Consider the following 144,179-nt stretch of genomic DNA (forward strand, 5'->3'; position numbering starts at 1 on the left):
TGTTCCTCCTTGCACAAAGGCAGAGGTAGCGGTCCTGCTGCTGGGTTGTTGCCCTCCTACGGCCTCCTCCAAGTCTCCTGGCCTGTCTCCTGGTAGCGCCTCCATGCTCTAGACCAGTGGTTCTCAACCTTTCTAAAGCCGTGACCCCTTAATACAGTTCCTCATGTTGTGGTGACCCCCAACCATTACATTTTTTTCCTTGCTACGTCATAACTAATTTTGCTACTGTTATGAATTGTAATGTAAATATCTGATATGCAGGATGTATTTTTATTGCTACAAATTGAACATAATTAAAGCAGAGTAATTAATCACAAAGACAAAATGTTATATATTGTCAAATATTTATTTCTAATTACAAATAAATGAAATTTTGTATTGAAGCATGGTGTAGCATGGGTAACATACTTAATATAACAACAGTAAACAACATCGCTACATTTTGCAACAGTATGCATAAAACAGCCAACATTAGTGGGAAGGTTGAGATTGCTTCCTTCTCACCAGATCAGAAATTCTTGGGGCAGTCTTTGCAAGAGCACACCGAAGATCATCTTCCACAACAAGTCTACTTCTGTATTTAGACTTGATAACCAACAAGCTGGAAAACCCTGTTTCACATAGATAAGTTGTTGGAAATGGAAGAAGAAGGCGCAACACAGTCTCAGACAGAACAGGATATGACTGAAAATGCTTGATCCAGAATTTTGTAACTGGCATTGTAGAGAAATCAGTTCTCGCTGCATCGTTGTTAATAAGTTCAATGAACTCCTCTTGTGCTGTCTCAGGAACATCTTCAACTTTGACTGTGAATGGGCTTCTGGCCAGAGCAAATGGGGTGTCCGGTAGATTTGGAAAGTACAATGAAATTTCATCTTCAAGCATATGCAAGTGTTCTTTCACAGAAATTATCATTGTAATTCTTTTGTCTGGTTCAATGCCATGTTCCTCAAAGAAAGCAGCTAAGGTAGGCAACATGTAAATATTATTGTTATCCAATTTTTTTTGCCAAAGCTGAAGTTTCATTTGGAATGATCGAACCTTTTCAGACAAATCAAGGCACGTTGCATTTGGTCCTTGCAGTGATAAATTTAACTCATTCAAGATGACAAAGATGTCAACCAAGTAAGCTATTTTCTGCAGTTCACTTTTATCGCTGAAAAGTGCCTCAAACTGTGGTTTTGCCTTCTGATTAAAAAACATTCTGAGTTCATCACGAAGATCAAAAACACGTTTTAAAACTTTTCCTCTTGATAACCATCTCACTTCAGTATGAAATAACAAAGCATTGTGTGTCGCATCCAACTCGTTGCACAGTTGCGAAAACAGTCGACTGTTTAAACTGCTCGCCTTTACAAAATTGACACAACTTATGACGCTTTTCATAACTTCCTGTAAATTTTGTGGCAGCGTCTTCGTTGCTAATATTTGCCTATGAATCATACAGTGAGTTCCAATGACTTTTGGGGACTCATTCAGTACCAAACGTTGAAATCCAGATCGACATCCTAGCATAGCTGGAGCACCATCAGTACAAACACCACAAACCTTTTCCCAAGAGATCTGATGCTCTTTCAGAAATGATCCAACTTTGTCAAATACATCACGTGCAGTAGTTGTCGTTTCCAGAGGTTTGCAAAAAAGAAACTCATCTTTAAAGTCGCCATCATTAATATACCTCACAAAAACCAGTAACTGGGAACAGTTTGCCACGTCTGTAGATTCATCAAGCTGGATACTAAATATTGGAAGTGGAGCAGATTTAATTTCCTGTACTACCTGACTAAGAATATCAGCCGACATGTCATCTAATCGTCTGCGAACAGTATCGTTAGATAAGGAAATTGCATTCAATTTCGTAACATATTCGTCTCCGATCATAACTCGAACAATGTCTTTGGCCGCTGGCAACAGTAAATCCTCACCAATGGTGTGAGGTTTCATAGCTCTGGCAATTCTACGTGCCACCAAATATGAAGCTTCAACGGCTGCTACGTTTTGTTTGTAATACCTGCCACCAGTGTCAAGTCTGGCTTTTTTGAGTGCATCAGCTTTGCTTCTAAAATAGTTGGTATCCCTGCCGGCAAAGCTCGGATGCTTGCTATCAAAATGGCGTTTTAGTTTGTTTGGCTTCATAGATTCAGCTGATAGAACTTCACAACAAATTACACATTGTGGTTTCTCAATCCCTACTGTAATTATTGAGGTAAAACCATACTGTAAAAAATCCTCACTATATTTTCTTATTTTATGGTTCTTCTCTACACGATCCATTGTCATGGGGTGGTTTGTTATCTAAATGAAAATAATATATGACAATAGCTGATGAACAATAATTCAAGTGTTGCCCTGTCTTACCTCAAATGCCTTTAACACAGCAGCTGCTTTCTACAATACCTGCTCTCTGCAAATGTGTGACCAGTTTGCATAAATACAGTGGCGCCAACCCCAGTGTCCGGCTGGAACTCCCGCACGTGGAGAATTGGGTCTGATGACCCACCAAAAACACGCACAGACACCAATACACCAAATGTTAATTCAAATACACAAGTATTCATTCATAACCACAGAACTTTAGCATAAATACAAAATATTTGTAAACCAAATAAATAACTTTAAAATAAATAATAAACAACAAATACCCCCTTAAAAAATAAATCAGCGGTGCTCAGGGTCCCCCAAATATATAAATCAGCGGTGATTCATGTCCTCCCAAACAAATTAAGCCTTGCTCAGCCAAATAATTAAAATAAAATTAGCCGGGCTCAATTAAATCATTGGTGGCAGTGGTGCCCAGCGGTGGTGTCATTAACGAAAAAAACTCGGACCTCAGCAGACAGGCGGCCCGACTTACCCGTCCAGACGTCAGGCTCCTTCAAGCACAGGCAGTGATAGGACATCACTTCCTGTGCGCGAGGATAAGGGGCCGCTGCCGTTGTGCGGGTGTAGCGTTATACTACCCTACCTCGTGAGATTTCGCTACCTCCTGACTTCCTGTCGCACTGCTAATGACGTGAGGAGGCGGTCTTGAGTTTTGACGATCTACGCATGCGCAGACCGACAGTTTATGGAAAATCAGCGGAGTTCAGCTTTACACCGGGACACTGCGCATGCGCAGGAGAGCCTCGGTAGGGAAATATTACGGCCCAGTGCGCAAGCGCGGCTAACTCCGGCCGGCGTAAAGCTGAACTCCGCTGAAATTTTCCATAAACTGTCGGTCTGCGCATGCGCAGATCGTCAAAACTCAGGAACGCCTCCTCACGTCATTAGCAGTGCGACAGGAAGTCAGGAGGTAGGGAAATCTCACGAGCAGTGGCGTCTCTAGCTTTCAAATTTTGGGGGGGCACACTGGGGGCCAGGACAAAAGTAGGGGGGCAGCTATAACAACGATACATTTACACAAGTACGCTTAGAAATGCTGCGATACTTTACCCAATACCTAAAACCGCAACAGGGAAGAAAAGTCCAGCTGTCTGTGGATGACACTTTTATAGAGAGGGGGATCTGTGGATGACACTGCTATGGGGGGATCTGTGGATGCCACATACCGTATATAGCATCTTATGCTATATGTGTCATCCACAGATCCACCCCATGACAGTGTCATCCCCATTTCTCCCTCCATAACAGTGTCATCCACAGATCTCCCTCCCTATAACAGTGTCATCCACAGATCTCCCTCCCTATAACAGTGTCATCCACAGATCTCCCTCCCCGCCTCTCACAGGAGTGTACATATATAACAAACATATTTCACATGAACACTTACAGTTACTTGGCTTGGCCCTTGGGGATCTCGGACGCCACTTCAACACTTGGCCGGGGGCTCGGCGGAGCTGATGTTGTGTTTTATCCTAATGAGAAAGATTTCATAATAAGGATTTGGAGAAGGGGCAGAGGGATAGCAGAGCAGGGAGAGGCTGGTGCTGCTACTAGGGGGTCATACCATGGGGGAGTAATAGAGCCCACCATAATGCCCCCCAGTAGAAATAATTCTCCTTATAATGTGACAGTGCAAAAAATACCCCCTTATGCCCCCAGTTGAGCTAATGTCCCCCATAATGTGCCAGTATAAAATACCCCTATATAGTGCCCCTAGTGAATGCCTCCATAGTGCTCCTCTCCCCCCTTCCTGCTAGTGCCCCCCCATAATGTACCAGTATAAAATGCCCCATATATCGTGCCCCAGTAGATGCCCTCAGTGTCCCCCATAATTTGCAAGTATAAAATACCCCTTCTTATTGCCCCCGTAGATGACTCCATAGTACTCCTCTCCCCCCTTCCCCATAGTACCCACCATAATGTGTCCCAGTATAAAATGCTACTGTACAGAGCCCCCCATATAAAACACCCCTTCTTTGTGGCCTCAGTAGATGCCCCTATAGTGCCCACCAATAATGTGCCAGTAATAAGTGCCCTCAATAACGTGCCACTGCCAGTAACAAGAGCCCCCCATCACGTGCCAGTAATAAGCCCCCCATCATGTGCCAATATTAAGTCGCCCCCCCAATCATGTGCCAGTATAAAGTCGCCCCCCCAATCATCATCATGTGCCAGTATTAAGTCCCCCCCATCATCATCATGTGCCAGCCAGTATTAAGTCCCCCCCCCCATCATCATGTGCCAGCCAGTATTAAGTGCCCCCCCATTATCATCATGTGCCAGCCAGTATTACCCCCCCCCCCCCATTATCATCATGTGCCAGCCAGTATTAAGTCCCCCCCCATCATCATGTGCCAGCCAGTATTAAGTGCCCCCCATTACCATCATGTGCCAGCCAGTATTAAGTGCCCCCCCCCCCCCATTATCATGTGCCAGCCAGTATTAAGTCCCCCCCCATAATCATGTGCCAGCCAGTATTAAGTCCCCCCACATCATCATCATGTGCCAGCCAGTATTAAGTGCCCCCCCATCATCATCATGTGCCAGCCAGTATTAAGTCCCCCCCCATCATCATCATGTGCCAGCCAGTAATTAGTGCCCCCCCCCCATTTTCATCATGTGCCAGCCAGTATTAAGTGCCCCCCCCATTATCATCATGTGCCAGCCAGTATTAAGTCCCCCCCCCCATTATCATCATGTGCCAGCCAGTATTAAGTCCCCCCCCATCATCATCATGTGCCAGCCAGTATTAAGTGTCCCCCCCATTATCATCATGTGCCAGCCAGTATTAAGTCCCCCCCCCCCCCCATTACCATCATGTGCCAGCCAGTATTAAGTCCCCCCCCCCCATTACCATCATGTGCCAGCCAGTATTAAGTGCCCCCCATTATCATCATGTGCCAGCCAGTATTAAGTCCCCCCCCCATTATCATCATGTGCCAGCCAGTATTAAGTCCCCCCCCCATTATCATCATGTGCCAGCCAGTATTAAGTCCCCCCCCCATTATCATCATGTGCCAGCCAGTATTAAGTCCCCCCCCATCATCATCATCATGTGCCAGCCAGTATTAAGTGTCCCCCCCATTATCATCATGTGCCAGCCAGTATTAAGTCCCCCCCCCATTACCATCATGTGCCAGCCAGTATTAAGTGCCCCCCATTATCATCATGTGCCAGCCAGTATTAAGTCCCCCCCATTATCATCATGTGCCAGCCAGTATTAAGTCCCCCCCCCATTATCATCATGTGCCAGCCAGTATTAAGTTCCCCCCCCATTATCATCATGTGCCAGCCAGTATTAAGTCCCCCCCATTATCATCATGTGCCAGCCAGTATTAAGTGCCCCCCCCCATTATCATCATGTGCCAGCCAGTATTAAGTGCCCCCCCCATTATCATCATGTGCCAGCCAGTATTAAGTGCCCCCCCCCCATTATCATCATGTGCCAGCCAGTATTAAGTGCCCCCCCCCATTATCATCATGTGCCAGCCAGTATTAAGTCCCCCCCCATCATCATCATCATGTGCCAGCCAGTATTAAGTCCCCCCCCCCCCATTATCATCATGTGCCAGCCAGTATTAAGTCCCCCCCATCATCATCATCATGTGCCAGTATTGTAATAAAATAAAAAAAACACATACTTACCTCAGTGTCAGCGATGCGATGCAGGCCTCTTCTGGCCTGTGTCCAGCGCTGTAAGGGTCAGGCGGCGTGATGACGTCACGCGCCGCCTGCGCCGGCCTCTGATAGGCTGCCGGCCTAGTGCGCCGGCAGCCTATCAGAGGAAGGGAAGGGGACACACCCCTCCCTCCCCTGCACCGCCGCAGCACAGTCAGATTACAAGGGAGATGAGCGCAATGGAAGCGCTCATCTCCCTGTGCTTGACTGCGGCGGCGGCGGCTCACTTAGGGGGCGGGAACGGGGGCATAATAGGAAGCCTCAGGCGACCCCCAGGGAAGGGACGATCGACCCCCAAAGGGGTCGCGACCCCCAGGTTGAGAACCGCTGCTCTAGACACTACGCTGACAGACACAGCAAACCTTCTTGCCACAGCTCGCATTGATGTGCCATCCTGGATAAGCTGCACTACCTGAGCCACTTGTGTGGGTTATAGACTCCGTCTCATGCTACCACTAGAGTGAAAGCACCGCCAGCATTCAAAAGTGACCAAAACATCAGCCAGGAAGCATAGGAACTGAAAAGTGGTCTGTGGTCACCACCTGCAGAACCACTCCTTTATTGGGGGTGTCTTGCTAATTGCCTATAATTTCCACCTGTTGTCTATCCCATTTGCACAACAGCATGTGAAATTGATTGTCACTCAGTGTTGCTTCCTAAGTGGACAGTTTGATTTCACAGAAGTGTGATTGACTAGGAGTTACATTGTGTTGTTTAAGTGTTCCCTTTATTTTTTTGAGCAGTGTATAAATGAAAATCAAAATGTCCGTAATTTGTATAAATTCTTCAGCTGATATAGTGTCATTTGTTATTTAATCCCATCATAATTCATCGGTATTCAATCGCATCAGGTATGTATATTTTACTTTCCTGCGATGTAGGTGATGATGTACAAGAAGTACTAAGATCTGTTACTTTTTTACATTCTATGCATAATGTATTGCTTTGTACTGGCAAGAAGTAAAAATTTTACCACATTGTTAGGTTTCTTCTACTGCGTCTCTCTTTTGAATGCTGACACGGATCCTCTGACTTCCCTCCTCGCAGCTGATGAAGACTGCCATTCGGCATCCCACGTGGTCGGGCTGTTAGTTACTGCAACGTGATGCTGTGAGCTGTAAGTCTTTACAGGGCCACAGTATTCTTATGTCACAAATAGACAATTATTATATCGGGGGTCTTTTCTTAGATTTGTTTAACCAGTAGTACCAAACGCATTTCGGAGCAGCAGGCTCCTTTCTCAGTGGCTACAGGCATTGTGTTTCTTAGTGCAATTTATACTTTAACCCGTAGAGGACCCGTATCATACATGTACAGCGCAACCATACGTGACTTAAGGACCACCATGCTCTGGGTGAAAATGGCAGGGGGACCAGGGTGCGATGGCTGCTCTTACCGACAGGCAGCCATGCTGGGTAAGGGCAGGATCGGGTATTTTGGCTCCCCTGCAGCTCCGTGTGCTGCGATTGGCCGATCAGTGAAGACTGGCACATCGCAGCGCCAGAACCACATGTAAGCTGGGGGAAGGGGGACAGGGGGAGGTGACCGGTGCTGAACAAGTTAGAACCTGTCCCCTCCGAGGTTAATTTCTGGGGACCTCAGGAATTTATTTAATGCGACATGGCAGCTAAAATCCATGTCTGTTTATTCAGGCCTGCTGTGCGCCAATACAGTAGGCTACAAGCACATATGGGGCGTTTGCAATAAGGGGAGAAAATTGGGAACATATACTGGGTGCATTTTCTCCTTTAACTCCTTGTGAAAGTGAAAAATTGGGGTCTGCTAGTACTTTTTAATTTTTACAAATGTGTACTTTAAATTCCTTTCTCTAGTATTTCTGCCTTCTGTGAGACACCTGTTTGCTGAAAAGTACCCTTTCCACCACTTAAAATGTTCGTACAGGGGTGTTCTTTCCAAAATGGGTTTCACTTCTTGGGGTTTATCATTTCTGGGGACCTCAGGAGTTTATTTAATGCGATATGGTAGCCAAAATCCACGTCTCTTTATTCAGGCCTGCAAAAAACAGTTTTTGCACTTTGCTCTAGAGACCTGCTGTGCGCCAATACAGCAGGCTACAAGCACATATGGAGTGTTTGCAAAAAGGGGAGAAAATGGGGAACATATACTGGGGTGCATTTTCTCCTTTAACCCCTTGTGAAAGTGAAAAATTGGGGTCTGCTAGTAATTTTTCATTTTTAAAAATGTGTGCTTTGAAATCCTCTAGTATTTCTGCACTCTGTGAGACACCTGCTTGCTGAAAAGTACCCTTTCCACCACTTAAAATGTTCGTAAGGGGGTGTTCTTTACAAAATGGGGTCACTAGTTGGGGTTTTTCATTTCTGGGGACCTCAGGAATATATTTAATGCAGCATGGCAGATAAAATCCATGTCTGTTTATTCAGGCCTGCAAAAAACATATTTAGCTGTTTGACTCTAGAGCCCTGCCCATACATTATATTTGAGCACATATGGGGTGTTGGCGTATTCCAAGGGGAACAGAATGTGGGGTGCATTTTGTCCTGTTACCCCTTGTGAAAGTGAAAAATGTGGGTGTAAAGCAACTTTTTCTAGAAAAAAAATTAATTTTTCATTTTCACAGCCAAGTGTTTCTTAATTCTGTGAAACGCCTGATGGGGCAAAGTGCTCACTACACACCTTGAAATATTCCTTGAGGGGTGTAGTTTCTGGAATGGGGTCACCTTTTGGGGGTTTCCACTGTAGGAACACCTCAGGGTGTCTTCATATGCAACATCCCAATTACCATTCCAGCTAAATCCGCTCTCCAAAAGCCATATGGTGCTCCTTCCACTCTGAAGCCTGCTGTGAGCCCATACATCAGTTTTTGAGCACATATGGGGTGTTTCTGTAAACTCCAGCATCAGAATATTAGATTTAGAGTTTTGTTTGGCTGTTGACCCTTAATGTGTTGCAGAATTTTTTTTAATGAAAATTTAAAATCTGCTAAAAAAAAAAAATAAGTGCAATTTTGGAGTTATTACTATCTATTATAAAAGTTGAGAAATTGAAATTTGCTAATGTTTCCAAATGTTTGGTAAATTTGGTATTTTTTTTTATAAATAAAAATATTTTTTTTTTACTCAATTTTACCACTTTAAGTAAATATGTGAAGAGAAAATCTCAGAATGGCCTGGATAAGTAAAAGCGTTTTAAAGCTATTACCACAAAGTGACACATCAGATTTGCTAAAAATGGCCTGGTCCTTAAGGTGAAAAATGTCAGGGTCCTAAAGGGGTTAACACTGGGTGGGATTACATTTTCAGAGTTATACAAAAACTGGCATGGCTCTTCACATGTGATAAGTAGGTGTAGCTGTTTGTTCCTAACAGTCCATAAATTGAGTTATACTACCCCTCCACCATACAAACTCTCACAAATTTCTACATTTATAGGTTCTCAAATCACTGACAAGCTAATACGTTCCACCATCAAAAATAATTCACTTTAGTTAGGAACGCTATAGGGATTAGATAAAACGAATACTTAATTAAATATACAAAAATGTGTGAGGAAAAGTGACCTACTAAATATATAAAATTCAAAGTGACCAAGATCTATCCACGGACCCTGAGGCGGATCGAGGTATTGCGTGGAAAACCACAGTCTGCGATACCGCTCAGGTGTGGATCTCAGAGTTGATGCATTATGGTAATTCACATGATGCATCACCTCTATATATTATTATAACCCAGGACTCCTCACATCTCAGAGTTATCCTAATTCAGTAACAATAACCACAGTAGTTATTCACTACATCCAACCACTTACTAGAATAAGACACCGATCCCTGTTCCCATAGTGCTGCGCTATCCTATTTTTAAAACCGCCGTTTGGTCGCTCTAATATCAGTATGCAAATGTTTTGACATTCGCCTGTGATCGCCTCATAGAGGGGGCGGGTAAGTGGAGCGGGTTGTTTGCTGCGGCATTGCCACGCCTCCTGCTTTCTTATTGACTGCCTCAGGGGCTTGATCGAGAAGAGGGGAGGAGTCTCCTTATATAGCGCGTGTTCTTGCGGCAGCGTACGGCCACTCAGTGCTGATAGCTGCAGCCTCTGTCACAGAGGTTAGCAGCTGGTTGGATTGTTTGTCCTTCTACCCACATTTTATGCTCCTGACGAGCCAAACATGGCGAAATGCGTTGAGCGATTAGTGGGGGCAAACCCATGTTTTTGAATTTTGCTTGACTTGCATTCACACAACAGAAGTGGTCTGCGTCAATCCAGCCCTCTGTAGTATGTGAACAGGTGCACTCAAGCTTTTCGCTCACACCCAGTTAGTTAGTGTCCCTTAATTCGTGCTCACAGGGCCAGCAATCAAGACATCTGGTTCATATCCATTAACAGGTGGTTCTTGATGGAGGCCTGACCTAGTGAGTAGATGTTTATCAATGGATTAGTTTGTTAATTTAGTCCAGGGCCATCTAGACTGGGTGATTGAGCTGAGCACCTTGTCCGTGCCACGGTGCGCACATTTGGTTGTGTTCAGATAACTATAGCCTGCTGGCATGGATTTGCAACCTTTTGTAGTGCACCTGAAGTGGATTTCTCAGTGACTGTATCCACACCTGAGCGGTACCGCAGACTGTGGTTTTCCACGCAATACCTCGATCCGCATCAGGGTCCGTGGATAGATCTTGGTCGCTTTGAATTTTATACATTTAGTAGGTCACTTTTCCGCACACATTAGTTTTATCTAATCCCTATAGCGTTCCTAACTACAGTGAATCATCTACAGGTTCTCTTTCGCCATTACACTATATTTGATATATTAATCCTTCATAAAGCTCTGTTCTATCAAAAACGCATATGCGTTTTCACATTACCACATTCATAATTCATCATACCATATGTATAGTTGTGACTAAACAGTTTTTCTTGACCAATTCATTTATTTTTAATTTATTATTTTTATTTGTATGCTCCCATTTTTCATCTTCATTTACCATTCTACTCTCTACCAAAATCACTAATCTTTTTGTAATATCAATCCCCAAACGGTGCCCTAAAAACGCATCTGAAAAACCTATCTACTTGCAACCAATTGAGTGTCTTTATTTTTTCATTATTTTTATATGATGGGGCAATTTTTAGACCTAAACTAGGTGCTTTTGTATAGGTAATTTTTGGAATGGAGGTTAATGTAGGGCCTATTAGTTTGTCTTCTAGGATGTGATGCAAATGTTTATTTATTAATCTTTATATCCCTTTATAATAACTATTAAAAGGGATAATTAGATCATTCTTCTTTTCTTTATCTTTTTTCCCCATTATATTCTCTATAAAGAAATCTTATAGCCCCCATCAGCCTCAGACCACAAAATAAAAAAGCACTTACCTTTTCTGCTTCTGGACGCCGCCGCTCCTCACCCGCAGCTAGATAGTCTTCATCTTGCCGCCGGCTGTACTGTGAAGGCTGCGCACAGCATGAGATCACAGAGCACACACAGCAGATAGCCAAGGACCAGGAAGCGGTGAGTACAGAGCCTTCACCGCTTCCTGGTACTACGGTACTAATGAGCGCTTCCATAATGGAAGTGGCTCATTAGTATTCGCCCCATAAGACGCAAGAGCATTTTTCCCCCACTTTTGGGAAGGGGAGAAATGCGTCTTATGGGGCGAAAAATACGGTAATCTTTTATTTTGTAATTGTAATACCTTTTTGGGATATTACAATCACAAAACAAAATAAAAGATTAATATGTAATACAAAAAACGGTTACTAAAAACAGCTATATATTGTCTTCGAGTTGCCATCTTCCTAGATGGCTGATAAATATCCCCACCAGCCAATTTAGGAGACTGAAAAGAAATTGTACTACAACTGAACAATTTGAAAAGGAAGCACAAGAATTAAGTGAACAATTTATAAAAAATAAATAAAAATTACCCTTTAAAAATAGTTGAGAATTCCTTGAACAAAGTTAGATTGATGGAGAGGAAATATAATAATTTAATGGGGGGGGGGGGGGGGGTAGATGAAGAAAAGAAGAATGATGATACCTTATAGCCAATGAGGAAGGTGCCTGCTGCTCCGAAACCCTTTTGGTACTACTGGTTCAACAAATCCAAGAAAAGACCCCCCGATATAATCATTGTCCATTTGTGACATAAGAATACTGTGGCCCTGTAAAGACTTACAGCTCACAGCATCACAGAGCAGTAACTAACCGCGTGACCACGTGGGACGCCGAATGGCAGTCTTCATCAGCCGCGAGGAGGGAAGTCAGAGGATCCGCGTCAGCATTCTAAAGAGAGACGCAGTAGAAGAAACCTAACAATCTGGTAACATATTTACTTCTTGCCAATACAAAGCAATACATTATGCATAGAATGTAAAAAAGTAACAGATCTTAGTACTTCTTGTACATAATCACCTACATCGGAGGAAAGTAAAATATACATACCTGATGCGATTAAATACCGATGAATTATGATGGGATTAAATAACAAATGACACTATCAGCTGAAGAATTTATACAAATTACGGACATTTTGATTTTCATTTATATTTACTAATCATGGATACATTTTCAGAAGATAATGGACATTAATTTTTGCATCAATCATGTATATCTGAATATAAACTATTAGGACTTGATCAGGATCACGCATTGAGGGAAAAAGATAGTTTTTTTTATGAATTTTTCTATTTTAACATTTTATATTATTTGATGTATACCGGCATATATGGATGGATATTTGATGTGGTGGACTCCAACCTCCCCCAATGCATTTGAAAAGCACCTAACACAGGTGTATATTCACATTGAGGTGGAAGGGAAAGCACGCCATCAAAATACATCCAAGTTGGTAAAACCTATTCTACAGGTTGGCCAGTCAACAAGAGTGTACTTCTGTTAATCCTATAAAATAGGTAAATGTTAGAACAATATAGTTCTAACATTTACCTATTTTAGAGGATTAACAGAAGTACACTAGTTTGGTTTATAATTCTAATACTTGTATTTGTTGTAATAAACTATTTTTGGTACATCTTCTGGTGATAGAGTGCCTGTTTAATACAAGATAACAGATGTAAAGTTGGCAGATTTTAAAACCAGCAGCAGGATCCGCCCATGCTTTTTACAGCACAATATCTTGGTTTTTCCACAAAATAAGCAATACAAAAAGGTATCTGGTGGGCGCTCAGCATAATTCTCTCAATAGGATTTAGGCAAGCCAAACATGCACCCTCCATGTGCCCTGAAAGGGCTTTAGGGAATCATTAGGCAGCGTGTTAGGGTACATGTTGAAACCATCAAGTAGCAGTTGTATAGCGAATACAGTAGATCTAAATGCAATCAAATGGCATAGTACAAGTGAGCACCACCACTGGAGAAATCTTATTTTTGAATTTTCCACATTCCTCTCCCATTTATCCCAAGTTATTTCTTATACAAACCCATATGCTACTGCAAGTCACAGTGTAGTGTCCTCTACCTTTTACACTTAGATTTTTGGTCTGCTGTAGTTCACATTAAAGGCTCCTTTTCATGGGCTGACAGAGCAGGCACAAAAGAGGAAACTTATTCCTGATGACTGCACGCTGATCAGCTACATTTACAAGCAGATATTAATTTGTGACAGATGATAGTTACTAAAATCGTTCCCAGTCTCCATGTTTGTTGGCATAACATCCCAGGTTACACGGGGTGAAGTGATGCGACAAACAAGAATTTTTTGTGCAGCATGAAAAATGCGATCACCTGAAAAGCATTTGCAGAACAAGTGTTCGTACAAATATCCATCCCGTTCCTTGGCCTGTGTAAGAAGGGTCCTAATTTGCATTATTAACCTGTGGGAGGTGTACTTGCTTCAGTGGGCAGCCCAAAAGAGAGAATTAGCAAAGTATGAAATTCTGTTGGTGACCAAGCGCTGCCCAGGCACAGAAGGGCAGGCTTTAGGAGGGGGGTGCTTACTCTGTATGTATGTTGGCTCACGCTTTTATACCCCAGCAACCAGTATGAAACATTGATGGATGCAGTTTTGTTCCTAGTCTAAAGGAATCATTGAAAGATAAATTAAGTTTAACACTGTTTGCCTCAAAGGCATCATGAGACTAGAAGTGCAGTAGTTCATTCTGAACTTAATATGAGGAAGGAAGACACTCTGGATGTTTTAAATATTTAATGGAAAAACATTTGTTATAACACAAGATCCCACACAGCCAATTTACAAAGGATTGTCCACCTTGTGGCTTTACATAAAAGTAACCAGTGCACGAAAAAATAAAATGGAAAAAAGCCTAGTTTCACGTGTGTCCTGCACTGAGCACACATTAATTAGACCATAACACGCTTCTTATGAAATGCTTTACAGTCTCTTAGCTGATCATTTATACCAGTTTTACAGCAGGGAAATACTTGTGTGCAGAAAAATCAAATTCAGGGGGAACCTGCATGAAAAGAGAGAACAGGTTATGTAAACGCAACAAATACAAAAGGAAGAAGATAACAAATCACCACTACGCCCACATACATGACCTGTTCTTTCCTTACCTGTAATACAACATAACTCAGATGAGGAAAGCTGAATTTATTCTTTTACTGGAAAAAAACTGCTGAAGTTGCCTGACAAACATTCAGCTCTTTAATCTCTTCAGGACACAGGGCGTACAGGTACACCCTTATGTCCTGGTACTTAAGGACACAGGGCGTACCTGTACACCCTGTGTATTTCTGATCACCGCCGCGCAGCGGGCGGTGATCGGAAGCCAGGGCCTGCTCAAATAATTGAGCAGGCACCTCGGCTAAATGCCCTCGGTTTGTCGGCGATCGCTGCAAACCGCAGGTCAATTTAGACCTGCGGTTTGCTGCTTTTACCTATTGCGGCGGCGGGCGGTGCCATCGGGTCCTCATGCGGCTGTAGGGGGGACCCGATGGCATGGAAGGCAGCGCGATGTCTAAGGAAGGCATTGCGCTGCCTTCCGGTGACGAGCCTGTGAGATCCAGCCCCCTGGATCTCACAGGCCGGAAGCTGAATGAGTAATAAACACAGTATTACTCATACAGCCAATGCATTCCAATACAGAAGTATTGGAATGCATTGTAAAAGATTAGACCCCCAAAAGTTCAAGTCCCAAAGTGGGACAAAAAATTAAGTGAAAAAAAAAAGTTTCATAAATAAAGTTTTCCCCCCAAAAAATTAAAAGTTTCAAGTAAAAATAAACAAAAACGTCATTTTCCCCAAATAGTTAAAAAATAATTGGTAAAAAATAGGAGGAAAAAGTATACATATTAGGTATCGCCGCGTCCGTATCGACCAGCTCTATAAACATATCACATTACCACCGTAAAAAAATCTAAAACAAAAACTGTGCTAAATAAACCATTTTTTTGTCACCTCACATCACAAAAAGTACAACAGCAAGTGATCAAAAAGGCGTTTGCCCACCAAAATAGTACCAATCTGTCACCTCATCCCGCAAAAAATGAGCCCCTACCTGAGACAATCGCCCAAAAAATAAAAAAACTATGGATCAGAATATGGAGACACTAAAACATCATTTTTTTTGTTTGAAAAAAGCTGTTATTGTGTAAAACTTACATAAATAAATAAGAAAAGTATACATATTAGGTATCGCCGTGTCCGTATCGACCGGCTCTATAAAAATATCACATGACCTAACCCCTCAGATGAACCCGTAAAAAATGTAAAATAAAAACTGTGCTAAATAAACCATTTTTTGTCACCTTACATCACAAAAAGTGTAATAGCAAGCAATCAAAAAGTCACACGCACCCCAAAATAGTGGCAATAAAACAGTCATCTCATCCCGCAAAAATCATACCCTACCCAAGGTAATCGCCCAAAAACTGAAAAAATTATGGCTCTCAGACTATGGAAACACTAAAACATGATTTTTTTTTGCTTCAAAAATGAAATCTGTGTAAAACTTACATAAATAAAAAAAAAAGTATACATATTAGGTATCGCCGCGTCCGTGACAACCTGGTCTATAAAAATACCACATGATCTAACCTGTCAGATGAATGTTGTAAATAACAAAAAATAAAAACTGTGCCAAAACAGCTATTTCTTGTTATCTTGCCTCACAAAAAGTGTAATATAGAGCAACCAAAAATCATATGTACCCTAAACTAGTACCAACAAAACTTCCACCTTATCCCGTAGTTTCTAAAATGGGGTCACTTTTTTGGAGTTTCTACTCTAGGGGTGCATCAGGGGGGCTTCAAATGGGAGATGGTGTCAAAAAAACCAGTCCAGCAAAACCTGCCTTCCAAAAACCGTATGGCATTCCTTTCCTTCTGCGCCCTGCCGTGTGCCCGTACAGCGGTTTACGACCACATATGGGGTGTTTCTGTAAACTACAGAATCAGAGCTATAAATATTGAGTTTGGTTTGGCTGTTAACCCTTGCTTTGTAACTGAAAAAAAATTATTAAAATGGAAAATCTGCCAAAAAAGTGAAATTTTGAAATTGTATCTCTATTTTTCATTAATTCTTGTGAAACACCTAAAGGGTTAACAAAGTTTGTAAAATCAGTTTTGAATACCTTGAGGGGTGTAGTTTCTAGAATGGGGTCATTTTTGGGTGATTTCTATTATGTAAGCCTCGCAAAGTGACTTCAGACCTGAACTGGTCCCTAAAAATTCTCAGAATGGCCTGGTTAAGTCAAAGCGTTTTAAAGTTATCACCACTTAAAGTGACACTGGTCAGATTTGCAAAAAATGGCCTGGTCCTTAAAGAGGACCTTTCACTAGAATAAAACATCTAAACTAACTATACAGACATGTAGAGCGGCGCCCAGGGATCTCCCTGCACTTACGGTTATACCTGGGCGCCGCTCCGTTCTCCCGGTATAGCCTCCGGTATCTTCATAGTTAGGCTCCACCCAGGGGAACCTGCCGGGGTCTCCTTCTCCCATGCTGTAGCGCTGGCCAATCGCAGCGCTCAGCTCATAGCCTGAGAGAGAAAAAAAAAAGCCTCTCAGGCTATGAGCTGAGCGCTGCGATTGGCCAGAGCTACAGCATGGGAGAATGAGACGCCGGCAGGTTCCCCTGGGAGGAGCCTAACTATGAAGATACCGGAGGCTATACCGGGAGAACGGAGCGGCGCCCAGGTATAACAGTAAGTGCAGGGGATCCCTGGGCGCCGCTCTCCATGTCTGTATAGTTAGTTTAGATGTTTTATTCTAGTGAAAGGTCCTCTTTAAGGCTGTGTCCTTAAGGAGTTAATCATCTGAGTAATGATATATTACAGGCTGGTAGTAAGCAAGTAAGAAAAGAACAGGTTATGTATGTGGGGGTAGCGAAAGTGATGTTTTAAAACGTTTTTGTAGTGTTTTTTTTTATTTTAAATAAATAAAAAAATTCAGCAGCTAGGTGTTACCGGACTATTTGTAACTGGTGACCTGTCAGAGGATCTGATCAGTGGGGGTCTGCCATCTGAGACCCGTGCCGATCAGCTAATTGAAAAGGCCCTTATCGCTACTTACCCTAGACTAGTGACGTCACGACCATCAGCCACATGGTCTATGGGCAGTCAGCCCCATTCAAGGACTGCCCGGTCTTCTCAAACAGCTGATCGGCGCAGGTCCAGGGTGTTGAAAATCCACCAATCAAGTATACTTTGCGGCAAAATAGTATTATATTTTTTGAGCTTCCCTGTAAAATCCTTTTCTCGCTGTGTTCATTGGCAGACACAGAAGACCATGGGACTAGGAGGTGACACTAAGCTAAAAAGGTTAGCAGTCAGAAAAAGCTAACAGAAACCAATAGTAAGAAAGAGCTGGAGGTGGGTCAGAACCAAGAACAGACGGGACCAATCTAGAAGAACCAACACTGTAATTACTGGGTAGGATCTGTGTCCCCCAAGGAACTCAGCGAAAAAAGGATTTTTACAAGCAAGCACAAAAAACACTATTTTCTCGCTTGTATCATTGGGGGGACACAGAAGCCCATGGAATGTTGAAGAGCAGTACCATGGGGAGGGAACAAAAGACCAAGTCTCACATGGAGAGTGAGAAGGATGCACAGGAACCCCAGACTAGGAAAAGCAGAGCATGTAACAGGAAGGCCAGCCAGTAAGAGAGCGCAGTGTGCCGAGCTGGGCATAAAGAGGAGAGACCAGCTAAATGAAGCCAAAGGACTCGGGAGACTTCAGAAGATGTGGCTAGCAGCACAAAATATCCACAGGAAGGGTGAGTCTGAAAACGAGTCAGACGGCAGAAGACAACAGAAAATGTTGGAGAGAGGAGACATAGAAAGGGCCAGAATATGTAGGAGGTAACCAATAGTAGATGACGAGAGCCTGGAGTCATCAACTGTGACAATATGGGATTAGAAAAAAAAAGTTTGTGAAGACTGGCAGTAGGCAGCTTGCAATGGAGCAGGGCAGAAAGAAGCCAAGGAAAGCCACTCCATGAAATACCGATTGGAAAGAGACCGAATTAAAAAGATTTCTGTGAATGTACATCCGGATTATCAAGGACTGCAGAACTGCTGTTGTGGCAGATCTCGACTCCCATGGAGACAAAAAAGTAGGGGTGGCCAAAAAAGAAAGAGGAATAGATATTTCAACATAAGAAAAACTCAGTAAATCTGGAAGGAATCAATTGAGCAGATGGCAGTGGACTAGCCTTGGAATGGTCTCTCAGGTAGATTATGAAAACATCGGTAGGCCAAACTGTAAAAGGAAAAAAATTATGTCATATAGTCTGTCATCAAGGAAGAGAAGTGACCACCAAGGAAGATAAAAAACAAACAAACAAACGGGAACAAATCAGTAGTACTGACTGAAAAACCATAAGAACATAGGGAATAGCCTAGTAGGAAAAATGAATGCCTTCGGGGATGAAGAACATCCCCAATCATGTGGTCAAGAGGATTGCATCATCAGAATGTAGACACACCAATATCAGTCCCCGGAGAAAAAAAGAAGACTGAGTGATGCTGGACCCAGGACAATATCATGACTGGCCTTGGTCAGGCCGAGCAAATAGAGCAGAAACAGAGCAACTGCACTGCGAAAGAACAGAGCAGCCTGTAACACGAGAGAGAGAGATCACATACGTTTGCCAAGAATATCTAGAGATAACGGAGGTGTATTTGAAAGTAAAAACCGCAGCGTCCACAGCTGCTAAAAAAATAAGAGCAAGAAAAAACAGCAGAGCTCCATAAGGAGAATGGCAATGGACAATTGCAGATGCACACAGAGCCATGTTGTAAATATTGTAACAAGAGAAGAGAGTAGCCACCTCACATTCAACAGAAAAACTGCCTGGACTGAGCAGACCTAACCGTAAGCTGAAGAGAAAAATGCCTGGGCTACATTCACACGACCAATGGTAGTCTATGGGGTTATTCACACAGCATTTTTTTGACTGTCAGTGAAAAATAGACATAAAAAAAAATACATGTTCTATCTTGTCCGTTTTTCACTGACTGACTGTCCCCCGTACAATTGAATGGGTCCGTTTTTAAAGTCCGTTTCTCAGAAATGCATCAGTGAAAAAAAGTCAGTTTTTAACTGCCGTTCTTTTTCACCGTCGTGTGCATGTAGCCTTAGCAGTAGGTAGAGACGCTGCCTATAGACTTTGAAGGGGAGAATGTGCTCATCAGAGGAATGCACAAGTGGTCAGACAGCAGCCAGAGACTGGCTCCGATAAACAAGTATGATGTGGATGCCCATCGCCACAAAACAAAGGTACCAGAAAAAAAATAGCGTCAGCACAGGCACTCGCTAACCTGAGTAGTACACTTACTCAAGGAACATGGATACTGGTCAAGTAGACAGAAATATCTGGGGTGAGTGCATCTACTCGTCTTGTGGAAGGGTGTTGTGTCTCAGCAAAAAATCAGCTACTAGTGGCGAGTGGGAGTAATGTAGGCGATTCGCAGCATGTGAAGTCAATAAGTATGTCTGCTACAGCAGAATGTCAGGGCAATTACACAAAATCCCCAAAAAGGGCAATGCTGAAGCTGACAGAGCATAAATTGTTAGTGCCAATGTCCGACTTGTGAAGGAAACAATGTGGTACACCAGAATGGAGGGGCTGGAAACCCCTTAGTGACCAGCCTGTTTTGGGTCTTACTGAACAAGCGGTTTTCATCCCCGCCTTCCAAGAGCTATAACTTTTTTACTTTCCTGTCTATGTAGCTGTATGAGGGCTGGTTTATTGCGGGGCAAGTTGTAGTTTTTAATGGTTCCATTTCGGGGTACATAACTTTCTGATTAACTTTTTTTTTTTTTGTAACTCTTTCTGGTAGGGAGATGGGATGAGTTTTTAATTATAAATTTTGCAGCGTTCATTTTTCGACATAAATAACATAATATCTTTATTCTCTAGGTCAGCATTATTACAGTGATGGCAAAAAAATAAAAAATAATCTTTTTGCATTGCTACATCCCAAGACCCATGCCTTTTTTATTTTTCTTTCTATGGAGAGGTGTTGATTTCTGCAGGACAACTTTTAGTTCTTATTGGTATCATTTTGTGGTAAATAACACTTTTTGAGAGCTTGTTATTAAGTTTTTTCCGTGTCGACTAAGAATAAATTAGCAGTTCTTTCACTGCTTCCATGCGGTGGGCGTCATTGTCCATGGCATGTAAGGGGTTAAACAGCCCGGATTGCTACTCTTGCCGGTCCGGGCTGTTAGAGCAGGAGCGAAGCTCTCGAGTGCCGCGCCCTCGCTCTCCGCTTAGACCGAGCTGCCCAGCCTAAGGCCCCTTAGTGACCGCCGTAAAAAGACATATGGGTAGTCACTAAAGGATTAAAGATTGATAAGTCACTGGGCTTTCCTGTTGCAGCCAGCCACAGGGTCACCATTTATTCGTGTTCGATCCACCTACCAGTGTAAACTGCCACAACTGCTGCTCTCTGCTGGGCCCATGGGGGAGCTGAAGGGAAGAGGATGAAAATAGAATGAGTATTTCTGAATTAATTCTAATTTGTCTTCTTGGAGGAAGGTGAAATGATGAGGGAGGCCATCAATGTTCACCCTCCCCTCTGGGAACAACAGGCAGGGGCACAGCTATCTCTGTTCCCCAACTAAAGGGAAGAAAAAAAAAACTAAAATAACAAAGGCAGAACAAGCCCAGGGATGTCTAACTCCTATGGACACTAAGCGAAAACCGATTAGCTCAATGTCTGCAGGAGGGGCATAGCTGATAGAAGGAGGTAACATGTTCTGTTTAGTGTCTTCTGTATCCCCCAAGGACACGAGCGAGAAAAGCCAGACAGTTCAGTCTGCAGAATTTCTAATGTGCAAAATAACCTAAACAGACAGGATAAAATGCTACCCAGTCTCCGAGCCCAGTTACTATTGCTAGATCTGCCCAACAAATTAACAAAGTAGTTTTCTCATCAGAAGTTTGAAGTCCCTGTGATAATCTCTGTGAATCCAACTGATTTTCCAGAGGAAGCCCCAGCTAGCCCGTTATTTTCACGGCAGATTCCAGTGAAATGTGGTATTAAATGGTAGCCATTAAATGACTAATGCATGGATGGCTGCCAGAGAGGCGCTCTGTTCAGGCTCATGGAGGGGGCTCCACTGATGCAGTGATCCCTGAGGCTGAGAACACACATTTAATTACTAAAATGGAACGCACATAAACCAACTTAGATGATGAATCGGTCACAATTCTCAATAGTGAAGGACACCACTTAAGAAAATTGAATATGTAGCTTCTCCAAGATTACCTTTGAGTCCTTTTTATGTCCTCCAGCAAGCAACTTCATTACTACTATGTTGTTTTTAGATACCTTCAAAATCTCATTGACCTAAAGCAAGATTAATATAAATTGTGTTAGTACCACTATATAGTGTCTCATTATTAGCTTACTTAACATTTCTTTGGCACTAATGTCACACCTTTATGGCCAAATCCATACAACCTTGTAGAGTCATATACAGACTGGTGTTCAGCAAAGTACTAGTCGGAAAAGAAGCCGATTCCGGTTTCAAGTTTTAAAGTGGTTTTCCACTTTAAAAATCAACAACCGAAGTTATTCAATTAAGTTTTGCGTTACTTTGCGAATAATTTACTTCGGCTCTTTGGAGCCCATACATTTTAAATACTGTACAGGGAAGGATCTCCGTACTGTATTTTTCCGAAGTTTTGAATGAAGCGACTTTGGATGAAGCATCCGAAGCTCACTTAGCTCAACACTAATACAGACCATTAAAGGGGTTGGCTAGTTTCCTATACTTATGACATACCCTCAGGATAGGACATCAATATCACATCGGCGGGGGTTTGACGATCAACTTTTACTTTCCGACTGTTCCTTCCTATTGAAGTAAATGGGATGGAGGAGCTGCAATTACACTTGCTCTTTGCTGCAATGGTTGATTCTCTGAGATCAGAGTTCCCCAATCCCAGTCGCTGTTCACAGGTGTCAGCTGTATAACATAGCCACCATCTGCAGTGCATGGTGCAGTGTCAGCTCCCGAGTCAATGCCACGCTCCTCTGGTGCCATCATGCCGTAAATGTATGGCAAGTCACCAAGGGGTTAATACCTACTCAGGTTTTCTTGATCTTGTAATAAAATCAGTTGAATGATCTGAAACATTTACATCTGACAAATTAGGGGAAAAAAAAGATTTTTGTACTTACCGTAAAATCCCTCTCGTTGGATGCATTGGGGGACACAGCACCATGGGTATATGCCCAGCTGCCACTAGAAAGAAAAAAAGTGTTGGCTCCACCTAGATGGGCTGTACCCTCTGCACAGACACTAAACTAACCAGTTGGTACTAAAGCAGTAGGAGCACCAAAATCCAGAGCGAAAAGTGAAGCAAACATGTCCTAAACCAAAAAGAGGACCAATATCGAAGAGTCTCGGGAAGCCCGGTAAACCTGAACAAAGAAAAAACAACAAGGATGGGATCTGTGTCCCCCAATGCATCCAACGAGAAAAAGATTTTACAGTAAGTACAAAAATCTATTTTTCTTGTGTATGGCATTGGGGGGACACAGCACCATGGGACGTCCCAAAACAGTCCCCGAAGGTGGGAAGAAACAGACATGCGAAAAACCTAATGTACCGCCGCTTGCAGAACCTTGCGACCCAAACTGGCATCAGCAGAGGCCAAGGAATAGATGTGGTAAAACCTGGAGAAGGTGTGAACTTAAGCCCAGGTGGCAGCCTTGCAGAACTGGGAAGCAGAGGCCAAATGCCGGACCACCCAGGATGTCCCAACCGCCCTAGTGGAGTGAGCGGTCAACCGGAAAGGGGGATCACGACACTTCGCCACATAGGTTTCCTTGACAGTCGATCGAATCCAACAGGAGATAGTGGCTTTGGAGGCTTGTAAACCCTTACCGTGAGCCCTCAGAGACAACAAAGCGAGTCAGAACGACGGAAGGACTCGTTAACTGGAGATACAGCCGGAGTGCCCGAACCAGATCCAGACGGTGGAGAGACCTCTCTCTGGGATCAGAGGGGTTGGGACAGAATGAAGGCAGTACAATCTCCTCATTATTGTCGAAGAAAGGAGGGAACTGGGCACAGGACAACCTTGTCCTGGTAAAAAAAACAAAAAGGGAGACCGGCAAGAGAACGCCGCCAACTCAGAGACTCTGTGAATGAAGGTAATCGCGACTAGAAAGGCAACCTTAAAAGAGACGTAAGAAAGGGAGATCTCCTTCAAGGGCTCGAAGGGAGAGGACTGAAGGGCATCTAAGACCAGATTGAAATTCCATGGTTCCACTGGAGAGCAGAAGGGAGGGACGCGATGACCCACCCCCTGAAGGAAGGTTTTCACTTGGGAACGAGAAACCAAGGGCCTTTGGAAAAGAACAGACAAGGCCGAGATCTGGCCTTTGAGGGAGGCCAGGCGGAGACCTTTCTCAATGCCGGCCTGAAGAAAGGCAAGAATCCAGGGGACGAAAAAAAGGAGAGGGTGAACCTCGCCAGATTCACATCAGGCAAAATAAGCCTTTCAGGTACGATGGTAAATCCTGGCCGACTGGGGTTTACGTGCATGAAGCATAGTTTGGATGACTGACTCGGAAAGGTAGCCGAACCTCAGGAACACGGCTTCAACAGCCACGCCGTTAAATGAAGCCAAGGTAAACTCGGGTGGAACAGCAGACCTTGTGAAAGGAGGTCGGGACACAGTGGTAGTCACCATGGAGCGTCGGTGAGCAGGGAAACGAGATCTGCGTACCACGCCCTGCGGGGCCAGTCTGGAGCCACTAATATTGCCGGGACCTGATCCATTTTGAAGCGTTTGAGTACCCGAGGAAGAAGCGGAAGGGGAGGGAAGAGATACAGGAGACCGAATTGGCACCACAGGAGCACCAAGACGTCTACCACAAGAGCCTGAGGATCCCTAGACCTGGAGACGTAAAGTGGAAGTTTGTGATTCAGACGGGAGGCGAAAAAAGATCCACGTCTGGGATTCCCCAATGCTGGCAGAGCTGTTGAAATACCTTTGGATGGAGAGACCACTCGCCCGGGTCGAGACATTGGTGACTGAGGAAGTCGGCTGCCCAACTGTCGACTCCGGGGATGTGGACAGCGGAGAGAGCGTGAACATGTCCCTCTGCCCATCGCAGGATGGCTTCCTTCAGGACCGCCACGCTTCTGGTGTCCCCCCTGGTGGTTCAAATAAGCCACCGCAGTGGAGTTGTCCGTCTGAATCCGGACAGGATGACCGCGGAGTAGGCGAGTCCAACAGGAGAGAGCTAGGAAAATGGCCCTGAGCTCCAGGATATTGATCTGCAGGAAGCTCTCCCGTATCGAACACTGAGCCTGGGCTGTGAATGACCCGAAGACTGCCCCCCAACCTGCCAGGCTGGCATCAGTGGAGATCACCTGCCAACAGGGGGGGGGGGGGGGGAGGAAGGATCTGCCGAGGGAGACTGTTCGGGGGTTCAGCCACCAACGCAAGTCCCGGCGGACCTGAGGTGGAAGGCAGATCGGGCGCTCGAGGCCCGACGGAGACTTGTTCCACCAGGAAAGAATTGAGAGCTGAAGAGACCGGGTGTGGAATTGGGCATAAGGAATTGCCTCGAAGGAGGCAACCATCCGGCCCAGAACACGCATACACGCCATGGACAGAGGAGACGGCTCGTGGAGACGAGCCACTACCTTGTCCTGGGGAAGGAACACTCATCTGAGGCGAGTGTCGAAGACCATGCCCAGGAAATCCATCCTGTGGCTGGGAACAAGGAAGGACTTGGAGTGGATCACCAGCCATCCGAACTGGGATAGCACGGACAAGGTGATGTGTAGGCTGGACAGGTTGTCCTCCCAGGACGAAGCCTTCACCAGAAGATCGTCCAGGTAGGGTATTACTGCAACTCCTCTGGCACTGAAGTGCGACGAGGGGAGCCAACACCTTTGTAAAGACCCTCGGGGCAGACGCCAGGCTGAAGCGCAATGCCAAGAATTATAAATGTAGAGAACCTACTGCAAAGTGAAGGTACCTCTGATGAGACAGGGCTATGGGGACATGCAGATAAGCATCCCGGATGTCGATGGACAACAGAAACTCGCCCACCTCAAGGGAAGCAATCAGCGACCTGAGGGACTTCATATGAAAGTGACGGACAGACAAAATAATTGAGCGCCTCCAAATCCAGAATGGGGCGAAAAGAACACTGAAAACGTTTTGAGGTCGGGACAGGAACAATCACTCCACGCGCGTGAAGGGAATGAATGGCCTGAAAAAAAAAAATGATACCGCACGGGAGGGGGACCTGGGCTTTGACGATTGGAAGAACCGACCTGTGGGAAGGGCGGAGAATTCTATTTTGTATCCAGAGGAATCTACCTCCAAGACCCAGGGGTCATCCACGCTTGCGCTCCAGTGATCCTGAAAGGAGAGCAAACGACCCCCCACTCGAGGGGCGACTCGAGCGGTGGAAAACAGTCATGCAGATGATGGCTTTGCAGACTGGGGTTTTGAAGGCTTAGGGCGGGTGTGCCAGGAGGACCTGTCCTTGAAGGAAGGACGAATAGTCTTTTTGTCCTGACGGGAGGAGGAATCCCAAAAGGAGCGAAAACGCTGTGATCGCGATGCAGACAAGGACGGCGGCAGCGGTTCTGGGGCAGGAGAGAAAATTTTTCCCACCCATGGCCTCAGCAATAAGTTCCTCCAAACGCTTTCCAAAAAGCCTACCACCCAGGAAGGGGAGTGATATGAGCACCTTTTTGGAGGCGGCATCTGCCGCCCAGGCACGAAGCCGGGCCGTGCAGCGGATGGCCACAGAGTTAGTGGCCGCCCTGCTAGTGTGGCTGGCCGATTCCAGAGAAACATCACAAAGATACCGGGATACCTGGAGAAGATGAAAGACAAAGAGATGGCGCTCCCCCTGAGTAGAATCCGGGGGCAAGGACCGAACCATCTGTTTGGCCCAGATCACACAGGCCTTTGCCGCCTATGACTGCTGCCACGAATGCAGACTTGGACAAGGAGTCTATCTTCTTGTCCGACGGATCAGACAAGGAAGCAGCATCGGCCAAAGGAAGTGTGGTGGCCTTAGCAAGACAGGCCACCTGTGGATCTACCTGAGGAGGAACCACATAGTAATGGACTCCTCAGAAAAGAGGACGTCAGAACTCTTGGCAGGCTGAAGACGCCTACCCGGGTGACGTCACTCATTGGCCAGGAGTGCGTCAAGATCTGCATGGTTAGGGAAAACCAAAGCGGAGCGCCTAGTGCGGCGAATGATACGGATTCCTGAGCCAAGGAGGAGGGGTCCTACTGCACGTGGAGAGTGTCCCTAACTGCCCTAAAGAGATCCTGCATGGTCGCAGACAGGGCAGTGCTCTGAAGGTGCGGCAGGGGAGGATTCGTCGCCAGCCTCAGACCTGTCCTGGGAGTGACCCAAGGAGGAGTGGGACATAGTTGTGACAACCAGAGGTCATTTGCGGGACCTGGTGTCTGAACGTGAGCATGCCCCGTCCGCAGAGGAGTCAATGGGAGGGGCAGAGGCGGCCGCAAGTTGGGTAGGCAAGCAGTCCAGCAACTCCACCATTGATTGGGAGAGTCTGGCAAGGTTCCCTATGGCTTGGGACAGGGAAGAGGCCCATTCAGTGAGACCGACACAGGAGGTGTGGACAAGGCATCCTGAGAGGGCCTGGGGAAAAGGCACTGCGCACAGACAGGGTAAGGCTGACCGCATGGCAACTTTTTATTGCAAGGGGCGCACGTAAAATACGTGGTGACCCCGAGGCGGGGCTGGGAATGGGAGTCTTCTCAGGAAAAGGACATGAGGGCTGAGTGGGAGCCTGAAAAAGAGCAGAAAAGCAGCCAGCCAGAGGCTGTCCTACCAGACTCCAGGTGCTGTGTCCCCGAACAGGTGCTGCACCAGCTGCAGAAGAGTGCAGGAAGGCTGCAGGAGAGATCCACGAGTGCTGACAAGATGGAGGCCCAGAAGCAGAAGCTAAGAGCAAACTCTGCCCACAGGGCAAAAGTCCACGCTTGACTGGGATAAGAGGGGAGGAGACTCCCCTCCCAAGAGCCGAGGAGGGGCCAAGAAAAAAATTCCAGGCAGCAAGGGGGGGATGGGGAAGCAGAGGATGCGGCCTAGGCGAGGAAAAAGCCGGGGCCTCGATTAATGAAGCCGCTGGAAAAGGCGTCGGCAGGTAGGAACCGCAGGAAACTGGGGGCCCTCCAGCAAAGAAAGAACAGGTGGGGGCTCCTTAAAGGAAGCGACGCCCAGGGATGGGAAAAACTGGGCAAAAGGTGCACCTGGGACCCGAGGTCAGGCCACAAAAGATGCAGCCTAGTCCGGGCAAAAGCCGGGGACTAAAGTAGAAGGGAAGGCCGGGGAGAGGTATGGGTGGCCAGGGAGGAGAAGGGAGCCCGAGAGAGGGAAGAAAAAGGCCCCCCCACAAGTGTGGAGAAAATTTTACCCCCTGGAAAAACAGGGGGGAAAGGAAAACTCCCTAGGCCCCCCAAATATCGCACCCCCTGGCCAGAAGAGGGGAACTAACCCAGGAGACCCCATGGGGCAGGGATACAGGGGAGAGTACTTACCATCTGACGTCTTCAGGCTCCGCAGGGTAACCCCTTCGGCAAACTTGCACTTACGTGGGGTTGCCGGCATGCCACTACGGATGCTGTAATGGGGGACTGGGTGACCGGCGAGGTACAATAGTATGCGCTCGCAGGGGGTGCTACTAAAGGGGAGTCCACGATGAAGCCCCATCCTGCAGCAGGCAGAGGCATGAGAAAGAAAAATAAAAAATAAAATAAAAAAAGAGAACATAAAAAAGCAGGAAAACCTGCAATAAAAAACAGAGCAGGTCATGTCTGCCTCCTACGGACACTAGACTAAAACTGGTTAGCCCATCTGGGTGGAGAAAACACTTTTCCTTTCTAGTGTCAGCCTCCTAGTGGCAGCTAGGCATATACCCATGGTTCTGTGTCCCCCAATGCCATTCATGAGAAAACTTATTGGAAATCGGGTGAGGGGGCAAATACTTTTTCACAGCAATGTACTTGTCTTTCCTTCTGGACCCATCTCTAACATTTTTGATTTCAGCCTTAAAAAGTGTATGTTACCAGTTTTGCGTGTAAGTAGTTTATGTTATATCACCTTATGGGGTTTCAGAAGAGTAAAACATCTTATTATTTGATTGTCTTTTTGCTAGTTGCTATTGTTTTAAAGTAAGGGAATCCAAAAGGGCCAGCTCGTGTTCGAATGAGTTGACCTATCCAATTCAGGAGAGTATTTTAAAAAGGGTTAAAATTTTAAAAAGAACCTGTCTCCTCTCCTGACATGCCGGTTTTAATAGCTTCACACATTCCCCATGTAACAATTCTGGAGCATCTATTCTTATGTCTGTATGTTCTGCCATTCCTTTATTATTTCTACTAGAAGTTTTGAATTAATTGCTAGCAGTCTGCAGTAAGGGTACAGAGGGGTGTCAACAAATTGGGGGGGGGGTGTACCTACACAGTCTGACAATGGGGCAGCATGACCTGGATAGAGTGAGACTGTGCAAGGACCCCCACCCCAAACTGGTAAACACCCCTCTGTACCCTTATTGCAGACTTCTAGAAATGAATTAATAAATTCTAGTTGAAATAATAAAGAAATGGCACAGCATAAAGCCATAAAAATAGATGTTCCAGAATTGTTATTACATGGGGAATGCATGAAGCTATTAAAACAGGCATGTAAAGGAGTGGTGACATGTCCTCTACGTTCAAAGTGTTCTGGGTCCACTGCTGCCAGCCAAATAATGGCCTCAGTGGTGACCTGTGCAGGAACAGCATGTGTCCAAGATCACCACTAAGGCCACTGATCGGCTGGCAGCAGTGATGTGCATGTAGATGATACGTTGCACTCCTGATCCAGTGGCAATGGAAGTGGCGGAAGCAGGTGCATGGAGCTGGAGCCACTTTTTTTTCACACCATGTCAGAACCCCTGACAACTGGTTTCCAGTCTCAAAGAACCTTTTCAAGAGACACGATTAACCAACTGGCCGATAAATCCTGAATACTAAGAGGGCAAAACCAGGGTGGAATGCCTCTAATATTTATGAGCATGCATATATAACAAAGATAAGATTCAGAACAGAATACATCTATAAACGATTGCTCCAAAGACACAGAAAACAAGCATTTCAGTTACAGACTCTTAAAACACAACCTAGACACAATGAAGTCAATAAAAAAAAAAAAAGGCATCTGAAGAAATACATGCAAATATGAGAAAAAACAACTGCACAGAGTACAGCCATGGTTAGATGTGAACAAGCTAAATTAGACGATTTTTTTTGCATAGTACTGGGGTTCATGTATTGGGGACATTGCTACCGGCTGCAGTTATTACAAGTGTCTCCTAGGAACATGGGATCTGAGATATATGGAAGAAATGTGACCTACTGTAGAGCACAAATCCTGAATGTATGTTAAATAAAAGAAGCAAAGAAAATGAGAAGTAAAACCTTACCTCTTGATCCTGATTTGGAATATTTTCCAAAATCATTCTTGCTTGTTGGAAATGTTTGCTTGCAGCCATGTAGAGGTCTGAAGATTGAGGAGGAGGGCTATACTTATTTAGATCAGACATTTCCTATAATTTCCAAAAAAGAGTGAAATTAAACAAGATTTCTTTTTAAACGAGAACACGATAGTATGGAAAACATGCAGGGAGGTCAAAAGGCTAAAGGAGTGAGAAGAGAATGCTGTTTATAGGTAAATGCAGTAGACAAGTGATTTCTTCAATCTATTCAAAGCTATCTAGTCTATGCCTAATGTTGGATGAATTAATTTGCTGCACTGGCAAAAATTACACTTACTGAAATAAATCTACAGATAAAATACGATGGGACAGTTAAAGGGGTTTCACTCGAGGTATTAGTGACCTGTCCTTAGGACTAGAGTAGCTCAACTGCAGCAACCTGGTACAGCCAATACACTTTAAATGGAGCGGTCCTTACGGTTCAAAGTGGCAGTTCTGGCGGAGGCTGCAGGGAAGAGCTGACTGGTGGAGGTGCAGGGTGTCAGACCCCCACCAATCTGATATTAATAACCCATCCTGAAAATGGATCATCAATATTTGGAGCCCATAAAACCCTTTTAATAGAGCTCCTTATGTATATAGATAGGTTTTATATTCCACTGGATTTAGACTGAGGGGCAAAGAGTATGTCAAAAAGGTTATTCAGCCTACCTTAAACTGTAAGTAGTGCACTGGTGGAGGCGTGATAACACTGTTGAATGGTGCAAATCTGTGCTCATACCGAACTTGTTCACTGTCCAACTCAAACTTGGGTTTTCTCACTTTTCCATCCATGTCAAACGCAATCATTGTCTATATAAATGGACAAACATAAATAAAATAAATACTAAGAAATTATGGGGTTCACATCTAAACAATAAACCCCTGAAACCACACGTTTGGAAGCTTTATGGCCAGGTTATTTTAGCGATTTTCAGGTCTTGATGGATAAACTGTTCGATTTACTTTACATTTGCTATTAAAGTAATTGTGTATTTTGTCATGACACGACCGTTGTTATGGCCCGCAACTGAGCCGCAGTTTTTGCGGCTTGGGTGCGGACCCATTCATTTCAATGGGGCCGCGAAAGATGCGGACAGCACTCAGTGTGCTGTCCGCATCCCTGCAAAAAAAATATAACATCTCCTATTCTTGTCCGTTTTGCGGACGAGAATAGGCATTTCTATAATGGGCCACCTGTTGCATTCCGCAAATTGCGGACTGCATAAAACCGAACGGTCGTGTGTATGAGGCCTTAAGCTGATAAACAATATCGTGCATTTTAGACAGTAAAATTAGTAGTTTCACTGAAGCGCCAAGGATATCATAGGTAATAATACATCCCCACACGTACTCTCCAATCCTCAAAGACCTCCTTCTCTCCTCTCTTCTTATCACCTCTTCCCACAATCGCCTCCAAGATTTCTCCTGTGCATCCCCCACACTCTGGAACTCGCTACCCCAACATATCAGACTCTCACCTACAGTGGAATCCTTCAAAAGAAACCTGAAAACCCACCTCTTCAGACAAGCCTACAACCAGTGACCCTGCTGCCTCTATACCGCCATGACCAACTTCACCCGCACCTACTGTGTCCTTCTCCCATACCATGTAGATTGTAAGCCCTCAGGGGCAGCGCCCTCTCTCCTTCTGTACCAGTTTGTAACTCGTATTGTTTATGCTTAGTGCAATTGTCTGTATTATGTATGTATACCTCTTCTCATATGTACAGCGCTATGGGATGAATGGCGCTTTAATAATAAATAATAACGAGATTTTTGTATAACTTACCAGTAAAATCTCTTTCTCGCTCTTTCCTTGGGGGACACAGAAGACCTTGGGTATAGCTCATCTCCATAGGAGGCGTGACACTAAGTGAAAACTGTTAAGCCCCTCCTCCACAGCTATACCCTCAGCCTGGAGAGAGAGACTGCCAGTTGCGTGTCCAAGTAGTGAGAAAAGGCAAAGTCCAACAAGGAACCAACAAGCCAACTACCCACCGGGTAACAAAAAACTCGGAAACCGTGTAGAGAAAAACAATGAATGGGTGGGTGCTGTGTCCCCCAAGGAAAGAGCGAGAAAGAGATTTTACTGGTAAGTTATACAAAAATCTCGTTTTCTCACCCAGTTTCCTTGGGGGACACAGAAGACCTTGGGACGTTCAAAAGCAGTCCAAAAGGGGAGGGACCACAGCTCCAAGGCGAAGCACCCGAAGGCATCAAGGAACCGCCGCCTGCAGACCCAGGCGGGCCAAGGCAGCATCTGCCAAAGCCAGAGTATGCACCCTGTAGAACTCGGTAAGGCGTGCAAGATAGACCTGTGGCCGCCTTGCCCAAATGCATGGCCGAAGCCCAATGCCTCCGGCCCAGGAGGCACCGATCGCTCTCGGTGACAGCAAGGCAGAATCCTGCCCTCGGTGCGGTAACCTCAGCAATAGCCACTCTGATAACGCGGAGGAAAAAACACCCTGGAGTCCGTTAACCCTAAGCGCGGGCCTCCAGGAAACCCAAGAGACCGAACGTCGACAAGAGTCGGAGATCTCCAAGTAAAAAACGGCCAGGCCCAAACAACGTCCAAATCGGTGACGTGTTGAAGCGAAAGGCAAACACCACCTTCAGAAGGAAGGAAGAAACGGGATGTAGAACAGCCCTGTCCTGGGAAAGACAGAAGGCTCGGACAAAAAAAGGGGGCCATTCAGGCACCCGTCAGAGACACGACTGATACGGAAACACAACCGTACAGGACAGCCGGAGTAGAGGGAACTTCTGTAACGGCTCCAAGGACAAGATTGGAGCGCCGAGAGCTCAGAATGTAGTTCCCAGGGCGGTACCGAAGGACAGTACAGAGGAACCAAAGAGCCACTTCGAGTAAGAAGGTCTTGACAGGCCCAGAGGGCCGGGGAACGCTGGAAGAGGAAGATATGCGCTGACACTTGACACCTCAAGGAATCCCAGTCCCAGGCCGGACTGGAAAAAAAAAGACAGAACCATGGGGAGAGAAAAGTCAGAGCGGGGAATGCACAGCTTCCCACAGAACCCCAGACAAAAAAACCATAAATCTTACGACAGATCCTGGACGAAACACAGCCAGGAGCGGACAGTAGCGAACCCGCTGGAGTCACCTGGCAAGCGGGCGAAAAACCCAATGTGATCAGGCGCAGACCAGTAACACGGGCAGAAGGGTCGACAAAACTGGTCCCGTCGGCCCCCGAGCAACGTTGTCCCTATTCACCCGAGTGGGGGAGCAGAAGGACAGACGGAAAGGAACCAAAGGGTCCGCCCAGCATCCGCCAGATGCCAGGACAAGACAGGCTAACATCCATGCTGATGTAGCCATGTTCTACAGTCCCGGTGTGGGAGATCAAAGGACAATCTGGACCGAAAGGTAGTCCCCCCAAGTTACAGAGAAGGTAAGTCTACAGTAGGACCATTGACTTAGAATGGACCACGCAATCTGCTCTCAGTGGGAGGACAGAAACGCGGTAGACTCGGTAAATAGGCACAGCTAATACAGCCAGTGTGAACAAGGGAGACAGTAAGAGGCCAAAAGGAACACCGGAACCATCCACATGAACAACCATGCTCTCCCCAGAAGGGGAGGACAGTGAAGGAACAGCCTCTGAAGTCTGGCGGGGCAGAAGCCACATCGGAGTGATCTGTACCGAGCGGGAGCCAAACAGAGACGGCGAGATAATGGTAGTCGAGACAGAGGCCGGCATAACACCCTCCAACCGAAAGGAGGAGTGGGCAACAGGGAAGTCATAGGACAGCTCAAAAGCAGAACCCTGCTACACTGTGAGATGCCCGGTTCACCGCCTCGCAGAAGGCGAATACCCTGAAGAACCCAAGGTGGAAGTCCTCCGGACCTGGGTAATCGAGCACCCAAGAGAATTTGGGTGACTTTCCCGAGAAAAGCGGCCCGCACCTGGTAGCAGATCAGACTGAAGCGTAGAGGCGCCAAGAGGAAGGACTCATACCACACTGCATCCGAAGAGGAGGAAATTGCAGTAGGCAAGGGAACCGCAGTCCTGCCAGAGCCAACGAAGAATTCGAGGGGCGCTGCAGACAACAGCACTCTCGACCATGTGACCACTAGCGCAGGGAAGTAATACCGCGGAAGGACGAATGGGCACGCATCTAGGAACCACGAACACTCCCTGGGATGAAGGGCCAACTAAATGAATGAGTACCACCCAGCTCCGTGCAGCAGAGAGCAAGTAGAGCCCGTCCGGGTCAGGTGGACAGAATGAACTCCTTAGAGACGAGTGCAAGGCTTGCGGCAAGCATCGTATCCCAAGAAAACTAAAGTATGCCGCAGGAAGCAGGTGAGGCATACGTACGAGCAGCCCCGTAAGCAGTGAGAAGGCCAACCCACCTACAGGAGGAGAAGGCATACACAGCCCAAACAATGCACAAGAACGTCCGCTCACTGCAAAAAGGTTACTTCAGCGAAAGAAGGGGGCTCGCCACAGAGTGCCACAGCATGTACGGAATTGCAAGGTGCAACCTGAAAGGGAGTTATGCACAAGCCTAGTATAGCATGCGATGGAACGCAAGCAGTCCGCCCCGAAAGGGGGAATTGTACCTGGCAAACTGCAGTCGGCAAGAGTGCAAAGGCCGGTCCCAAAAGGGAGTGATGCCTAGGGCCGTACCTACTTCAGAGAAGCAGGACATACCCTATAATACAGCATGAACGCAGGAGGTCCACCTAGTGAAAGGGGAACATGCACAGGGTTATCCTAGCATTAAGCGAGTGTGCAATAATACACCCAACACTGAACTTAGCGAGAGTGCAAGTACTCTTCCAATGAAGGGGGACATGTACAAGTCCAGCACAGCCATACAAGGACAGTCGTGAATCTCATGAGCGTGCCAAAATCTGCCCATGGAATGAGGGGTGGTCACGCACAAGGCCAGCACCGTATCCAATGGGAGTGCAAGCGTTCCACCCATGTTAGAGGGCCATTCTCATGGCCAGCAATGTATCCGGTGAGAGTGTAGCATGCCGCCCAGAAAAAAGGGAGGGTAATGCACATGGCCAGCATCTCATCCAGGGAGAGTGCGAGCACCCCGCCATGTATGGGAGTCATACACATGGCCAGCAACGTACTGGTGAGAGACAAACACAGTCAGTGAGAATGTGTGTATGTCACCTGAGGAAGGAAGGAAGGCATGCCCATGGCTGGCAGCGAATCCAGCGAGAGTGCGTACACCGCCCACGGAAGAGGGGTCATGCATATGGCCGACAACGGGATGCACATGGCCAGCAACGTACCTGCGAAAAAACAACCACAGACAGAGGGATGTATGTATGCTGCCTGAGGGAAGGAGGCATACCCAAGGCCGGCAGCGAATCCAATGAGAGTGCAGCATACCGCCTATGGAAGGGGGTCATGCCTATGGCCGGCAGCGAAACCAGTGAGAGTGCAGCATAGTACATAAGTACAGCATAGCACATCAGTGAGAGTGCAGCATTCCGCCTATGGAAGGGGGTCGTGCACAAGCCAGTACCGTATCCGGTGAGAGTGCAGTATTCCGCCTAAAAAGGGGGGTCATGCACATGATCGGCAACAGATCCAGTGAGAGTGTAGCGTTCCGCCTAGAGAAGGGGGCCACGCACATGGCCGACAGCGAATCCAGTGAGAGCGCTGCGTTCCGCCCATGGAAGGGGGTCACGCACATGGCCGGCAGTGAATCCAGTGAGAGTGCAGCGTTCCGCCTAGAGAAGGGGGTCACGCACATGGCCGGCAGTGAATCCAGTGAGAGTGCTGCGTTCCGCCCATGGAAGGGGGTCACGCACATGGCCGGCAGCAAATCCAGAGAGAGTGCAGCGTTCCGCCTAAGGAAGGGGGTCATGCACATGGCCAGCACCGTATCCGGTGAAGGTGCAGTATTCCGCCTAAAAGGGGGCCATGCACATGGCCAGCCAGGGAGAGTGCAGTATCCCGCCTAGAAGGGGTATGCACATGGCAGGCACCATAACTAGAGAGATGATGAATGCAGCCTACGGAAGGGGCGCATGCACTGGGCCAGCGCCGTATCCTGGAAGAGGGCAGGAAAACCGCCTAAAAAGGGGGAAATGCCCTAATAGCGACGCAGGCTGGGAGCGCAACACCATGCCGCGTGTGGAAAGAGGGTATGCAGACATGCAGCACCTGAGGCTGCAGCGTCCTGCGCAGCCCACAAGAAATCTGTTAATATTATATATATATATAATTATTATTATTATTTTTTTTAAAACACAGCCTCTCTGAGGCTAAAAAAGGGGGGCCAACCATACAGGTCCATTGGGAGCCGGCCTGTACCCAAAGGGTTAACAGGGATCCGGCCTTGAGGGCGGCGCTGCGATCCCCTGGGGGCGGAGGAACCTCCCGGCGGGAAGAATTCGCGCCTGGAGAAGTTCCCGCCCCCTCCACCAGAGGCCGGAATTTTGCGGCCTAGCAGGCCGTGAACTAAATTTGCGGCGCCCGGCATGTACCGCCGGGACCTGTGGCGGAGTGGCGCATCAAACCGGCCGCGGGTGCCCACCCCGCGGCCCGGTCGGAATTGCGGCCCAGCAGGCCGAAGCCTGGGCCAAAATTTGCGGAGCCCCACCGACCAGCACCGACGGTCGGCCGGGGCCTGCTGGGGCAATAAGTCAAGCCCAAAGCCGGCCGCGGGAGCCCACCCCGCCGGCCGGAAGAGTCAGGGGCCCGGAATGGCGGCTTGCCGGCCGCGGGATCCCACCCCGCCGCCGGAAGAGTCAGGGACCCGGAATGGCGGCCTAGCAGGCCGCGGAGCCTGGGATAAGATTTTTGCGGCGGCCGGCCGCACCGGAATACCAATGCCGGCCGGAGGCGAGGCCTTACTCCACAGAGTCCCCCCCGTCAGGAGCGGACCTCAGGCCTTGGGTCCACCGCCTCTGCAACACTCCGGTAAGGAGATGATGGGGGGGGGGGGGGATGGACCCAGAGACCAGGTGCCCATGCTGAGGGGAGACAGCCACTGGCTGCATGTCCTATGGAGCCAGGCAGGAAGGGGAAGGCAGAAGCAGATTGCCGCTCTGCGGCACCCCAGGGGCCAGCGTAGATCCGGCAGGGGACCAGAGGCCCAGTATGGGGGTCAGGCACGCAGGAGACCAGGGTGGGGAGGTGGGGGACGTAGGGCTGGAGAAGCCAATCTCTCACCATAGCAGTCTTCACCCTCGGTCCATTCCAGCAGGGTCACCCCTTCAGCTACTGGCACCGTAGTGGCAGGACGCTGCAAGAGGGACTTGGCGTGCGGGCGACCCTTGCGCTGGCGGGATGTAGGGGAGCTAGGCTGCCCTGATCCACCTTGCCTTCTGTGGGGGAGGCAGCAGTGCGGGTGACCGGCACTGGCGCAGCTCAACCCCGGGAGAAACAGAGAGGTCTAGTGCGTCTCTGTTGTCCCTGATGATCTGGAACAAAAAGAAAAGAAAAAAGTAAAAATCAAAAATTGAAACAAGGAGAAAACAGCCCTGCAGAGCAGGGAGTGTCTTGCCTCCTTGGACACTAAGCAAAAACTGGCAGTCTCTCTCTCCAGGCTGAGGGTATAGCTGTGGAGGAGGGGCTTAACAGCTTTCACTTAGTGTCACGCCTCCTATGGAGATGAGCTATACCCAAGGTCTTCTGTGTCCCCCAAGGAAACTGGGCGAGAAAATAACAATAATAATAACCACAGCAGGTTCAACACACTACCAATACACACAAGTTCTTTTACCTTGTACATCCCTGCACACATGTTCTGGTACGCTTGGCTTAGAGTTATTTCTCTACTCAATGGACGAACTGAAAAATATTCAAATAAGAGCCGCATTCAATAGGTCAGCATTATAAAAGATATATGCAGTATATAGACACAGCGGGGAACATTTATTAAGACTGCCATTTTAGATGTCTGTCTTAATAAAGCCCTAAACTGGCGGTGGATCCACCAGAGTTATAAAGAGGAGCCAGGCTCTCCATAACTTCAGCGCATCCAGCGCCAGTTCTAAATGTAAGACAGCTCCCTTGCTGTCTTATTTTAGATCATTTTCTATGCCTAAAGCAGGCGTAGAAAATGGTGAATGAGACGGGCCTACCAGCCCTTCCCCGCCACTATTTTAGATCTGACATTAGCAGGGAGAAGTTGCAGATCGTGGCATCTGCACCTGAAATACACCTAATTTAGGCGTATTTCAGCATAGTAAATGATAGGGATCGACCGATTATCGGAAGTACCGATATTATCGGCCGATATTCAGGATTTTGTACATTATCGGTATCAACATCCAACCTTGCCGATATACCGATAATGCGTATAAAGAGAATACTAGTGAGCGCTTCCATTATGTAAGCGCTCACTAGTATGCATTGGGTGCCGGAAGCGGATAAGAAGCGCAGCAAGCACTTCCGATACTCACCCTCCCTGGTCGTCTTTGTTGGGGCCGGAGAACACAGGGGAGCGAGACGCCGGACCCGGAGATGAAGAGGAGCCGCAGCGCAGGAGAGGTGAGGAGTTTTTTAAATTTTATTCATGAGGTCTGATCGGGGTTAATAAAGTCAGTGGGGGGGGGGGGGGAAGGGAATTGGCATTTGGCACTAGTATATTATAAATGTAAATTATAAATTGACTACCAACTAAGGGCTTTATTAATTTATAATTTACATTTATAATATACTCTGGCCAAATGCAAATCTCCACCACCTCAGTGACTGCCAGCTAATATAATATATATTATGAGAGATAAAATATTGGTATAACTTATCGGCTATCGGCCTGAAAGTTCACAGATTATCGGTATCGGCTCTAAAAAAAATAAATCTATATCGGTCGATCCCTAGTAAATGACCCCCTACATGTTTATTCAAGGGTAGCAATCAGTCACACTGGCAGTCAGCTCATCACTGCAGGTCTGGTAGCTGAACTTAGGCGCACAGTTCTCTGGTCAGATACACAATTTGTTACTCGTAATAAAGGAGCTACCTTTCTTTTTCTTCTTAGTCTTTTTGCTGCTGCGTCCTTTCTGTTGTTCTTCCATTATGCGCTCTTCTGCCATTTGAGAACTATCTGCCCGACTAAGCGTAGACATCAGCCAAGCATAAAGGAATTCAGAAAGATACCTATGTACGACAATTTAGTTGTGGGAGGACCATAAGAAAAAAAATATATATACATTTCTTATGTGCTTCACAGAACTGGATCTAAAAAAGGTATGTTTCCCAAATGGCAAGTCTTATTTGGATTTTCTGCAGCAAATTTCGGAAAAATCCACAGCCGCAGAATCCCCACTAAATTCAGTTGTGGAACGCTGCAGATTTCACCATCTGCATTGCAAAGGCCAGTGTCTGCAGCAGATACCCGCAGCATAAACTGACATGCCATGGATTTAAAAAAGTTGTGTGTGGATTCCGGTGCAGACTATCTGCAGCATGTGGGCGTCATTTCTTAAAATCTCCTCCACTTCAGTGCTGCAGTACAAGGCTGCAGAGTCATTGCACACATTTACACCACATGGGAACATACCCAAAGCATTTTTATTATATAACAAAATGTTATGCATCTTCCTAATACACTAAATGTTTCAAGACCTCTACTTCCTGTCAGTGAATGGGGACACTTATCCCCCTATCCAAAAGATAGGTGTAACAGTTTTAAATTTTGAACAAAGGACAAATTTTACTACAAAAGGTGCAGTGGAAAATAGATTTTTTAGGAAATTTCCTGTGGGACAGCAAGTCTCTACTTGTAATCTGCCTAAAAACAGGGGTTTTGGCGAAAAAAACTAACAAAAAAAAACACTTATTTTCAAATGAAGGACAATTATCGATTTTCCTGGATTATATTCTTTGTTTTTTTCCAGCTATATTGTTTCTTTTTTTGTCGATGTAGCCATATGAGGGCTTGTTTTTCGCAAGGGGGATTGCATTTTTAGTATTTTGGGATGCATATACCGCTAAGTTGTTAACTTCTAGTATTTTTTGTCAGGAATAATTATCATGATACCGTACTTTTATTCTTTGGGTAAAAACTTTATATATATATATTTTGCTGCATTCCAAGAGCAATAACGTATTCAGTTTTCAGCCGAGGTAGCTGTATGAGGTCTTGATTTTTGTTTTCATTGGTACCATTTTGGTACCCGTGGGATGCATTTATTATTTTTTTTTGAGGGGGGAGGCAGGAATGATTTTTTTTTTTTCATTTTTACACTGTTTACATAACATGTCATCTTTACTATAAGGGATCACGGCAATACCATACATGCATGTGGGTTTTATTAACACTTTTACAAAATAAAATTTATTAACTTTAATTTTTATTTTATTTTTTTGAGGCCCACTAGGAGACATCACTTATAAGGCATTAGTATACCCTCTATACCAATGCACTGTAGCCAGTCATTGTAAGGTGGCTTTCACATGGCTGTGTGTGGTCCATGAAATGGCCACATCTCCTAAACCACAGCTCATGTGAGCCTAACTCACTGCTTCATAGTGATCTATAATGCTGTACGTTCTAGCCCAACCGTGGGTCATGATGCTGTGAGTATGAGGCAGTAGAGCAGTGGGATAACAGGGGTTCACATAAGAAGTCTGAAATGCTATTAACTGCTATTTCACCCTATTTTGCACTGTTTCCACCCAAAATACATATTTCTCTCCTTCTGTGTCCCCCTCAGGAGTCAGGACCACTGCTAATCTTTGACAATGTGGGCTGCTAGGTAGTATAACAAACCATTTCTGTTTTCTGTCCACAACGCCATAAACCCCTTCCATGTGCTATACAAGTAGCCCCCCACGCAGCTAGAATAGGATTGGAGATCTCACAGTGGGGAGAATGATGGAGCATGCAAGACCACCAACACTCAGCTCAGCAGGTGGATATGCACTTTGGGGTGACGTGATACTATATAAGGCTACTTTCACACTTGCGTTAGGAGCGGATCCGTCTGGTGTCTGCACAGACGGATCCGCTCCTATAATGCAAACGCTTGCATTCGTTCAGAACGGATCCGTTTGCATAACTGTTTATTTCAGATCTGATTTTTCACTTCGGAAAACTCTTCCCCCCTCTCCCCCTAATTAAAATCCCCCCCTTCCCCCATCATTGGTGGCAGCGGAGAGTACCGATCGGAGTCCCAGCTTAAATCGCTGGGGCTCCGATCGGTTACCATGGCAGCCAAGACGCTATTGCAGTCTTGGCTGCCATGGTTACTTAGCAACAAATAGCAGCATTATACTTACCTGAAGAGCTGCGATGTCTGTGTCCGGCCGGGAGCTCCTCCTACTGGTAAGTGAAAGGTCTGTGCGGCGCATTGCGACCTTTCACTTACCAGTAGGAGGAGCTCCCGGCCGGACACAGACATCGCAGCTCTTCAGGTAAGTATAATGCTGCTATTTGTTGCTAAGTAACCATGGCAGCCAAGACTGCAATAGCGTCTTGGCTGCCATGGTAACCGATCGGAGCCCCAGCGATTTAAACTGGGACTCCGATCGGTACTCTCCGCTGCCACCAATGATGGGGGGGGGGGTGATTTTAATTAAGGGGGGGGGGGGGAGAAGAGGGGAGGCCGCACTGGTCACAATACTTGGAATCCGCACTGGCCGGGCCACCAATGAATATAGAGGGAGGGGGAGTCCGCACTGGTCATATTTAATACTGGGGAGGGAGGGGGAGGCCACACTGGTCATATTTAATACTGGGGAGGGAGGGAGGGGGGGGGGGGGCCGCACTGGTCATATTTAATACTCGGAATACGCACTGGCCACCGATGAATATAGAGGGAGGGGGGCCGCACTGGTTACAATTAATACTGGGGAGGGAGGGGGGGCCCGCACTGGCCACCAATAAGTTAAATACAGGAGGGGGGTCTGCCCCCTGCTGCCTGGCAGCATCTGCCAGGCAGCAGGGGGCAGTCATGTACACAGTTCTCAGTATATTCTAACTTGAAGCGTCCCCATCACCATGGGAACGCTTCTGTGTTTAGAATATACTGTCGGATCCGAGTTTCACGATGTAACTCAAATCCGATGGTATATTCTAACATAGAGGTGGTGATGGGGATGCTTCAAGTTAAAATATACCATCGGATTGGAGAAAACTCCGATCTGATGGTATATTAATAGGGACTCCTGACTTTACATTGAAAGTCAATGGGGTCAGATCCGTTTGAAATTGCACCATATTGTGTCAACGTCAAACGGATCCGTCCCCATTGACTTGCATTGTAATTCAGGACGGATCCGTTTGGCTCCGCACGGCCAGGTGGACACGAAAACGCTGCAAGCTGCGTTCGGGTGTCCGCCTGCTGAGCGGAGCGGAGGCCAAACGGTGCCAAACTGATGCATTCTGAGCGGATCCGCATCCACTCAGAATGCATTGGGGCAGTACGGATCCGTTCGGGGCCGCTTGCGAGAGCCTTCAAACGGAACTCACAAGCAGAGCCCCGAACGCTAGTGTGAAAGTAGCCTAAGTAAACAAAATAAATCTTCCAAAGGACAATTTTTTTTAATGCATGAACAAGGCAAATTTAGTTCACTTTTCCATGACTTGTAAAATAAATATAATTAGGGGTGCACCGAAATGAAAATTCTGGTCCGAAACCGAAAATTCAGGATGCCCTTGACCGAAAACCGAAACTGCCTTTTTGCCCAAATACTTTTAAAATACTTTTTTTTTTAATGATTTTATTAATAATTCTTTTTCATGAATGAAATTCATCTGTGGGTGGCGCTGTTATGGAGAGGGGGATCTGTGGATGGCGCTGTTATGGAGAGGGGGATCTGTGGGTGGCACTGTTATGGAGAGGGTAATCTGTGGGTGGCGCTGTTATGGAGAGGGGGATCTGTGGGTGGCGCTGTTATGGAGAGGGTAATCTGTGGGTGGCGCTGTTATGGAGAGGGGGATCTGTGGGTGGCGCTGTTATGGAGAGGGGGATCTGTGGGTGGCGCTGTTATGGAAAGGGGGATCTGTGGGTGGCGCTGTTATGGAGAGGGGGATCTGTGCACTGTTATGGAAAGGGGATATGTGCACTGTTATGGGCATAACAGTGCACAGATCCCTTTCCCCATAACAGTGCACAGATCCCCCCTCCCCATAGCAGTGCACAGATCCCCCCTCCCCATAGCAGTGCACAGATCCCCCCTCCCCATAGCAGTGCCATAGACCGATCCCCCTACCCATAACAGCCCCGGCCCTGCTGCTCACAGCATCACTCACTGCATCTTTATTTTACCTTACAATCGTGACGCTCCGGTAACAACTCTGCAGGCAGAGCGGAGGGCGGCGTAACGTCACTTACTCACGTGACGCACCTGCTCCGCCCACTTTATGAATGAAGGAGGCGGAGCAGGCGCGTCACGTGAGTAAGGGACGTTACGCCGGCCTCCGCTCTGCCTGCAGAGTTGTTAGTTACTGGAGCCTCACGATTGTAAGGTAAAATAAAGATGCAGTGACGAAGTAAACCGCCCGCCCGGCGCCCGCCCGCAGATGGTGGGTGACAAATCCCACACCCCATATTTTCGGCCGATATGTAACAATATCGGCCGAAGTGGATTAGGTGCATTTTCGGCCGATATTTTCGGCTGCCGGAATTTCGGTGCACCCCTAAATATAATATTTACTTGGACAACCCTTAACTATAAAGAATTACTGTACAAAATATATTAGAAATTTGCATTTTTAATTTATTGCATAAAAACAAGAAAACCATTTGATTTTGACACAAACTACACCTAATTAAGAATATATCCTAGGTGTCAAAATATGTAGTTTGGGAAGGGGGGGGGGGGGGGGGGGGGGAACCTGGACTAATAGTGCCATCAAGTATAAGATTGCACTGACATGCCAGTATAAAGTCAAAGTTGTCCCTGATATATAGTGTTGTGTCCATCCTTGGTATAAAGAATCTGAATTGTACTTTCATATTGAATACGTGTTTTTTTTTCTCGTTCAATACTTCTAATATGGATAAAAGCCTGCAAAGTTCACCGTATTCTAGAACAATCCTGAGACAGATCAAAATATTCTAATGGTTTCATGACATCTTTTTGTAAAAATAAAAATACTCACCAATAGATATAGTAGTATTCATGCATACTATAAAGTTCCAGTTCAAAACCACTCAGCAAATACTGGATCATAATTCGCAAATTATGATAAAGCACCCAGGTTCCCAAACACGCCAAGTGTTGCCTCTGTGGCTCCTGTTTCAACAGCATGCTGTGGAGAGCGGCATCCACCTTCTCTGCCTGGAAGACAAATTCATTACAAATACACAAGACAGCAACTAGTGTATTATCACTCCCAGCATGAGACTGGGGCTACATAGTGACATGCGCCGTACAACAGCAAGTCTCAGAAAAGTCTATTTTACAGCTGTCATTTAACTTTAAAAACACAGAAAAGTCAGTCACACGCAACTTGCATGGTGGCCTATGGCTGCACGTGACTTGCGACCACATGTCTAAGCATTGGATTCTTTGTGACTGTCACATCGTGACCCCATTGACCATTATCAGATCCGATGCAGCATTGCAATCTTCATTTGGTCATGTGGCTGCAGCAAAAACTGAACTCGGTAACATTTCCACGCCTTGCATTTTAAGCTTGCATGAAACTGAGCTCTGGGGTGCTGAGGGCTCCCACACTGAAGAACTGCATTAACTATTCATTGGCCACCTGGAGCGAGATGTGCGATTATAATCACAAAGAATCCATAAAAGTGGCACTGTTAACTGCAACAAGCCAACAGTATTTTTAAAAATCCAATGCAGTTCAATGACCATTTCTTTTGCTGATCATTTATGGAGGAAAAACAAAAAGGAGAGAAATGAACCAATGTATGTGAAACATAAAAGGTAAGAATAGTAACACTCAGTTATTGTCACTGAATTTCTTAAAAATGAGAATTGACTTGCTTTATCTAATGCTTTCTGCGATCCATGGCAATAATAGATAGGTGATTCTGCATATCTGGTGGCTGACTTTTTTTACTTTCTTTTTGGGATATCCTATTGCATGATGGGGACATTGGCCAACAAGCATTGGGAAATGTGAAGCAGGTAAATATATAAACTATGGAAGCAATACATACCTCATCTTGTAAAGTTGCAAAGTCTTCGAGGATATGCCCAAGTTTGTCCCTTTGGCGGGCTCTGTTGTGACCATGAATCTGAATTAGGCTACAGAAAGGCTGGAAAAAGATAACTGGAATCAATGGTCTATCTTATACGTTTCTTCACTTTTGAAAGAAGTATGTATAAAAAGAATGTCGTATAAACACACACTTACCCGTACACAGTGGGTGACAAATGAATCTATGTAGTCTTTGGCCTGATGATTATTATATAGGCAGCATCTAGGAGAAAAGCACACTATATGCAAGAACAGACTAATAAAGGTGTAGCTGTTGCCAATAAGCAAAAAACTGTTAAAATACATACTTGGGAGACAGGACAGGGGGGCTCACAAAGGACCGCAATGCATCTTTTATCATGTCTTGCATTAGATGAATTCCAAAAACTTTTTTGTTATCCACCAAAAAAGTGGTCTATAGAGTAAGAAAATGAGCATGTTAGCATGAGGAATTTATACTTAAAAGCGATCAGAAGGAAGTGTCTTATACTATAAGGGCATCTGGACATTATGGGGGGGGGGGGGGAACCACTCCCCATTCTATGAGCTGAAATGGAGAGCTGTTCTGTCAGGTGGATGTAATAGATGCCAATGGCCGTGTACTACTCATTTCACTGCAGAGGAAATAAATATCAAACTATCTGTTGCAGTTCAAAACTACAAAAGGGTTGGTTGTCCCCAACGTACAGAATGTATCCATAAATATCTTAGCATGACAATGCACACAATAACAGTTAAAGGGGTTGTCCAAGTTATATTTATTGATGACCTATCCTCAGGATAGGTCATCAATATCAGATCAGTGGGGGTCCGACACCCCCACCGATCAGCTGTTTGAAGAGGAGGCACGCGTCCTCGCCGTTGCATGTGCAGCTGTGAGCAGGTGTAATCACACCCAAGCCGTCCCATTCATTTCAATGGCTTGGGTGTAATTACACCTGCTCACCACTGCAGATGCAACGGCGAGAAGGTAAACAGTGAAGAAGAGGCAGCGCTGGCCGGACCCCCACCGATCTGATATTGATGACCTATCCTGAGGATAGGTCATCAATAAATATAACTTGGACAACCCCTTTAATGATACGAATGGCAAAATGTTTACCTGCAAGAGAGATCTTGAAAGCACACAGGGGGACTGCTCACTAAATTCACAGAAGAAATCCTTGAAAACACAAGCACATAGTTTAATATTCAATATTATTTGCAGAAAAAAATACTCGATCAGTTTGATTGGCAAAAAAAAGTTGTTTTAATGAACCTTTGCTCAGAGAACTGCAATTACAGCAATTCTTCATTAATATTTAGTTGTGTTTATTAGGTGATAAAAAGCATGCTTGTAATAGTTTTTTTATTAGCAATACTCAATAAATTTATCTTCTGCAGCCTGCATGTGTTCAGAGAGAGAAATCCGGCAGACGAGCGCTGCGACCGCTCACTCTGTACCCATTATCTGTGCTCTCCTGAACAATCTTCCAAGCTGCATTTTTTTTAATTTTACTGTAAAGAGGTCAACATTATGAGCGTTCAGGAGAGCAGAGTAAGGGGCTACAAACAGATTTCACACTGCAGGATGCTCTACCCCGTTCAAATCAGACTGCTGAAGAGCACAGTTGAGAATAACTAATTAACAAAATTATGGGGGGAAAAAAAAAAACTGACGTGCAGGTGTCCATAACTTTTAAAAACACCTCTTACGACCATTCATTTTTTTACTTTGCATATGGCACACTGACCCATTGATTTCTATGGGGCTATGAACACATCCATATGTTTTGCGGATTCATGTTGCCATTCTGCAAATTACAGAACATGTCCTATTCCGGTCAATATTATGGACAATAGTCCTTTCTACTTAAGGGAGTGAGAAAAATGCGGAACGCACACTGTCTGTATTTTGCAGGTGTTTGTGGACCGAAATACGGACACGACCACGTGCATGAAGTTTATTAGGGTGCGTACAGACAGACTAAGAAAAGGAGACGAGCTGTGCGGATAATGATTCAGAGACAGGACATCTCCTTTCTAGGGGACAGAAAACAGATTCTATCCACTGTATATGCATTCCATTGTTGGCATCTGGGAGAGAAGTCTGAGGGAAACTGAATTTCGCGAGACTGAATTTTCCCAGACATGACCCTGAAACTGAATTATGCCTGCAAATATACAGAGAAACAGGAGAGGCATATTACAGAACTGCTTTAGAATATTCAAATGTTTCCATACACAGCGATTTTCTTGGTTCCTGAATTTGTCTCTAGGAGCCACAGACCTCGGTACACAAGGGTGTACGTAAGAACTCTGGCTGGAGGGCCTCACAGCAAAATTGAACATTGTACGACAAATTACAATATTTTTTTTTATTAAGTGGAAAATCTTTCATAAAAAAGTGCTCCGTCTTACCTACGTTACTCGACTTCTACATCAGAAAAAGTGGAACAGGTACGTCATAAGTACGGCACTGTTAATTACCGTTCAATGTATTTACACCAGACATCTGGCATGAATACACTGAGAAACCCCCCAAAATTGTTCTTAATCTCCTGCATCGCTTCAGACTGTATAGTACGTTGTAATACTGCCTGCAGCCACTACGAGGGGACGCTCAGTGCACAGGAATATATACAGCTACCATGATACTTAATGGAAGTGTAAAATTCTCTATGCACTCTAAGCCAGAAATGCTCTGGATTTATGTTGGAAACAGAAGAAGTTGATCCCTGGGACCCCTCCCACCCAGGCCCCATAGCCATGGTATGATATGCCTCCAGAGTCAGTATGCCATTACCTTTACAAGCTTTGCTTCTGGGCTTCAAGCTTTGAAGGTCACTGCACACAACCAGGCAAATAATTAGAAGGCCAGTTTTAAAGGCATATTCATTGCTTAACACCTTCCTGACACCCGCCATACATGAACTGCGGATGTCAGGTAATTAAAGATGCCGCCAGATTTGCTTGTTTTCCAATTCCACCACATTTATTTCCCCACTTCCCACAACATTGCATGCAATATTAAATGGTACCAATAGAAAATCCAACTTTTCCTGCAAAACTCAAGCCTTTATATGTGAGCAGAAAAATAAGTCGACATCCATTTAACGTATACGTTTCTTGTATACGTTAAACGGATGGGGAAAAACGTGATGTGAACCCAGCTTTAGTGGTTAGCACTGGTGCCTTGCAGAGGTGGGGTCAAAAGTCTACATAGAGTCTGTATGTCGTCCCTGTGTTTGCGTGGGTTTCCTCCTTGTACTCCAGTGCTGCGGAATATGTCAGGTAAAAAAAATCTATATATATAAAAAAAAAAAAGTAGAATTGTTGCATGAGGAAGGGGTTAAGTAGCTGAGTAAAGCAGAATAAAGGACCTGCTTCAGGAATTGTATCTCAACTTGCCATTACAAAATGAGTGAGGAGGGTGCAAGGAAAAGGCTTAACAGGGAGGAATAAGTACAAAAAAATAAAATAAATGCATGTCCACAACATGGTACACTAGGGGGGGGGGAGCTGGTAGAGCATGACCATGTATACCAGGACAAGAGGTGTGAATTATCTACAGGTCACCATTTCTAGCATGGCATACCAATGACAAATTAAAATGCTGCAGTGGAAAAAGAGTGGAAGTTGGGTAGGACTTGTAGGTGATACTGATTTTGCATTTAAAATGTAATAATAAATACACATATGTAACATGGCATAATATGCTGAATGCAGATAAAGTATTCCTGTAGTAAACCATATACTTACCAATATACTGTGAAGGTTTGTTAAGGTGACTACATCACACACAGTTTTCATCCGGTCAATTAATTTAAAAAAATAATTCACCATTTCTTCCTTCTTAATTATTTTTGCATAACGAGGAAAAGTTGGAGGAAGCAACCTCTGGTTGACCAAAGGCTCGAATCCCATCATAATTGGGTGATCTAAGCACAAAGAGGAGTTTAGTAGTCAGGCCTGACTAAACATACAGTGTGGTGAATCAAACAAAAACATTCCTGCATTTACATGTCTCTATGTCTTACATGTTTATCTATGGTGCCGAGTAGGCTGCCTGAAAAAAAGATCCATCATAGAATCATTTTCCTATGTAAAATATTAGTTTGTTCCAAAATGAGCATTAAAGGGGTTGTCCCACTAAAAGTATTCTACAGTTTTCAAACCACCACCTGGATCTGAACTGTTGTAATGGCAAGTAATTAAAAATTTTGCATAGCTACCGAGTTGTTCAATAAAATATATCTGTAAAATGCCACCTGCTGTTTGTTTTTTCTTATTTCTTTGACCTGCTCGCTGAGAAGGCCGCACATGCTCAGTTCCATCTTTCACCTGCCTCCTGAGCTGTGATAGGGAGAGCTGAGCCACGCCCCCTGAGCTGCAGCAGAAAAGACACTCCCCTTGAGCTGTCAGCTTGCTATAAATCTAGCAGAGCAATGAATGGGGAGATCTCTGGATCCATGTGAGGTACAGGGCTGGTTCTAGCTTTCATTTTTTTTACATTAGGGTACTTTCACACTTGCGTTAAAGTTTTCTAGTATTGAGTTCCGTCCTAGGTGCTCAATACCGGAAAAAAACTGATCAGTTTTAGGGTCCATTCACACGTCCGCAATTCTGTTCCGCATGTTGCGGAACGGAATTGCGGACCCATTCATTTCTATGGGGCTGCATGATGTGCTGCCCGGATCCGGAAATGCGGACCCGCACTTCCGGGTCTGCAATTCTGATCCCGAAAAAAATAGAACATGTCCTATTCTTATTAGGCATTTTCTATTAAGTGTCGGCTATGTGCGGTCCGCAAAATGTGCCGGAGTCCGTGTTTTGCGGATCCGTAAAACACACACAGATGTGTGAATGGACCGTTATCCTAATGCATTCTGAATGGAGAGCAATCCGTTGAGTATGCATCAGGATGTCTTCAATTCAGTCACTCTTATGGTATTTGGCTGGAGAAAATACCGAAGCATGCTGCGGTATTTTCTCCATCCAAAATTCCGGAACACTTGCATTATTTTCCATCGAAATGCATTAATGCCGGATTCGGCACCAAGTGTTCAGGCAAAACTGATCCGGTTTTCAGGTCTGCGCATACCTTTAAAAATGCTAACAAAAAAGAGAGACGGATCCGGTGTTTCAATGCATTTATTAGACGGATCCGCATCTGGATCAGTCTACAAATGCTATCCGTTTGCACACGGAATTCCGGATCCGGCAGGCAGTTCCGGCGACAGAACTGCCTGCCAGATCTTCACAATGCAAGTGTGAAAGTACCCTTAGGTCATGGGATAAACCCTTTAAGTTGAAAATACCTCAACTTGTAATTAGTTCTGAACTCATACTGCTAGAACAAGACTTTACCTAGAAAAGTCAGGATGCACTGCTGGAAATCTGTAAATCATGTTTTATGTATCGGACACAAACATCTTCTGGGTTCTCTGTAGTACGTACCAGAAAAATAAAAAAGCCGCCTTCACCAGAGGCATCCTGGCTCAAGAAAGAGCAGTACAGACAATGTACTGTAGAGAAGCACTAGTGGAAGCCAATCAGTGCATACACTATTACCAGTGAAATGCCCATGCTGATTGGCTTGATCTTCCAGCCAATTAGATATGTCCCACAGATTGGTACTGCAAGTTAAATGTGGTTTCAAGTTACTATGGTCAGGACAATATTGTAACCTGTAGTCATTAATAATTACTAAGTCCTTTGGAGCTCCTAATGTTATTTGCTTCCAGAGCGGTGGCTCAGTGGAAGCACAGGTTAGGGCTCCTGGGTTCAAATCTGATCAGGGACAACATCTGCATGGAGTTTGCATGGGTTTCCTCCCACACTCGTAGCAAGGCTCACATGTGAAGGGAGCAGGTCTCCCCTCACCGCAAGGCAGATGATGAAGTTATGCGCCCTATTTAAAAGGCGAAAACCCAAGGCTGCTAGAGGAAACCGCCAACCCTTGGAGAAGGAGGGGGTTGTAGGTAAAAGCCAGGAAAAAAGAGTAAGACCTGCGTCCCAAAAACAGGAGATGAGGCCCGAGCCTCGGAAAACAAGATATCACTGTGAAGCGTAAGACCAGAGGAAACTCTGGGCATGTGAAGCATCAGGGAAAAAAGGAACCAGATACAGGCCCAGGAAATCTCAGCAGGACACACTGGACTGAAAGACATGGAAGTAGAAGGAGAGTACTCCAACCGCCTAAGGAGGAAAGGTTCTACAACAGGAGGAGGTCCCTCCCGAAGGAGACCCTACGGCGGAATTGCAAACCGTTGTGCTAAACCACTCAATACCAGGTACTTGACGTGGGAGGATGGGAAAAGAGACACGAATCCCAAGAAGACCACAAGGTTATTGGAACCCATAAAGGGAACAATCAACCCAGGCCCCGATCCCCCCCAAAAAAAAAAAAACGATTGCCATGCAGAACCTGAGTGGTCAAATAAACGGGGACCAGGGACTCCAGAAGGAGATGGGCTCACAAGGAACCAGGAGCTGAACCACCAGAAGACAACGCAAGCCAGAATATCCAGGAAAGGAGAGATGAAACTACCATAGGGGAAGGGACATTGGCCATGGACAACTACCCATTCCAAGAACAGTGACTAGCAAACTGTATACATTGTCCCAGAGAGGACAAGTACAGCAGCTCGGGATGTACCACTAAATTGACAGACATCCATATGCATAAGGAATGCAGAAGTCGCCATGAAAAAGCCGGGTGAGACTACACAGAATGTAGAAACCAGCCGCGACCGGCGTACTGAAAACTCCCAGGGGGAGAAAGTACCTGACAGGTGCAAACGACGGCAAGGTCCAAGGGGACTGCCCCGCTGTCATGTAGTACAACTAAGCAGAGAATATAAGGGAATACCGAGAACACCTGGACCCAGAAGGAACTACGGGACCCTGTCCGATGCCAGAGCAACCAGCTGAAAAATTACCTACCAGGCAGGTGTGTGGCGCTCAGTGGTCCTGTCCCTGACCCGTCAGGGAGGACGTCCAGCGATGAAAAATGCTGATGACCCCAGAAGGATTCCATGTGGCAGAGGACATCCCGCGATGACCGAAAACTGCTGCAGCGGCCGATGCTCACCAGCTACGTGCCCCAACAAGGTAGAAGATCCAGTGGAGATCCCTGTACTCCACCAGGAATAGGCCACTCTGTAATAGGAAACAACGCGAGTACTCCTCTATAACATGGGGTAACGCGTAGCGCAGCATACCGTAGTACCTTATAGAGATGGCAAGAGCAAGCCTAGCACAAAGGCCAACAACCACCTGGCCATGGTGTAGGGAGCATGGTTGTATGTGGACCACCCGCCAGATCAGAACAGATCAGCCATATACTGGAGCTACAAGTAAGTAGCACTAGACCGACAAGGTGGGGGTTGGGCTGGCCCACCCCTGCCAGATATGGAAACCATGCACATGCAGAACCAGGATGGCCTGTTGTAGACAGTGCCCTGAGAAGTACAAGGAGACCATTGAGCACGACAGAAACGGAGTGGAGATGTATGGAAGAACCAAAAGGGTGAAACCAACATCCGCCGCACAGATTAGAACCTGGGGGCAGAAAGCACCCAGTAATACAGAAACTGTATGGGCCACAGATTGCACCATAGGGCCCAGCACCTTGAGTAATACAACCACACGCCTAAAATATAGGGAAAGTGGCTGCATGTCTAAGGAGAGTGGAAACATAGCCACAGAATCTGGGAATGCTACTGCATTTGGAGGGTACAGGTACTCAACCTGTAAAGTAGAAATATGGCTGCGTAGTGCAGAAAACGACCAGAAAGGTGTAATGGGTACAGCATCTGTAGATGGTAGAGGTACTACCTTTAAGATCGGAGCAATGTGGCCACATGGTGCACCCTAGAACCAGAGAGGTGCAACAGCTACCGCGTTAGCAATGGTACCTATATTCCGCCCGGGAAGGGGAAAATAGGGCCGCACGGTACCACAAAGAACAAGACAGGTGCACACTACAATCAGGTAGGTGAAATGGCAACTGAAGGAGGCCCTCTATTTCGCCTGAAAAAAAGGGAAACAGGGCCGCATAGTACACCATAGAGCCAGACAGGTGTAACGGCTGCAGCATCAGAGACGGTGCAGGAACTCTACCTATGAAGGGAGTAAGATGGCCGTTTGGTGCACACTATGATGAGGTAGGTGCAATGACCACGGCAATTGGAGGAGGCCTCAATATCTCGTCCGGTAAGGGAGAGAAAATGCCACATGGTACACCATAAAGCCAGACAGGAGCAACAGCTACAGCATCAGGAAATGGTGCAGGTACTCTACCTATGAAGGGACCAAGGTGGCAGCTTGGTGCCGACTAGAACCAGACAGAGGCAATTCTACGGCAATTGAAAGTGGCCTCTATATCTCGCCCGTAGGGAGAAATGTTGCCGCATGGAACACAATAGAGCCCGCCAGGGGTATTGGCTACAGCATCGGAGATGGTGTAGGTACTCTACCTATGAAAGGGAGCAAAAAAGTCTGGGAACAGACAGGAGCAATTGCAACGGCAATTGAAGGCGGCCTGTATATCCCGCCCGGAAGGGAAAAATAGTGCCGCATGGAACACCATAGAGCCAGCCAGAGGTATCGGCTACAGCATCAGGAGATAGTGTAGGTACTCTACCTATGAAAGGAGCAAAGTGGCTGGGAACAGACAGGTGCAATTGCCAAGGCAATTGAAGGCGGCCTGTGTATCTCGCCCGGAAGGGAGAAATAGTGCCGCATGGAACACCATAGAGCCAGCCAGGAGTAATGGCTTCAGCATCTGGAGTAGGTGTAGGTATGAAAAAGAGCAAGGCGGATGGAAACAGCCATATATAATTGCTTTTCCTTACCAACCAACAGGAGGCGCTTGCCAAGAACAGGGACCCCCTGTTATGAGGTAGAGTGGCGAACACCAGCACCAGGATGGGGACCCGGTGGAAACACTCTCAAATGTGTAGAGCATAGCCCCTGGTATAGGGGAACCAGGAAGGCTTGTCAGGCACAGCCTATGGCAGTGGTGTAGGTACCCCCCTGTTAAGGAGAAGGCGTACGTACCAGAGACACCAAGTAGGTGACTCATTATGCTAAACACGGGGATGGCTGCCTTACCTGTGCGGTTGAATACCTGTGCAGTCAGGGGAGCGCCATCCGAAAATCCACTAGAGGGGATACCAACCCTGGGTAGGAGAGGTTCCTCCGTGCACGTTAGTCTTGACCTCCCAGAGGCTTCTGTATGGAGGAAGACCGCCTGATGCTCTGTTCCGAGGGAATCGGTGCAGAGGTGTCCCCCGAGGCAACGGATGGGGTGACGGGAAAGGATTCGTCACTAGCCTCAGGCCTGTCCTGGGGAGGACCCGAGGATGCCGAGGAGGGGTGGAATCCTGTTGAGACCACCCGAGGTTGTACTGTGAGCTACCCCTTGCCGGACCCGGTATCTGAGCATGCCTCATCTGCAGGGAGGACCCTGGGAGGGCATAGGTGGCCGCAATCGGATAGGTAGCGGTCCAGCGACTACGCCAGGGATTGGGAGAGTCGGACAAGGTTCCCATGGCTTTGACAAAGAGGGAGACCATTCAGAAGGGACCTACACAAAAGGATTTGGTCAGGGGACACAATGGGGTCTGGAAAGAGGTACTGCACACAAGCAGGGACAGGCCGACCGCATGGCAGCCTTCGTAGACAGCGGACGCACGTGAAAAGACGTGGCGATCCGAGGAGAGGCTGGGAGAGGAGACGCTCATAGAGCAGCCAGCAGAGGCTGTCATATCTGGACCCGGATGCCATGTTCCCCAAAGAGGTGCTGCAGCAGCTATAGAGGCTGCAGGAGAAATGAAGCAATTGAGGAGGGGTGGGGGGGAACGACTTGAGTGATCCCTATGTACAGCATTAGCTGCCTTTACATAGGACAATGACCTAAAGGGGGTCTGCAGTTCTTTTAAACTGAGGATCTATCCACTGGATAGATAACCCACGTTAGACCAGTAAAGGGTGGAGGAGATAGCCCCTCCCGAGGGCCGGGCGGGGTCAGAAAAGCCCGGGAAGCAAGGAGGAGGGGCCGGGAAGATCGCGGCCTAGCAGGCCCAAAAGCCGGGGCCTCGATTTATGAGGCGGCCGGGAATGGAGCGAGGGGGGCGGGACGAATCGCGGCCGACCGAGGGGCCTCCGGACCCACAAAACTAGGTGAGGAGGGTGGGGGGGGGGGCGGAACAGGGCAAACAGAGCACCTGGGAGCCGGGAACGGGCCATGGAAGATGAGGCCTAGTCCCTGCAAAAACCGGGGACTAAAGTAGCGGGGAAGGCCCAGGAGAAGCGACGCCTGGACTGTGTGGCCAGGGAGGAGAGAAAAAACCAACCAAGGGGGAAGAGAAAGGTGGAGGAAGATGGAAGCTTCCCAGGACCCCCAGCTAAGGTGGATCCCACCCCCCTGGCCACAGGAGGGAACCTAACCCTGGGGCAGGGACAGGGGAGTATACTCACTATACTCACCATCTGATGTCTTCGGGCGCCGCAGGGTCACCCCTTCGGCAGACTCAACACGGGAACCGTGGGAATGCCGGCAAGCCACTGCGGATGCAGTCTGTGGGGACTGGGTGACCGGCGATGGTACAGAAGTACGCGCCCACAGGGGGGGCAACTAAAGTGGAACACGATGGAGCCCCAGCCTGCAGCAGGTATAACGGTGGAGATCACCGAGACCTGCAGAAGAGAGAAAAAAAGGATAAAAAATTAAATAAAAAATAAACAGCAGGACCTGCAAAAAAGCAGGACAGGTCTGCCTCCTACGGACACTAGACAAAAACTGAATAGCCTTGTGCCTGTGGAGAGGGTATAGCCCAACGGGGAGGAGCCAACACTTTTTGTGTCTAGTGCCTCCTAGTGGTAGTTGGACATATACCCATGGTGCTGTGTCCCCCAATGCCATGCACGAGAAAAGAACATTACAAATGTTTGTCATGGTTTGCCAACTAGGAGCCCAGCTATGCTTCACCCATTTCTCAGAAATAGCAGTGCAGGGAGTGGGCAACACCTTCAGGTATCCATGCTCAGGGTAGATCCAAGTTGTGGCACTGGTTAACAGCTGGTAGTGCTTACTTACCATCATCATAACTAGCGTTTCCAAACTCTGGAGCCCAGAGAAGAGAACACTTATGTAGAACAAATACCAACTTATCTGAAAGGGGAACTACCATGACATTTGTATCACATTATAAATAACCTATATGGGAGCATTCTACGTTTGCTTCCAGATATATTTTTTTAAATCACACCATGTATTCTATTTCCTGTCCTGGCTCTTTAACTTGCTTCTTTGGATGTTTATCACGGCAAACAGCATTGGCTAAGTGAGACCATTCACTGCAGCCACAGAGGGAAGGGAAAGTGCCTCAATTAGAGCACCACACATTACACAGAAAAGTGCAATGCTCTTCTGTGGGCGTCTTTATCTAGGCCTATCAGGAGAACAATGGCAGGAGCAGATAACCGATAACATTTTTCCCTCACAGCAGCAATAAACTAAGGCCAGTATTACATTAAGCGATTATCCGGTCAATTGTGAGGAGGGAAGCGTTCCTTCCCGGCAATCGTTATGCCATCGCTCATCCACATACTGACTAGTTGTTTGCCGGCAGCAGAGCATGATTAGACAGCACCATCTAGCGTTCAGCAAAAGATAACTTTTAAACGTGCAGCAGTACTACACAGCAAGATCGTCGCTAATGAGTGTTCCTACGAAAACTTGTTACCGATGATTTGGCTGACAATCAGCCAGTATACTACTGCCTTCAGAATGGGTTACATATCTATAAAAGGAGTTTAATGTCTTTGTGCCAACTGCTAAAGGAGGACACTATTCTGTATTTAATTTTCAATGACATCATGCTGATGAAACAAAAGAAAAAAAAAAAGCCAAAAATTCTTTAAAAAAAGTTGTTTTCTATGAATATTGAGTTTAAAAAAAAATACCCCTTTGTGACACAACTGTGCCTTTACCACCTCAGCCCCCAGTGCTTAAACACCCTGAAAGACCAGGCCACTTTTTACACTTCTGACCTACACTACTTTCACCATTTATTGCTCGGTCATGCAACTTACCACCCAAATGAATTTTACCTCCTTTTCTTCTCACTAATAGAGCTTTCATTTGGTGGTATTTCATTGCTGCTGACATTTTTACTTTTTTTGTTATTAATCGAAATTTAACGATTTTTTGGCAAAAAAATGACATTTTTCACTTTCAGTTGTAAAATTTTGCAAAAAAAACGACATCCATATATAAATTTTGCTCTAAATTTATTGTTCTACATGTCTTTGATAAAAAAAAAATGTTTGGGTAAAAAAAAAATGGTTTGGGTAAAAGTTATAGCGTTTACAAACTATGGTACAAAAATGTGAATTTCCGCTTTTTGAAGCAGCTCTGACTTTCTGAGCACCTGTCATGTTTCCTGAGGTTCTACAATGCCCAGAAAGTACAAACACCCCACAAATGACCCCATTTCGGAAAGTACACACCCTAAGGTATTCGCTGATGGGCATAGTGAGTTCATAGAACTTTTTATTTTTTGTCACAAGTTAGCGGAAAATGATGATTTTTTATTTTTTTTCTTACAAAGTCTCATATTCCACTAACTTGTGACAAAAAATAAAAACTTCTATGAACTCACTATGCCCATCACGAAATACCTTGGGGTCTCTTCTTTCCAAAATGGGGTCACTTGTGGGGTGGTTATACTGCCCTGGCATTCTAGGGGCCCAAATGTGTGGTAAGGAGTTTGAAATCAAATTCTGTAAAAAATGACCTGTGAAATCCGAAAGGTGCTCTTTGGAATATGGGCCCCTTTGCCCACCTAGGCTGCAAAAAAGTGTCACACATCTGGTATCTCCGTACTCAGAAGAAGGTGGGGAATGTGTTTTGGGGTGTCATTTTATATATACCCATGCTGGGTGAGAGAAATATCTTGGTCAAATGCCAACTTTGTATAAAAAAATGGGAAAAGTTGTCTTTTGCCAAGATATTTCTCTCACCCAGCATGGGTATATGTAAAATGACACCCCAAAACACATTCCCCAACTTCTCCTGAGTACGGAGATACCAGATGTGTGACACTTTTTTGCAGCCTAGGTGGGCAAAGGGGCCCATATTCCAAAGAGCACCTTTCGGATTTCACAGGTCATTTTTTACAGAATTTGATTTCAAACTCCTTACCACACATTTGGGCCCCTAGAATGCCAGGGCAGTATAACTACCCCACAAGTGACCCCATTTTGGAAAGAAGACACCCCAAGGTATTCCGTGAGGGGCATGGCAAGTTCCTAGAATTTTTTATTTTTTTGTCACAAGTTAGTGGAAAATTATGATTTTTTTTATTTTATTTTTTTTCATACAAAGTCTCATATTCCACTAACTTGTGACAAAAATTAAAAACTTCCATGAACTCACTATGCCCATCAGCGAATACCTTGGGGTCTCTTCTTTCCAAAATGGGGTCACTTGTGGGGTAGTTATACTGCTCTGGCATTCTAGGGGCCCAAATGTGTGGTAAGGAGTTTGAAATCAAATTCTGTAAAAAATGACCTGTGAAATCCAAAAGGTGCTCTTTGGAATATGGGCCCCTTTGCCCACCTAGGCTGCAAAAAAGTGTCACACATCTGGTATCTCTGTATTCAGGAGAAGTTGAGGAATGTGTTGTGGGGTGTCTTTTTACATATACCCATGCTGGGTGAGAGAAATATCTTGGTCAAATGCCAACTTTGTATAAAAAAATGGGAAATGTTGTCTTTTGCCAAGATATTTCTCTCACCCAGCATGGGTATATGTAAAATGACACCACAAAACACATGAGTACGGAGATACCAGATGTGTGACACTTTTTTGCAGCCTAGATGCGCAAAGGTGCCCAAATTCCTTTTAGGAGGGCATTTTTAGACATTTGGATACTAGACTTCTTCTCACGCTTTGGGGCCCCTAGAATGCCAGGGCAGTATAAATACCCCACATGTGACCCCATTTTGGAAAGAAGACACCCCAAGGTATTCAATGAGGGGCATGGCGAGTTCATAGAAATTTTTTTTTTTTGGCACAAGTTAACGGAAATTGATATTTTTAATTTTTTTCTCACAAAGTCTCCCGTTCCGCTAACTTGGGACAAAAATTTCAATCTTTCATGGACTCAATATGCCCCTCACGGAATACCTGGGGGTGTCTTCTTTCCGAAATGGGGTCACATGTGGGGTATTTATACTGCCCTGGCATTCTAGGGGCCCTAAAGCGTGAGAAGTCGTCTGGAATATAAATGTCTAAAAAATTTTACGCATTTGGATTCCGTGAGGGGTATGGTGAGTTCATGTGAGATTTTATTTTTTGACACAAGTTAGTGGAATATGAGACTTTGTAAGAAAAAAAAAAAATATAATTCCACTAACTTGGGCCAAAAAAATGTCTGGAGCCTTACAGAGGGGTGATCAATGACAGGGGGGGTGATCAATGACAGGGGGGGTGATCAATGACAGGGGGGTGATCAGAGAGTCTATATGGGGTGATCACCACAGTCATTGATCACGCCCGTGTAAGGCTTCATTCAGACGTCCGGATGCGTTTTGCGGATCCGATCCATCTATCAGTGCATCCGTAAAAATCATGCGGACGTCTGAATGGAGCTTTACAGGGGGGTAATCAATGACAGGGGGGTGATCAGGGAGTCTATATGGGGTGATCACCACAGTCATTGATCATGCCCCTGTAAGGCTTCATTCAGACGTCCGGATGCAGTTTGCGGATCCGATCCATCTATCAGTGGATCCGTAAAAATCATGCGGACGTCTGAATGGAGCTTTACAGGGGGGTAATCAATGACAGGGGGGGTAATCAATGACAGGGGGGTGATCAGGGAGTCTATATGGGGTGATAACCACAGTCATTGATCATGCCCCTGTAAGGCTTCATTCAGACGTCCGGATGCGTTTTGCGGATCCGATCCATCTATCAGTGCATCCGTAAAAATCATGCGGACATCTGAATGGAGCTTTACAGGGGGGTGATCAGGGAGTCTATATGGGGTGATCACCACAGTCATTGATCATGCCCCTGTAAGGCTTCATTCAGACGTCCGGATGCGTTTTGCGGATCCGATCCATCTATCAGTGGATCCGTAAAAATCATGCGGACGTCTGAATGGAGCTTTACAGGGGGGTGATCAATGACAGGGGGGAGATCAATGACAGGGGGGAAATCAATGACAGGGGGGAGATCAATGACAGGGGGGAGATCAATGACAGGGGGGAAATCAATGACAGGGGGGAAATCAATGACAGGGGGGAAATCAATGACAGGGGGGAAATCAATGACAGGGGGGAAATCAATGACAGGGGGGAGATCAATGACAGGGGGGAGATCAATGACAGGGGGGAAATCAATGACAGGGGGGAAATCAATGACAGGGGGGAAATCAATGACAGGGGGGAGATCAATGACAGGGGGGAGATCAATGACAGGGGGGAAATCAATGACAGGGGGGAAATCAATGACAGGGGGGAAATCAATGACAGGGGGGAAATCAATGACAGGGGGGAAATCAATGACAGGGGGGAAATCAATGACAGGGGGGAAATCAATGACAGGGGGGAAATCAATGACAGGGGGGAAATCAATGACAGGGGGGAAATCAATGACAGGGGGGAAATCAATGACAGGGGGGAAATCAATGACAGGGGGGAAATCAATGACAGGGGGGAAATCAATGACAGGGGGGAAATCAATGACAGGGGGGAAATCAATGACAGGGGGGAAATCAATGACAGGGGGGAAATCAATGACAGGGGGGAAATCAATGACAGGGGGGAAATCAATGACAGGGGGGAAATCAATGACAGGGGGGAAATCAATGACAGGGGGGAAATCAATGACAGGGGGGAAATCAATGACAGGGGGGAAATCAATGACAGGGGGGAAATCAATGACAGGGGGGAAATCAATGACAGGGGGGAAATCAATGACAGGGGGGAAATCAATGACAGGGGGGAAATCAATGACAGGGGGGAAATCAATGACAGGGGGGAAATCAATGACAGGGGGGAAATCAATGACAGGGGGGAAATCAATGACAGGGGGGAAATCAATGACAGGGGGGAAATCAATGACAGGGGGGAAATCAATGACAGGGGGGAAATCAATGACAGGGGGGAAATCAATGACAGGGGGGAAATCAATGACAGGGGGGAAATCAATGACAGGGGGGAAATCAATGACAGGGGGGAAATCAATGACAGGGGGGAAATCAATGAGTCTATATGGGGTGATCAGGGGTGATCAGGGGCTAATAAGTGACGGGGGGGGGGGGGGGGGGTGTAGTGGTGCTTGGTGCTACTTTACTGAGCTACCTGTGTCCTCTGGTGGTCGATCCAAACAAAGGGGACCACCAGAGGACCAGGTAGCAGGTATATTAGACGCTGTTATCAAAACAGCGTCTAATATACCTGTTAGGGGTTAAAAAAAACACATCTCCAGCCTGCCAGCGAACGATCGCCGCTGGCAGGCTGGAGATCAACTCTCTTACCTTCCGTTCCTGTGAGCGCGCGCGCCTGTGTGCGCGCGTTCACAGGAAATCTCGCGTCTCGCGAGATGACGCGTATATGCGTCCAGGCGGAATGAATCAACCACCTCTAGGACGCGTCTGTGCGTACAGCGGTCCGGAGGTGGTTAAAGAGGTTGTCTCACATCAGCAAATAGCATTTATCATGTAGATAAAGTTAATACAATGCACTTACTAATGTACTGCGATTGTCCATATTGCTTCCTTTGCTGGCTGGATTCAGTTTTCCATCACAATATACACTGCTTGTTACCATGGTTATGACCATCCTGTAATCCAGCAATGGTAGCCAGGATCACGGGAGTGCACATAGGCTGGTGCTTTTTCCTACAAGCACTGCCACCTCTGTTGGATTGTAGGGTGGTCGCAACCCCAGGAAACGATCAGTGTATAATGTGATGGAAAAATTAACAATCACAATACATTAGTAAATGCCTTGTCATGATAAATACCATTTGCTTAAAGGGGTTCTGCAGTTCTTTTAAACTGATGACCTATCCTCTGGATAGATCATCAGCATCTGATTGGCAGGGTTCAGACACCCGAGACCCCTGCTGATCAGCTGTTTGAGAAGGCAGTGGCGCTGGCCTTCTCAATGTTTACCGCAGGCACAGTGATGTCATGACCAGTATCACTTGCCTGGGCGCTGCTAAACTACATTCAAGTGAACGTCACTGGGCCTGAGGGAAACCGATAGAAGGCCGCGGCGCTACTGGAGCGCCGCTGCCTTCTCAAATGGCAGATCGGCAGGGGTCCCAGGTGTCGGACCCCCATGATCAGATGCTGAAGATCTATCCAGAGGATAGATCATCAGTTTAAAAGAACTGCAGAAGCCCTTTAAGTAAGACAACCCCGTTATGGATTAAGAGTACCTTAAATTTAAAGTAGTTGACTAACCACATGTCCCTGTTTGGGATCCCACTCTATAAGCCAAGGTGGAAAGCAGCTAATAAAGAGACTCTAGGGGAGACGGCCTGTCCGTATATTACATATTTGGCCAAGCATTTGCTATGGTTTGTACATTAGCAAAAAGCAGAGGGGAAATAGAGTTATAGATCAGAGATCCAAAAGTTGATTTGCTCAAAGCGTTTTTTTAATGCACACAAAGACCAGTAGGGGATTCAGCGAGTAAAAATTAGTAATCACCGAAGTCTTGTGAGACTTCAGTAAATAACTTCTGCATTCGATTTTTAATCTTGAAAAACATTTTAAAACAGGAATCCAAAGTCTGCTTCGGTACAGACTGGTACCTCGGTACCGAAGCAGACTTCGGATCCAAGTTTCAAAAAGATACAAAAAGGTTCAAAATCAAATCCCGAAGTTATTCACTGAAGTTCAGAGAGACTTTGGTGATAATGAATTTCCCTCGCCGGAGCCAATACATTTGAATGCTGTACGGAGACTAATCGACTTTGGATCTATGATCCAAAGCTCTATTCACTCAACACTAGAAGTAACACATGACTGCAGGACTACACCGGATTTGCTTCTCATTTTGTACATAAAAATTGTAAATACAATAAAGTTTTTTTTGGTGCAGATTTGTACAAAGCCTTTACTACACAATGTCAAAAATTTCTGCTTAACTGGTTCTCACCTCCTTTGGTGGTGTCATTCTGGGCTTGAATGCCAAGCGAAAGGGAGTTCTGAATAGCAGCAAGTAGGTCAGTGGCTTGGCTTATTAGCTTTGATGCCTCGACTACTGCACTTGTCTAGAAATAAGAGATCAAACATTTAATTAAGCAACAGTATTGCTAAATCTCACATACAAACCACTAAATAATAAAAAAATAAAAAAAAAAACGTACCTCCTTCTTTGTAAAAGCTATTAATACAGTAAGCAAAACACGAGTAAACTTGACTCTGCTGAATACTGCTAAGCACTGCTGGTGCTGAAAAAAGGAAACAAATGATAAATGCAGCAAATCCCATTAAAACTCATATGCAACCTTTTTTGCAACAACAGATGTATATAACTTAAGCTACTTTCATATTGTGTTTGGCAGAATTGTGTCTGGAGTATTTCCTGAAAAATATATGCACTGGGCAAAAGGCAGTGTGAAAACCAGACATTAACCCCATGCAGTTAGTATTACCAGGAAACTTTAATTATTGTGTAGGTTTTGTCAGTAAAAGTTTCCTGAAGGTGGGAAGCGTTAAAAGCTCTGATGATTCTGTCTGAAGAATATTTTCTTACTTCCATTCCTTCAGTCAGTGATATTACCTCAAGCTCTACTTCAGGATCTCTTGCTTCACCTTGTCGACTCCTGGTACTCTAAAATATGTGGAAAAAACCGTATCACTTTTTAATGTTTTGGACAAGAGCTGTTCACTTAAAGGGGCTGTCTCACTTCAGCAAGTGGCATTTATCATGTAGACAAAGTTAATACAAGGCACTTACTAATGACTTGTAATGACCAATATTGCCTCCTTTGCTGGCTGGATTCATTTTTCCATTACATAATACACTGCTTGTTTCCATGGTTACGACCACCCTGCAATCTGTCAGCGGTGGTCGTGCTTGCACACTGTAGGAAAATGCACCGGCTTCTTTGGTGGCTGGGGACCATGGGAGCACACATAGGCTAGTCTGCTTTTGTCTATAGTGTGCAAGCAAGGCCACCGTTGATGGACTGCAGGGTGGTCATAACCATGGAAACTAGCAGTGTATATTGTGATGAAAAAGGAATCCAGCCAGCAAAGGAAGCAATATGGACACTCACAATACATTAGGAAGTGCTTTGTATTAACTTTTTCTACATGATAAGGCTACATGTACACGACCGTGCCGTGTTTTGCGGCCCGCAAATTGTGGGTCAACACAACACAGATATCGCCCGTTTGCGTTACGCAATTTGCCGAATGGAACAGAATGGGCCGACCATAACAGAAATGCCTATTCTTGTCTGCAAAACAGACAAGAATAGGACATTTTTTTTGCAGGGCCACGGAATGAAGCAATGGATGTGGACAGCACACGTAGTGCTGTCTGCATCTTTCGCAGCCCCACATCCAAGCCGCTAAAAATGCTGCTCGGATGCAGACTCAAACAACGGTTGCTGAAGTGAGATAAACCCTTTAACTCTATAATTAGCAATCCCCATACAATGCTTTGTTTCAGAGAGTCATACACATATGGAGTGGGATTAAAGCTCCTGCAAACCAGCAGGAGCTGGTGACACCAGGCAGAGCAGAACTGCAGGGTCTTAGCAGACCCTGATCAGCACTGCCTGTATACAATGCCCAAGGGCGTTGTATTCCCCTGTAACTGGGGCTCCTTAGAGGGAGAATAGCCCCCATAGTGACAACAGTCCACACAGGACCGGAAGCATAACATGCCATCTACATGTATTTCAACACTGACGGTGTGTATACGACATGTCACACTTCTGGGAAAGTGCAGCCCTGTAGCACAGGAGAAGATAGATCAGCACTGGTACCCACTATATTACTTTCAGCTTCTCTACCAGCTTCAGAATGGAATGAAAGGTATAGAACATAAACTAATATTCTAGTAATCTCTTTGGATTAAAACAGAATAAAAGCACCCAGGGACTTACTGCAACTGAAAATCAAAACAAGAGGATATGTAAGCTACCTTAACTCTCCTTTGCAAATCATCTTCAACGTCTTTTAACATCCCTGGTGTTAAAAATATAAAAATTTTGATTAGGATAAAAAACACACAAAAAAATAAATTACATACCTACACAAGAAATAATATAAAATACCTGTAACTCTGAGATCTGTTACATTATTAGCCATTTTAAACCCATAGGTCATGGACTGGAAGTCTTCCTATAAAGAAAAATACCAGTGACTCCTGATGCTTCCTTTAAAACACGAGTATATTGTTCTTTAACTATCAGATGGCCAACCTCTTCAAATACAGCAGCTTTGTTCACTTTTTCTCTAGCAATATCACATATCTTCAGGATTCCTAGTGCAAATGCTTTCATAGCTGGGTCTTCTATGAAATCAGGATTATGTACGTAGAGGCATGTGAATACAGTCTGTGCTAAGGAATGACCCTCCAACCATGTTATCTGTGGTTAAAAAAAAAAAAAACTCAATATAGGAAGAAATGCTCCAAAGCATGCAGACCGGTCTAAAGGCCCCTTTACATGGCCCGATATAGTACGTTTTCCTTCCCAACAATCGCCTGCTCATGAGTGGGGGAGAAAGCTGCATTAACATGCAGTGATCTCCTCCACCATATGGGGAGGAGCGATCGCTAATGCCATAGCTCATCCCCGTACAGAATCAATGCTGGCAGAGAAGGGCTATTTAGGTAACTGCACCAATGATCCTATTACCTGATGAACGAGCATTTTGCATCCTTCAGAGATAATCTGCCCAAACATCGGGCACCGTAATGGGCCCTTACATTTACAGCCAGTGGCGTAACTAGAAATGACTGGGCCCCACAGAAATTTTTAATGCTTCCCCCTCCTAGCAACTTCTTTGCAACCCCCACTCCTGCAGCTAGTTAAGATTGCTCTCTCAGATGAGGCCCTGCAGCCACTCTTTCCGTATCCTACAAATATATACTGTATGTCATGTCACTGTATATACTGATACTGTACACTAGGTCATTGTATAATACCGTTTAGGGGGCCCTGCCAAATCTTTATCCTCCTCCTGGGTGGGCCCCAAAGCAGCCGCTTCCCTATAGCTACGACCCTGTTTACAGCACTGGGTACAGAGCAATTGTACTGTTGATTATTAAGGGACCGTCTGTGTTAATATAAAATGCTGGTCAGACAGGGAAGGGGCTAAAACATAAGACGTTATCCTCCCCAGCTCAAACTCACTCCACTCCAACGCTGCCATTCCGGCCCTCCTGGGCCAGGATTTCTTTACATAGCTACACCAGCGACATGTCTGTATACTTGGCCGCTGCAGCCAATCACTGGCCTTAGCTATCTTGTGCCAAACTGGTGGGTAAAACTTATTTCAACGCGTTGCATGATTTTTTTTTTTTTTTTTTTAACTATAACATAAAAATAATTTAATACTTACCAAGCAACAAAAACATGTATCCATAATTCCAATTAAATCTGGCCACGTTAAATCCTTAATTTTAATGCTTCCATCCTTTGGGGGGGGGGGGGAAACAAAGACAACTCCGTCAGCTAAAGTAACAGTAACTGTATATATTTGACAAGAAATACAACGTCTAAATAAATGTGGCCAGTAAATTGTCATGTGAATCTACAGCATGTATAAGATTGGTGATTTTTAAAGACGACCTGTCACTGCTTCTAACATAGCTGTTTTAGCAACTATATGAATCCCTACAATATTAGGAATTCTGGAGCATCGATTTTTATGACTCTATGTTGTGCGATTCCTTTATTATTCCTGCTAGAAGTCAAGAACGAATTGCTAGCAGTTTGCAATGAAGGTCCAGATGGGTGTTACAATGTAAAATAAATTTTAAAAAAAATGAATAAAATCATACTTCCCCTCATTTATTTGATCGTGAAGAGCCAGCTGCCACCATCTTGATTGAAGTTCTAGCGTGAAATCTCGCACGGCATGTAATGACGTCATCACATTGGCCGGCGTGGTGACATCATACATCAAAGCGCACAGTATTTTGTACAAGATATTCAATCAAGATGGCGGCAGCCAGCTCTTTGCTCTTAAACAGATAAGGTAAGTTATGATTCATTTATTTTTGTTCCGCCATTCAGGGAAAATCGATTCTCAACCCTGAAGCATGAGGAATTTCGGCTTTGCGGCATATCAAATTTTCCCTGAAATTCGGATTGGATTCCACTTTGTGGAGTTTGATTCGCTCAACCCTACTCAATAGGACTACAAATCTAAAATTACCTACACACCAAGATTTTGGGCTAATTTTGGCACAAACTAACCTTTATAGCCTGCTCAAAATTCAGAACCTTTCGATTAACCTGATTTCCAATCATCCCAGCATCCATCTTAGGATCCATCATTTCAATGGCTGACATGGCTTCAAAAAGGCCAAAGCTAGAAGTCAAAAAGGAAAATGTTACTATGTCATCAATGTCACTTTACAATACTGTCACACTTCTACTTACAGCTTGTCGTGAAGCAGCTCGCCCAGCTTCAACTCTGCAAGGAAGAAATGACATCTTACTTTTAAGCCATAGTTCAGAAAACATTTCATTAGCGGGATACGAACAACACAATACATTTCCTGTAGAAATTCTTATTATAGAATCAAAAAAATGTGCTTCTATGCATTACTTTCTTTTGCTAGTATTGCTACTTCTAAATCTTAATTTCTCCAGCACATTGCGCCAAACTGCGTTCAGTCTGATCTTGCAGTAATACTGTCCACGAGCTCATCTCGTAACCGCGTGGTCTCAACCGAATATAAAATGGGGATTGCATACAGCAGGGAAGACTGTTTTTGTGGTAAAAAAGGTGGAACAAAGTCTTTACACACCCTTAAAGGTGATAAAGTGTATAAAACAATCCTTTTTTTTTGTCCCCAAAAATCACCCACACAATTATCTTTTAGTGGTAATGCAACCATTTGCCTGACAATCTATTACAAGATCGCACTCACAAATTATTATACACTGCTCAAAAAAAATAAAGGGAACACTTAAACAACACAATGTAACTCCAAGTCAATCACACTTCTGTGAAATCAAACTGTCCACTTAGGAAGCAACACTGAGTGACAATCAATTTCACATGCTGTTGTGCAAATGGGATAGACAACAGGTGGAAATTATAGGCAATTAGCAAGACACCCCCAATAAAGGAGTGGTTCTGCAGGTGGTGACCACAGACCACTTCTCAGTTCCTATGCTTCCTGGCTGATGTTTTGGTCACTTTTGAATGCTGGCGGTGCTTTCACTCTAGTGGTAGCATGAGACGGAGTCTACAACCCTCACAAGTGGCTCAGGTAGTGCAGCTTATCCAGGATGGCACATCAATGCGAGCTGTGGCAAGAAGGTTTGCTGTGTCTGTCAGTGTAGTGTCCAGAGCATGGAGGCGCTACCAGGAGACAGGCCAGTACATCAGGAGACGTGGAAGAGGCCGTAGGAGGGCAACAACTCAGCAGCAGGACCTCTACCTCCGCCTTTGTGCAAGGAGGAACAGGAGGAGCACTGCCAGAGCCCTGCAAAATGACCTCCAGCAGGCCACAAATGTGCATGTGTCTGCTCAAACGGTCAGAAACAGACTCCATGAGGGTGATATGAGGGCCCGAACACAGTGCAGGACGTTTGTCATTTGCCAGAGAACACCAAGATTGGCAAATTCGCCACTGGCGCCCTGTGCTCTTCACAGATGAAAGCAGGTTCACACTGAGCACATGTGACAGACGTGACAGAGTCTTGATACGCCGTGGAGAACGTTCTGCTGCCTGCAACATCCTCCAACATGACCGGACCGTCCGCCACCTCATCAGGAGCATGCACAGGCGTTGTAGGGAGGTCATACAGGCACGTGGAGGCCACACACACTACTGAGCCTCATTTTGACTTGTTTTAAGGACATTACATCAAAGTTGGATCAGCCTGTAGTGTGTTTTTCCACTTTAATTTTGAGTGTGAATCCAAATCCAGACCTCCATGGGTTGAAAAATTTGATTTCCATTTTTTTATTTTTGTGTGATTTTGTTGTCAGCACATTCAACTATGTAAAGAACAAAGTATTTCAGAAGAATATTTAATTAATTCAGATCTAGGATGTGTTATTTTTGTGTTCCCTTTATTTTTTTGAGCAGTGTATGATACTCTGCGCATCTGAAGGGTTGTCATTCGAATGTTAATGACTCAAATCAAAGAACAACTCGTTTGCTGCTCAAAAGAATCAAGTATCTACTTGTGTAGGTAGAAGATATGTTATGTTGTCTCCTCCAAAGGAACATCCAACATATGAATATGTGGAAATCAAATATCATCTAGATAAACGCTTCCTTTCTAAAAATCGGCTGCTCAGCAGTGAAAGAGACCTCAGCTATTACATGCAGTGATCCCCTCCATAGTATGCGGAGGAGAGATCACTAATGCCATTGCTCGTCCCAGTACTGAATTATTGTTTGCCAGGCAGTAAAGTGCTGTTTAGATAGCATTATCTGCTGTGGCGAAAGATGATTTAGGTGACCGCATGAACGATCCAATTACTCAATGAATAAGCATTTTGTTCATTCATTGAGTAATCGGAGGTCCCATTACACCGGCAGATTATCCTACAAATGCTTGATCACGATTATCTGCCCAAACATTGGGCAGTGTAAAGGGACCATTGAGCAAGCATATCTTGCTGGCTAGTTACTAGCAAATCCTGAGAGGTATGTATCCACAGCATTGGGGTGGTGGTATGGTATGAAGACACATACCAGCCAGATGCAGGCCTCTCTTTTCGACTCCATCAGGTGAATGGAAACCTGAGGGTATGTAGAAATGCAGCCTAAGATACATTTAATAGGTTAACAAGTAGGAGACCGATGGATTGGAGAATGGCTGCAGGATCAGACTACCACCATACGGACACAAAGCACATTTGCTATATGCGGAGTGGTTTCCTTTGCCATTTAGATGCATTGGGGAACTAAAATGAAAAAACTTTAGAAGATGGACCTGTCCGGGTATTAATGGTTTTAAAAATAATACAAGGGATACCACTTGTAGTGTAGCAACAATTCACAGGCAAGTATTCCAGGCTTGGCAAACTTTCCTACAGCACTGTAGACAATTACCGCTACACGCATCTCTGAATTCCTGGGTTATATCTATCCAGCTGGCATTGGTCTTGCCCATCTTGTCTGGCATGGAGATTTCCCATCCGGAATCATCATCTTCAACAGATGCTTTCATCACCATGACCGTGGTCACTAAGAGTAAAGATGGACACAACACACAATTAGGTTACATGCAGTAGCTGTGTATTACATGACTGTACATCTGGTCAGGGAAACCTTTCCCATAGTGGGGTTTTTATGGTTTCTCCTGGGGCTCATTCACATAACATAGGCCTGGGTGGGATTTGTACAGTTATTACAGTTCTGTGCAGGCAATCGGTTCCATTTATGAATGGATACAAAACGTGAAGTAATAGTGCATGTCTACCCTCACACACACTGTAGTGAACATTAAACCGCTTCTCTGCCCCAAGATGCCCAACTTACCTGAAATTGTTCTTGGACTAGTATAAGAGTATTAAAACTGATGTGGTACCAGTCAAGAAGGTTGTACCGAATGCTACGTTTTCTCCCGCCCCTCACTTTCCCCAACCACATAACCGTACATGCCCCATACATAAGCACACTGCATACGTCTTAAGCCCCATGGCCGTCCCCGCTCACAGCAGGACCAAGTTTACCCAAGGTTCCCTTTATCTGAGCCTTCTGGTACCCGGTAGTGGGATAGAAAACATCCATCAGATCCCTTCTCTCCGTATCAGACAATGTTGTTTCATCAACTGCCTTCATTTGGAAAAAAATCTGTCAGAGGCTTTTTCTGTGTGTCTTTCCGGGTCTAATAAGGCTGGATTCAGATCAGGTTTTTGCCATACGTTTAACGTGCACAATGGAATTCTACGGTGACGGATGCCACATTATGGCATCTGTCTGAGGGGTCCGTTATTTTTGTGTACATTAAACGTATGATAAAAAAAGTGATGTGAACCCAGCCCAACCCATCCATCCATAAAAGATGCTTCATAGTGCCCACTACTTCCTCCATGGTCGGAGAGTTAAAGGGGTTCTCCGGGAATTAAGAAAATACTGAAATATTACTTTATTATAAATATATTCCCAAATACCTTTCATTAGCTATATTGGTTCATTTTGTCTAGGGAGCAATCATTAGGAGAAATAAAATGGCTGCCGTCCTATTAGACACACAAAACCCGTCCTCCTCCTCCTCCTCTCTACTTGTCAGGGATTATGATCCTGAATACAGCTGAATCTCTGAAGGAAATGAGCTCATAAGGAGACATGAAGTACAGGGAGGACGGACAGGACAGACTGTGGTAATGGAGACTGCATACAAATGCTGCTGCTCATTATCCACATCCCCACCTCCTCTCTGTACTTCATGTCTCCTCAAACTCCATTCCTACAGAGATTCAGCTGAAGCTCATATTAAACTGTATTCAGAATCATAACCCCTGACAAGCAGAGCAGAGAGGAGGATGAGGCAGCTCTTTACCTCAGTGCTCTGAAGCAGGGGCGTACATAAAAATCACTGGGCCCCATAGCAGGAATCTAAATTGGGCCCCCATTCCCCTTTTATAGCCCCTCCTTTTGTTCCATGAACTATTCTTGCTGCTGCGTTTTATAATTTATGCCATCAGGGCCGGATTGGGATTACAAAACAGCCCTGGCACACAAAAGAGGTATAATAGATGCAGTGTGTACAGGTATATAGTATATTCCCTAGTGTTCTGATATGTGAGGTACGGGGTATAATATATACAGTGTGTATAGGTATATAGTATATTCCCTAGTGTTCTGATATGTGAGGTACGGGGTATAATATATACAGCAGTGTACTGATATGTGAGGTACAGGGTATAATATATGCAGTGTGTACAGTATATACAGTAGTGTAATATGTGAGGTACGAGGTATAATAGATGCAGTGTGTACAGGTATATAGTAAATACAGCAGTGTATTGACACCTCGTACCTCATATCAGTACACCGCTGTATATACTATATATCTGTACACACTGCATCTATTATACCTTGTACCTCACATATTACACTACTGTATATAGAGTTGTTGCGATACCAAATTTTTGATTCGGTTTCGATACCATGAAAAAGTATTGCGATACTCGATACCATTCGATACCACGCGAAAAAAATAAACAAAAAAAGCCACGTGCATTCCTCATTTTTAAAAATGGCGAATCGCGCAGTTTTTATTTTATTTTTTCTGTTCCGGCATTCACCACCTAGATTTTTTTTTTTATATTTTAATAGTTTGGACTTTTCTGACGTGGCGATGTAATATGTTTATTTATATATTTTATATGTGAAATTGGGAAAAGGGGGGTGATTTATACTTTTTTTTTTTTTCACTTTTTATTTAATAACTATTTCCCCCCTTAGGGGCTAGAACCTGGGATCTTTCATCCCTTTTCCTATTCACCCTGATAGATCTCTATCAGGGTGAATAGGACTCCACACTGTCCCTGCTGCTCTGTGCTTTGTGCACACAGCATCAGGGATGTTACCATGGCAACCAGGGCTTCTGTAGCGTCCTGGCTGCCATGGTAACCGATCGGAGCCCCAGGCTTACACAGCTGGGGCTCCGATCAGAAGCTGCCACTGCACCACCAATGAGGGGGAGTGGAGAGGTCCCTGTGGCCACTGCCACCAATGATTTTAATACTGGAGGGTTGAGAGGGGCCGGCGCACTGTGCCACCAATGATTTTAATGGGATGGGGGGATTGAGGGGGGGGGCACACTGCACCACCAATGATTTTACCCCTTTATACAGGAGGCGGGTACTAGCAGATCAGCGGCAGTTAACTGCCGCTGATCGCAGCTCCCTGTCAGGGGCAGGGTGCCGGCAATGCGATTCTGCTGCCGGCACCCGCCTCCTGTATGTGTTAAAGACTGACTACTGTATATGAGTCCAGACTTTCACTATTAGGCCACACAGAGCGGCGCCCAGCGATGTCTCAGCACTCACCATTTAGTCCTGGGCGCCGCTCCGTTCGCCCGCAGTGCCCCATTACTGTCTCCTCTCCTGCTCCACATGCTGCTGATTACTATCGGAGCGATGGGAGGAGACATCAGCTTCACTAGTGAGCGTTCCTTCTCCCTGGCTGTAGCGCTGTCCAATCGCAGCGCAGGGAAAAGGAACGCCCACTAGTGAAGCTGATGTCTCCTCCCATCGCTCCGATAGTAATCCTATCATTGGTGGCGCAGTGCGCCCGCCCCTCCTCCGCCCCTCTCTTCTCATTGCCGCCCCTCCTCCACCCCCTCTCTTCTCATTGCCGCCCCTCCTCCACCCCCTCTCTTCTCATTGCCGCCCCTCCTCCGCCCCTCTCTTCTCATTGGTGGCAGCGGCAGCAGCACAGGGGGAGGGAGGACAGCTTCCTTCTCCCCGTGCTGCTGAGAGAGAACATGAGCGCGCCGATAGCAGCGCGGCGCTCATGTTCAGAGATACTAGACTGCGCAGAAGCGCAGCCCAGTATCGAAAAAACGGAAATCCCGGTATCGTATCGATACCGGGACAAAAGTATCGATTGGGTATCGAAATTTCGATACCCGCAACAACCCTAACTGTATATACTATATATCTGTACATATTGCATGTATAATACTGTGTAATATATGCAGTGTGTGTGTATATAATATATATATATATATATATATATATATATATATATATACACACACACACACACACAGAACAGTGTATTGATGTGAGACATACAAGGTATAATACTGTAGATGCAGTGTTTACAGAAATATGTGGTCAGTTTTACATTATAGTCACTGTGAGGTACATGAGGTAGTGGTCACTGTAACTGTCTGAAGTATTATACATGAGTGAGCAATGAGTAAAAACAGGGCATGGAGGGGAGGTAAATGACGAAAAATGGAGGACCTCCTCTTACCACTCCATTCCAGTCTGTATGGATCAATGCAGAGCTGCTTGTGAACCTCTAATACTTGCGGTTAGCGGTTGAAGGACCTGTGATGATGTCATCACAGGTCCTGGCAGATATACCTTTGAAACCTAGGAACTACACCATTTTTGGTGCAGTTCCTTTGCTAGATTCTGCAGGACCTGTGATGTTGAAGATGATGTCATCACAGGTCCTGGCAGATGCACTGTTCTAACCTGGGAACTACACTTTACACTGTGCAGTTCCCTTACAGGACCTGTGATGACATCATCAAAGGTCCATTAGCTTTAGAAAGATAAACAGGAGCAATTAGGGGGCGGGGCCTCTCCTCCACTTCGGGCCCCTCTTTCTCACGGGCCCCATAGCAGCTGCGTGGTCTGCCTATATGGTAGGTACGCCACTGCTCTGAAGTAACTTGTCCTGCTGTGGTATTAGGACAGGCTTTTGGTGTACTAATAGGACAGCGGCCATTTTGTTTTACCTAATGATTGCTCGCTAGACAAAACGAGCCATTATAACTAATGAAAGGTATTTGGAAATATATTTATAATGAAGTAATATTTAAGTATTTTCATTTTCTTAATTCCTGGAGAACCCCTTTAAGCCCGTATTAGACAGGCAGATTATGCAGGCGATTGCCAGGAGGGAAGCGCTCCTTCCCGGTAATTCCCTGCTCGTCAGCGGAGGAGACAGCTGCCATTACATACAGCTCGTCTCTATACTGAATCATTGTTTGCTGACAGCAGATCGCGATTAGACAACACAAACTATGGTTTTTGAACCTGTTGAAAGATTGGGATTACCCAATGAATGAGCTCGTTTATCAGGTAAACATTGCCAATTTTACACTGGCAGATCATTGGTAACGAGCGTTGCTATGAACGCTCCTCAGTCGTGATCTGGCAGACAATGATCTAATACACCCTTTAGACTGTAACCAATGCCTCAAAATGCATTTCTTAACCGTTAATAAAACTAAGTGGACTCCCTTCTTCGCTACAACATCTGAGGCCTCAGCTTCTTGATCTCTAGGGATCTAGTGAACGATACATTGCTGTGGGGTTAGACATACTTCTTTTATATACTGAAGAGCCTTTTGCCATAAGGATTGTAATTTGGGACATTGCCACAAACCATGGGGCAGAGCTGCTTTTTGTAGATTACAATTGGGCTCCATCTAAAGCCTCACGCACACGTCCGTGAAACACGGACCGCGTGATACCGGCCTGGATTTCTTCAGAGTCACTGGTTGCTATGACGCCGTGCGCTTCCTGCTGCCGCACAGTAATACACTGGTATAGATCCTACCAGTGCATTAATGTACTGCGGCAGCAGCAGGAAGCGCACGGCGTCATGGCAACCAATGACTCTGAAGAAATCCAGGCCGGTATCACACGGTCCGTGTTTCACGGACGTGTACATGAGGCTTCAGGTAGTGGGAAGGCACATCCCTCGAGGAAAGGTCAAAGGCGTATGCAGCCTTATGCATTAGGCCTCTTTCACACGAGCGTGACGGATTGTCTCAGGATGTGTTCAGTGAAACTCGCACCATTTTGCAAGCAAGTTCAGTCAGTTTTGTCTGCGATTGAGTTCAGTTTTTTCCGTGCGAGTGCAATGCGTTTTGATGCGTTTTTCAAACGCGTGATAAAAAAACTGAACGCATCGCACCCGCTTCCAGATGCAATGCGTTTTTCACGCAGCCCCATTCACTTCTATGGGGCCAGGGCTGCGTGAAAAACATAGAATATAGAACATGCTGCATTTTTCACGCAACGCAGAACTGATGCGTGAAAAAAAATGCTCATGTACACAGACCCATTGAAATGAATGAGTCAGGATTCAGTGCGGGTGCTATGTGTTCAGCTCACACGTTGCACGCCTTATCACTGGGTTCAGACCTGAGCGTATTTGATATGCGCGTTTAACGCGCGTTTTTGTCCATAGTCAACACACGTATTACGCGCGTTTGTGTGATTGACAGCAGTGTCCTATGGCCGCAAACGCGCGACAAAACGCCCCAAAGAAGCTCAAGAACTTGTTTATGCGTCGGGCGTTTTTCAGCGCGTTCGAACGCGCTGTAAAACGCGAAAATGTGAACCAGTCCCATAGGGAAGCATTGGTTTGCATCGGTTATGCGTTTTACAGCGCGTTCGAACGCGCTGTAAAACGTGCAAGTGTGAACTTAGGGTATACGGAGCTGCATTTCCCTCCAGCTTTCTCTACTAATCACTATTATCTTTTCCAAGCCTTCCCTCATCAGTGTCTCCTAACTCTACTTCCCATTAAAACAGCATTGCTGTGGTCTTAAAGGGGTTGTGTCATCTCAGATAGTGGGGGCACATCACTAGGATATGCACCCATTGTCGGATAGGTGCGGGTCGCAAAGGTGGGACCCGCACCTATTTCATAAACGGAGCCATGAAAGCTACGGAGGGCACACTGCGCAATAGAGGATGCCTTCCATTCATTACTATGGGGCCGACGGAAACAGCCTAGCGATATGCCCCCATTGTCAGAGATGGGAATAGCCCTTTAATGAATTGGGTGTTCTAGAGTCTAGGATACATGTCAGATAATGGCATTGCACGATTATTGGTGCCAATTAAAGCCGCAAACCAGGCCTGTCTATCATGGTCTCCTCATCAAATGCTTTTTTTTCCCCAGTTTCATCAACTCCTCTCAGTGATCGCTGCCTTTTTGCCAACCAACCCCTGCTTGCCTTGTCCTGTCCCATACCATGTGCCAGGCTGCATGCGCAGTAGACGGCTGATATTGCGCATGCGCTAGGGAAGCGCTGCCTCCCCGAGGTTGCCCGTCTGCAATGGTCATGATGGCAGCGCAGGCGGAGGAAATAGCTGTACAACCCTCTGCCTTCTACACGGTCAGTTCTTGGTGCAATTGAAGCAAAGGCCTAGAAAACGGTTTCAATGTTGAGGTGCAGAGTCAATGAAGTTTAATATATCAATTTCAAAGATTAGCACGAAAAGAAAAAAAGTGTCACATTTAAAAGGGTATCACCAAGTCAAAGTGCTGGCATTTCCCTAGAATATGCCCTCACTTTATAGTCAGTGGGTGTCTGACATCTGGGACCCTGTCAATCTTGAGAAAGGAGAAACATGAATCAGAGCAGCGGTCCCTTCGTTGTTTCTCCATGTGAAATGACGCTTCTGTGCAGGGAAAAGAGAAGGCCCGCAGCTGGGACACAGTCTCAGAATAGCTGGGGGTCCCAGAGGTAGGACCCCCTCTAAGCATGACCCATAGCATATGTTAGAATCTAAAGATTACTTACATTGCCATGGTGAGACTTGGGGGGATAAGCTGGGCATCAAACTATTGGGCATGTTAGAAATCCAACAGGAGTGAACTTTGCTTCCCCGCCACCAAATACATTATGGATCCAAGCCTTCATCATATGTGATCGGTTGGATCTGACCCACATGGCATTCATCCATCAGGGGGGAAAAAAAGGACTGGAATAGTCAAGTACTGAGCATGTTTCCGCCAACATTTGCGGTCAGGGGACATTCAGAAGACCCCCATACACATTTGACTGCATGGGCATCCCAATGAAATTGGCAATACACATCTACATAATCTAATGTACATGAAGCGTAACGGCCAGTTATCTAGGCCCAGGACTAAACTACACTAACCTACTCCCCACCAGGGCCAACAGTCCCTGATGTGTATTCGCCACTGCAGTCAATCACTGACCTCAGAGGTGAGTGTCTTCAAGTGGTACGTGCACCAGCTCGGGACAGTGATTGGCTACAGAGGTGCATGTGGCCCCAACTAGACGTTTAAATGACTAGAGACTGAAAGGGGCCTGGACTGGGTCCTTGGCCCTGGAAAGTTGCAGTGTTAAATACAGTGCTGTCCGGGTCCTATATAAAATTTGGGTTAAAGCTGGAGAATCCCTTTAAAGGGGTTGTCCCATCGGGTACATGGATGGCATATCACTAGGATAGGCTGTCACTGACAGACATGAACTCCTGGGACCTGCTCCCATCCCCAGAACGGGGCTCGCTTCCCATGCACCGCTATGGGAGTTCTGAAAATAGCCGAATGGGAAAAAAAAATTACGCTGTGAATACCAGAAGAAATCCTCCATGTGTTACCTGCGGCAACGCGGTCCTAAAATGGGCACATAACCCGTGCTGTCAGCTTGTATTGGCAGACATGCCAGGCTGGGCATTTACAGCTTACATGCATGGCTTGGGCCCTGATCAGTGGGGCTAATAGCAAGAGGCCGCTCGTCCTGGTACGTGGATTCATTCTCATTTCCATCAATGGACAGTTCATTAGGCATTTTTACTGCAGACAGAGATGTGGAAAACCGCAGGAAAAAAACCCATCATGTGAATATGCTCTAAGGACCCTCATCAGTGTATGGCCACCACACATACTACAGGCTGAGCGCCCCCTAGCGAGCCGAGGTCCCCTCTAATGTCCGCACACACTGCTCTCGGTGGGAGAAGTCATGCAGGGGACATGTTCTGCACATGATGTTACTTCCTGACAGAACGCTGGTGACAATGACACTTCACGCTGAGGACAGCGCCGCTTCCGACAGCCCTCCACCGGTCACCCCCACCATGTCCTGCATGGACCCGCTCGCCGTCATTTACCCTCCTGCCATACCTCAGCTCAGCTCTTCCGCCGCTTCCCGCAGCCGCTGTCTCCACGTTACGCAGCACAGAAGGCCCGGCGTGATGACGTCACGGTAGGCGGGTTTCTCCTCTAAAGCCATGCTTTACTGACTACCAGAAATGGAGATGACATACTGTGGCTCTAGAGGAAGTAACTAGGCTTACATTGTGTATGCGGTGCCACTGAACAACGCGTTCAAAATGTAATATATTACACGTTCAGGGGAAAATACCGCGAGATTTCACGCTCTCGCGATTTCCTTGTGTGTCAGCTGCCTGTCAGTGAGCTAGCCCCTGGAACTGCGGGTATGGCCAGTATAAACAGTCGGAGATCTGACAGAAAGGAGTAGCTCGCTGGTAGTAACCAATCAGATCTCAGATGGTAGTAACAAATCAGGTCTCAGCTGGAAGTAACCAATCAGATCTCAATCTCAGCTAGTAGTAACCAATCAGATCTCAGCTGGTAGTAACCAATCAGATCTCAGCTGGTAGTAACCAATCAGATCTCAGCTGGAAGTAACCAATCAGAGCTCAACTGGTATTAAGCAATCAGATCTCAACTGGTATTAGCCAATCAGATCTCAACTGGTATTAACCAGTCAGATCTGATTGGTTACTATCAGCTGAGATCTGATTGGTTACTACCAGCTGAGATCTGATTGGTTACTTCCTGCTGAGAACTGATTTGTTACTACCAGCTGAGATCTGATTGGTTACTTCCAGTTGAGATCTGACTGGTTACTACCAGCTGAGATCTGATTGGTTACTAGCAGCTGAGATCTTATTGGTTACTACCAGCTAGTAACCAATCAGATCTCAGCTGGAAGTAACCAATCAGATCTCAACTGGTATTGGGACGGAGACCCGATCATTATATTATTTTCCCTTATAACATGGTTATAAGGGAAAATAATAGCATTCTTAATACAGAATGCTTAGTAAAATAGGGCTGGAGGGGTTAAAAAATATTTTACCTCACCTTAATAGACTTGTTCGCGCAGCCCGGCTTCTCTTCTGTCTTCTTTGCTGTGTAAGAGGAAAAGGACCCGTGGTGACGTCACTACGCTCATCACATGGTCCGTCACATGATCCATCACCATGGCGACGGATCATGTGATGGACCATGTGATGAGCGCAGTGATGTCATCAAAGGTCCTTTACCCAGGTCCTGAAGAAAGAAGACAGAAGAGAAGCCGGGCTGCGCGAACAAGTGGATTAAGGTGAGTTAAATTATTTTTATTTATTTTTTAACCCCTCCAGTCCTAATTTACTTAGCATTCTGTATTCAGAATGCTATTATTTTCCCTTATAACCATGTTATAAGGGAAAATAATACAATCTACACTACAACTAACCCAAACCTGAACTTCTGTGAAGAAGTTCGGGTCTGGGTACCACATTCAGTTTTTTATCACGCGTGTGCAAAACACATTGCACCCGCGCGATAAAAACTGAACAACAGAACGCAATCGCAGTCAAAACTGACTGCAATAGCGTACCTACTCGGGCGGGTTTGCCGCAATGCACCGGGACGCATCCGGAGCCAAAACGTGACGCCCGTGTGAAAGAGGCCTAAGGGTGTGAAACCTGAAGGCCACAGCCTAGATCTTCTGTTTTCTGCGCTCCAGCCTCGGTCCCCAGGTCCTAAGGAATCACTATCTAGTTTTCATTTCCCATCCCACCACTTCTTCCATATTGCATATTGTGTGGAGTCTCTCCCACCACATCTCTATGGTCAAGGGGTCCTCTCGTCTCCACCGCACAGGAATGAGAAGTAGAGCCGCTAGGTAGGCAAATTATGTTTAGATTAGGTACCAAATCTGACTGGGGGAACTAATGATGCAGATAGTCTAATCTTAGCACAGATCTTGTTCATTTGTAATTCTGCTTTTGACCAAAAGGGTTGAATTTTACAGCAGGACCACCATATAGGAGATGGTGCCCGCTTCTTCAGTACAGGGCCAGCAAAGGTTGTGAGAGAGTAAGTGGGCCCTGTACAAAAAGTCAGGAGTGCAATGCCATCTACTGCAAGTCTCCTGGATCTTCACACATCTAGAGAAACCACGAGAATGGGCCAGAATAAGAGACAGTTCGGACTGAGTAAACGAGGTACCCAGCGCCTTCTCTCCCAGTCCCTTTATCTGGGGCTTTACATAGAAGCAATCCCTCATACATCTTGGATCACAGTTTGGGAGGGAACTCCTGTAGTAAAGCATCATTTTCCAACCAAGTTGGGTCAGGGAAAGGTGACGGGATACTTTGCATAAACCTCTTCCAAGAAGCCGTGAAGGCCAGTTTTTGTAAAATATGCGAAAGGGGACGTCGTGGCTGGGGAGCGAAGCAGCTTAAAGGGGCTGTGTCACTTCAGCAAAGGGCATTTATTATGAGGAGAGAGTTAATACAAGGCACGTACTAATGTATTGGGATTGTCCATATTGCTTCCTTTGCTGTCTGGATTCATTTTTCCATACCATTATACACTGCTCGTTTCCATGGTTACGACCACCCTGTAATCCAGGGCGTGCTTGCACACTGTAGAAAAAAGAACCAGCCTCCCACGGTCCCCGGCCACCAGAGAGGCCTGCAGTTTTTCCTATAGTGTGCAAACACGGCCACTACTGCTGGATTGCAGGGTGGTCTGTAACCATGGAAACGAGCAGTGTATAATGTGATGGAAAATAAATCCAGCCAGCAAAGGAAGCAATATGGACAATCACAATACCTTAGTAAGTGCCTTGTAGTAACTTCCTCTACATGATAAATGTCACTTGCTGAAGTGAGACAATCCCTTTAAAAGACTATTTTGAGTGTACAGAAGTTTGAATTTCTACAAGACGTCCGGGCGCACAGAGAGATTTCTTTATGTATTTCTAGGTTTTAACTGTAACAAATACAAAGTACAGTAGGGCGGAGGGAAAGGAGGAAATGAAGGGAGGAGGTGCTGGGATATATTTTTTATTTTATTGTGCATTTTCTGTGTTTAAAGGGGTTCTCCGGGCTTTTAATATTGATGACCTATCCTCAGGATAGGTCATCTATATCAGATCGGCGGAGGTCATTTCAATGGGACGGATCGCACCTATACAAGTGTATGGGAACGATCCGTCCCATTGAAATGAATGGGACGGCTTGGGTGTAATTACACCTGCTCACCGCTGCAGAGGCGACGGCGAGGAGGCAGCGCTGGCACGGCGCGCGCCTCCTCTTCAAACAGCTGATTCGCGGGGGTGTGGGACCCCCGCCGATCTAATATTGATGACTTATGCTGAGGATAGGTCATCAATATTAAAAGCCCGGAGAACCCCTTTAAGGTCTTTAAAAGGGAGTCTGTCACAGATGTTCCACTGATTAAACTACCATCAGTGTCCATCAGCATGTGATAAAAACATACCTGAAGGACGTTTTGGTGGTCATTGAATGTCCAGGAAAATCATTTTGCCTAATGGATATAATCTGCACAGGAGGCACTGAGGCAGTAGCCCACAAAGGGAAATGTGGTGCGCAGGTGCGAGAAGCTCAGCAGAGGGCACCTGCGCAGGATTTGGAGCCTCATCACCCTGATGTCAGGGGAGAAGGGAGGAAGCCTTGGTAGGTTATGGGAGGAGCAGATTTAGCAGATAGGGGGCAGGCTTGGGCACTTTGAATAGAACAGCCTGTCCAACTGGGCATTTGGGAGCTGATTTGCATAGGAATAAAAGTTATTTTCCTGGATATTCAACGACCACCACAATGTCCTAGAGGTATGTTTAGAATGCTTTTACCACATGCTGATGGACATTGCTGGAAATTTAGTGTAAGTCCGTGACAGAGTCCCTTTAAGCCCTTCAGCACCACCACCGTATATGTATGTTGGAAGTGCGGGATTTAAAAATGGCCCCAGGTTTCTGCTGTTTTTATTGCCGATCGCAGATATTTAACCCTTCAGATGTCGTAGTCAAATATGATCATGGCACCTGAGAGCCGAAAAACCCAGGAGCCGTGCGCTCCCAGGGTCGGAACACCTTTTCCTCGCTGAGATCAGGGAAGGCATTCCTTACTAATAATAGGCCTGAGGTTGTACAAGGCTACCAGTCCTATTACAAGTATTTTCCAATGTTGTCCTGCAGATGGCAGCACTGCAATGGAGTATACAGACGTTTCTACAGTCCTGCTCATCGTTATTGGCACCGAGGAAGTTTAAGTACATAATGTGGAATATCTCCTGAAAAAAATGAATCAAGTGAAACAGCTTTTTTGTATAGAGCACTCAAGTTAAATACAAAAGAGCAAATGATAAACAGTTTAGAACAAAAAACAATGGGAGGCAAAAATAGAAAAAGCTTGATGTGACACTGGTGTTGGCACCCTTTACATTTAATTAGTATAGAAATGCATTTTGACTCGCCTGTGGTAAATCACAAATGAGAATCACCTGTGATAAATTGTCAGTGCCCATGTGACATGAATTAGCCAATGAATGATGACTTCAGTGTTTAAAAAAGCCAAATGTTAGGCCCTGTTCTGTTGTCAATGGTGAAGACAAAGGAGTTGTCTAAGGACATCAGAACTGTTATTATTAGCAAACACAAGACTTCCAAATGGTATAAAGCCATCTCCAAAGATCTTGGTATCCCAGTTTCAACAGTGCACAATGTTATTAAGAAGTTTGCCAAGCATGGAACCGTCAAGAACCTTCCTGGACATGGGGTAAAGAGGAAAATTGACAAAAGATGTCTTCGAAAGTTGGTGTAAATGGTAGAAAAAAACACCACGTCAAACATCCAAAGACCTGAAGGCCAACCTGGAACAGTCTTCAGTCTTGGTTTCAAGAAATACCATACGCCGCACAGTAAACCAAGCAGAGCTTTATGAGTGAAGGCCAAGGAAGAAGCAGAAAAGAAAAGACAAAAACGAAAGACTGACCTTTCCAAAATGTACCTTGACAAACCACAATCGCTCTGAGAAAATGTTCTGTGGACAGATGAAACAAAAATTTAGATTTTTGGCAATGCACAGCAACAGTTTGTTTACAGATGGAGCAATGAAGCTTATAAGGAAAAGAACACCCTACCAACAGTTAAGCATGGTGGAGGATCCATAATGCTGTGAGGTTGCTTTGCTGCATCTGGTACTGGAGGCCCTGACCGTATCACAGGAATCATGAAATCAGAGAATTATCAAGAGATTTTAGAGCGAAATGTCCTACCCAGTGTAAGAAAACTTGGTTTGAGTCGAAGATCATGGGTCCTCCAGCAAGACAAGGACCCAAAGCACACATCCAAAAGTACACAGGAATGGTTGAAAAATAAAAAATGGACTGTTTTAAAATGGTCAGCAATGAGTCCTGACCTCAATCCCATTGAAAATCTTTGGGGTGACCGGAAATCTGCTATTGGGAAAAAGAACCCTGCAAACATTCAAGAGCTTGAACAAACTGCAAAGGAAGAGTGAAAGAAAATTCCAGTAAAGAAATGCAAGAAGCTTATTGTCACGGTCCCTCCCATGACAGAGGTGAGAAGATCTGAGAAACTGGCGGCACGTGAGGGTATCTGACAGTCTCTCTGTTTTCATCTTGCAGTTGTCACCGCCAGTTCTGTGAGAAGGTCTGGCAGACGTCCTCCTCTACCTCTTGCATGATGTTCTTTGTTTTGGTTTCACTTTGTCATCTCCTTTCCTTCTCCCAGGTGTCACCTATTTAGACTAATCGTCTCCCTTTAAATTCCCTCCCATACTGCCTCACTTTGCGGTTTATACTACTTCCTGGATGAAGTGTTCACTGCTGGAGGCTGTTGCTGCTGTTTACTCAGATAGGTCTTTTCATGTATTGTGTTTCCTTGCTGGCTTGATTCTAGGTGACCCTGACTCCGTCCGTATTAAGTGCAGGGAGCCGGTGGTCGTGTCCCCTCACTATTACAGGGTTTTCAGGTGTCACACAGCCTTAAGTACGTGGGCATGCAATCGTCTACCATTGAGACCCTTGCATGGGCACAGCAGTCAGGGAGAGCTCTTAGGGTTTTATAGGGCTCACCTATATGCTCCTTAGTTTGGGATCAAGCCAGTTGGACGTTTATTCATAAGTTCCAGCTATCTGCAACATCATCCATGACATTATAAACCGCCGTAACCGTCTTAAGCATGGATCCGGTTTCAGCCTTGATTGACCGCATGCAAGGTCTTTCGCTGGAGGTAGCAGATCTCCGTAAAACTGTGTCTCAGTTTCAGGTGACCGGTTCTGCTGGTGTTCATGGAGTTTGTTCGGAGCCTAAGATCTTGCTTCCGGATACGTTCTCCGGGGGTAGTGAGAATTTTGTTCGATTTAGAGAGGCTTGCAAACTCCATTTTCGCCTACTTCCCCATTCCTCTGGTGATGAGGAGCAGAGTGTGGGGATCATCATCTCGCTGCTCAGGGATAAAGCTTAGACTCGGACCTTTTCGCTGCTGGTGGGGGCACTGCCCCTCCGATCGGTGGATGAATTTTTTGTAGCCCTGGGGCAGATATATGATGACCCGGATCATATTGCTCTGGCTGAATCTAAACTGCATCTTTTATGCCAGGGTAAACAGTCCGCAGAGATATATTGTTCTGAATTTCGGAGATGGGCAGCTGATACTGGTTGGAATGATGCTGCACTCCGAAGTCAATTTTGCCATGGTCTTTCGGAAAGATTGAAAGATGCATTTGCTTTTCATGAGAGACCAGCCTCGTTAGAATCTGCCATGTATCTAGCTGTTCGTATTGACAGGCGTCTTGGAGAGAGAGAGGAGACTACTCCTTCCTGTCATATTCAGCCCAAGGACAGTGGGGCTGTCTCATTCAGTGCGCAGGGGTCTCAGTCTCTCTCAATCCCCTCTGAGGAGGAGGCCATGCAGCTGGGTTTGCTTGCCTCTGATAGTAGAGTATTCAGCTCTCAGAGGAGGGTTTGTTTCTGTTGTGGGGGTATAAATCATTTGGCTAATGTTTGCCCCTCTAGGAGATTCATGGAGTTTTCTGAGGGTAATAAAAAAAAATAAAAAAAAAAAACTCTAAAAACTTTCCATTTGCTACTATTGGCAAGGTTGATGCGGAAATTGAAGGTTTGCCGCTTGCTTGTAGTTCCCGTTTTTTCCTACCTGCCAGGGTGGCGCTAGACAGCAAGAACATTGTTTGTGAGATTTTTGTAGATAGTGGAGCAGCTGTCAATCTCATTGATAATAAATTTGCAATAACGCATGGTTTCCAGGTATGCACTTTGGAAAAGGATATGCCTGTTTTTGCTATCGATTCCGCACCACTTTCTCAAAGATCGTTAAAGGGCATAGTTCACAATATCCGTTTGACTGTGGGTGACGCTCATGTTGAGGATATGTCATGTTTCGTCTTAAGCGGATTACCTACTCCTCTAGTGTTGGGGCTACCCTGGCTCACTAAACATAACCCCACCATTGATTGGCAAGCAAGGCAAATAAATGGTTGGAGTGACTTTTGCAGAGAGAATTGCCTCACGGCGTCTCTTTCAGAGGTTTCTACCAAGACTGTACCATCTTTTTTCTCAGAATTTTCGGATGTGTTTTCCGAGACTGGTGTCCAGGAGATGCCCCCTCACCGGGAGTACGACTGCCCTATTAATCTCATCCCAGGCGCCAAGCTGCCAAAATCACGTTTATACAATCTCTCCCAACCGGAAAGAGTCGCTATGCGTACTTATATCTCTGAGAGCCTGAGAAAGGGACACATCCGACCCTCGAAGTCACCTGTTGCCGCTGTTTTTTTTTTTTTTAAGAAAAAAGATGGTTCTTTAAGACCTTGTCTGGATTTCAGGGAGCTGAACCGTATCACAATTCGTGACCCATATCCGCTTCCTCTGATCCCGGACCTGTTTAACCAGATTGTTGGGGCTAAAGTTTTTTCTAAGGTGGATTTAAGAGGGGCATACAACCTAGTCAGGGTCAGGGAAGGCAATGAATGGAAGACGGCCTTTAATACCCCTGAGGGTCATTTCTAGAATTTGGTTATGCCCTTTGGTTTGATGAATGCTCCGGCTGTCTTCCAACATTTTGTGAACAGCATTTTTTATCATTTAATGGGGAAATTTGTTCTGGTGTATCTAGATGACATTTTGATTTTTTCTCCTGATTTCAAGACTCATCGGGACCACCTACGTCAGGTCTTGCTGATTCTGCGGGATAATAAATTGTACGCTAAACTGGAAAAATGTGTGTTTGCGGTTCCGGAGATTCAATTTCTTGGTTTTCTTCTCTCCGCTTCTGGTTTTCGCATGGACCCTGAGAAGGTCCGCGCTGTGCTTGATTGGGAGCTTCCTGAGAATCAGAAGGCGCTGATACGGTTTTTGGGTTTTGCCAATTATTACAGAAAGTTCATTTTGAATTATTCCTCTGTTGTTAAGCCACTCACTGATATGACTAAAAAGGGGGTAGATTTTTCCTCGTGGTCGGTAGATGCACTTAAAGCCTTTTCTAGTATCAAAGAGAGTTTTGCTTCCGCTCCCATTTTGGTACAACCTGATGTCTCTCTACCTTTTATTGTTGAGGTGGACGCTTCGGAGGTGGGTGTGGGTGCAGTCTTATCTCAGGGTCCCTCTCCTGCCAAATGGCGACCATGTGCCTTTTTCTCAAGGAAACTCTCCTCTGCAGAGACAAATTACGATGTGGGAGATAGGGAGTTGCTGGCCATCAAATTAGCTTTTGAGGAATGGCGCCTTTGGTTAGAGGGAGCCAGACACCCTATTACCGTGTTTACTGACCATAAGAATCTGGCCTACTTGGAATTGGCCAAGCGTCTGAACCCAAGACAGGCCAGATGGTCTTTGTTCTTTTCTAGGTTTAATTTTGTTGTCACGTTCCGCCCTGGGGTTAAAAATGTGAAGGCGGATGCCCTGTGACGTTGTTTTCCGGGAGGGGGGAACTTTGAAGATCCGGGTCCCATTTTGGCTGAAGGGGTGGTCGTCTCTGCTCTTTATCCTGATTTGGAGGCAGAGGTTCAGGCAGCCCAGGCAGAGGCTCCTGATCTTTGTCCTCCTGGGAGGTTGTTTGTGCCTCTCGCACACAAGGTTTTTAAGGAGCACCACGATACTGTCCTTGCTGGGCACCCGGGGAGTAGAGCCACAGTGGATCTCATTGCTCGGAGATTCTGGTGGCCGGCTCTTCGTAAGACGGTTGAGGGTTTTGTGGCAGCCTGCGAGACCTGCGCTCGTGCCAAGGTCCCTCATTCACGGCCATCGGGTTCTCTTCTCCCATTACCCATTCCTTCCCGTCCTTGGACGCATCTATCCATGGACTTCATTACGGACCTGCCTCGTTCCCCGGGGAAGACTGTGATTCTGGTGGTAGTGGACCGTTTTAGCAAAATGGCGCATTTCATTCCCTTTCCTGGGTTACCCAATGCTAAGACGTTGGCGCAAGCGTTTGTTGATCACATTGTCAAATTGCATGACATTCCTTCAGACATCGTTTCTGATAGGGGCACGCAATTTGTTTCCAGATTCTGGAAGGCTTTCTGTTCTCGCTTGGGGATTCGGTTGTCGTTCTCTTCTGCTTTTCACCCGCAGTCGAATGGTCAGACCGAACGCGTCAATCAGAATCTGGAGACATATCTGCGCTGTTTTATGGCGGAGAATCAGGAGGATTGGTATTCTTTTTTGTCCCTTGCTGAGTTTGCTTTAAATAACCGTCCCTTTTGGTGCATATGGGTTTCATCCGCAGTTTGGGACATTCTCTGGAGAGGGGTCTTCTGGTTTACCTGATGAGGAGAGATTTTCCTCGTCTTTGTCATTTATTTGGCAAAAGATTCAGGGTAATCTGAAGAGGATGAGTGAGAGATATAAGCGTGTGGCGGATAAGAGACGTGTGCCTGGTCCGGACCTGAATGTGGGTGATCTGGTGTGGTTGTCTACAATATCAAACTGAAGGTTCCCTCCTGGAAGTTGGGTCCTAAGTTTATTGGGCCTTACAAGATCTTGTCCGTCATCAATCCCGTTGCCTTCCGTCTTGATCTTCCTCAGACTTGGAATATCCATAATGTTTTTCACAGGTCCCTATTAAAACCTTATGTCCAACCCACTGTACCCTCCTCTTTGCCTCCTCCTCCGATTGTTGTTGATGGTAATCTTGAATTTCAGGTCTCTAGGATTGTGAATTTTCGCATTATCCGCGGTTCTCTCCAGTACCTCGTTCATTGGGAGGGTTATGGTCCTGAGGAGAGGATGTGGATCCCAGTGGCGGACATTAAGGCCACTCGTCTCATCAGGGCTTTCCATAGGTCTCATCCTGAGAAGGTGGGCTCTAAGTGTCCGGAGTCCACCCGTAGAGGGAGGGGTACTGTCACCGCCAGTTCTGTGAGAAGGTCTGGCAGATGTCCTTCTCTACCTCTTGCATGATGTTCTTTGTTTTGTTTTCACTTTGTCATCTCCTTTCCTTCTCCCAGGTGTCACCTATTTAGACTAATCGTCTCCCTTTATATTCCCTCCCATACTGCCTCACTTTGCGGTTTATACTACTTCCTGGATGAAGTGTTCACTGCTGGAGGCTGCTGCTGCTGTTTACTCAGATAAGTCTTTTCATGTATTGTGTTTCCTTGCTGGCTTGATTCTAGGTGACCCTGACTCCGTCCGTATTAAAGGGTTTCTACCACTTCGTTTCACATAATTAGCTTTCAGACACTAGCGATCCGCTAGTGTCTGCTCTACCAAACCATCCTAATATAATTGCTTTTGGGGCAGCCGTTTCGCTAAAAAAAGAACTTATATCGATATGCTAATGAGCCTCTAGGTGCTATGGGGGCGTCATTAGCACCTAGAGGCTCGGTCTACCTTCACAAACCGCCGCCGCCCAGCGCGTCCCTCCAGCCCGCCCATCTCCTCCGGTGCGATCCTCCCTGTGAGCGTATGTATTCGGCGCATGCGCAGTGAATGTCTGACCGCTTCCCTGCTCAGACATCTCCACTGCGCCTGTTCCTCGGAGCACTATGACGTCATTGGTGCAGGCGCAGTGGAGATGTTTGAGCAGGGAAGCGGTCAGACATTCACTGCGCATGCGCCGAATACATACGCTCACAGGGAGGATCGCATTCCGGAGGAGATGGGCGGGCTGGAGGGACGCGCTGGGCGGCGGCAGTTTGTGAAGGTAGACCGAGCCTCTAGGTGCTAATGACGCCCCCATAGCACCTAGAGACTCATTAGCATATCGATACAAGTTATTTTTTTTGCGAAACGGCTGCCCCAAAACCTATTATATTAGGATGGTTTGGTAGAGCAGACACTAGCGGATCGCTAGTGTCTGAAAGCTAATTATGTGAAACTAAGTGGTAGAAACCCTTTAAGTGCAGGGAGCCGGTAGTCGTGTCCCCTCACTATTATAGGGTTTTCAGGTGTCACACAGTCTTAGGTACGTGGGCATGCAATCGTCTATCATTGAGACCCTTGCATGGGCATAGCAGTCAGGGAGCGCTCTTAGGGTTTTATAGGGCTCACCTATATGCTCCATAGTTTGGGATCAAGCCAGTCGGACGTTTATTCATAAGTTCCAGCTATCTGCAACATCATCCGTGACAGCAGTGTTGTTGTTTGGTAATGACCACACCTCTTGTCAGGTGCAGTTTGTGGTCATTACTGAGGTTCTTTTTAGTTCTGACTCACACTGCTTACCATGCAGTTGATATTTCGGACAGGTTTTCCAGGGGAAGTGACAACTTGTCTATGCCTGTACGTATTGATAGACGCCTGAGGGAGAGATCTAAGGTTCCTCTAACTCGGGATGCACTATCATATGGGGAAGCGGCCTCTTCCGACACTTTGGGTAGGGAGGTACTTGAGCTCATGTCGGATGATGAGCCAGTGCAGTTGGGGGAAGTCACTCCTGGACCTGATGATAAAACCGTTAGGGTTAGGCTCCATTTAGACGTCCGTAGTGCATTGCGGATCCGCAATATACCCGGCCAGCACCCACATAAAAATGCCTATTCTTGTCCGCAATTCCGCAGCTGCGGACCGGAAGATCGGGGCTGCGCTCCGGAAATGCGGATGCGGACAGCACACTGTGTGCTGTCCGGATCTCTTCCGGCCCCATAGAGAATGAATGGGTCCGCACCTGTTCCACATAATTGCGGAACGGATGTGGACCCATTCTACGGAAGTCTGAATGGAGCCTTAAGAAAAGACTCTGCTTTTTCTGTGGTAAAGGGAGACATTTTGTTAACGTATGTCCTTATGTTAAACGTCAAGGTGAAAAAGAGAAAAAACTAATGTGTTTAGTCCTCTTCTTATTCTTGGTAGTGTGGGTGTCACGGCGGTGTAACGGTCTCAGTGTTATTCGCCGTTATACGATAGTCGTGCATTTGTGAACTGCTCCTGTTTCCCCTGTTCCGTCTCTGTCTGGTGCGTGAGGGGTTAACTACCTAGTTGGGTGTGGCCACTAGAAGTTTATTAGCCTGTGGCTTCCAGGATGGAGGCAGTTGTACTCCAGCATTTGTTGGTGCTGGAGCTTTGCTCCTTTTCTAGGTGTTACATCTGCCCAGTCCTGAGTGCCACCTAGTGGGACATCGATATCTCCCCGGTGTCACCTTCCCTGCCGATCCCATTTATATGTTTGGTGTCGTTTTTGTTTGGGTTGGTGTTATATGTCTGGTTGTTGTTACAAGTCTGGTGGTGTCTGTTGTCTAGCATGTTTGCTAGACATTCCCCTGTCTGTCTGTGCCTTCGAAAAAGGGCCTCAGGGTTCCCCGGAGGGGGAGCCACAAGTCAGTGAGCAGCTCTGCCTGGGGCCGCCATGCATCCTGTCCGCATGGGGGTCCAGGCAGTTACTGGTGTGCTGGATTCCTTTGTAGATTGTTTGTGCTGTGTCCTGTTGGGTGAACAGGTTACAGTACTGTTGCATGGGGTCCAGTCGTCGTTGTTGTTTGCAGCGACAGGTAAGTGCGTGTTGCTGGGCTTTTACCTGACGATCCAGTGGCTGTTTGCTGCCTTTCCCTTCCTTGCATCTAGGCCGGTTGAGACTCTTGTTCTTCCGTGTCTTGGAAGAACAGGTCGTCTCACCCCTGCTCCTATTCCAGGGATTATCAGGGCGACTCCTGGGTATGAGCCGTCCTACCATTTGGGTCTGCTCATACAGTTAGTAGTCAGAGCTAGGATTAGGGAAGCTCTAGGTGGTGACCTGCTTCCTTATCCCAGCTTCCAGGCCTAGTTGCTATCCCGTCTGCTCCCCATTGTACGTTGGGGAGTTTCCACCACTCCCCACCGTGACAGTGGGTGGGTAATATGAGGATGTACTTTTGTCATTTACCGGTAGTACCCGATTTCTCCTGTCTGCCAAGGTGGCGCTAGACTCCAAAACTGTGGGAATTGAAGTATTTATTGACAGTGGGGCAGGGGTTAACCTAATGGATGGCCAGTTCGTCCATATGCATGGTTTGACAACAAGCGCACTAGACAAAAATATTTCGGTGTTTGCGATTGATTCCGCCCCACTCTCACAAAAGTGTTTGTCACAAATGGTGCAGGACATTCGCCTAAAGGTGGGAGATTCTCATCAAGAATCCATTTTGTGTTTTTTACTGGAGGGTCTGCCTGCTCCTCTGGTGCTAGGTTTACCGTGGTTAACCAAACATAACCCTACCATCGATTGGCAAGCTAGACAGATTCTTGATTGGAGTGATTTTTGCATAGACAACTGTCTTAGCACGTCGCTTTCTGTTGTAACCACTAAAATAGTACCTTCTTTTATTTTGGATTTTTCTGATGTATTCTCTGAATGTGGAGACCAGGAGTTACCTCCAGATCGGGAGTATGATTAGCCAAGTCTCGATTGTATAATCTTTCTGAACCCGAAAGACTAGCCATGCGAGAATATATCACCGAGAGTTTGGCTAAAGGTCATATTAGGCCATCCAAATCACCAGTGGATGCAGGGTTCTTCTTTGTAAAAAAAAGGACGGAACTCTTAGGCCATGTTTGGACATCCATAAGCTTAATCGCATCGTCTGTGATCCCTATGCCCTTCCTTTGATCCCAACTCCTAGAGCCTTCCAGGGTCTCCAGGGCTAAGGTCCCGGTGTATGAGTATTTCCACCTTCAGGGTCTACTCATACTGGCACGAGTCAGGGAGAGGTCTAGGGATTCCTAGGAGGTCACCATCCCACTCCCTTAACTTTGAGGCCTAGACTCCGGTCTATTCCTTCTTTGTGTTATCCCCTCCCCATTACACTTATAAATGGCTACAAGAAACATTTGCAGGCTGTCATTAATGCTAAAGGGTGTGCAACCAAGTATTAATAAGGGGTGCCTTTATTGCTGCACATTCTGTTTATTCTGTTTCTTCTTTGAAATTACAACATATAATTTGAAAAACAATATTTTATTGTTGTATTACTTTGGATCACTAATTAAAAAATCATGAGGATATAACTTTGGTACATGTCCATTTATTTCTGAAGATATTGTACAGTCTATGAAAAAAATGAAAGGGTGCCAATAATGGTGAGCAGCACTGTCTGCAGTAAAGGAGTATTCTGGTTGTTTGAAGCTATCCCCTATCCACAGGATAAGGGATAACTATTAGATCAGTGGTCCTACTCCTGGGACCCCCACCGATCATGAGAATGGGGGCCCTGTACCCCCTGCAGCCCCCCTGAAATGAATGGAGTGGCTAGTCAGGCATGCATGCGGCTGCTCCATTAATTTCTAATGGAATTCCAGAGCTAGCCAAGTGCAGTTCTCACCTATCTCCATAGAAATGAATGGAGTAGCCAACGAACAGCGTGATGGAAAAGAAAATCAAAATGGCAGATTCATCTTTTTTGCGTTGCTTCACCTTCTGCAAAAAATTTAATAACGTGATCAAAGCCATACACACTCCACTAGTATCAATAAAAATTACAGATTGCCCTGCAAAAAATTAGCCCTCACACAAGTCTGTAGACATAACTTAAAAAAAAAAAAAATGTATGGAGGTCAAAATATGGCCATGAAAATAAAAAAATAACTTTTTCCAAAGTTTTTAGTTTTTTCAGTATTAAAACTGAAGAAAAACTATATAAGGGCTCATGCACATGACCATTGGATGTTTTGCGGTCCGCAAATTGCGGATCCACAAAACATGGATACCAATCGTGTGTATTCCGCATTTTGTGGAACAGAAGGGCCGGCCCCTAATAGAACAGTCTATCCTTGTCTGTAATGCGGACGATAATAGGACATGTTCTATTTATTTGTGGAACAGCCATGCGGAATGCACACAGAGTAATTCTTTTTTTTTTTTTTGCGTCCCTATTGAACTGAATGGTTCCGCATATCGGACGCCAAAAAAACTGAATGGACATGGAAAAAGAAACATTTGTGTGCATGAGCCCCAAGTGAGAATTCTGTAGACACGAAACCCATAAAACTGTGGTGGAATTCGTTTTTTTCCAGCTTCCCACTACATTGTATGCAGCATAAAATGGTGCCATTAGAACGTCCAACTTTTCCTAAAAAAAGCAAGTCCTCATATGGCCATGTTAATGGAAAAATAAAAAAAGTTATGGATCCGGGAAGGCTGGGGGTAAAAAACAGAAACGTTAAAAAAAAATAAAAAAATACCCATTTCGTGAAAATGTTAAGTATAAGGTCTATGCACACAGCATTTTCATTCTTGACCAAGCTATTCTTGATATGTAAGATCTGTCCACGCTCTGTAGGCTGTATAGTGAGACTGTATATAGGCACCATCACGGCTGACATTCCCATTTATCTTCTCGCTTCCCGTTTCTTCTTCAGGACCATCATATTTAGTCCAAACAGAACACTTCATAGTAGAAAAGTACATTTGTTTTTTATATCAAAGCATTTCACTGGTGATCGTAAAAATATAAATATGTAAATATGCCCCCCATATAACTTCATACTTCTAGTATTTGTGGCTTTTCCCCAAAATTGACTGTTTGCACCCCTGCATGACAAAGCAGGGTACTAATAGGCACTTGGTCATATCTGTTCATATCACGATGCAGGAAATGGACTCTGTTACCTGCAATAAAAAACAAGAACATCAATAGACATAAAAAACTGTGATATCCCCATGCGAATAGGCTCTAAAATATAATGAAGGTTTGTGATGTCACCGCTCATCTCAAAGTTTCCAAACTGTATTCCAAAGCATTCCTCCTGTTGTGAAGAAATAGCAGGGGTCTGACTTAGCAGAAACTTCTGTGGGGCTTGACAGGAAAGGGGTGTGCCTAATATCTGCCATTTTACTCCAAAAATTTTGTACAATTTTGGCATAAAAATATGTCTCAAAGTAAGCTGACCAATAGTTGGTATAGAGTCAGAGAGAAGTGTCTATCCCTGCACCAGATTTATCACCCAGCCTGAGCCCCCGTGATAAATCTGGTGCAGGTCTACACAGTCTGTCACAGTATCAGTTCCATGGCTGTTTTTCTATAACCTCAATATAAAATCAGTACTGTGCATGAACGCCTCAGATCTCACTGCTGTGTATTCTAATGCCTCCTTCCCTCCCAAAGATTCCTGCATTGGTGACAATAATTCAATCTATAATCACTTTTATGAGCATTTTCTATGCTTACACTCAAATGACTCTTCACAGAGCTACCTGGAGACCAGCCATCATCCAAAGACTCCTTATCCTCGTGCTCCTTTGCAACTCCACTGGCACATGTGAAGTATCCACCCTGCATTTGGCTGGAATATTTATTGCAGCAAATAAACCATACTTCTGTCTTTCAACCTTACATACCTGGCCCTACTATTAATGATCCACCTTGTTGTGCTGGATCCCCTTGGAAATCAAAAGCAGGGCTTTGTATTGCTCTCCAGAGGCTTTTGATGCTTCCAGTGATCATGTTTGATTTCACATGGGGGCTTCTTCCTAAAAAACAGAATAATACTTCCCCATTAACCCTATAAACAACAACAAAACAACATTACTGATGACCAGTCTCTATCTCACGTAATTTCTACTGTGCATCTCGTCTGGTTCTGACCTCGGCTCATCTTTTGAGGAACTCTCTGTATCTCGTTTTCGTACTGCTTTGTCCTCCTGGTTCTGACCCATTTACGTGCGACTCTGTCTTTGTGTCATTTGTGTCTAGGTGTTTGTCTGTCTTGGCACCTTAGTAACATAGAGACTGTCGACCAGTTGCAGTCTTGCTACCTAGGACTTGCATAGCAAGTAGGTAGGGAAAGCGGTCTGGGTTCTAGGTTAGGGCTCACTGTCCGTGTGTGTCCCTACCTACAGGCGTTACACATTACTAGCATTTATTGTGAGCTGCACAGGTACCAACAGGCTTAAAAATATACTACAGACTTATCAATGCTTTTTCAAAGGCACTGCAAAAATGTGTCCTATTTTTATGCACTGTCTCGGAATTTACAGACAGCTTGTAACCTTAATGCTAACCCTGATACTCAGGTAATGAACTAGTTCCACAATAGAGATGGGCAATGATGAGGATCAATGTGCCTTGATGAAGATCTATGCACTGCACCCTTAGTTTCCTTGCTTCAGTATAAAGGAGTTTTCCGGGTGTTTTTTTTTAATGACCTATCCTTAGGATAGGAGAAAGAACAACGTGTGATGCCAGAATCGCCTCCAAACCATTCTTTATTGATCTACTTCATGTTACATAGTAACATAGTATATAAGGCCGAAAAAAGACATTTGTCCATCCAGTTTGGCCTGTTATCCTGAAAGTTGATCGAGAGCATAAAAAGGCTAGTGTATGGCTGAAACGTTGCAAGTTTTATCTGTATAACATGGAATATATCAGTAAGGAATCATTTGGAGAAGATGCTGACGTCACAAGTTGTTCTTTCTACTATTAGATGCGGATTCATCGGCAGACACTCTGCTGCATTTATGGTTACCATGGGTGAGAGACTTTGGTGCTGCTCTTAAAGTACCATTTTATTCCAGAATAATCCCTAATCCTTAGTTCTATTGTTTGCATGTGTAATGGAGTGCTGTCATAGGTTTTTGTTTGCTGTCTGCATGTTAGCTTTATGGATGTGCTAGTCTAAATTTTCTTGCAGTATCCTCAGTATAGGTCATCAATATGAGATTGGTGGGGTCTGACTCCTGACACCTCTGCCAATTAGCTGTTTGAGAAGCTTACCAAGCACAGAGCCATCCGTTGGATAGCGCCTGTTCTTGGTATTGCAGCTCAACCCCAATCACTTGAATGGGACTGAGCTGCACCTAGGTCACGTGACTGAACATGACATCAAATTACCTAGGAAGAGGCCTAAGCTCTCACGGAGAGCCGAGGCTTCTTCATACTGGTGATTAGCGGGGGTGCCATGAGTCGGACCCCCGCCCATCCTGAGGATAGGCCATCAATATAAAAATCCCAGAGAACCCCTTTAGAGGGGTTGTCCGGGTTCAGAGCTGAACCCGGACATACCTCCATTTTCACCCAGGCAGCCCCCCTGACTTGAGCATCAGAGCAGTTCATGCTCCGATGCTCTCCTTTGCCCTGCGCTAAATCGCGCAGGGCAAAGGCCTTTTTTTTGGAGATCCAGTGACGTACCGGGCTCTCCATGGGGCTGCCAGGAAGACTGGTGACATCACCGGCACTGATGGGCAGGATTTAGCGCTGCCCTAGCCAGTAAAATGGAATCGGTGACGTCACCGAACACACTGCCGGGCGGAAGCTTCCGCCCGACAGTGTGTTATGATAAACAAAAGAGCCCGTGCCCTGCGCGATTTAGCGCAGGGCAAGGGAGCGCATCGGAGCATGAGATGCTCTGATGCTAGCCTCAGGGGGGCTGCCTGGGTGAAAATAAGAGTATGTCCGGGTTCAGCTCTGAACCCGGACAACCCCTTTAAGATGGCCCATAGATTAAAACAGAGAGAACACCCCTTCCTGCTACATTCCCTGCTACACAACTGGCATGAAGTTCTGCAAAAATAGCCACAGACCAGTAACTGAACACACCCTGATTAGGACAGCTTATTTCATGTAAAATCCACGTTAAAGTACAAAGAAAAACCACCAGGGAACATGATATTAATAATTCGGTAGTCATTACCTGAAGAACTAGAAGACTCTCCTTTTTTCATGCCCAGTTTGCAATAGATATCTTTGTTAGTATCGACATATATTTCATGATTGTATCCAGTTAAGGCACAAAATTGCTGAAAAAAGCACAGAAAAGTTATCAGCCTGTTCTCCGTGCATGGCCAACATAAAGGGTTCATGTACATAAGTTGTCACTCACAATTGTAAGGAATGATGCAGTTTTCTACTTGTGGTGCACTTCATACATAAATTGTGAGTAACATTTATACTATTAGACCCCTGTCCAACATTTGAAGGGAGCCTGTCCGGTCCTATAGGATACTCTTATTTCAGTGCTGTCTCACTCATGTATTAAAGGTACTGTCCCTTCAGGACATTTATGGTAGATCCGTTATGTCAAAAATGGGGCACTGTCATGTGCTGCCAGAAATGGAGGGGACACTTTGCTATTCTTTGGAAGTCCCATAGCAATGAATGGAGAGGGCCATGCCTGCGCCTCTCTTCTCCATTCCTGGCAGCTTGCAGTGGGGCTCCATTTATAAATGCGTCCTAGACAGAGGCAGCCTGCACAGGACGCAGATATAATTGGGCATTTGCCTCAGCTCTGGCAGGACCAGAAAGCATTGTCTCCCTGCCCGACTATTCTGTGTTTTGTTGTGATGTAAGTGGTGTGATGACGTCATTGTGCATCCTGTAATGTTCTGCAGGTGCCAGTCTGCATCGCTGGATAACTTTGTGGGACCAGGGAATAGTGAGTATCATACAGTGTGTACGTTGTATATGGGGACACAGGGCATGAGGCGCACCATGGGGACACAGGGCATGAGGCGCACCATGGGGACACAGGGCATGAGGCGCACCATGGGGACACAGGGCATGAGGTTCTATATAAAGGGGGCACAGAGCAAGAGGCACTATATAAAGGGAGTACAGAGCAAGAGGGACTGTACATAGGACTTTTTTTTTTAATCTAAAATAAATTTCAGATGGAAATGGCTAAAATGCAATTTTTTTTATTTATTTTTTGTTCTGTTCCTCTGATGGATCAGAACAACGGAAAACTAAATGGTCTTATGCCTCATTTACACACCAGTGTTTGGTCAGTGATTTCCATCAGTGATTTTTGAGCCAAAACCAGGTGCAGCTCTATACACAGAACAGGTGCAGATCTTTCCCTTATAGCTTATGTCTGTGGAGGCTCCAGTCCTGGTTTTGGTTCACAATCACTGATGAAAATCACTGACCAAAACACTGACATGTGACTAAGGCCTCATGTACACGACCGTTGTGTGCATCCGTGGCCGTTGTGCCGTTTTCAGTTTTTTTTCGCGGACCCATTGACTTTCAATGGGTCCGTGGAAAAATCGGAAAATGCACAGTTTTGCAACTGCATCCGTGATCCGTGTTTCCTGTCCGTCAAAAAAAATGACCTGTCCTATTTTTTTGACGGACAACGGTTCACGGACCCATTCAAGTCAATGGGTCCGTGAAAGAACACGGATGCACACAAGATTGGCATCCGCGATCCGTGGCCGTAGGTTACTTTCATACAGACGGATCCGAAGATCCGTCTGCATAAAAGCTTTTTCAGAGATGAGTTTTCACTTCGTGAAAACTCATATCCGACAGTATATTCTAACACAGAGGCATTCCCATAGTGATGGGGACGCTTCTAGTTAGAATATACTCCGAACTGTGTACATGACTGCCCCCTGCTGCCTGGCAGCACCCGATCTCTTACAGGGGGCTGTGATCCACACAATTAACTCCTCAGGTGCTGCACCTTAGGGGTTAATTGTGCATATCATAGCCCCCTATAAGAGATCAGGGGCTGCCAGGCAGCAGGGGGCAGTTTGAATATCATTGGTGGCCAGTGTGCGGCCCCCCCCGCCCCCTCCCTCTATTGTAATATCATTGGTGGCCAGTGTGCAGCCTCCCCCGGCCCCCCTCCCTCCCTCTATTGTAATATCATTGGTGGCCAGTGTGCGGCCTCCGTCGGCCCCCCCTCCCTCCCTTTATTGTAATATAATTGGTGGCCAGCGTGCGGCCCCCCCCTCCCTCTATTGTAATATCATTGGTGGCCAGTGTGCGGCCCCCCCTCTATTGTACTAATATCATTGGCGGCCAGTGTGCGGCCTCCCCTCCCCCCGATCATTGGTGGCAGCGGAGAGTTCCGATCGGAGTCCCAGTTTAATCGCTGGGGCTCCGATCGGTAACCATGGCAACCAGGACGCTACTGCAGGCCTGGTTGCCATGGTTACTTAGCAATATTACAATATTAGAAGCATCATACTTACCTGCTGCGCTGTCTGTGACCGGCCGGGAGCTCCTCCTACTGGTAAGTGACAGGTCTGTGCAGCGCATTGCTTAATGATCTGTCACTTACCAGTAGGAGGAGCTCCTGGCGGGCCACAGACAGCGATTAAACTGGGACTCCAATCGGAACTCTCCGCTGCCACCAATGATCGGGCAGGGGGGGGAAGGAGGGAGGCCGCACACTGGCCACCAATGATATTACGATAGGGGGGGGGCCCGCACGCTGGCCACCAATGATATTACAATAGAGGGGGGGCCGGGGGGGGCCGCACACTGGCCACCAATGATATTCAAACTGGGGAGGGAGGGGGGGTCTGCCCCCTGCTGCCTGGCAGCCCCTGTTTTCTTACAGGGGGCTATGATACGCACAATTAACCCCTTCAGGTGCGGCACCTGAAGGGTTAATTGTGCTGATCACAGCCCCCTGTAAAATATCGGGTGCTGCTAGGCAGCAGGGGGCAGTCATGTACACAGTTCGTAGTATATTCCAACTAGAAGCGTCCCCATCACTATGGGAACGCCTCTGTGTTAGAATATACTGTCGGATCTGAGTTTCACGATCTAACTCAAATCCGATGGTATATTCTAACATAGAGGCGTTCCCATGGTGATGGGGATGCTTCAAGTTAAAATATACCATCGGATTGGAGAAAACTCCGATCCTATGGTATATTAACTCCTGACTTACATTGAAAGTCAATGGGGACGGATCCGTTTGAAATTGCACCATATTGTGTCAACGTCAAACGGATCCGTCCCCATTGACTTGCATTGTAATTCAGGACGGATCCGTTTGCCTCCAAAAATCAAGGAAGACCCACGGATGAAAAAACGGTCACGGATCACGGACCAACGGAACCCCGTTTTGCGGACCGTGAAAAAATACGGTCGTGTGCATGAGGCCTAAGGCTAGAGTTATGAAAAGAAAGTTCCAGCATTCCTATTTCATAGGGAAATTCAAGTATTTACTAAAATAGACATTTCTGGGGTTACATGTCCTTTTTAGACATAAACATAACATACAGTATGTGTGTAAATCTACTTCTGGATGTAAAACTTCTGGTGGAAAATGCCTCCATCATGTGGTGTGCAGTGTAACATGGCACAATTCTTTTTTTTTTTCATTAATTCATATGGGCTTTGACAGAATTAACAACTCCTGGCCTGACCTCCCAGCACTGACGGGGTCACATAGCATTATATTGATTTATGATGCTATGTAACCCTTACAGTTCTGGAATGTATTGGATAACACTGACAGCATTATGTTAGTGTTATCCAATACAGTCCAGAACTCTAAGGCTGGGTTCACACGGGCGTCACGTTTTGGCTCCGGATGCGTCCCGGGTGCATTGCGGCAAACCCGCGCGAGTAGTTACCCAATTGCAGGCAGTTTTGACTGAAATTGCGTTCTGTTGTTCAGTTTTTATCGCGCGGTGCAATGCGTTTTGCACGCGTGTAATAAAAAACTGAATGTGGTACCCAGACCTGAACTTCTTCACTGAAGTTCAGGTTTGGGTTCGGTGTTGTGTAGATGTAATTATTTTCCCTTATAACATGGTTATAAGGGAAAATAATAGCATTCTTTAATACAGAATGCTTAGTAGAAGATCAATTAGGGGGTAAAAAAAAATAATAATTAACTCACCTCCTCCAATTGATCGTGTAGCTGCCGGTCTCCTGTTCTTTCTTCAGTACCTGTCAAAGGACCTGTGGTGACGTCACTGAGCTCATCACATGTGAATGGACCATGTGATGTGACGTCACCACAGGTCCTTTAGCCAGCAGCTCATGATTAAAGAAGTAAGAAAAGATCGGCAACTACGCGATCAAGAGGAGGAGGTGAGTTAATTTTTTTTTATTTCTTAACTCTCAATTGACCTTCTACTAAGCATTTTGTATTAAGTAACCTGTTATAAGGGAAATTAATACAGCGAATAGACTTTCATCTTAGCAACCATGTGTGAAAATCGCACCGCATCCGCAATTGCCGATTTTCACGCAGTCCCATTCACTTCTATGGGGCCTGCGTTTCGTGAAAAACGCACAATATAGAGCATGCTGCGATTTTCACGCAACGCACAACTGATGCGTGAAAATCACCGCTCATCTACACAGCTCCATAGAAGTGAATGGGTCCGGATTCAGTGCGGGTGCAATGCGTTCGTTCACCTCCCGCATTGCACCAGCGCGGAAATCTCGCCCGTGTGAACCCAGCCTAAGGCCTCTTTCACATGAACGATACGGATTGGTTCAGGATGCGTTCAGTGAAATTCGCACCACTATGCAGGCAAGTTCAGTCAGTTTTTTCTTCAATTGCGTTCAGTTGTTCAGTTTTTTCTGCGTGGTTGCAATCAGTTTTGATGCATTTTTCACGTGCGAGAAAAACAAACTGAAAGTTTACATCTCTTAGCAACCATCAGTGAAAAACGCATCGCACCCGAACTGAATCCAGATTACATCCGGATGCAATGCGTTTTACACTAAAGCCCCATTCACTTCGTGAAAAACGCAGAATATAGAACATGCTGTGATTCCAACACAACGCAGAACTGATGCATGTACACAGACCCATTGAAATGAATGGGTCAGGATTAAGCGCAGGTGCTATACGTTCACTTCACGCATTGCACCCGCGCGGAAAACTCGCTTGTGTGAAAGGGGCCTAAGGGTTACATAGCATCATAAATCAATATAATGCTATGCAACCCCAAAAGTATTGGGAGATCAGGACGGGAGTTGCTGCGAGTCCAGATTGTGGAACTCGCTCATCTGAATGGGGCCTAAGGCTGTATGCAGCTGTAATATAGCCATGTGCATAAGGGTGCATTCACACGACTGCGCCGTGTTTGGTGGTCCGCAAATTGCAGATCCACAAAACACGGATGCCGTAATTTGCGGAATGGGTGGCCCATTATAGTAATGCCTATTCTTGACAAGAATAGGACATGCTCTATACTTTTTATGCGGGGCCGCGGAACGGAACAACGGATGCAGACAGCACACACTGTGCTTTCCGCATCTTTTGTGGCTCCATTAAAAATGAATGGGTCTGCACCTGTACCGCAAAATTGAAGAACGGATGCGGAGCCATTCATACGGTTGTGTGAATGAGCCCTAAGACTGATCCTTAGGCATGTTGTCAGATACCTGTGTCCATTGCAAGATGTGACTGTTTCAAGTAAGCGTGTCATGGATATGTTTAATTTTTTTATGAACAAAATAAGGCTAATTCTAGTTTCTATTTCTCATACTTTTACCTGTACATGTAGATAGGATGACTGCCCAATGACAATAAGTCTTACATCTGCAGCCTTAAAAGAGACAAAACACATAAAAGAAAAATGTGTTTGTTGCATCAAAAACTAGTTACTATTATAATATTGTTACAATAATGCACTGAAAATGTGAATTGAAATTATCTTAAATGAAATCTGTCAGCACCAAACTACAGTAAACGGTGTATGGTGTAAGTGATGCCTAGTCCGGTTATGCAATTGTTATCTGACTCTGTCCTCCCACAAACCAGCAATAAAATGGAGGACTCCTCTTTGAGTCCTCTCCATTATATGCGTGAGCTGGGGAGTCCTCTCAATGCATATTACTGCTGATTTGTCTGAGCACAGAATGAGATAACTGGACTCAGCGTCACCTACACTCTACACCACGTACTCTAGTTTGGAGGGTGTTTTGGATCGGACAGATTCTATTTAAAGGGTATTCCTATAAAAAAAAAACATTACTGTGCAATGAATAGGGCATTTTAAATGGAGTTTTATTGGTATATACAACCCCAATTCCAAAACCAGAATAACATAATTTCAAATATCATATACTAAACTCCTTTAGAAAAAGTTGAGACATGCTTAACAAAAGGCTGGAAAAATAGGTTGTACTAATAAAAAACAGCTGAAGAAGCAATTTTCAACCAAGTCACATGACTGGGTATAATAAGAGCATGTTAGAGACGCAGTGTCCCTCAGAAGCAAAGATGGGCAGAGGTTCCCCAATCTTCGAGAAACTTCATCTAAATGTTGGGGAACAATTTCAGAAAAAATTTCTTCAACTTAAAATTGTGAAGGCTTTGAGTATCCAACCACCTACAGTACATAATACTGTATCATCAACAGATTCAATCTGGAGAAATCCATGTGTGCACCGGACAAGACCGACGGTCAATATTGGATGCTTGTGGTCTACCGGCCCTCAGATGGCACTGCATTAAAAACAGGCATAATTCTGTACAGGAAATGACTGCGTGGCCTAAGGAAGACTTCCAGAAATCATTGTCTGTGAACACAGCCCACAGTGCACTCCACAAACTGGATCATGCAAAGAAGAAGCCATATGCTAACACGATCCAAAAATGATGCCATGCTCTATTGGTCAAAGCTCATTTAAAATAGACTGAAGCAAAATGGAAAACTGTTCTGTGGTCAGATGAATTAAAAATTCTAAATCTTTTTGGAACCATGGACGTCGTGTACTGTGGACTCAAGAGGAGAGGGACCACACAGGTCGTTATCAGCACACAGTTCAAACGCCTGCATCTCTCCTATAGCGTGGGTAGCTTACACATCTGGAAAGGCACTATTAATGCTGAACAGTATACAGAGTTTTAGAACAACATATGCTCCCAGACAATATCTTTCATTAAGAAAATGCTAAGCCACATCCTGCAGACATCACATCAGCATGGCTCCGCAGAAGAAGAGTCCGGGTACTGAACTGGCCTGCAATCCAGAGCTTTCATCAATTGAAAACATTTGGCCCATCGTGAAACAAGAAATATAGCATGCCCAGACTACCTACAGCTATCAGTTTACAGCAGGGCACAGTGGGAGTTGTAGTTTCACAACAGCTGGAGAGCCGCAGGTTGGCCATGCCTGGTGTAAGGCTTTTGGAATGTGGAGATAAAATAATGAAAAAAAGCATATTTACCTCTTGTTCTGGCTCCTTTGGCCTACAGTGACATGTCCCCAAGCTACACATAACATGCCCTTTTGGGGGGATTACCACTGCATCAGTCATTGACTACAATGCTGCACGTGACCCTGTCCATGCCAGAAATTTACATGTAGGGAATGCAGTGAAGACAGTGTGGACCAAATGAGCTAGAACCATGCAACAGGGAGCATGTAATTATTCTGTCACCAACCTGACCGGTTTTAAACGATCACATAGTTCAGTGGGACACAAAGACATGACACAGATGTTACCTTTGTTTAATTTTTCAGATCATCCAAATCGCCCAAAAGTCGTTTTTTATGATATGCTAATGAGTCGTCGAAAGTGCCCAGGGCCGTAGAGTTTGCAGAAAGTGCCCAAGTTCCCCCTGCCTCACTCGCACCTAACTCCTCCCCTCAGTAAGCTCAGGCCAGCCCTGTGGCTCTGTGACATCATATTTCCCTATAGGCCGTTCGCGCATCCCTGCCGGGCCCGGGCATGCGCAGTGTTCTGCCCACAGTGGGAAGAGGCACAGAGATATGCAGTGCACATGCGCCAGTTACTGGCGTAAAATCTGCGCATGCGCACTGCATATCTCTGTGCCTCTGCGATGCACGAACGGCCTATAGGGAAATATGATGTCACAGAGCCACAGGGCTGGCCTGAGCTTACTGAGGGGAGGAGTTAGGTGCGAGTGAGGCGGAGGAACTTGGGCACTTTCTGCAAACTCTCCGCCCCTGGGCACTTGCGACGGCTCATTAGCATATCATAAAAAACGACTTTTTGGGCGATTTGGATGATCTGAAAAATTAAACAAAGGTACCATCTGTGTCATGTCTTTCTGTCCCACTGAACTATGTGATCGGTTTAAAACCGGTCAGGTTGGTGACAGACTCCCTTTAAAGAGGACCTTTCATTACAATAAAAAATCTAAACTAAGTATGCTGACATGGAGAGCGGCGCCCAGGGATCTCCCTGCACTTAGTATTATCCCTTGGCACCGCTCTGTTCTCCCGGTATAGGCTCCGGTATCTTCCGATTTTCGGCTCAACTGGGAGGAGCCTGCTCTAGTTCTCCTGGGCGTCTCCTTCTCCCAGGCTGTAGTGCTGGCCAATCGCAGCGCTCAGCTCATAGCCTGGGAGAAAAAAACCTCTCAGGTTATGAGCTGAGCGCTGCGAATGGCCAGCGCTACAGCCTGGGAGAAGGAGACGCCCAGGAGAACTAGAGCAGGCTCCTCCCAGTTGAGCCGAAAATCAGAAAATACCGGAGCCTATACCGGGAGAACGGAGTGGCGCCCAGGGATAATAGTAAGTGCAGGGAGATCCCTGGCCCCCGCTCTCCATGTCAGCATACTTAGTTTAGATTTTTTATTGTAGTGAAAGATCCTCTTTAAGTCCACAGGTCCGTAGTGGAGGGATGAGAATTTTTTACACTTATGAAAGGCTGGAATAACACTTTAAGGCAGTGGTCTCCAACCTTTGGCTGTCCAACGCTTGCAAAACAACAACTCCCATAATGTCCTGATAGCCGCAGTCTGTCAGGGCCCAATTGGAGTTGCAGTTTTACAACAGCTGGAGAGCCACAGGTTGGAGATCACTGCCTTAAAGGGTAGAGCTATTTCCCCCCATGTTAGGTACTAAACCTGGTCCAGGAAGAAGGGTAAAAGAAGACCAGGAATTGTTGGAAATTTCTAATAAAAGTACATTATTTGTGTATCTTGCTTAGGCCTCATGCACACGACCATATGTATTTTGCGGTCCACAAAAATACGTCCGTGTGCATTCCATATTTTGTGGAACGGAACAGCTGGCCCCTAATAGAACAGTCCTATCTTTGTCTGTAATGCAGACAATAATAGGACATGTTCTATTTTTTTGCAGAACGGAAATATGGACATACGGAAACGGAATGCACACAGAGACCCATTGAAATGAATGGTTCCGCATATGGTCTGCAAAAAACCCGGAATGGACACGGAAAGAAAATACGTTTGTGTGCATGAGCCCTTAAAGGGGTTATCCAACCCCTATAATGCCCCCCAAAATTCCCAGGCCCCTCACACAGGTTATACTTACCCTGCTCTTTGGCACCCACGTCGCTCCTGGTGGAACTAGCCTCCCTAGTGTCACCTGCGATGCTGGGGAGGCTCGTCCCCGTCGCGGCCTGCAATTGGCTGCAACCCCCCCACATCAGAAGCGACGCGGGTGCTGGGGAGCGAGGGAAGTATAACCTGTGTGAGGGGCCCAGGCATTTTGGGGGGCGTTATAGGGGTTGGATAACCCCTTTAAAGGTTGAAAATGCTAGTTTCTTTCTCACTGGAATACCCTTGTAATAAACGTCTAGTTGCTGTAACTGAGGAATGGCACAACATAAAGGTATATGAAAAGATGTTCCAGAATTATTACTACAAAAGACATGTCAGGAGAGGTGACAGGTCCACTTAAAATACAATACCCCATCATAGAAACTTGTACTGAACATTGCAGATACTCAGTGCTGTATCATTGTTATAATATTACTTATTATTAATCATACAATATTTATTCATGCATATATTTATTATTATTCTTTTATTGCAGTCCATACCTGTAGAAAGCTTTTCGGTATCTTAGCCAAATCTTCCACATATTCTTTACATGTATAGCAGAGGAAATTCTACAAAAAAACATGTTTCTTAGCAACTGTTAAGTGTTAAACAATGAATCAGTTACAGGCCACTGGTTAGACTGGCCTGGTCGTACACCAATTCCCAGTTCATCAAAGGTAGAGGGCACCAATATGTGTTTTACAAACTTCTTTAGTTAGTTTACATGCATAGCCTCTTATTAATAAGCTGAGCTTAAAGGGGGTATCCAATTTCAAGAAAACCCCCCACAAGTGTCGGGCCCCTCACCGGTAATATACTTACCCCGCTCCTCTCGCCACTCCTGGTCCCCACACTGCCGCTGCTTCTTCTCCCTGTACACGGATGAAAACATCCGGTGTCAGGGGGGAGCAGCCAATGGCAAACGGGGACGAGCCTCCCTAGCATTGCGGGTGACGCTACGGAGGCTCGTCCCCGTCCCCGCCTGCCATTGGCTGCTCGTCCCCGACACCGGAAGTTTTCATCCGTGTGCAGGGTGAAGCAGCAGCGACGATGCGGCATCGGTAGCTGGGTAAGTATATTACCGGTGAGGGGCCCGGCACATGTTGGTGGGGGGTTTCTTGAAATTGGATAACCCCTTTAAATACTGATATAAGGTCTCATGCTTTATATACACTATAGTGTAAAAATACATACTTTATGTGGTGCAATCTGAAGGCAATTAACTCCTTCCAAACACCATTTTGTCAACCTTCTTGACACAGCCTAATTTTGCAAATCTGTCATGTGTGAATTTACATATGTGGTAATAACTTTGGAATGGTTTTTCACTTATCCAAGCGATTCTGAGATAGTTTTTTCATGACACATTGTCATGGAGAAAAGGAGCGCCATAAGGTTTTTGGAGGGCAAATTGTGCTGCAATAAAGAGACCCTAAGGTACCCTTTCAGTAGAAACACCCCATTTTGGAAGGTACACCCCTCAAGGAATTTTTTGAGTGGTGCAGTGAGTGCTTTGACCCAATTTGACCTCAAATATATTTCTTTTTCACAAGGGATAACCACATTTTTTTCTTAATATGGCAAAAGCCCATATATGATCATAAACTATTATATGGGCACACCACAGGACTAAGAAGGAAAGGAGCACCATTTTTGGAGGGCAGATTGTTCTGGAATGTTTTTTGAGCTCCATGGCGCATTTGAAGAGACCCTGAGATACACCTCCAGTGGAAACCCCCCAAAAGTGACCCCATTTTGGAAACTACACCCTTTAAGGACTTTATGGAGGGGTGTAGTGAGTGTTTTGACCCCACAGATATTTCATAAAATCAAGTTTTTGTGTCACCATTTTCTGCACAAAAAAAAAAATTCTGCCGTTGGTCTTGTTTGAGGGCTTATTTTTTGCAAGGTTAGCTGATGTTTTCATTGGTACCATTTTGGGCTACATACGACTTTTTGATTACATGATATTATGATTTTTGGGAGCCAAGATGATCTCTGGTTCAGAGCAATACAATATATGCTGTATTGTACTGCAATAAAACTGACAGTTCAAACTGTCAAACTAATTTAATCAGTTTCTATGAGGAGATAAGTTCTAGACTTGACAGCGGCGAATCAATGGATGTCGTATATCTGGACTTCTCCAAAGCATTTGACACTGTACCACATAAAAGGTTAGTATATAAAATGAGAATGCTTGGACTGGGAGAAAACATCTGTATGTGGGTAAGTAACTGGCTCAATGATAGAAAACAGAGGGTGGTTATTAACGGTACATACTCAGATTGGGTCACTGTCACTAGTGGAGTACCTCAGGGGTCAGTATTGGGCCCTATTCTCTTCAATATATTTATTAATGATCTTGTAGAAGGCTTGCACAGTAAAATATTAATTTTCGCAGATGACACTAAACTGTGTAAAGTAATTTACACTGAAGAGGACAGTATACTACTACAGAGGGATCTGGATAGATTGGAGGCTTGGGCAGATAAGTGGCAGATGAGGTTTAACACTGACAAATGTAAAGTTATGCACATGGGAAGGAATAATGCAAGTCACCCGTACATACTAAATGGTAAAATACTCGGTAACACTGACATGGAAAAGGATCTAGGAATTTTAATAAACAGCAAACTAAGCTGCAAAAAACAGTGTCAGGCAGCTGCTGCCAAGGCCAATAAGATAATGGGTTGCATCAGAAGGGGCATAGATGCCCATGATGAGAACATAGTCCTACCACTTTACAAATCACTAGTCAGACCACACATGGAGTACTGCGTACAGTTCTGGGCTCCAGTGAACAAGGCAGACATAGCAGAGCTGGAGAAGGTCCAGAGGAGGGCAACTAAAGTAATAACTGGAATGGGGCAACTACAGTACCCTGAAAGATTATCAAAATTAGGGTTATTCACGTTAGAAAAAAGACGACTGAGGGGAGATCTAATTACCATGTATAAATATATCAGGGGTCAGTACAGAGATCTATCCCATCATCTATTTATCCCCAGGACTGTGACTGTGACAAGGGGACATCCTCTGCGTCTGGAGGAAAGAAGGTTTGTACACAAACATAGAAAAGGATTCTTTACGGTAAGAGCAGTGAGACTATGGAACTCTCTGCCTGAGGAGGTGGTGATGGTGAGTACAATAAAGGAATTCAAGAGGGGCCTGGACGTATTTCTGGAGTGTAATAATATTACAGGCTATGTCTACTAGAGAGGGGTCGTTGATCCAGGGAGTTATCTGATTGCCTGATTGGAGTCGGGAAGGAATTTTTTATTCCCCTAAAGTGAGGAAAATTGGCTTCTACCTCACAGGGTTTGTTTTTTTTGCCTTCCTCTGGATCAACTTGCAGGATAACAGGCCGAACTGGATGGACAAATGTCTTTTTTCGGCCTTATGTACTATGTTACTATGTTATGTACTATGTTAGTTCGCCTGTGGGACCCAGCCTTAGGCTGGCCCTTGGCGGCTTCCATAGCTGGCAGACCCGGAAGTCATTGTAAGGTTTTCAGCTACCATGGGCACCCCGTGATCGCATCTTAGGGAGTGAATGGTTGAAAGCGGTAGCCCATCTCCTTCCATAAACTTCTTAGATTCTGTATTCAGCATTGACCACTGCCTCTAAGGGGTTAATCAGTTGGCATCAGCGTTTTCATAGATGCCAGCAGATACAGCAGTGCTCTGGCTATCAGTTGCAGACAGGCCCTTGTGCCTGCCCAATCAGTGCACCATACATGTATGGCGTACTACGGGAGGGTGGTCATCATTACTTACCTGGCAGACTCCAAACTGCTGCTCTTGTTTGGATTTGTTTAACCGGCTGCAGACTGCACATGACATCACTGAGGCCAATGTTTGGCTGCAGCGGTCACAGGTTATCGACATGATGTCCCCGATTCAGCCGGATAAACAGATCTTGACTAAATAGACAGAATATATTGGAATAAATGCCCTGATCAGCTATCCATCTCTGGTAATCTAGTACCCATAATAAGCATGCATGGGATAGGCATAAGGCCATCCTTCATATAAGATAGGGCCAGGGGCTATCCATAGTATTCAGTATATTGGGCAGACTAGATGGGCCCAATGGTTCTTATCTGCCGACACATTCTATGTTTCTATGTAATATCACTACTTTGTGAAGATACAGGAGGCTGATTATTTCTTTTAATAAAGCAGAATAGTAAGATCACGGTGCTCTTACCCGCACAAAGATTATGATGGCTTTTCTATCTCGGTACAAGTCCCCAAATTCCAAACTGTTGCCATACTGATCTCTCACCAGGCAGGTGGCAGCTAGTTCCAGGTCTGGGTGATACATGGCGTTCCACACATCGGTACTATTGGCATCCGTACTCCTGCCTATTTGCTGGATGACAGGGAAACTTTCTGTGGCCATGTTGCTTCCCTCGTCAGCTGGGTGGGATATAACACTCCCTCTCTAGCTGAGACAGTTTGTAGTAACAGTTGCTCTAACATAGGCGGAGTTTCCCCAGGAACAAGAGCCTGCAAGCTACAAGGCACGTTAACCCCTTGAGTTACGTAGGCTTTCACTACTGTACAGTTTATACTAGAAAAACTCAGTATGTGGACTAATGGAATACTTACGTAGCAGAATCAGGAGCTCAGCTTTGCACATTGCTCCTCTGCCTGTGCCCACTCTGCTGAAGCCTGCCAGGCTTTAGGAGGGCAGCGCTGGTACAGGTAGGAGCAGAGATATGGCGCTCAGTGATGAGAATTCTGTACTCCCATACATAGCAGTGTACAGGAGTAGGGATTGCAAAGCACTATATAGGCACCGAAACTTCTGGTGCCCATATTGCATGGAAAACCAAAATAAGTATATTAGAAATGATTAGGGCATTTACAGTAGCTTTTAACAAACTTTATTGATAAGTTTAGGTATACTTTAAGTATTGATGATTGGTGAGGATCCAACTCCCCTCACCATGGTCAATCAGCATTTGAAAGGCGCTAACTAGTTACCGTACATAGTGCAGTTGAAAAAAGACACAAACCATCAAATTCAATAGAGAGATGGCTGTGAATTAAAGGGGTTGTCCGCCTTTTTTCAGATCGGCGAGGGTCCGACTCCAAGCACCCCCACCGATCAGCTGTTTGAAGAGTAAACAGCACTTGTACGAGCGCTGCCTTCTCTTCATTGTTTACTTGCTCACCATTGCAACTGCAGCGGTGAACAGGTGAAATTTCAGCTCCTTCGTCCCCATTCACTTCAATGGGTTCCTTCCTGCTCAAGTGCATAGAGGGGAGCCATCCTGTTAAAGTGAATTAGGACGGAGGAGCTGAAATTACCCGTTTATTTTTTAATTTTTATATTATAAATTACAGTTGCAACGGCGAGCAGGTAAACAATGAAGAGAAGGCAGAGCTCATACTCTTCAAACAGCTGATCGGTAGGGAGTCAGCCCCCCACTGATCTGATATTGATGACCTATCCTGAGGATAGGTCACCAATGTAAAAATAAAAAAGCGGACAACCCCTTTAAGGGAAGGGGACTGAGAAACAAAAAGTCTACCCATTTTTATAAGCATTCATGTTATTTAGCTAAGCCTTTTTTTAAACAATCCACTCTTTCTGCTGTTACCACATCCTGCGTTGGACTTATCTTATGATAGAGAAGTCTTGTCACCTCTGGAGAGTGAAGCGTTTCTTCTCCAGACAGCGGCAGCGCCCCCTTGTGTTTTGAGTGGATTTTCCATGAAACAGTCTTTTACCATATTTTTTTGTATGGGCCGTTTATATAGGTTAGGGTCGGTACACATCATGTTTTATGCCTCTATTTGCCGTATACATTAGAAGAAGAAAAAAGGATAGAAAAACACAGCACACCACGTTATTGTATCCTGCAGAGTCCGGTAAAAAAAACATATACTTTTCTTTTACAATGGTGAAGGGATGCCGCCGTGTGGCATCAGCCTGAGGCATCCGTTTAACGTATACTGTTTTTGTATACGTTATACTGATGGGAAAAACGTGATGTGAACCCAGCCTAAATCATGCTCCATGTAAAGTTTCGGTTAATCACAGGAGAAACAAGCAACTGGAGTTGTCCCCTTTTTTTTTTCTTCTCCATTTGCCTCAGACTGCCAGGAAAGTTCTCCCAGACTGCAGAGTCTCTTTGACCACTGGTGTAGCTATAGGGGGTTAAGAGGTAGCAGTCTCTTCTGGGCCTGTGAGTCCAAAGACCCCACTGCCATGTAAGAAGACACCAATATTATTAATGACACATAGTACCTTTGGGGCCTGTTACAGATTTTGCAAAATCGGCTGCTGCAGAACCTCATAATACCTCAGCTGCTGCAGAACCTCATAATACCTCAGCTGCTGCAGAACCTCATAATACCTCAGCTGCTGCAGAACCTCATAATACATACCTCTGCTGCTGCAGAACATCATAATATACACCACAGCTGCTGCAGAACATCATAATACAGACCTCAGCAACTGAGTGTAATGTTGCGGTAAGGTGTCAGAATCACACTGCCCAATAAACTAGCACAGGATGAGATCAGCAATACAAGTTCCAGATACCTAGGTTGTCAAGGCCCCTTTCAAGCGAACACATGCGGGCTGCCATCTTTAGTAAGGTAGACTCACCCGTCCGTCGATGCACAGGTAAGCCCTTACCTGTGCCTGTATCGGGAGCCTGTCTGAAATCAAATGCAGTCACCGGGAGCAGGCAGTAACGAGAACAGCCCGATGAAGGCCCCGGGCGGATGTTCTCGGAACTGCCTGCTCCCGGTGACTGCATTTGATTTCAGACCGGCTCCAGGCACAGACACAGGTAAGGGCTTACCTGTGCATCGCCGGACGGGTGAGTCTACCTTACTAAAGATGGCAGCCCGCATGTGTTCGCTGGCGAACACTGCGAACTGACCACTGTGTGCAGGGGTCAACATTGCTGCTAATCAGCTCTTATCCTTAACAAATAGTCCACCAACCAAGACACAAAATAAGGCCTCGTTCACATTTCCGTGTCAGTGTCACGTCCGTGAAAAAAAATATACGGATTTTATCCGTGAAGGATCCATGGTTGGTCCGTGTGTCGGTTTTACTGTGCGTCATCCGTAATTTACTGACGTTGCTCAGCTGAAAATTTATTTCCAAAGAATCTCCTATTAGTCATTAGTGAAAAACGGAGGCAACACGGACACAACATGGATGTGTGTCAGTGATTATCACGGACCCATAGACTTCAATGGCTGTGCTTAGTCCGCATCAAGGATCAAAGTAGTGCATGTCCCTGTGATTTTTTTTACTGACCCACGGTCAGTAAAAAAAATACTGACATGTGAACAGACACATTTAAATTAATGGGTGCATGTGCATTCCGCAAAAAATGCAGACAGCACACGTCAGTGAAAAACGGAAATGTGAACGAGGCCTATTCACACATCAGTGTTTTGGTCAGTGATTTTTTTTTCACTTTTCATGTCTGGTGATCCTCCAAAAATCAAGGAAGACACACAGAAAAAAAAAGGGAAACGGATAACGGAACAACGGAACCCCGTTTTGCGGATCGTGAAAAAATACTGTCGTGTGCATGAGGCCTATCACTGATGGAAATCACTGACCGAACACTGACGTGTGAATAAGGTTAAAGGGGTTGTCTCACTTCAGTAAGTGGCATTTATCATATAGAGGAATTTAATACCAGGCACTTACTAATGTATTGTGATTCTCCATATTGCGTCCTTTGTTGGCTGGATTCATTTATCCATCCCATTATACACTGCTCGTTTCCATGGTTCCAAACCACCATGCAATCCATCAGTTGTGGTAGTGCTTGCACACTATAGGAAAAAGCACCAGCCTCTGGTAACCGGTACTGTGGTAGCACACATAGGCTAGTGCTTTTGCCTACAGTGATGGTCATTTTGCAGTGTTCGCCAGCGAACACATGCGGGCTGCCATCTTTAGTAAGGTAGACTCACCCGTCCGGCGATGCACAGGTAAGCCCTTACCTGTTCCGGGAGCCGGTCTGAAATCAAATGCAGTCACCCTGAGCAGGCAGTTCCGAGAACAGCCCGATGAAGGCCCCCGACGGCTGTTCTCGGAACTGCCTGCTCCCGGTGACTGCATTTGATTTCAGACAGGCTCCCGGCACAGGTAAGGGCTTACCTGTGCATCGCCGGACGGGTGAGTCTACCTTACTAAAGATGGCAGCCCGTTTGTGTGTTCGCTTGCGAACTGACCATCACTGTTTGCCTATAGTGTGCAAGCAACTAATGGATTGCAGGGTGGTTGTAACCATGGAAACAAGCAGTGTTTAAAGGGATTCTGTCATGACATTTTAGGCCTATAACCTAATCATATGGCCAGGTCCGTACTAATAACCTGAATCCGAAACGGTCCTTATTAAATCTGCCTGTGGCTCTATTAGCACATAAAACTGGTTTTTATAACCTGTTATTCACCTACCTAAGGTGCCCAAGGGGACGTCGCTTCATACAGTGTGTCGGCTGCACCCATCTTTGTCTGGTGCCCAGCGCCGCCTTCCTAGTTGAAATCGCCGCCTTCCTCACCTCAGCCCCGCGGTCTTGTGCATGAGGCCATACGTAGATGGGCAAATAGAAAACTGACATGCAGAAATCAGAATGGATTCTGTTTGCCCCAGGCACTTTTTGACACTTTATTGTGGTCAGTTATCAAACGGTTGAAAGGTAGAACAGGTTTAGTTGCCTAAATTCTTTTTCACAATGGGCTGCACAAAAAGAAAGGAGGAATAGGATGGGTTGCTAGGGTCAACAAAGGCAGTTCTACTTTACACAGTTATGATAATGTACCCCTCACATTGTACGGCCTTAGTCATCTGCGCCCAAGGTTTTAGATGCTAGCATATCATTGAAAGCTCCCTCTGCAAGGCCCACATGTTCTGATAGTGTTACTCTGAATTGTCCCTTTTCCAACCACTCCAACAAATATTAGGATTGGTCACTGAATTCAGAAGTCAAAAAGCTGTTGACAGGTTCAGATGTGACCAGAGCTTGCTTCTACAAGGCGAAATGGGTGTGCCTTTATCACATTCCTATTTATCCTGTTTCTGTAATGGGTTGAGGGTGGAACAAGCTTACACGACACCGAATATATCTGCTTCTTACCTGTGCCCAGGTAATGACATACTGTCTGATTTAGTGTCAGTCCATGAAATATTTCCTAAAGGCGCTCTAGTTTAGGCTCCATTCACACGTCCGTGGTGTGTTGCGGACCCGCAAATTGCGGATCCGCAACACACCCGCCCGGCACCCCTATAGAAATGCCTATTCTTGTCCGCAAGCTGCGGACAAGAATAGGACATGTTTTATCTTTTGCGGAGCTGCGGACCTGAAGATCGGGGCCGCGCTCCGCAAATGCGGATGCTGACAGCACACTGTGTGCTGTCCGCATCCATTCCGTCCCCATAGAAAATGAATGGGTCCGCACCCGTTTCGCAAAATTGCGGAACGGATGCGGACCCATTTGCGGACGTGTGAATGGAGCCTTAGACATACAGGCGTTGAATTCTTCCTGATTCACCTGGGTTTCAGCGGTGCAGTCAGATCAAATGATTTACTTCTACATATAGATTTTCTTCATTTTTATCTGGCCTTCTAAACCCATACAGTACACTATTGACAGACAACCTTGTAATCCGAACAATTTTCAATAGGATCTGGAATTCTGTCTTCTTTAGAACAGTCCTAAAAAGTTACGTTTATTGTAATTCAAAGGTCTTCAACAATAATAAATGACCTAGCCTTCCTCGTAAATCTCATTGAGTTTCTGGATAGGTACACATGGGGAGCGTACTTGACTATCCTAGGGTACTTTCACACTAGCGTTAGAAGAATTCGTCAGGCAGTTCCGTTGCCCGAACTGCCTGCCGGATCCGGAAATCCGTATGCAAATGGATATCATTTGTTTCCGGATCCGTCTGACAAATGCATTGCAATACCGGATCCGTCTCTCCGGTGTCATCCGGAAAAATGGATCCAGTATTTATTTTTTTCACAGATTTAAAGGTCTGTGCATGCGCAGACCGGGAAGCCGGATAAGTTTTTCTGGATAATCCGGCATTAATACATTTCAATGGAAATTAATGCCAGATCAGGCAAGTGTTCCGGAATTTTGCTGCGGTATTTTCTCCGGCCAAATACCGTAAAAGGGACGAAATGGAAGACATCCTGTTGCATACTGAACGGATTGCTTTCCATTCAGAATGCATTGGGATAAAACTGATGCGTTTTTTTTCCGGTACTGAGCCCCTATGATGCAACTCAATACTGGAAAAATTTAACGCTAGTGTGAAAGTTCCCTTAGCTGAGACATTAGAAATGCATGTCATCACAACATCAATGGAATGAAATCCAACAATGTCAGATTAGTTTCAATTCCATCGAAATTGTATGCATTCATGTTGCATCACTACTGCACAGCCAGCCTGGACATGACACTTGTCGACCGACTTGAATCGTGGTTTTACCCTAGCTTACAGAATCTTGAATTCATCCTTTTATTTTATATCCTAACATGTACTCTTTGGTGACATTATATAGTGTGCCAGTAGGGTACTGTCAACCCGACTTATGGTGAATCCCTTTGCAAATATCAACCCCCAGGCCCCCTTTTTTTTTTATCAAATTGGATATTTTTTAGAAATAGAGAGCACACATAGTGTAAACTGAACTTTTATTTTTTCCTTAGTGACTGTTGTGAACGCAAAATAAACACCTGAAAGACAGCCTTGAAATTGAACAAAATTGCAGAAGTATTATTTCTCCAAAGTGAACAAATAAGGTAAGTCAACACGACCTCCACATCCTTTACACAAACTCAGACCTTTTTCCACAATATTCCTAATCATACTTACCTTTTTTAACTCAATTAGTACCAATTTTTTTATATTTTTTTTTCTTCATAGATAAACTATGCCCTCGTGTGTGGTTTCCAGATGTTTTTCTGGTGGCTGAGTTCGCAACTCAAGTGTAAGATCCTCACCTGTCTCGCACTCCGGTGTGACCAAAAAGGGTCCTCGTGGAGCTGCAGGACAGGTTACGCGTGTCTCCATTGATAGAATAGCTCCGACCCCTTTGCGAACCGACTCTCGCATAGCCTGTCGTGCATCCTCGTGTAACATAGTAACATAGTACATAAGGCCGAAAAAAGACATTTGTCCATCCAGTTCGGCCTGTTATCCTGCAAGTTGATCCAGAGGAAGGCGAAAAACCCCTGTGAGGTAGAAGCCAATTTTCTCCACTTTAGGGGAATAAAAAATTCCTTCCCGACTCCAATCAGGCAATCAGAATATCTCCCTGGATCAACGACCCCTCTCTAGTAGCCATAGCCTGTAATATTATTACACTCCAGAAATACACCCAGGCCCCTCTTGAATTCCTTTATTGTACTCACCATCACCACCTCCTCAGGCAGAGAGTTCCATAGTCTCACTGCTCTTACCGTAAAGAATCCTCTTCTATGTTTGTGTACAAACCTTCTTTCCTCCAAACGCAGAGGATGTCCCCTCGTCACAGTCCTGGGGATAAATAGATGATGGGATAGATCTCTGTACTGACCCCTGATATATTTATACATCATAATTAGATCTCCCCTCAGTCGTCTTTTTTCTAAAGTGAATACCCTAATGTTGATAATCTTTCAGGGTACTGTAGTTGCCCCATTCCAGTTATTACTTTAGTTGCCCTCCTCTGAACCCTCTCCAGCTCTGCTATGTCTGCCTTGTTCACTGGAGCCCAGAACTGTACACAGTACTCCATGTGTGGTCTGACTAATGATTTGTAAAGTAGTAGGAATATGTTCTCATCACGGGCATCTATGCCTCTTTTGATGCAACCCATTATCTTATTGGCCTTGGCAGCAGCTGCCTGACACTGTTTTTTGCAGCTTAGTTTGCTGTTTATTAAAATTCCTAGATCCTTTTCCATGTCAGTGTTACCCAGTGTTTTACCATTTAGTATGTACGGGTGACTTGCATTATTCCTTCCCATGTGCATAACTTTACATTTGTCAGTGTTAAACCTCATCTGCCACTTATCTGCCCAAGCCTGCAATCTATCCAGATCCCTCTGTAGTAGTATACTGACCTCTTCAGTGTTAATTACTTTACACAGTTTAGTGTCATCTGCGAAAATTGATATTTTACTATGCAAGCCTTCTACAAGATCATTAATAAATATATTGAAGAGAATAGGGCCCAATACTGACCCCTGAGGTACTCCACTAGTGACAGTGACCCAATCTGAGTATGTACCGTTAATAACCACCCTCTGTTTTCTATCATTGAGCCAGTTACTTACCCACATACAGACGTTTTCTCCCAGTCCAAGCATTCTCATTTTATATACTAACCTTTTATGTGGTACAGTGTCAAATGCTTTGGAGAAGTCCAGATATACGACATCCATTGATTCGCCGCTGTCAAGTCTAGAACTTACCTCCTCATAGAAACTGATTAAATTAGTTTGACATGACCGATCCCTCACGAAGCCATGCTGATATGGCGTTATTTGCTTATTTCCGTTAAGATGCTCTAAGATAGCATCTCTCAGAAAACCTTCAAACAGTTTACCCACAACCGATGTTAAACTTACCGGCCTATAGTTTCCAGGCTCTGTTTTTGGACCCTTTTTGAATATTGGCACCACATTTGCCATGCGCCAATCCTGTGGGACATTCCCTGTCAGTATAGAGTCCGCAAATATCAGAAATAAGGGTCTGGCTATGACATTGCTTAATTCCCTTAGGATACGGGGGTGTATGCCATCCGGTCCTGGCGATTTGTCTATTTTGATCTTTTTAAGTCGCTGTTGTACTTCTTCCTGGGTCAGACAGGACACTTTTAATGGGGAATTTATTTCAACATTCAGCATTTCATCTGACAGTTTATTTTCCTCAGTGAATACATTGGAGAAAAAAATATTTTACAAGCTTTGCTTTCTCCTCGTCGCTCTCTGCGAATCCCCCCTCATTACTCTTTAAAGGGCCGACACCTTCAGATTTATACTTTTTAACATTTATATAATTGAAGAACATTTTAGGGTTAGTATTACTCTCTTTGGCAATTAATCTCTCGGTCTCTAGTTTGGCCGCTTTTATTTGTTTTTTACATGTTCTATTTTTTTCCTTATAGTTTTTCAGTGCTTCCGTGCTACCCTCCTGTTTTAGTGTTTTATATGCTTTCTTTTTGTCATTTATTGCTTTCTTTACAGTTCTATTTATCCACATTGGTTTCTTTTTGTTCCTTAACCTTTTATTCCCATACGGTATGTACCTCTCACAATGAGCTTTTAGGATGCTTTTAAAGATATCCCATTTTGTGGCTGTATTTTTATTTGTGAGGACTTTATCCCATTTAGTTAGGCCTATGGCCTCTCTTAGAAAACCGACAAAAGAACACTGAGAGCTAATAAGCTATAAAAATATTGTTTTATTAAATACATGATTTAAAAGTATACAAAGAGATGACAGACAAATGCACGAAGTGCAGCACAATCCTGGGAGAGTTGATAGAGTACAAAAAAGATATATAAAAACAGAAGTGACCCAAATATAAATGCGTCCAATATAAAGAGAAGCTGCCCTATGAGATATATATTGAAAGGATACCCACTATTGGTAGGGATACAGGTAATATCATCAGATATAAAGTGCAAGTGCAAGCTTATGTATATAAGCAAAGAAAAAGAGAGGTAACCCTCCAATGTGGGTCCTTGGATATATATATATATCTATACCTACTCAATTAATCTAGGCGGGTAATAAAGTGCATGTGCAAATTACGCAATGGTTACAAGAAAAAAACACATGGTAGGTGTTTGATCAAAGAGCAAAACAACCGCACAAGGTATAACAGGTAAGCAAATAAACTAAGTAAGGTCACATACCGTATATGAAGCAATGATAGGTCCACAGGAAGACTGCACACCCCGACGCGCGTTTCGATTTGAAACCTTCCTCTGGGGGTACAGTCTTCCAACTGGAGTAGTCCCTCTTAAGCATGTGTTCCGCCAATCAAAGTCCGCTTAATCGGACACGTGATATCTGTAAAGCCGGGAGTTCTAAGGCGCAGGTGAACCGCGCGGTGGCCAATCGCGCAGGTGCAGCCGCGCCTGTTGCTCAAGGACCTTCCATGACGTCGAAAACGTCATGTTCTCGCAAGATATTCAACGATTACCATGGCCGGTATTGCGGCTGCGCCTATTGCGCAAGGACCTTTCATGACGTAAAAAACGTCATAATTTCGCGAGATATTCAGCGGTCACATAGTAACCGGCATTACAAAAGAGGTCATGCGAGCAAGTCACGTGATCGTAAATTGTAGTCACATGATTCTCTGATAGTTCAGACGCCACGCAGAGAGGGATACAAAATGAAAAGCGTCACAAGATGTGAGTGAGTGAGTGCAATAGCACAAATGGTGCACCTGTATAGTCATAAAGTTACAGTATACACTAAGTGTGTTGAAGAATAAGTGAGATAATAGATTTGATGAGGTTGAATGAATCGCGGCTACATGACCTCCCAATGGTGTGGCAACCTGAACGGAAACCCAGCAGGGGGAGAATGCATAGCGACGAGTCACAACCAAAACAAATGGAATTACGATGTTAAAATTGAGTGAATAGTAAAAACACATATATATATATATATATATAAAGGTGCAGAATGTCCAGTGTAATAGGTAAAACGAAAAAAAGGATGAGGTAAAACGAATCGTGGCCATATAGTCTCCCAACAATGCGGCAACCCAAAGTGGGGACCCAATGGGGGAGAGTGCATGGTGGGGAGTCATAAACCAAACCCAAAAGAGTGTTACTAATATATTATCAGTGCATTTGTACAAAATTCATAATATTAATAATAGGTGAAAAAGCAAAAGGGAAAAAGAAAAAACAGAATGAAGAATTGGATGAGGTAAAATGGATCACAGCTACACAGGCTCCCAACAGTGTGGCAACCTAAAATGGGGGCCCAATGGGGGGAGAGTGCATAGCGGGGAGTCATAACCACACCCAAAAAAAATATATTATTAATATACTAGTGAGTGCATTGTGCAAAATTCATAACAATGAATGAAACATATACATATATATGGAATACATATGTGAACCTAATGGAACAGTACATACATATTATATGTGAATCATTGAAAAAAAATGATGATAGAAAAGAAAAAAGAAAAAGAGAGAAGAAGAAGTGAAGTGGCGTTTCAGTTCTTCAAATTGTATCATTCATGACGTAGGTGGTCCAGTAGAGCATATTCAAAAAATCTTATGGAGAAAGTGAAACTGAATCTAATGACCTATGATGGAGAAACATCATTAATAACGAAACTCTCCACTTATGAACATGAAATCCTGTCAAAGGAAAAAGTTAAGAAACAAAGATATGAAAATATTTTTGTTAGTAAAAATGTAAAATTACATGTTCACTGTAGAAAAGGGGCATACGACAGGGCATCATTGAGGCCCTTTGGTTGTTTGGTATCCAAAGTCCAAATCCACTTTGTTTCCAATTGGGCCAAACGTTTCATCAGGTTGCCACCACGCATACCTAGATCAATGTGGTCAATCCCACAGACTTTCAGGAGTGAGGGGTCACTATCATGGAAGCTCTTAAAGTGTCTCGCGATCGGTTTTAGGTCATCCACTTCAGTGGTGTCCTTCGATTTTAAAATATCTCTGACATGTTCGCAGACTCGTACTTTTAGTTCCCTACTTGTCAGTCCCACATAAATTTTTGGACACGGACAAGTAGCGTGGTAAATTACACCTTTGGTTGTGCATGAGATATGATGTGTGATTTTGTATGTTTTCGTCTGTGCAGAGTTCATGAACTCGGTGGTTTTCAAAATGTTATCACAGGCCACACATCTCCCACAAGGGGAACAACCCCATTTGGGTCCCTTTGAACCAAAAATTGTACCTTGTGTTTGGGGGGTGTAATAGGATCTGATCAAGTGATCTCCTAAGGTTTTCGCCCTCCTAGGTACGACAGATGGATGTGATGGTAATATCTTATCCAAAATTGGATCCGCCCTCAATATTGGCCCAAATCTCTCCAAAATCCCTCGCATGTGTTGCCACTGCGAATGGTAAGGGGTAATATATCTTACCACATCAGATGTTGCTTTCCTTAATTTGGGATTGATGAGATCTTGCCGCACCGAGTGTTTAGCCCGGTTATACGCTCTCTTAACTGATGCGTCGATGGACCGGGTCATTTTCTGGGCCCGGTACATCGACGATATCTTTCTTATATGGCAGGGCACTTCTGAAACCTTGGGACTTTTTATGGATGGCCTTAACCACAACACGTACAATATCCATTTGACTTACAAATGTGATATGGAACAGATTGAATTCTTGGATGTTTTAATCAGACGTGACCAATTGGGTCACTTACAAACAAATATATACAGAAAAGAAACGGCCGTTAACGCACTTTTACATGCGTCATCCTCTCACTCTCCTCAGACAATTAAAGCCATACCAACCGGTCAGTTTATTAGGATCAGGAGAGTTTGTTCCACTGATGAGGACTTCGAGATCCAGTCGGACATCCTGCGACAACGTTTTCTGGAAAGAGGGTACAGCAAGAGATCAGTTAAGAGAGCGTATAACCGGGCTAAACACTCGGTGCGGCAAGATCTCATTAATCCCAAATTAAAGAAAGCAACATCTGATGTGGTAAGATATATTACCCCTTACCATTCGCAGTGGCAACACATGCGAGGGATTTTGGAGAGATTTTGGCCAATATTGAGGGCGGATCCAATTTTGGATAAGATATTACCATCACACCCATCTGTCGTACCTAGGAGGGTGAAAACCTTAGGAGATCACTTGATCAGATCCTATTACACCCCCCAAACACAAGGTACAATTTTTGGTTCAAAGGGACCCAAATGGGGTTGTTCCCCTTGTGGGAGATGTGTGGCCTGTGATAACATTTTGAAAACCACCGAGTTCATGAACTCTGCACAGACGAAAACATACAAAATCACACATCATATCTCATGCACAACCAAAGGTGTAATTTACCACGCTACTTGTCCGTGTCCAAAAATTTATGTGGGACTGACAAGTAGGGAACTAAAAGTACGAGTCCGCGAACATGTCAGAGATATTTTAAAATCGAAGGACACCACTGAAGTGGATGACCTAAAACCGATCGCGAGACACTTTAAGAGCTTCCATGATAGTGACCCCTCACTCCTGAAAGTCTGTGGGATTGACCACATTGATCTAGGTATGCGTGGTGGCAACCTGATGAAACGTTTGGCCCAATTGGAAACAAAGTGCATTTGGACTTTGGATACCAAACAACCAAAGGGCCTCAATGATGCCCTGTCGTATGCCCCTTTTCTACAGTGAACATGTAATTTTACATTTTTACTAACAAAAATATCTTCATATCTTTGTTTCTTAACTTTTTCCTTTGACAGGATTTCATGTTCATAAGTATGTTTTATGTATCTTCCCACTGGAGAGTTTCGTTATTAAAAAACCTCCCAGGCTGTGAGCTGTGCGCTGCGATTGGCCAGCGCTGCAGCCTAGGAGAAGGAGATGCCCACAGGACAAGGAAAGACCCGCCTACTATAACTTAAGAAGCAAAGGTACCGGAGCCTATAACGGGAGAACGGAGCGGCGCCTGGGGATAACAGTAAGTGCAGTGAGATCCCCGGGCGCCGCTCTACATGTCAGCATACTCAGTTACCATAGTTTATACAGGTGAAAGGTCCTCTTTAAGCTCTTTTGAGGGGCCTCTATTCACGGCTTCACGCCATTCCCTGTGTAATCTACTTTTGTACTATGGCCTCTCTTAGTTGGCTAAATTTAGCTTTTTTGAAGTTTGGTATTTTTGTTCCTCCCTGTAGAAACGCTCGTTTGAATGATAATTGGAAGGTTATTACTTTATGGTCACTATTTCCCATTTGTCCCCCAACCTGCACGTCTGTTGTTCTGTCAGGTCTATTGGTTAATACTAAGTCCAGTATGGCCGTCCTTCTAGTCGGGTCCTGAACCAGTTGGGAGAGGTAATTGTCTTTGGTTATTGCCAAGAATCTGTTTCCTTTATGAGATATACAAGTTTCATTTTTCCAGTCTATATCTGGGTAGTTGAAGTCCCCCATAATAACCACCTCATTATGATTTGCCGCCTTGTCTATCTCGTTTAGTAGTAGATTTTCTGTGGACTCTGATATATTAGGTGGTTTATAGTAAACTACTATTAGTAATTTATTGTTCTTTTTAGCTCCATATATCTCTACCCACAGTGACTCTGCATGTTTATGTCCCTCACTTATATCTTCACGGAGTGTGGGCTTTAGACAGGACTTTACATAAAGGCAGACCCTTCCCCCTCTCCGGTTTTGACGATCCTTTCTAAACAGACTGTAACCTTGTACATTAACCGCCCAGTCATAGCTATCATCCAGCCATGTCTCAGTTATTCCCACTATGTCATAGTCCTCCTCACACATCACTAATTCCAGTTCACCAGTTTTATTAGTCAGGCTTCTGGCATTAGTATACATACATTTGAGAGGTTTATGTATATTTTTTACCCTACACCTTTCCTTCTGAACTGTTCTAGTCCCTCCTTCCATTCCTCCCCCAGTCCCACTACCTTGCCCCCGGTCTCTATCTGCACTATCTTTCCCTTCTATAGTGTAATTACCCTCCCCCAGTCCCTAGTTTAAACACTCCTCCAACCTTCTAGCCATCTTCTTCCCCAACACAGCTGCCCCTTCCCCATTGAGGTGCAGCCCGTCCCTACGATAGAGCCTGTAGCCGCTAGAGAAGTCGGCCCAGTTCTCCAGGAACCCAAACCCCTCCTTCCTACACCAGTTCTTGAGCCACTTGTTAATTTCCCTAATCTCCCGCTGCCTTTCTTGTGTGGCCCGTGGTACAGGTAGTATTTCGGAAAATACTACCTTTGAGGTCCTTGCCCTAAGCTTTTGACCTAAATCCCTGAAATCATTTTTAAGGACTCTCCACCTACCCCTAACTTTGTCATTGGTTCCGATATGGACCATGACCGCTGGATCTTCTCCAGCCCCTCCCAGTAATCTGTCAACCCGATCCGCGATGTGTCGAACTCTAGCGCCAGGAAGACAGCACACTGTTCGGTGATCACGGTCTTTGTGACAGATTTCACTATCTGTTCCCCTAATAATTGAGTCTCCCACTACCAGCACCTGTCTGGCCTGCCCTGCTCTCCTGGTCCCCTGCTTACCGGAGCTGACATTCCCCTGACTGGCAGAGGAAGTGTCCGGCTGCGGCAGTGCCGTCCCTGGACTGTAATCCCCCTCATCTGCCAAATGTGCAAACTTGTTGGGGTGTGTCAGATCAGGGCTAGCCTCCCTGGCACTCTTCCCTCTACCCCACTTTCTAACTGTTACCCAGCTAGCTACCTCACTTTCCTCAGCCTCCTCTCTGTCACCCTCCTCCTCATCTACCCCAAAGAGTGCTTGCTCGGTGAGAAGCAAACTCTTTTGCAAATTGTCAATGCCTCTCAGTGTTGCAACTTGCCCATTTAGAGACTCGATTAGCGATTCCAAACGGGTAATTTGCTCACATCTTGAACAAAGATATACACCCTTGAACGGCTGTTCCAGGACTGCATACATCATGCAAGATGTGTACGTTCGAAAACGGGTTCGCAAGGGGATACGTGCTTCTTATGCGCTTTGCCGACCAGTGAAGGGAATACCACCTGGCCGCAAGTTCAAAGCAGATTAGAGGGTCGGCATTGGTCTAATTGACTGATGACCGACCAAAGCCTTGTCCACAGGTGTAGGGCAGGATCATGACCTATGGGGAGTGGACACTTGGCGCCCTGGGATTTGTTAGCAGGCACATAAAAGGTGGCCTCCCAGGTCGGTCAGTGCCTACTGTTATCCTTCCTTATCCAGGTGCAGGTCAGTACTGCTAGCTACTGACTAAGGTTTGCTGGGACTCCGTCCGTTCCAGTGGGACCCAGGACCCGGGACTTTCCGTGACGCATCAGTTTACCTGGAAAGTTGCACAGAGACTTATACATGGATCGGGACTACTGCTGGCTTTCCTTCATTTTTTTTTGCCTGATATTTGCCCAGTGAAGTTTACCTGGACTTTCTTTATTTTGTTATTAAATCCCTTTGACTTCATCCTCACTGGTCTGTTCCGTTGGTGCCTTGCTTTACACCAAGTGTAATATTACATGTTTTCCCAAAAAACTTACATTTGATAAAGATGTGGCTTCAACAGACAGGCCAAAATTTTGGCAATATCGATGTTTTTGCTTAGAAGGTCTTTGATGCTAAAAAGTATGACACTTACAGAATGTGTTCTTTACATTTTAAACAAGATGCTTACGTTCATCATCAAGAAGAAAAAAAAACTCTACGTATGGATGCCATTCCCACTGTTTTCCCTAGTCAGTGGACTAGTGTGAATGACCAGCTTTTTGCAAACAATCGAAAATGTAGAAGACTTGACTGTTGCACGATTGAAGCTCCTAACACAAATACGCACTTCATTTGTTCAATCTGTCAAAGTAATTCCTCATACAACGGAAGATGCAGTATAGGAATAATGACAGATTTTGGATTCCAAAAGATAAGTCAACTCAAACAGATCCAAGACGTGTATCCTCAAATAAAAAAATCAAACTCACTTTATCATGGTCCATAAAAAAGTAATATTGTATAGTAGTATGTAATATTTTAGACATGGAGCACAATTTATCTAGCAAGATGCCTAGTCACTGAAACCCACAACTAAATGATCAAATTGCATGCACTCCATCGTTTATTGACAGAGATGTGCAATCCAGCAGTTTTGGGTGTCAATTTGACCTGGATGTAGGTGATCTGAACATATTACAACTACAAACAAGCACTACAATTGAAGTACAGTTTAATGAAGTCAATAATGAGTTATTTGAGCCTTTAATGGCTAGGGAAGACTTTAAAGAATGCCCTTTGTCACCCATACCACATGATATGACAATGAACGGTAAAATTATAGAATCCGATGAGGAGAGCAAACCTCAACCAGGCACAAATATGATTCAACTTTTCGTATCTCACAACTAATGGAATCTGGATCTTCTGAAGAAGAAATAAATGAAAATTGTATTCCCGATGATGATGAAGTTGAGGAGTTACTGTCAGAATACTCACCCAATATGGAATCTTCCAGAGAAAATAACCCTGTCACTGAGAGCAAATTCATAATATTTGAATCCTTTCTAGATCAACTCATACTTCAGGTGCCCTGCAAAACCGTGGTAATGGCCACATGCCTTTAAAGAGAATTGTGAAACATAAAACAGGTAGTTTCATCTCAGTGTATGTCGGATTTTTTTAGAGCCAGCCCAAAATTGGTCGTAAACCTGTTGGCAATATCATTTTATCAGCCGCAATTTTAGCCAGTGGAAATACTCATGTGAAAATACAACCGTTTTTTCACCTCGCAGGTATACTTTTTATAGCTCCTGCAACTTTCTACAGACACCAAAACCAGTATCTCTATCCAACCATCGACTTCAAATGGAAAGAACAACAGTCAAACATTTTGCAATCCCTTGAAATTAGCCATTATGTTTGACGGTGGATGGACAATGTGATTCTCCGGGACACAATGTAAAATATAGGGTATACAGCCTGTTAAGATGTCAATAGTGGTAAGATACTCGCTTTCAATATCCAGCAAGTCGGACAAGGTACCACCTCAGTGGGACTTGAGAAAGTTGCACGCCGAAAAGCTCTACAATTCCTACTGGACCATAACATGAACATAAAACTCATATGCACCAACAGACATTCTGCTATTCGAAAAAGAATATGTGAGGAATTCCATGGAGTAATTCTTTTTGCCAAAAGTGTTGGGAAAAAAATTATGGCTGCTAGCCACAGATGAAATTGCTCTGCTCTTGCTGCTTGGGTAGCACCGATTAAAAATCATATCTGGTGGTGCGCAAGCACATGTGATGAAGGACATTGCTGCCTGTGATGCTCTGCATAAGATTGTCCAAAACAAGCGTTTACTGAACGACCTCAAGAAAATATCAAATTTTTGCCATACCAGAGACTTAGAAGTCTTTCATAGTGCAATTCTAAAATATCGCAGTAAAAGACAGCATTTTTTTATGGACGGCATGGTAGTACGAACCCAGTTAGCCTCTATTGATCACAATTGCGAGAAAGTCCATTCAGTTGTCACAGAATCTAGTTGTCACGGCCAGTGGTATGTTTTGTGACACTTTCCTTCACTTGGTTGCCCGTGGCAACGTGTGGTGTTGTGTGCATGTGGTGGCAGTGTCTCAGCCCTATGGCTGATCCCCAGGACATGATTGCCACGCATGCCGTTGCCCGCGGCAACAGGTGAAGTGTGTTTGTTTATGTGTGTATTCCCCTTTAAGTGTCCGTCTTCCCTTGCCTGGTGTTGGAAGGGTTAACTCCCTTCTGTGTGTGTGAACACTGGGTGTGTCTGTGTGGGTGTGGCTACTTGGGCCTATAAAGCCTCAGTGAATATCACTTGTCTGAGGAGTACTTCAGCCATGGTTAGCTGGAGCAGCCGCCTGTGTATTCCATCTGCCAGTGGGGGCCACCCTTGTGGTCATAGGTTTATGTATGGTGTTTAGAAGATGTTTGTTTGGTCTTTGTTTATTGCAGAATATGGTTTCCTGGGTTCCCGTGTGATGTCTGTGTGCGGTGTCCTTTGTGTTGTTTGTGGACAGCAGCACTTGCACGTGGGTTCCAGGTTGTGTGTCTGTGGCAGGTAAGTGTGGTACTAGTCTCACTTACCTGTCATTGCCATATGTCTGTTCATGTCCCCCTTTCTTTGTAGCTTGGCCACTTTAGACTCCTGTTCCTCCGTGTCCAGGAGGAACAGGTGGTCTACCCAGCTCCTAGTTCAGGGATCGACGGAGGGTCAGAAGGGATCCAAGGTTCCTGAGCATGAGCCCTCCTACCTTCAAGGGCGGCTCATGCAGCTAGGAGTCAGGGTCAGATTAGGGAAGCTCTAGGAGGTGACCTGCTCCCTAATTCTGTGGTACTGGCCAAGTAGCGACCTTTCCATCTGCTGATACCGCACGGCTGAGGGTTTTCCCCATCCTCAGCCGTGACACTAGTCGACACGGGTCACCAGTAGGCAGTCCCAGGCAGGGCCGGCGCCACCCATAAGCAGAGTAGGCCACCACGTAGAGCGCACTCTTGCTGGGCGGCCGGCGCTCTGGAGTCTCCCTGCAATAGAAGTCACAGTAGGAGACTGCTACTAGCAGTGGCGTTGCGAGGCGGGTGCGGGCCGCACCAGGTGACCTGTCTGATGGGGGGATCCCGGTCCGGACCCAACACGCACGCCTGCGCAGCAAGCCCCCTAAAACGTACACTGTCCCAGCTCCCTGGCGGCGGCGGCCCCGGCGCTGCACTATCCTTCTGAGCACGTACAGCGTCAGGACGTAGTGTACGCACTATGACCTGACGCTGCACGCTGTCTGGTGACAGTGCAGCACCGGAGGGAAGACGGGAGCGTGAGGAAGAGGAGCAGCAGCGTTCTAGGTAGGTATTGTAGTATGTAGTTAGTTCTGCCTGCTGTGGTGATTTAAGTTTCTATGGGGGGCATTGGGGGCTGAGTGGGGGTGTCTTTGGGCTTATCTGAAGTCTGAATGCGGGCTGAGTGGGGGGTCTTTGGGCTTATCTAAGGTCTGAATGCGGGCTGAGTGGGGGTCTTTGGCTGATCTGAGGTCTGAAGGGGGCTGAGTGGGGGTCTTTGGGCTGATCTGAGGTCTGATGGGGGGTGGGCGGGTCAAAGGGTGTGGTCAATGGGCGGAGACAAGGGGGCGGCAAAATTAGCTTTTGCCTAGGGTGGCAAAAATCCTTGCACCAGCCCTTGTCCCAGGTATAAGATGCAGTATTCCAAGGCCCGTCAAGCTTGGTTTCTCAGGGCAATATACAACAGTTCTAATCAAGACTTCCTTGAACTGATCAAAGAGGCACTAGAAATGGCCGCTGGACATCGAGACTAGACTTGGAACTCATGCAAGAAATCCCTTCCTGAAAATATTGCTGCTGTGGATAGGCCTACCAAAGAAAATCTCATTGCATAGCATACATCTAGGTTCAAATGATTATTTGAACTCCATCTTCCTTTGCTAATGGTTTCAGTAGAATGTATAATTGATTAGATTTCCAAAAGTTGACCTATCACTTGGTACATATTCTATAAAGTTAGAGGTTTATGTTTTACAGTTTCAATAAGTGCGGCATTGAGGTTGACGGACTCTGCTCATAATATATAAACAACTGAAACTTCTATCCTATACAATGAAATTCTCAGACAGATATATAAAAAAAACAACAACCAATAGAAGTACATGGTATTTTTTAATCCAGGTTCCTAAAATATACACCTCTTAAACCAGACTCGGCAATTCTATGTATTTACATCAAAAAATAAAACATGTATGGCTAATAACAGGCATTTTATAGTGTACAAAATAACAACTATAGTGTTGTGCTGAAGTTAAAATCTGAATGGATAGTGCTAGTGCGTTCATTTGTACAATAGCACTTTGTCTTGCATCTCCCACTTCAACATGACTACTACATGTATTTTGTATGAGGCCTCTTTCACACGAGCGTGACAGATTGGCTCCGGATACGCTCAGTGAAACTCGCACCATTTTGCAAGCAAGTTAAGTCAGTTTTGTCTGCGATTGCGTTCAGTTGTTCAGTTTTTTCCGCGCGGGTGCAATGCGTTTTGATGCGTTTTTCACGCGTGTGATAAAAAACTGAAGGTTTACAAACAACATCTCTTAGGCCTCTTTCACACTTGTGTTGTTGGGATCCGTTGTGTACTCCACTTGCCGGAATTACACGCCGGATCCGGAAAAACGCAAGTGAACTGAAAGCATTTGAAGACGGATCCGTCTTCACAATGCGTTCAGTGTTACTATGGCACCCAGCACGCTATTAAAGTCCTGACTGCCATAGTAGTAGTGGGGAGCGGGGGAGCACTATACTTACAGTCCGGCTCCCGGGGCGCTCCAGAATGACGTCAGAGCGCCCCATCCGCATGGATCACGTGCCATGCGATCACGTCATCCATGCGCGTGGGGCGCCCTGACGTCACTCTGAAGTGCCCGGGAGCCGCACGGACGGTAAGTATACTGCTCCCCCGCTCCCCACTACACTTTACCATGGCTGCCAGGACTTTAGCGTCTTGGCAGCCATGGTAACCATTCAGAAAAAGCTAAACGTCGGATCCGGCAATGCGCCGAAACGACGTTTAGCTTAAGGCCGGATCCGGATCAATGCCTTTCAATGGGCATTAATTCCGGATCCGGCCTTGCGGCAAGTGTTCAGGATTTTTGGCCGTAGCAAAAAGCGCAGCATGCTGCGGTATTTTCTCCGTCCAAAAAACGTTCCGGTCCGGAACTGAAGACATCCTGAACGGATTTCTCTCCATTCAGAATGCATTAGGATAAAACTGATCAGGATTCTTCCGGCATAGAGCCCCGACGACGGAACTCTATGCCGGAAGAAAAGAACGCAGGTGTGAAAGAGCCCTTAGCAACCATCAGTGAAAAACGCATCGCACCCGCACTTGCTTGTGGATGCAATACGTTTTTCACTGAAGCCCCATTCATTTCTATGGGGCCAGGGCTGTGTGAAAAACGCAGAATATAGAACATGTTGTGTTTTTCACGCAACGCAGAACTGATGCGTGAAAAAAAGCGCTCATGTACACAGACCTATTGAAATTAATGGGTCCGGATTCAGTGCAGGTGCTACGCATTCACGTCATGCATTGCACCCGTGCAGAAAACTCGCTCATGTGAAAGGGGCCTAAAGGTTCTGTCTCACTTCAGCAAGTGGCATGTGTTAAGTAGAGAAAGCTAATACAAGCCACTTACTAATGTATAGTTAAAGTGTAACTGCCATTTCATTACCAAAAATTAAATTCCTAACATAAGTGATTCCGATGGGAAGATATTCATGAAGCTGCATTTTTTAGCTAATTTTACCTTTCTGATGTCTGTATTCAGCCCTTAGCAACCATATTTCTCTGTGACTATTTCAGCAACTTCCTAAGATGGCCTCTGCTGCTCTTCCTGTGATGATCTTTGCCCTTACTTGAGGCCATCCTGTATTTCCCTCACTTCCCATAAGCCCTTGCTCTTCTCACATGAACTAGCAGGACCAATCAGAATGCAGATAACTTCCCACAGTACCCAGAGCAGTGTGTATCCTCACATACAGGTAACCAGAGACAAGCCCTGCAATTACATTAAATCAGTAAGCATTTCTTTTAACCTCTTAATAGCCAGCTGTCCCTCATTCTCTTCCAGACTGACAGGGAGGGGGGGCTGCTTTAGGTGATTATATCTGGTATATATGGTTTGGTACCAGCTAGAAATATGGGCTTTGTATTGTCTGAAAGCTTTCAGACAATACAAGAGTGACATAAATCTGTTCAGTACAGGGGAGGATATCAATGATAGAAATCGGGATGCCGTGAATGAAGCTGAAAGTAAAAGCAGATTTTACCCGCAATTATTCCCTACTCTATTTCTAACTGTGATTTCTCCTCTGTTGCTTGGACTAGAGCTGTCATTCTGGTCTTGTTTGAAAGACAGGAAAGCCTGTCAGCTTTCAAACAAGACCAGTTGCATATTTCTAGCTGCTACCATTGAGAAGATATCACCATCTAAAGCAGCCCTCCCCTTCCACTTTCTGCCTCAGCCCAGCTCCAGGCTGTCAGGGCTGAGCTCCTCCTCCCAGAGCTCATCCGTGTCTTGTTATAATACTGAGAAGACGGACTGCACATGGCAACGCTGTGAGAGGAGAGCTGCTGAATAGGAAAGTAGCATGCATTTGTGGGAGTTATTAGCAGGTAAAACTGAAAATGATCACATTTTAAATCACAAAAGCACTTATACAGCAGGGTGTACTATACCATTAGGGAATAAAAAATGAAACGGCAGTTACACTTTAAAGGGAACCTGTCACCAGGATTTTGGGTATAGAGCTGAGGACATGGGTTGCTAGATGGCCGCTAGCACATCCGCAATACCCAGTCCCCATAGCTCTGTGTGCTTTTATTGTGTAAAAAAAACGATTTGATACATATGCAAATTAACCTGAGATGAGTCCTGTATGTGAGATAAGTCAGGGACAGGACTCATCTCAGGTTAATTTGCATATGTATCAAATCATTTTTTTTACACAATAAAAGCACACAGAGCTATGGGGACTAGGGACTGGGTATTGCGGATGTGCTAGTGGCCATCTAGCAACCCATGTCCTCAGCTCTCTGCACAAAATCCCGGTGACAGGTTCCCTTTACTGTACACATTGCCTCCTTTGCTGGCTGGATTCATTGTCCTATCACATTATACACTGCTAGTTTCCATTGGTACGTACAACCTGTAATCCATCAGTGGTGGTCGTGTCGGCACACTAAAGGAGAAAGTTCCAGCCTCACTGGTGGCCAAGACCACATGAGTGCACATAGGCTGTTGCTTTTGATTGTAGTGTGCTGGCACGACCACCACTAATGGATTACCAGGTGGTCTGTAACCATGGAAACTAGCAGTGTATAATATGATGGAAAAATAATTCCAGCCAGCGAAAGAGGCAATATGGACAATCAGAATACACTAGCAATTGGCTTGTATTAGCATTCTGTACATAATAGATGCCACTTGCTGAAGTGAGACTGACCCTTTAACTATTGTAATTGCCATTGGTTTACAATTCAGGTTTTATTTTTTAATTCTTCTAACAACTGAATTGTTTAATCATCTTAACCACTTAAGGACCACAGGTTTATACCCCCCTAGTGACCAGGCCCTTTTTTACAAATCGGCACTCCACAACTTTAGCGGTTTAAGTCATGCAACTTACCACCCAAATTAATTTTACCTCCTTTTCTTCTCACTAATAGAGCTTTCATTTGGTGGTATTTCATTGCTGCTGACATTTTTACTTTTTTTGTTATTAATCGAAATTTAACGATTTTTTTGCAAAAAAATGACATTTTTCACTTTCAGTTGTAAAATTTTGCAAAAAAAACGACATCCATATATAAATTTTTCACTAAATTTATTGTTCTACATGCCTTTGATAAAAAAAAATGTTTGGGTAAAAATAAAATGGTTTGGGTAAAAGTTATAGCGTTTACAAACTATGGTACAAAAATGTGAATTTCCGCTTTTTGAAGCAGCTCTGACTTTCTGAGCACCTGTCATGTTTCCTGAGGTTCTACAATGCCCAGACAGTAGAAAAACCCCACAAATGACCCCATTTCGGAAAGTAGACACTCTAAGGTATTCACTGATGGGCATAGTGAGTTCATAGAACTTTTTATTTTTTGTCACAAGTTAGCGGAAAATGATGATTTATTTATTTTTTTCTTTTTTTTCTTACAAAGTCTCATATTCCACTAACTTGTGACAAAAAATAAAAACTTCCATGAACTCACTATGCCCATCACGAAATACCTTGGGGTGTCTTCTTTCCAAAATGGGGTCACTTGTGGGGTAGTTATACTGCCCTGGCATTTTAGGGGCCCAGATGCGTGCAAAGTAGTTTGAAATCAAAATCTGTAAAAAATGACCGGTGAAATCCGAAAGGTGCTCTTTGGAATATGGGCCCCTTTGCCCACCTTGGCTGCAAAAAAGTGTCACACATCTGGTATCGCCGTACTCAGGAGAAGTTGGGGAATGTGTTTTGGGGTGTCATTTTACATATACCCATGCTGGGTGAGAGAAATATCTCTGCAAAAGACAACTTTTCCCATTTTTTTTATACAAAGTTGGCATTTGACCAAGATATTTATCTCACCCAGCATGGGTATATGTAAAATGACACCCCAAAACACATTGCCCAACTTCTCCTGAGTACTGCGATACCACATGTGTGACACTTTTTTGCAGCCTAGATGCGCAAAGGGGCCCAAATTCCTTTTAGGGGGGCATTTTTAGACGTTTGGATCCCAGACTTCTTCTCACGCTTTCGGGCCCCTAAAATGCCAGGGCAGTATAAATACCCCACATGTGACCCCATTTTGGAAAGAAGACACCCCAAGGTATTCAATGAGGGGCATGGCGAGTTCATAGAATTTTTTTTTTACGGACGTCTGAATGGAGCCTTACAGGGGGGTGATCATCCCATATAGACTCCCTGATCACCCCCCTGTAAGGCTCCATTCAGACGTCCGTATGTGTTTTGCGGATCCGATCCATGGATGCGTGGATCCGTAAAACACATACGGGCGTCTGAATGGAGCCTTACAGGGGGGTGATCAATGACAGGGGGGTGATCAATGACAGGGGGGTGATCAATGACAGGGGGTGATCAGGGAGTGTATATGAGGTGATCACCCCCGTCATTGATCACCCCCCTGTAAGGCTCCATTCAGACGTCCGTATGTGTTTTGTGGATCCGATCCATGGATGCGTGGATCCGTAAAACACATACGGGCGTCTGAATGGAGCCTTACAGGGGGGTGATCAATGACAGGGGGGTGATCAGGGAGTCTATATGGAGTGATCAGGGGTTCATAAGGGGTTAATAAGTGACAGGGGGGGGTGTAGTGTAGTGTAGTGGTGTTTGGTGCTACTTTACACAGCTACCTGTGTCCTCTGGTGGTCGATCCAAACAAAAGAGACCACCAGAGGACCAGGTAGCAGGTATATTAGACGCTGTTATCAAAACAGCGTCTAATATACCTGTTAGGGGTTAAAAAATTCGCATCTCCAGCCTGCCAGCGAACGATCGCCGCTGGCAGGCTGCAGATCCACTCGCTTACCTTCCGTTCCTGTGAACGCGCGCGCCTGTTGTGCGTGCGTTCACAGGAAATCTCGGCTCACGCGAGATGACGCCTATTGGCGTTAGTGTGACCTGGGGGAGCCGCCGAGATGACGCCTTTCGGCGTTAGCGTGGCGGCAAGCGGTTAACAATGTTTTTATGACATTTATTTTGATAAATAAATGCCATATACTACTATTGGTGAATTTCATTTTGGTATGTGTAAGATTTTAGTCCAAGACAATGATACTCAAGCTTTGAGATTTCTTGGGAATTATAAAAAAAACATTATTTTATATATTACAGGCAGTTTATATTAAGCAATATGGTTTCCAAGTTCTTCTAAGTTGTAATGTTGAATGTTTTATGGAGTAGCACTAATGCAGTCCATAGTAAGTATGATGTATCTAGTACATGGCCATGCTTCTGAATTCAATATGTGTATTGTGTTCCTTTGGTTCAGGACATGCAATTTAAATAGAGGGTATAGGCGAAATTAGGTTTATTTAGTCATTGGACTCCACAATATCCCACATTTGTTGTTACATTTGAACTTTTGTGTTGTGTCCAAGTGTCTCTGGATCACTGCAGCACATCCTTCAAGTTTCTTCACTTGCACTGCAAATTATTGTGGATACATTTTTGAAAATGTGTTTACATCCTACATAACAAAAGTAACGAGTTACAGGCAACATGTTTAATCTCATAATAACAGTATTTTTGAAAACCTATACATGCACCGTCCAGTTGATATTTGATTGTTGGATGCAGACACATTTCATTGACTTTGAATACTAATGTCTATGAGCACAGTGAAAAACACGTGAAGGGAGGTAATTTTGGCTAAATGGTGTGATGCTATCGTCAGCCCGAGTCTGAAGATGTACTGCCAATGAAATATGTGACTCATTTTGAAGGATATTGTGTAAACCATGAACTGTAATGAATAGGATCGTCCTACAACCTCTACTGAATTTGCATGGCCAATGGCCAAGTATTATTTTCCACACTTACTCTACAGACACTTTTTTACATGGAAGATAAAAATAGTAATTTTATCTCTATCCTATTGTAGCAATTATTCTAACCATAAAGAGTTAGGCTACTTTCACATTAGCGGGATCCTTCTCCGGCAGGCTGTTCCTATGGGTGAACATCCTGCTGAATTCGTTTTGGCTATGAAACAATACTCCAGCCCCATTTACTATAATGTTGGCTGGAGGTCCTGCATCAGCACGCTAAACATGTCGTGAAATAACCGTAATACAACTACAACATGTCGTAGTTTTATTCCTGTCGCCTATAGGCATGTTTTTCTTGCTGATGCTGCACCTCCGGCCCTCCAATATTTTTGTGAAGGGTGCCAGAGCATAGTGGACGAGGCAACACTGATAGGGGAGGATGTTCAACAACAGGAACAGCATCCTGGAGAAAAATGCCACTAATTTGAAAGTAGACTTATAGAGAACATCACATTATGTCTTATTGGCAAAGCTATGTTTCAAAAATAAGACTCCTGATCTTATAACAACTACATTTTTGAATACATTTTTATTTTTTTTATTTTTTATGTTGATAATTTGCAGTGTTTATTTTAATTTATAATAAGCAAAGTGTTTTGGTATGTAGAATTATGCAGATCAATAATAGTTAGACAATTTTATTTGATAAACCAACACTCATATTACCAATAAAAAAAGTAGACCAGTGCGTTGTGCTATTTGGGCCAAATTACAGAAGCAATATGACTGGGGTATGTAAGACAGCAGAAGACAAACATAACCACTGCTTTGTACAGCTTATAATATAAAATGCCAAAAAAGTAGAGGAATGTAACAAGCTCAGAAAGCACTGTAGCTCTGCGCATGCTCAGAAAGGGAAAGTTAGTTCTGGGGTTTGCCATTGCTGTACTGTGGCATTGATACTGTAACTTATGCGTAAACCCATTCATTTTAGAGAGTCATGGGAAATATACAACTGTAGTCTGGGCTATACATTATTGCCCTTTGATACAATTTTTGCCCAATATATCACCTACTTGAGCTTTTGATTGACATATACCGATAACAAGTCAAAAGTATCTACAAACTATACTTCCTCTTGAACTCATTACCTCTATGAAACACTGAGCAAAAAAACTTGTTCTTGACGCGGTTTTGCATGTCAAATGTACTTCATATTGGTATAAAAATGAAGTATTATAAAAATAAAAAAAAGGGAAGGAGTGGTTATGCCTGTTTTACTTTAGATGGGTACAAATGTTCATCAACAGCAGTAATACTTTATTCAGATATCTTGAGCCATTTGACTGGCATCATAGTCTAGACTCCAAAAGAAAAAAAAACAATGTAACGTCCATCTGGGTCTGGGTAATGACGTCTAATTAGTGAAATGATGCATGAAGGCACAGGTATTCTTTGACGTGGTCCCAGTCTTCTATGGGCAAAACAAATGTAGGACCTATAAGCAGCCCTTCTTAGTGCCCTAAAGATTTATCAAAAACAGAAGATAAATAGTCCTATTTTAGACATTTATGTACATGACGTTTATTGTACATAGTCCAACATAGTACACATCAGTAATTATCTTTTAATATGTTACACTATTCCCATAAAAAAAATAATAATATATATATATATTGTAGTAACTTCAGAATGGCCCATCATTGAAAGGTGTTCTAACCTTTACAACTAAAAAAACTAGGATTTTGATCATTGAATCATCTTGCTATTAAAATAGATACTTTTTATTTACAGGTAGAACCAAAATCAGGATGATGGTGTACTACAATTAGAAAAGCACCACCTTTAGTTGTAAAGCACTGATGATCAAACTGGGCCGCTTGATTTAGCATAACTACAACTGCTGGTATGTCATAATAGCTGTACGTTTTTCATTCATTTTGGTAGTTGTAGTGTTGACCCAGTCGGATGGTCACAGATTGAGCTTGAATGTTCTATAACAGGCATGCTCAATCGGTGGGCCTCCATCTGTTGCAAAACTACAACTACCATCATTCCCTGACAGCCTACGGCTATCCTCCATCAGAGGAGCATCGTGGGAGTTGTATTTTTAAAACATTTGTAGGGCCGCAGGTTGAGCATCCCTGTTATACAACATTCAATTGCTGAAAGAATCAACACAAAATAATATAGCACAATATACGCGCAATATAGAACATGCTGCGATTTTCACGCAACGCACAAGTGATGCGTGAAAATCACTGCTCATGTGCACAGCCCCATAGAAATGAATGGGTCCGGATTCAGTGCGGGTGCAATGCGCTCACGTCACGCATCGCACCCGCGCGGAAATCTCGCCCGTGTGAAACCAGCCTAAGCGTTTGGAATCCTACCAATCTAAACTTTTGATATGTTCCTACAACATAGGGGTGGGCGATATGGCCTAAAATCTATATTGCGATATAATTTTAAGCATGTGCGATATGCGATATATATCGCGATATATTGTTTTCTATATTTGGGGGGGGGTTTAAACTTTTTTTTTTTTACTTTTTATTTAATAACTATTATCCTCCTTAACCACTTCCCATCTGGGCCCTTTGCCCCCTTCCTGACCAGGCCAAATTTTGCAAAACTGACATATCTCACTTTATGTGGTAATAACTTTGGAACGCCTTTATTTATCCAAGTCATTCAGAGATTGTTTTCTCGTGACACATTGTACTTCATGATAGTCATAAATTTGAGTCAAAATATTTCACCTTTATTTATGAAAAAATCCCAAATTTACCCAAAAATTTGAAAAATTCGCAATTTTCTAAATTTCAATTTCTCTGCTTTTAAAACAGAAAGTGATACCTCATAAAATATTTATTATTTAACATTCCCCATATGTCTACTTTATGTTGGCATCATTTTGGAAATGTCATTTTATTTTTTTAAGACGTTAGAAGGCTTAGAAGTTTAGAAGCAATTCTTAAAATTTTTAAGAAAATTGCCAAAACCCACTTTATAAGGACCAGTTCAGGTCTGAAGTCACTTTGTGGGGCCTACATAGTGGATACCCCCATAAATGACCCCATTGTAGAAACTACACCCCTCAAGGTATTCAAAACCGATTTTACAAACTTTGTTAACCCTTTAGGCGTTCCACAAGAATTAAAGGAAAATGGAGATCAAATTTTTAAATTTCACTTTTTTGGCAGATTTTCCATTTTAATCAATTTTTTTCTTTAACACATCGATGGTTAACAGCCAAACAAAACTCAATATTTATTACCCAGATTCTGCGGTTTACAGAAACACCCCACATGTGGTCGTAAACTGCTGTATGGGCACACGGCAGGGCGCAGAAGGAAAGGAACTCCACATGGTTTTTAGATGCCATGTCCCATTTGAAGCCCCCTGATGCACCCTTACAGTAGAAACTCCCAAGAAGTGACCCCATTTTAGAAACTAGGGGATAAGGTGCCAGTTTTATTAGTACTATTTTTGGGTACATATGATTTTTTGATCATTCATTATAACACTTTATGGGGCAAGGTGACCAAAAAATTGGTTGTTTTAGCACAGTTTCTATTTATTTATTTTTACAGCGTTCACCTGAGGGGTTCAGTCAAGTGACATTTTTATAGAGCAGATTGTTACGGACGTGGCGATACCTAATATGTATACTTTTTCTCATTTATTAAAGTTTTACACAATAATAGCATTTTTGAAACCAAAAAATTATGTTTTAATGTGTCCATGTTCTGAGAGCTATAGTTTTTTTATTTTTTGAGAGATTTTCTTATGTAGGGGCTCATTTTTTGCGGGATGAGGTGACTGTTTTATTGGTACCATTTTGTGGGACATACGCGTTTTTGATCACTTGGCGTTGCACCTTTTGTGATGCAAGGTGACAAAAATTGCTTGTTTTGACAGTTGTTTTTTTTTTTTTTTTACGGTGTTCACCCGAGGGGTTAGGTCATGTGATATTTTTATAGAGCTGGTTTTTACGGACGCGGCAATACCTAATATGTATACTTTTTTTTTATTTGTTTCACTTTAACACAATAATAGCATTTTTGAAACCAAAAAAATGATGTTTTAGTGTCTCCATGTTCTAAGAGCTATAGTTTTTTTATTTTTTGAGAGATTTTCTTATGTAGGGGCTCATTTTTTGCGGGATGAGGTGACGGTTTTATTGGTACCATTTTGTGGGACATACGCGTTTTTGATCACTTGGTGTTGCACCTTTTGTGATGCAAGGTGACAAAAATTGCTTGTTTTGACAGTTTTTTTTTTTTTTTTTTACGGTGTTCACCCGAGGGGTTAGGTCATGTGATATTTTTATAGAGCTGGTTTTTACGGACGCGGCAATACTAAATATGTCTATTTTATTTTATTTTTTCTATTTTAAATTTTTTTTTTTATTCCTTACTTGGGTTTTTTTTTTTTTTACATGTGAAACTTTTTTTTATTTTATTTTTTCAACCCTTTATTTTATTTTTATTTTTTTTTACACTTTTCGTCCCCCATAAGGTCATACAAGACCTCTGGGGGACATTTACTTCACTTTTTTTTTCACTGTTGATTTCTCCTGTAACTGGGGCTGACATAGTAGCCCCAGTTACAGGACAAATGCACCCCTATAGAGGCTGTACAGCAGCAATCCTGCGCTGTACAGCCTCACAGCAGGGCTGATCGAGGTCTCTGAGAGACCTCACACAGCTCCTGCACTCTCCGGTCACGGCGGTCACATGACCGCCGGGCCGGTACAGGAAGCGCACAGCGCTTCCTGCTCTGCAGACACAGCGCTCGGTGAGCGCTGTGTCTGCAGCGATCGTGAAGGCAGGGACACCTGGGCACTGTCCCTGCCTTGTCTTAGGGTTGCCCTGCTGTCACTGACAGCGGGCAACCCGATCAGCAGCTGCACGATTAGCGTGCAGCTGCTATTTCTGACAGGACGTTTTAAAACGTGCTGTCAGAAATAGACGTCCACCCATAGGCTGTATATCCTATGGGCGGACGTGAGGCGGTTAAGGGCTAGAACCCTTGTCATATTCACCCTAATAGAGCTCTATTAGGGTGAATAGGACTTTACACTCTCCCTGCTGCCCTGTGCTTTGTGCACACAACAGCAGGGAGCTGACCATGGCAGCCAGCCTCTCATGTGCCCCCCAGCCTCTGATCCGCCCCCCAGCCTCTCCCTCTTATCAGCCCCCTCTGGTAACTCAAACCCACCCCCTCCCTCCCTCCCTCCCCAGTAATAATCATTGGTGGCAGTGGCCACAGGGTCCCGTCCCCCCCATCATTGGTGGCAGTGGGCAGTTCCGATCGGAGTCCCAGCAGTGTAATGCTGGGGCTCCGATCGGTTACCATGGCAGCCAGGAGTCACGCTACTGAAGTCCTGGCTGCCATGGTATGTTAGAGAGCAGCATTATACTCATGTGCGCCGTGGCCGCCGGTCGCTCCTTCTTCTCATAGGTCTGTGCGGCGCATTGCTAATGCTATAAGCATTAGCAATGCGCCGCACAGACAGAAGAAGGAGCGACCGGCGGCCACAGCGCACGTGAGTATAATGCTGCTCACTAACATACCATGGCAGCCAGGACTTCAGTAGCGTGACTCCTGGCTGCCATGGTAACCGATCGGAACTGCCCACTGCCAGACATCGTTGCAGACATCGTTGTGAAGGCATTCGCTGTGCTGGACTCCGCCTCCATCTATCGTGGTGACACGGCGGTCTTGCTCTGTAATATCTCGGTGGACGTCCCGCCACCATCTCCATGTCGCGGTCGGCTGGTGGGTGGAGCTGATTGGGAAGGAGCCACATGAGAGAACTGCCCCGCAGCGTGCAGTCATAGGGGCCGGGATATGGCCGGCACATTCATTGGTGGTGCAGTGGCCACAGTCCCTCCCCTCCTCCTCCTTCCTCATTGGTGGTCAGCGGCAGTCGCGCACAGTGGGGAGGGAGGGACTCTCTCCTTCTCCACTGTGCCGGCTCAGGAGAAAATGGTGCGCGCAGAGAGCGCGATCATATCGCGGTCCGGCGATATAGGCGATATGGCGAAAATCCATATCGTGGCCCAAATTTATATCGCATATCGC

General features: G+C 45.1%; 3 protein-coding genes across 6 annotated transcripts; all 3 read right to left on the bottom strand.

The window, feature by feature from the left end:
* Positions 1 to 471: 471 nt before the first annotated feature.
* On the bottom strand, positions 472 to 13,826 carry LOC120990859 (protein ZBED8-like). Its single transcript, XM_040419743.1, has 3 exons — positions 13,785 to 13,826; positions 11,414 to 11,491; positions 472 to 2,295 (listed from the first exon to the last, which is right to left on the bottom strand). The coding sequence occupies exons 1-3, from the start codon at positions 13,824 to 13,826 to the stop codon at positions 472 to 474; spliced, it is 1,944 nt and encodes a 647-aa protein (XP_040275677.1).
* A 364-nt stretch (positions 13,827 to 14,190) lies between these two features.
* Positions 14,191 to 79,151, bottom strand: NAA35 (N-alpha-acetyltransferase 35, NatC auxiliary subunit). Of its 3 annotated transcripts, none has more exons than XM_040417011.1 (24): positions 78,952 to 79,151; positions 70,417 to 70,551; positions 67,778 to 67,811; positions 67,592 to 67,706; positions 66,732 to 66,806; positions 65,588 to 65,755; positions 65,441 to 65,507; positions 65,308 to 65,351; positions 63,934 to 63,984; positions 63,518 to 63,601; positions 63,307 to 63,421; positions 48,874 to 49,052; positions 46,235 to 46,294; positions 45,441 to 45,547; positions 45,289 to 45,355; positions 45,092 to 45,190; positions 44,068 to 44,246; positions 38,980 to 39,116; positions 37,735 to 37,802; positions 30,688 to 30,828; positions 29,965 to 30,087; positions 21,744 to 21,824; positions 20,894 to 20,941; positions 14,191 to 14,473 (listed from the first exon to the last, which is right to left on the bottom strand). In XM_040417011.1, the coding sequence occupies exons 2-24, from the start codon at positions 70,538 to 70,540 to the stop codon at positions 14,414 to 14,416; spliced, it is 2,226 nt and encodes a 741-aa protein (XP_040272945.1). In that variant the 5' UTR covers positions 70,541 to 70,551; positions 78,952 to 79,151; the 3' UTR covers positions 14,191 to 14,413. The 3 variants fall into 3 exon arrangements, with proteins under 3 accessions (XP_040272945.1, XP_040272944.1, XP_040272946.1); XM_040417010.1 differs by having other exon boundaries at positions 70,417 to 70,559; positions 78,954 to 79,150; XM_040417012.1 differs by lacking the exons at positions 20,894 to 20,941; positions 78,952 to 79,151 and having other exon boundaries at positions 70,417 to 70,540.
* Positions 79,152 to 94,321: 15,170 nt separating this feature from the next.
* On the bottom strand, positions 94,322 to 111,707 carry PRXL2C (peroxiredoxin like 2C). 2 transcript variants are annotated; one of them, XM_040417014.1, is made up of 6 exons: positions 111,585 to 111,707; positions 107,794 to 107,862; positions 103,521 to 103,574; positions 97,960 to 98,060; positions 95,661 to 95,794; positions 94,322 to 94,931 (listed from the first exon to the last, which is right to left on the bottom strand). In XM_040417014.1, exons 1-6 carry the CDS (start codon positions 111,699 to 111,701, stop codon positions 94,804 to 94,806), a joined length of 603 nt encoding a protein of 200 aa, XP_040272948.1. In that variant the 5' UTR covers positions 111,702 to 111,707; the 3' UTR covers positions 94,322 to 94,803. The 2 variants fall into 2 exon arrangements, with proteins under 2 accessions (XP_040272948.1, XP_040272947.1); XM_040417013.1 differs by having other exon boundaries at positions 111,507 to 111,707.
* Between the last annotated feature and the right edge of the window lie 32,472 nt (positions 111,708 to 144,179).

The sequence above is a fragment of the Bufo bufo genome, chromosome 2, assembly GCF_905171765.1.
Source record: "Bufo bufo chromosome 2, aBufBuf1.1, whole genome shotgun sequence".
Classification (NCBI taxonomy): Eukaryota; Metazoa; Chordata; class Amphibia; order Anura; family Bufonidae; genus Bufo; species Bufo bufo.

Coding starts and splice junctions, on each gene's coding strand:
- LOC120990859 (XM_040419743.1), bottom strand. CDS start 13,826: ATGGATATTTGTACGAACACTTGTTCTGCAAATGCTTTTCAG. Junction 11,492..13,784: donor GTTCTGCAAATGCTTTTCAG/GTGATCGCATTT, acceptor TGCTGTGCGCAG/CCTTCACAGTACAGCCGGCG. Junction 2,296..11,413: donor GGCGTCCAGAAGCAGAAAAG/GTAAGTGCTTTT, acceptor ATTTTCATTTAG/ATAACAAACCACCCCATGAC.
- PRXL2C (XM_040417013.1), bottom strand. CDS start 111,701: ATGGCCACAGAAAGTTTCCCTGTCATCCAGCAAATAGGCAGGAGTACG. Junction 107,863..111,506: donor CCATCATAATCTTTGTGCGG/GTAAGAGCACCG, acceptor GTTTTTTTGTAG/AATTTCCTCTGCTATACATG. Junction 94,932..95,660: donor ATCATTAATAGTAGGGCCAG/GTATGTAAGGTT, acceptor TTTTTATTGCAG/GTAACAGAGTCCATTTCCTG.
- NAA35 (XM_040417011.1), bottom strand. CDS start 70,540: ATGGTGATGAAAGCATCTGTTGAAGATGATGATTCCGGATGGGAAATC. Junction 45,356..45,440: donor CCCCCTGTCCTGTCTCCCAA/GTATGTATTTTA, acceptor CTTTTCTCCTAG/ATGCTGCCTATATAATAATC. Junction 30,088..30,687: donor TGCACTACTTACAGTTTAAG/GTAGGCTGAATA, acceptor TGGAAATTATAG/GAAATGTCTGATCTAAATAA.